We start from the raw sequence: 106,598 nt of genomic DNA, 5'->3' as shown, positions 1-106,598 counted from the left end.
CCCAGCTGATTTTTTGTATTTTTAGTAGAGACGAGGTTTCACCATGTTGACCAGGATGGTCTCGATCTCTTGACCTTGTGATCCACCCGCCTCAGCCTCCCAAAGTGCTGGGATTACAGGCGTGAGCCACCGCACCCAGCCCCGAAGTGCATCCTTTATTAAGAGAAATGGTGACACCTCTGCCAATTGTCTCGAATTTGTTTATCCGTGTCCTGTCACCTCCCCCAAATGGGATATAACACAGACCTGCAATTATTTTGAAAACCCTAAATTGGCTTCTTTTTGCTAGGAAAATTGCCCTTGGTTCAATTAATCCCTATCCTAGAGAAGCAGTCAGACATCTGATTGGAAGAGGAGTTGAGGGTGAGATGGCTGCTCCCCTCAATTCCTCTACCGTAATCCAATTACACTGACACTGATCAGGGGCTACCACACTTCAGACAGGGGACTGCAGAGCTCCACCCCTGGTGAGGACCCCCTCGGTCCCCTATGCAAGCTCACAATCTAGCTGGGAAACAGAAATAAGCTAATAAACAAATAACTAGCTCTGATACTAAGCTGATTGAGCAGACAGCCGGGGAATTTGATGGAGAACTTTGAAGGATGGCTTCCTGGGGAAGGTAAGAGTAGGTAAGGCTGGGCCTTGGGACAGGCCAGGCCCACGCAGAGTGACTGGGGAAAGAGGCCTTCCAGGCTGAGAGGACAGCCTGATGAAGGTTCAGGGAGTGAAAGGAGGAAATCTGTTCAGGAAAGTGTGGGTAGGTGGGTGTGGCATGGTGCAACTCAGCGTTCCCCAACCCCGAGACCAGTCTGTGGCCTGTTAGGAATCGAACTGCACAGCAGGAGGTGAGTGGTGGGTGGGTGAGCAAAGGTTCGTCTGTCTTTACAGCTGCTCCTGGTTGCTCACATTACCACCTGAGCTCTGCTTCCTGTAGATCAGCAGCCGCATTAGATTCTCATAGGAGCCGGAACCCTATTGTGAACTGTGCATGCGAGGGATCTGGGTTGCCTGCTCCTTATGAGAATCTAACGCCTGAGGACCTGCCACTGTCTCCCATCACCACCAATGGACCATCTAGTTGCAGGAAAACAAGCTCAGGGCTCCCACTGAGTCTACATTTTGGTGAGTGGTAATATATAATTATTTCAGGCCAGGCGTGGTGGCTCACAGCTGTAATCCCAGCACTTTGGGAGGCCGAGGCAGGTGGATCACGAGGTCAGGAGTTTGAGACCAGCCTGGCCAGTGCAATAATAACAGAAATAAAGTGCACAATAAATGTAATGTGCTTGAATCATCCCTAAACCATCCTGATCTGTGGAAAAATTACCTTCCACAAAACTGGCCCCTGGTGCTGGAAAGGCTGGGGACCACTGGTGTAAATCACATGATCCAAGATTTGTTTGCATGAATTCCCACCAGCCTACTCTCACTGAATCCTTATGATAAGCCCATACATTGGTATCGCCAGATCCATTTTACATATGAAGACAGTGAGACTCAGAGAAGTGAGTGGTCAAAACAGCAGCTACCATTTGTCGACCACAAAGTCTGTGTCTTATATTCTGCTAAGCAGTTTGCCTGTGGGATGTCTCACTTAATTTAATCCAGATAGGAACCTTACAGAGTAGGTACTTTGATCCCTATTTTGCAATGAGGAAACTGAGGCTCAGAGAGCTGAGTCAGCAGCAGACCAGGGCTCCAACCAGATTCTCTTGCTACAAAGTCTGTTTCTTTCTAAGCCCCATGTTGGAAGGACTGAGGGCAGGCCTAGGTGAAATGATAAGGGACTTCTGATACCACTCAGAGCTTAGACTTTGTACTGAAGGTGCCAAAAGAGCCTCTTTGGGTGTGTGAAGGCATGTGACCTCAGTGTGGCTTCCAGACCCATGGCCTTGTGCTTCAAGGTCAGCCTGCGGCCAAAGTACACACTGTCCATGTCCTGAATGCCCAGTGCCCTGGCTTCCCAGGCAGCCATGGTTCCTACTTCTCTCCTCCTTGACTTCTGCCTGCATCCCAAGTGACTTTGATTCTGACCGGATGGAGCATCTGACAGTCAAGGCTCTCTGTCCCTGTATCCACTCCTTTCCTATGACTTCCCTGGCTTCACCATTCCCCAGAAAGCCTGCCCTTTAGGGATATCAAAGACCTGGGCCTCAGAAGTCCTGGCCACCAACCTATTTATCTCAAACCTTTCCTTTTTCTCCCCAGCAGCCCCAAGTGACAAAATAAAATATCCCTATTCTCATGTAGCTTACCTTTTTTATTGGGGAAAACAGACTATTTACAAAATGAGTTAAATATCTAATATGTTTAACAGTCATATTTAGTAGTGCTAAAAAGAAAAAAAAATCAGAGAAAAGGGATGTGAAATATTGTTGGGGAGGAAGGTTCGGATTTTTTATTTTTAATTTTTTGAGATGGAGTCTCACTCTGTCACCCAGGCTGGAGTGCAGTGGCATGATCTTGGCTCACTGCAACCTCTGCCTCCCCGGGTTCAAGCAATTCTCCAACCTCAGCCTTCTGAGTAGCTGGGATTACAGGCAGGTGCCACCACACCCAGCTAATTTTTGCATATTTTAGTAGAGATGAGGTTTTGTCATGTTGGCCAGGCTGGTCTCAAACTCCTGACCGCTGGTGATCCACCCACCTCAGCACTCCCAGAGTGCTGAGATTACATGTATGAGCCACTGCACCTGGACTGAAGGTTTGGATTTTAAGGAGCGTGGCCAGAGAAGGCCTCAGTGAGAAGGTGACTGGGTGCACACCTACCTGAAGGAGTGAGTTGCGTGGGTACCAGGCAAGGGGAACAATAGATGCAGGGACTCAAGAAGGCACATGCCAGAGTGTTCAGGAACAGCTAGGAGGCCAGTGTGGCCAGAGCAGAGAGGGAACAGGGACAAGAAGGACAGCTCAGGGACTCAAGGTGGGGCAGATTCCACCAGCCACTGCAGGTCACTGTTGTCAGGATCTGCCTTTTGCTCTGACTTGCTCCAATGGGGGCGTTTTCAGCAGAAGAGTGACATAACCTGACTTACTTTTGGGAAGAGTCACTCCGGGCCGTGTATTGCGGCTCACACCTGTAATCCCAGCACTTTGGGACGCCGAGGTAGGTGGATCACTTGAGGTCCGGAGTTTGAGACCAGCCTGGCCAACATGGCCTATCTCTACTAAAAATACAAAAATTAGCTGGGCATGGTGGTTGGTGCCTGTAATCTCAGCTACTCAGGAGGCTGAGGTGGGAGAATCTCTTGAACCCAGGAGGTGGAGGTTGCAGTGAGCCGAGGTCATGCCACTGTGCTCTAGCCTGGGCAACAGAGAGTCACTCTGGTCACTGTGAAAAATAGACTGCAGAGGAAAAATAAGTTCAGAGGTGACTGCAATCATCCAGGGGCAAAGTCATGGTGGCTCAGCTTGGATCAGGTGCGGGGGCCAGAGTGGGTGGTGAGAAGCGATCTGATTCTGTATACAGTTAGAAAGTAAAGGTGAATAAATTTGCTGATGGCCCAGATATGAGATGAAAGAAAAGAGGCGTGAAGGATGACGCCAAGCTGTTTGGTCTGAGCATCTGGAAAATGGAGCTGCCGTGCAGTGAGATAAGAATATCTGAGGCAAGGAGCTGGCTTGCAGGCAGAGCGTAATGGGGACAGATGATGTGTAAGATGCCTATTAGTCATACTGCTCGTCCCTACTTCCTTGCTGTTACTTCTTCTGCTACCAGGTCATAATTCTCAGTTTTACCCTGTTTACCAAAACCCCCCAATATGCTGTTCCCTCTGCACAAAATGCCCTTCTCATCCCATGCCTCCTCCAGCCAAGTCCTCAGTGAGGCAGCAGGTCCCCCTCCAGCTACCCCAGCCGGGTAAATGTATCATCTCTGGCCGCCCCTTATTCCTTTTGAGCAGCCTCTGTCTCAATGCTTTCTAAGTTATCTCTGGGCCTATGTGTCTCTCGAAACACTGAGCTCTTTGAGGGAGCCGTGTCTCATTTACATCTGGCACTAGAGCTGTCCTGTATGGCATGGAGGCTAAGAATAAGGGCCCCAGAGCCAAACAGAGCTGTGTTGGAACCCCAGATCTGCTACTTATTAATAAACCATGGCCCTTAAGCAATTCCGAGCCTCAGTTTCCCCAGCTGTACGATGGCGGTTGTCTTAGTCTATTTTTGTGCTGCCATAACAGAAATACTTGAGACTGAGTAAGTCATAGGGAACAGAAATATGAATATATTCCCTCACAGTTCTGGAGGCTGAGAAGTCCAAGAGCAAGGCACTGGCGCCAGGTGTGGACCTTCTCATGGCGCCCTCACACGGTGGAAGGCGGAGGAGCAGGAGGGGATGAGCTCACTCCTGCAGGCCTATTTTTATAGCACCATTAATCCATTTATGAAGGTGGAGCCCTCATGACCTAAACACCTCCCCAAAGACGCCACCTCCTAAGACCATTGCACTGGGGATTAAGTTTCCAACATAGAGACTTTGAGGGACACATTTAGATGATGGCATGGATGATAATAGTAGCTTAGGCCTAGCATTATTTTGAAAAGTGTATAAAGTGCTTGGTACTGGGCTTGGCATGTATTAATCCCTCAATAAATGCTCACATGACTTAAAAATCATAGTAAGTGTTTTTTTTTTTTTGGTGGAGGTGGGGAGGTGAGTCTCGCTCTATCCCCCAGGCTGGAGAGCAGTGGCATAATCTTGGCTTACTGCAACCTCTGCCTCCCGGGTTCAAGCAATTCTCATGCCTCCACCCCCTGAGTTGCTGGGATAACAGGTGTCCACAACCACGCCCGGCTAATTTTTGTATTTTTAGTAGAGACGGGGTTTCACTGGGTTGGCCAGACTGGTCTCGAACTCCTGACCTCAAGTGATTCGCCTACCTTGGCCTCCCAAAGTGCTGGGATTACAGGTGTGAGCCACCACACGCAGCCAATAATAAGTGTTCTTGATGAGGATTTTTGATGGGCCAGTTTGGAGGATTGGATGGAGGGCCAGGGAGGCCAGTGAGAAGGGAAGCTGCGCAATCGTCCAGGTGAAAGTGGTGTGGCCAGGGCTGAGATAGGGGCAGGCAGATGATGTAAGGGCTGTTCTTGGGTTGAATAAGCAGGACTTGGTGACATTGGTCATGGGTGGTCGAGAAAGGGAGAAATCTTAAACAACCCAGCCTTGAACTCTTTCTGGGCCAGCTTTGAAATTTTAAACAGCTGTGTTTTCGCACTTGGTCAAAGTCACTCAGTGCTGAGACTTCCCCAACTGCGGGCTGCAGGAGGCCTGACCTTTCAGCAGTATTTACAGTATCGACCAGCTAATTTTAGACACTCACACCAGCAGGATAATAGGGTAAAAGACGACCTCACTGGAGCTGCTCTAGCCCGTGTGCTTCCCTAGATAGTGTCAGTCATGGATGAAACCAGCGTTCATCCAATGCCAACTTCAGGCCCAGCCTGGGCATTGATGGTGTGTGTATAAATAACTTATCCTTGTTAAGTCAGAGAGAAGGTGCCTTTTCCAAGGGGTTGGCCCCAGCTTTCTGGCTCAGGCTGTCTTCTGGCTCGACATTGATCCCCAGTGACCTCGCCCACTCCCCTGCCTTCCCCACACTCCTTCTGCACCTTATGGTTTCTCAGTGTGCTCTGACCCTCATCTCAGCAACCCTCCTTCCTGCAAGGCTCTTCTAAGCCTGGGCTCCCACCTTGGCAGGGGCTTCCCGGAGCAGAAGAGAGTCAGAGGTGGGACCACAATATCCCTGGGATGGCATTCCAGCAGCCACCAAGCCAGTTGTTAGCCATGGCCCTTAAGCAATTTGCTCAACTACTTTGAGCCTCAGTTTCCCTAGCTGTAAAATGGCGATTATCTCAGTGGAGCGAGTACAAGAGACACTAGTGTGACAGCAAGAGCCGGCTCCTTCTTTCTCTGGGAAGGGTTAACCCTCTAAGTAGCTCTGTGGAGCCCAGCAACACCCACTGTCCCCTTGATGCTACCTCCAGGTCGAATGCCTCTGTCTCTGTGGTTTGCTGGAAACCGTCCAGCACCGTCTGGCCCTGCTGTGAGCAGCCTGTCGAGCTGCGTGCAGCGTTTCCCCCACGGCGCTGCCGCCAGCTTCTGTGTTGGGAACAGACTGGAGCCTCCCGTCTGGGCTCCAACACCTTGTTCCTCTCCTCTACTATCCAAGGACTTGTTCACCTTAAGCAGCTGGGAAAGGCATGTCCTCTATGCAGGCTCTAAACCTGAAGGGGTAAAAGGCATGGCCAATTTTTCTGGGACTAGTTAATTCATGGAGAAACCCACAGGGGTTTTATTTCTCCCTGGACAAGATGAAGTCAGATAAACCACCTGTTCACTTTGCATTGCTGTAAAGGAGTACCTGAGGCTGGGTAATTTGAAGAAAAAAAAAAAAGGCTTATTTTTGGCTCATGGTGCAAGAGGCATAGTGCTGGCATCTACTTCTGGTGAGGCTTCAGGAAGCTTAAGGTAACGGCAGAAGGTGGAGGGGTGGAGGTATGCTACATGGCCAGGAAAGGAGCAGGAGAGGGGGTGGGGAGGTCCCAGATTATTATTATTTTTTTTTTTTAAGACGGAGTCTCACTCTGTTGCCCAGACTGGAGTGCAATGGTACGGTCTCAGCTCACTCCACCATCCACCTCCCAGGTTCAAGTAATTCTTCTGCCTTAGCCTCCCAAGTAGCTGGGATTACAGGCACATGCCACGATGCTCGGCTATTTTTTTTATTTTTGGTAGAGACAGGTTTCACCATTTTGGACAGGATGGTCTTGATCTCCTGACCTTGTGATCCGCCCTCCTCAGTCTCCCAAAGGGCTGAGATTACAGGCTTGGCATGCACCACCATGCCCAGCTAATTTTTGTATTTTTAGTAGTGGCGGGGTTTCACTATGTTGGCCAGGCTGGTCTTGAACTCCTGGTCTCTGGTGATCCACCTGCCTCAGCCTCCCAAAATGCTGGGATTACAGGCATGAGCCACCGTGCCTACCTAACCATCAGGTCTCTTGGTCACTCATTACCACAGGGAGGGCACCACGCCATTCCTGAGGGATCTTCCCTCAGAACCCAAATAGCTTTCATCAGGCCCCACCTCCAGTACTGGGGATCACATTTCAGCATGAGAATTAGAGGAGACAGATATTTAAATCATATCACTACCGTTCCCAGATCTCGGCTTTGGCATTTATGTTCCCTCCTTCACCCTTCCCTGTAGGTGGTGGTTTTTAGTCTGAACCCCGAGAGGCCAGAGGGTGGAAGGACACCAGGAAGAAAGACAGAGTGGAAGAGCTCAGAGTGTCATCTATCAAGGCTACACTCATGGGCTCTCTTCTGTGAGGAGTGCAGATGGTCAAGGCAGGCGAGGAGAAGCTGAGCACAGCAGAGCAGGGTTTGCAGGAGGCACTTCTCCTGGCAGGGTGGGCCAGCTGCTGGTGGCATTCTCATTAGTAGCCTATAACAACCCTGAGCGACACTCACATGCACTTAGGAGCACTTTGCAGCTTGCAACGAACTTCTACAGTCATTTCTTCATTTGAAATTTGCAAGAGGCACAGCAAGGCATTAATTAGTTAAACCATTCATTCAGTTATAGAGCCCTTATTAGATGCATGACAATGTGTTAGGTAGTTAACTTATATCATTAGCCCCTTTACAAAGAGGAAAATGGAGCCCAAGGAGGTTAAAAAATCTCACCCTTGGTCTGGAAAGCTGGGACGGGCTTGAACAACTCACATTTATCTGTGCTTGGTGCCCTGAAAGCTCAGCCGTAGGGCTGAATCTGGCAGGTGCCTGCTGTGAGGAGCCCACAGTTCCTGCTTTCCAGGGCTCTGTGGGTGGAGCAGCTTAGGGAAGACCCAGGAGACGAAACTGGTCATCCATAGCAAGAAGACATTGACATCTCAGATGATATTCACAAGGGGTAAAACTAGACAGAGATGGTGAGGAACTTGAAGGAATATAAGTTGTCTTTGCTTTGGAGAAGATTTCTAGACTCTTCATTGGAGGCTTTCATTACAGATTGGGGAACAGTTTCTGGTGCAAAAAGATTTAGCTCCAAGATACAATGAAAACTATACTTAAAAATTCAGTGAACTTTGGAGCATCCAAAAGCTGAAGGAAAAGAGAACTTTCTGATAAAGTAACAATAATCCTGCTCAGATTAGCAGTTGCCATGGTTACGCACAAGTCTCTAGGGTTGTTTTTTATTTGGAAAGAGACGGTAAATGTTTTCCCAGGGTAAGCCCAACTGACCACACTGGCCTGAGGGATGGGAGGGAGCCCTGGGGTCCAAGCCAAACACTCTTGTGGCAGCTGGAACTGCCCAAAGGATGGGCCCAGCCAGGCAGGGCCTGATACTCAGGAAGGCTTTTCTTTGCTCATTGCTCAAAGGAGCAGGGCAAATTGAGCTACGAATCCTGACAATAATCATTCAGTGACCATGATGATGGAGGTCTCAACCAGCTCCACTTACTGGGTGCTGGGGAGGTGCTATGCTAAATGCTGTATGTGTCTTAGTTCAGGTGACCTTGACAACAGCCTCACGAAGGAGGTATTATTCCCATGCTACAGATGAGTCAACTGAAGCTCAGAGAAGCTAAGACACTTGTCACATCTCACAGGAAATGGTGAAGTTGGAATTCCAACACAGGTCACCTGGACTCCAAAGTCGAGGGGATGGGGTATGAACCCTATTTTTCTTTTTTTTTTCTTTTTTTTTTTTTTGAGATGGAGTTTCACTCTCGTTACACAGGCTGGAATGCAATGGCGTGGTCTCGGCTCACCGCAGCCTCCGCCTCCCGGGTTCAGGCAATTCTCCTGCCTCAGCCTCCTGAGTAGCTGGGATTACAGGCATGCGCCACCATGCTCAGCTGATTTTTTGTATTTTTAGTAGAGACGAGGTTTCACCATGTTGACCAGGATGGTCTCGATCTCTTGACCTTGTGATCCACCCGCCTTGGCCTCCCAAAGTGCTGGGATTACAGGCGTGAGCCACCGCGACCGGCCCAATGAACCCTATTTTTCAACTAAAAGGACTGGGAACTTTGAGGCAGCCTTCCTCTGCCTCATCTCTTCCCAGTAGCATCTTACCAGTGTCCCTCTCCTAAGGTGAGGCTAAGCATCATTAGCCAGCCAGTGATAGCTCTCTCCCTCACCTGGCTCACACGGGCACTTCAGGATGCCTTGCTAATGCCCGGGGATCTCAGTAGTCTGTTCCAAGTATTCTCGGCCAATGAGCCACCTGGAAAAATATGATCTCAGTGGGCAGAAGAGTGAGGATGTGAGCTCAGGCTGCTTTTGACTCTCCTGTTTGAGGGACCACGAGATCTGCTTCCAGAGTGGTGGCCCTGGGAGCACCAACACACGATGCCAGTCCCTGCCTTGAAGGTTCTTACAGGTTGCAGGAAATATGCAGGCAGTTGCAAGGCCCTCATGGTTTCTCTTGCGATACAGTGAGTCATAGGAAGCTACTGGATCTAGAGGCCGTGGATCAGCTTTACCTTGGAGACACGAAAAGTGTTACCAAGAGTGTAGTAGCCTTTGGTATGGGAAAAGAAAAGTGGAGAAAAGAATTAATACAGCAAGCTCAAAGCTTCTATCTTTCGAAGAGCTTGCTTACAACTTTGGCCCTTGGCTGGAGTTGTAGAACTTGGCTTTTGAAACACTCTTTGGCTGATAAAATTTCTTTGCTGTGCCTAGAGTCTTTGCACAATGTATTGATGTATTTTCCTTATGAGAGTCTGAAATGTTGGTAGTTGCCAGCCAAAGAGTGCCTATGTGATCAACTCCCAATAATAATAATAAAACACCCTAAACTCTGAGTCTCAAATGGTCTTCCCTAGGCAGAAACTGGGGGCAATTTCCCCCCTTCTCCAAAGCACATTTGGACATGCCTGGAGATATTTTGGTTGTCACAACTGGGGGTGAGGTGCTGCTGGCATCTAGTGGGTAAAGGCCAGAGATGCTGCTAAACATTCTACCTTCATGGGACAGCCTCCCAGGACAAAAATTTATCAGGTCCAAAACGTCAGCAGTGCTGATGTTGAGAAACTCTTTTCTAGATTAGCACCGTCCAGCAGAACGTATTACAGTGATTGGCATGTTCTATCATTCTGCACCATCTAAGGTAACCACTAACCACATGCGGCAATTGAAGCCTTGAAATGCGGCTAGTTGGGATTGAAGAACTAAAGGTTCTAGTGTATTTTGTTTTAGTTAATTTGATTTTGGTCTTAAGTAGCCACATGTGGCTGGCTAATGGCTACTGTATTAGTAGCGTGCTGTATCAGATCTGCATGCTCAGCAGGCTGCTGGGAATCTTCAGTTCCTGAGGATAATGTTCTTAGTTTACAACTCTCTGGCTCCAGTATTTTCTCTCCAGCACATCCCCCTCCAGGAGGAGGGGCTTCTAGCCAGAGCCACCTCTGAGCCAGACAAAAACTACAGCCCAAGTTTGGAGGTTGAGCACAGCTCATGGTGTGTTCTCCCGAGGCTTCCAGCAGACCTGAGTCAGACCCTTCTCAAACTGCATCACTGAACCTCAGATATGAGGAAGAAGCTGAGCTCTTGAAGCTTCTTTTTTCCCCAACAGGCCCCTACTACGCCAAATTTTCTCCCAGTCACTAGCTCTGGAATATTGGGAGGTGCAGCCATGATCAAACCTCAGAAAAGGTCCCTTGGTTCCTTTCTTCTGGGAGGGTGAGCTCCTCGGCCCACCTCATTCCATTCCTAAGGGGACTTCTTTCAGAGATTCTTCCCAGGGAAGAAAGAACACAACCTGCTTCAAGATGACTTAATGTCCCTACACAAGCAGAGAAGACACTGACAAATTCCAACAGAAGTGTCTCTGGCTGAAAAATTTTTTAAGTTATGCCTAACAAGGCACAAACCTTAGACAGAGAAGAGCAGCAGATAAGGCTTGAATGCAAACCGCAGCCATGGCGTGGAGCAGATGCGCATGCTGGGTATGCATGAGTGACAGTGGAATAAATAAAGCATCATGAGGTTTAGAATATTCTTCCCCTTTTAGAAATGAGGAAAGTCAAGCTCAGACAGACTAAATGACTTCTCCAAAGTAACATGGGAAGTATATGGCAGAATCAAGATTTGAACCCCATCTCTATTAAAAATACAAAATTAGCTGGGGGTGGTGGTACATGCCTGTAATCCCAGCTACTCAAGAGGCTGAGAGAGGAGAATTGCTTGAACCTGGGAGCAGAGGTTGCAGTGAGCCGAGATCACACCATTGCACTCCAGCCTGGACAACAGAGTGAGATTCTCTCTCAAAAAAAGAAAAGAAAAGAAAAGAAAATTGAACCCAAGTTGGTCAGGCTCCAAACCCCACACTCTTTTTTTTTTTTTTTTTTTTTTTTAAGACAGAGTCTTACTCTGTCACCCAGACTAGAGTGCAGTGGTACAATCTTGGCTCACTGCAACCTCTGTCTCCTGGTTCAAGCGATTCACCTGCCTCAGCCCTTTGAGTAGCTGGGATTACAGGTGTGCACCACAATTCCCAGCTAATTAATTTTTTTATTTTTAGTAGAGATGGGATTTTACCATGTTGGCTGGACTGGTCTTGAACTCCTGACCTCAAGTGATCCGTCCTCCTCAGCCTCCCAAAGTGCTGGGATTACAGGTGTGAGCCACTGCGCCTGGCCCACACTCCTAACCACTGAGGCGCCTGGGGGAAAGTGTCTGCAAATTGGAAAGGCAAGGCTGGCTAAGAAATCTCCTGAAGTCACTTGCTCAAGGAAGGATCCCAGATTTTCTGGAGGCCTAGACAGGCTACGATGCAGGCCTACTGCATCCTCCAAACATCTGAAGAAGAGATGAGACAGAGATGCTCTCCTGTTCTTCTTGGGAAGGCAGCCATGGCTCTAATTGGCTTCAGGGATAAGGATGTGGTGGGGGATGGCTATTTACTTCACAGTGGGAAATATACATTTCAATTTGCTTGAACAAAACAGGCAGTCTGGTGCTCTGAGGAGACTGTGGGTTGGGGCGACTGGGGAGCTGGCAGGGACAGGCACTGGGGTGAGATGGCCAGGAAACGGCTCAGCTTTGAAGTGTTTGCAGAGTTTCCTAATTAAAGAATAAGCCCACAAAGAAGGGAGTTGAGTAGTGTTTAGGAATTGGAATCTGGACTGCTGCAAATCTCCATGTTGAAAATTAATTCCTTTTCTGGCTCTAAGACAGTGTACTTGGTATTTTCTTAGATGAATGTGGCTTTACCACTATTATCCAATGGGGCTCTCCAGAGTTAAAATGCATGTCCTGGAGAAAGGATGGCAAACACGGAGCAAATGTCTGCTAGCTACTACCCTGCACCCGTGACAGACATCACTAATCAATCAAAGCACACTTTCCCATGAAGCCTAAAAAGAGCTTTAGAATTATTTTTAAGGCAGCACTTCAGACAGCCACTAACAATTAAATCAAATTGAAACATAAAATCTATTTGCAATTCTTGCACTTGGAGTCAGGTGTGGTCTCAGAGGACAGATAGATCTTGTTTAAAGTAAGGTCACTAGACCAACATTTCAAAAGCCATTTTGATTCTGGGGTGAACCCAATAAAAGAGTGGGTGAACCCCAACATTTCAAAAGCCATTTTGATTCTGGGGTGAACCCAATAAAATAATGGGTGAACCCCTAGTCAGGGAACTAGCGAGACTCTAGTTCAGTCTGTCCTTTCAGTTACACTTTGTGTTTTCTCTTAGCTAAGTCATCAACCAAGCCTCTACTTGGCCAGCTCAGTGATGGAGAACTCACAATCTTACAAGGAAGCCTATGGCTTTTTTGGTCAGCTCTACATTATAGGCCACGAAGTCAGCTGGCCCTGGGTTTGTGTCCTGGCTTGTCCTGGTTTGTGACTTTGAGCAAGCCACATCATCTTCCATCTATAAAGTGTGGGGAAATCATGCCTGGTTCGGGGAGGTGTGAATGTATGTCAAACAACTTGCAAAATACTTCACATGTGGTTGGTGCACAAAGTGTGCAGATCTTCATTTCTACATTGTGCCCAGATCTGCCTTACTGAAGCTTCCTCCGCTGGTTCCTTGGGGACCCCAGAATACGTCTGCCTCCTCCTCCCCGTGACAGCCTGGCAGATGTTTAAAGACACATTTGAAGACAGAGTGTCACACCTTTTCCAGTTCCTTCAACATTGCAGAAATCTTCTGTCTAATGCTCATTGTCTCTGTACTTCCTCTTAGCATGTGACCAAACTCTCAGGTTATCTCTGACCATACCTGGCAGCAGGACTGTCACCTCCCTCCTTCTGTACGCTGGACACCAATTCATTCATTCAGTAATTCATTCATGTGTTCATTCACTTGATAAATATATCACCAAGTGCCTGCTAGGTCTCAGGCACTTTGCTAAGAACAAAGAATACGCGATGGACTCAGTAACTGATGCAACTCCCCTGCCCTTTGTTGATGAATTCAGGCATTGTTCTGCCAACTCATTGATTTCAGAAATAGTTAACTGTGTATGTTATCCTGCAAGAAGTTGTAGATGTAGCAGAAAATAAGGCTAATGTGGTTCCTGCTTTTTGTTGATTCAACTACTTAACTATTATTTATTACTTTATTGAGCAGACTTGAAGTTGGACAAACAAATAAAGAACCACTGGCATAAATATTATGAAGACATGTAGGTGCTGTGGAGGACAAGGAAAGGGATATGGCTTGGTCTTTTTATTTTATTAGTGTGGTAAATATATATATATATATATATATATATATATATATATATACAAACACATATATATAGCATATATATTTGTATATAGTATATGTGTATGCATATAGTATACATACACATACACACATGCTAGCATATATATATATTGTGTATATATAGTATATATTTTTATATGGTATATGTCTTCTATATATGTCATATAAATATATATTTATAATTTATATATATTTATATATACCATATGAATATATATGAAATATATATTTATGAGCATATTTATATAAATATATATTTCATGTATATTTATGAGTATATTTATATCTGTTTGCCATTTTAATCATCCTTAAGTACACATTGGTTACATGTAATCAGTGGCATTAATTACATTCACAATATTATGTAACCAACACCGCTATCTTTTTCAAAAATTTTTTCAGCCCCCTAAACAAACTGGCCATTAAGCAATAATGACTCATTCCCTCCTCTCCCAACCCCCTGTAGCCTCTAATCTACTTTCTGTCTCTATAAATTTGCCTAATATGAAATTTATCCTTTGTGTCTGCATCTTTCACCTAGCATAATATTTTCAAGGTTCATCCATATTGTAGCAGGTATCAGAGCTGATTCATATTTTTTTTATGGCTGAATAAAATTTCGTTGTATGGATATACCACATTTTGTTTATCTGTTCATCTGTTGTTAGATGCTTGGGTTGTTTCCACCTTTGGCTATTGTGAATGTTACTATGAACATGTACCTGTGAGTGTCTGCTTAGTCCCTATTTTCAAATATTTTCAGTATATATGGTCTTATTAATACTTAAGTTTTAGGTGCACAGAATTGGATGAAGCACCATCCTTAGTTCGTGTTGTGAACTAAATTGTGTTTCCCTCCTGTTCATAGGTTGAACCTCTATCCCCGATTTGACTGTAATTGGAGACAGGACCTTCAAGGATGTAATTAAGATTAATTGAAGTCATAAGGATGAAGCCCTAATCCAAGAGGACTGGTGTCTTCATAAGAAGATGAAGAGATACCAGGAGTTCAAGGGCGCAGACGAAAGGCCACATGAAGACACAGCAAAAAGAAAGGCCACAAAAAGACACAGCTTTCTTTTTGCTCCATCTATCTGTGAGCAAGGAAAAGCGCTCTCACCAGAAACCAACCCTCCTGACACCTTGATCTTGGACTTTCAGCCTCCAGAACTGTGAGAAAACCAATAATTGTTGTTTAAGCCACCTGGTTTTTGGCATTCTGTTATGGCAGCCTAAGCAGACTAATACATTTTTATAATACGCTTTCATTTTTGGTCCATGTGTGATCCAATTTTATTATTAATTAATTAGCAATCATTTGGTTACCTTAAGTTATGGCTGTACTTCTTTTTTTTATTATTATTTTAATTTTAGAGATGGGGTTTTGCCATGTTGTCCAGGCTAGTTTCAAACTCCTGAACTCATGTGATCCACCTGCCTCAGCCTCCCAAAGTCAGGAATGGGCCACTGCCCCCTGGCCCACTTGTAGTTCTTTACATGTTATTGATACTAATCCTTAAATATATTATATCATCTTCTAGCTGTAGCTTGCTTGCCTCATTGAGTATGGTATGAGGTGTAGGCATCAAGCTGTACTTCTTTCTATATGAATACCTAATTGAAATAGCACTATTTATTTAAAAACAAAATAAAGAAATAGAAAACTAAACAAAACAAAAAAAACTCTTCCCTTTTCTGTTGTCTTGATATGTAAGTCTATTGTCTATCTGTGTATGAATCTTTTTTCTGGACTCTATTAGTCTATTTTTCCACAGCTGACTGAATTATTCTGGCATCAAAATAAGTGCTGGTATTTGTTAGCATAAGTCACTTCTCCTGGATCTTCTTTTTTTTTTTTTTTCCATTTATTTATTTTATTGCATTTTAGGTCCAGGATCTTCTTTATCAGAAATGTTCTGGCTATTCTACAGGCTTTAGTCCTACATTCATATATTTTTTTTCATTTTAGAAGATACCGTTAAAAATTTAGCACTTTGGAATTTTGATTGGGATTTTATTGGATCTGGACATCTTCATGATATTAAGACTGCCTATCCATGAATGTTGTATATCTATAATCCCATCTTGTGACTTAAAAAATTATTAAAATTTATCCAGGTAAAAAAGTAAAGAAGGAGCAGGAGAACAAACCAGCAAACTGCATGTGTAAAGGCCCTGGGGCATGAATATGCAGAATTCATTGGAGGCACGGGGAGATGGTCAATGTAGCTGAAGCACAGAATGACGAGGAATGAGAGAGACATGAGTTTGAAGATTCAAGGCAGCACTGTAAGGAGCTGAAGAGTTCTAAGAAGATCAATGATATGACCAGAATTTCATTCTAGAACAACTGCTCTGAGAAGGGAAGAATGGACTCGGGGAGAGAGAAGAACAGAAACAAGGAGACAAGTGAGGAAGTTACTGCTGTTGTCTAGGAGAGAGACAGCTTGGACCAGGGTATTGTCTGTGGTATTGGAGAGAAGTGGACAGGTTTGAAGTTTATTTAGAATGTAAATTTGGTATCAACAGGATATAGTGACTAAATAGTCATGTGTGAGGTGGACAGGTAGGAGGAGATAATGATGCCCTAGTTTCTGGCTTGGATGACTGAACAAACAGAGTTACCAATTGTTAGAAGGGAACTCATTTTTCTCCATTCCTGGGTCCCAGGAGCAGGGATTTTCCCCTAAGCACACATGACCTTTCTCAGGCTTTTCACATGCTGACTCTTCTGATAGGTAAACTTAGGAAGAATAATTGCACTGGGCTTTGTTCTTCTTCTTCTTGGGGTCAAGTCTGACTTCAGAGGGCAAAAGTTCTGTGCTCTTCTAAGACATAAGTCTCACTTGGGCAGGACCCTTCATGCTGCCTGGGACTAGGTGGATACACCTGCCAGGTTTGGGGGTTTAGTACTAGGAAGCCACTTGTCTAATAAACCCAAGGCCACATTTTCCACCTGGCTTTTAGAAGTAATGAACTTGATATTTTGACCTTTATCTTTACTTTTTATTTTATTTCACAACTTGTTCAAAACATAGGAAAAGTAGCAAGGTGCCACTTCACAAAGCCTTAATATTTGGTGCACTGGGGAAGAGAAAAATAGAAGTGGAATTCAGCAAGCCACATGGGTACATGGAGTGGTTTCAGGGGCAGCAAGAGCCTGTGGCTGTGACCCTGGGCATCACACTTTAACCTGAGTAGTTTCTAGATACCTGGATTAGGCCAGATAGATTCTTTATAGTTGTGTAGTTGTCTTTTAACAGTTATGGTATGGACAGGCAGGTTGTTTTGTAGGCCAAGTAATATGTTGGCTTTGTTGGTGACTGTAGCTTTTGATCCAATCAGAAAAAGAATTGAGGTCTCTGAACACCTCCCCAATAAATAGCACCTTATTTCTCACTCAAGGTTTGAACAAGTTGAACAAACATACACACACACAAAGACAGAGGTGCACAAATCTTTCACTACTGCATCAAGCCAGGCAGAGGAAACTGACTGTGTTCTGCTACCTGGACCAGGGCAGGTGGTCCTTCTTCTGGGGGTGGGGGGCAAGCAGCACAGTGCCCACTTCCTGTGGCCGCTCACTTCTGAGAAGATGAAGGAACAAGGACCAGAGAGGAGCTTTGAAAAAGCCTTCAGCATGCACACCAGGAAAGGGGAGAAAGCACTCCCTTCAACTACGTTCTTTGAGATGGGAACTCAGGAAGAAGAGCATTACGCTGGCTTCCTAGAAGTCTGCCAATGCACAGAGCCCTTTGCAAAAAACTATAAATCCAACAGTCAGCATATTGGGTTTCCTTTGAGGAATTCTGAGCAGGCATACCCTTTTCCTTTGCATCCTCACTTTTTCCTTTGCATCTTCACCTGGTCCTGTCTTGCTCTGGGAAGGAGCTAGGCAGGGGCCAATTAGGGTCAGTAGGTGCTGGTTCTAGAATCACCTTAGGTGCTGGGAACACCCTGACTACCACTATGCCCCAAGCTCATGGGGCCACTGGCTGTGAAACACATCCTCTGTTATTTACTTTGATATTAGGGCCCAAGTAAATAATTCAGCAGTGTTTCTGCCCATCTAGCATGTTCAGCTGCAGCAATTAATAAAGGTTCTGCTGGGATTGCCTTGTTTCCAGCATTTTCTGACCTCTGACCTCAGTGAATTTAATTCTGCTCCTTTAATAATTTCTGAGGGTGTAGATTCTGTTGAGTGAGCAGGTTCCCTCCTGCAGAAATCAACTTAAATTCTGAGGCTGCATGCTGCATATTCAGGAAGACTGAGCGCTGATTTGTTTTGAGTGCAAGCAGGAGAGGCGGGTAGGACTTGCTCTGCATGCAGGTGAGGGACAAGGCACAGCCCTGCCTGAGTATGTGGGCTTAGGAGTGGTCTTTTCCTGGGTGAGTTGCTGCCTTGGAGGCTTTTGGCTTCTGGGACAGGCCCCTTTACTGGATTCCTGCAGGAAACAGAATAGCTGGGAGATTGCATGGTGTGCCGGGTAGGACAAGCAAGCCCCTCCCCCATCGTTCATTCATTCCTTAAGTCAACAGCATATGTTTCAAGCACTGGGCTGGGTACTGAAGAGTAAAGATGAGTGTGGGAAGTAGGAAAGTTCCTCTTCAGAGTTTCCTTTCTTGTTTAAGAAAAATCATAAGTGTTAGAAATAATAGTTTATTTTAAACACTTTCTTCAAAGCCTTCTTGGCTGTTTTCACTAGTAGCTCTTTGTTAAGTCCTATCCTATGTAGCTATTAGACATGCTTTCAGGAATGTCATACATTCGATGTCTTTAACCAAGATATCTGTGCTGGACGTGCTCACAGGCATGTCCCAGCTCGCAGCCTATGCCCCTTCCTTGTTTGGACTTCCTTTTTGTTCTCTGTTGCTTTTACCTGTTTAGAAAAGTTTTAAGTTGTTAGCCAATTGGGTCCAGGTTTGGACCTTTCTGGATCCTGGGCCCTGGGAGCCTGCGCAGGTCCCACACCCAGAAGACAGCCAAGAGTTTGTGCAAGCTCCCACCATTGCTTCCTGCCTGGGGCTCAAGAGGGAGCCCTGTGATTCTGGCAGAGGTGGGGGGATACATTGAGATAATTCCCCAATGCGACCAGCACAGTCTCTTTGTGGAGGAAATTGTGGTCCCAGATGAGGATCAGGGTAGGCTTTTCTTAAAAAAAAATGTTTATTATACTTTACATTCTGGGGTTCATGTGCAGATTGTGCACGTTTGTTACGTAGGTATACACGTGCCATGGTGGTGGTTTGCTACATTCATCACCCCATCATCCACGTTACGTATTTCTCCTAATGCTATCCCTCCCCAATCCCCCCACCCCCTGCTATTCCTCCCCTAGCCCCCCAACCCCCAGGCCCCAGTGTGTGATATTCCCCTCCCTGTGTCCATGTGTTCTCATGATTCAACATCCACTTATGAGATGGATGTTGAAAAACCAGTGTTTGGTTTTCTGTTCTTGTGACAGTTTGCTGAGAATGATGGTTGAGTTCATGTCCTTTGCAGGGACACGGATGAAGGGTGGCCCTTTTCTTTTTTTTTTGCAAAGGCAGAGGGTGTGGATTCAACCTGTAGGGGGTGAGGAGTGAGAAAGATTTTGAGAAACCAGTAATGCCGTCTAAGATTGTATTTCCATATAGCAGATCACTGGAAGCACTAAAGAGGGCCTAGGTGGGTGGTAGTCATCATTCTTGCAGGTAATTCCAACAGGCGTTTTCTTTTCTTTTCTTCTGAGACAGAGTCTTACTCTGTCGCCCAGGCTGGTGTGTAGTGGTATGATCTCAGCTCAGTGCAACCTCTGCCTCCTAGGTTCAAGCTATTCTCCTGTCTCGACCTCCTGAGTAGCTGGGATTACAGGTGCTCACCACCACAACTGGGTAATTTTTGTATTTTTAGTAGAGACTGGTTTCCCATATTGGTCAGGCTGGTCTGGAACTCCTAACCTTAGGTGATCCGCCTGCCTCGACCTCCTAAAGTGCTGGGATTACAGGCGTGAGCCACGGTGCTCGGCCGGGCGTTTTCTTAACACAATCTGCTTGGGTTCTCTTGACCATTTGAGAGGATCTGGCCAAGAAAGTTCAGAGGTTGCAGTGAGAAAATACTCACAGAGGGGATGTTGAATCCATTAACACTGTATTTAAAAAAAAAGAAAAAAACCTCTCAGCTGGAGGAAAATATTTAAATAGAAGTCATTAGCAAGCATGTTTCTGAAGCCAACAGTGCCTAATAAGTCAAAATTGCTTTCCCTAAAAATGAAACCTATTGAAGGTTTTCAACCCCTCTTTTTGAAGTGTTCAATTAGGGTGAAAAAAAAAAATCCATAGCACTCCCTGGCTTGAAATTGTTGAAAGGCAGGAGTGCTTTCTGGTTAGGCATTGTCCAACCACACTGATACAAATCAGCCCTTTAAGATAATTTATATCTTGGAGAGGAGTTCGGAAATGGGTCCGCTCGGAGCTAAAAGCGTCGTAAATAAGCTGGGCTGGGAGACTGTGCCCACCACACCGGGGAGTTATAGAGTGATCTCCCAGCTGCTGCCCACCAGGGGAACAGGGACTGGCCTGCTTCCTCCCGGCCCACGCAGGCTGATAGATGGCAGGACCCATGGCTGGCCAGTGCACACCCACTGTCCTCACAGGAGACCAGACCTCAGAGTGGGGCAGGAACACCCCACAGTCCTGCAGCAAAAGGCAGTGGCAGAACCAGTGCCGGGGCCCTGCCTCCTGACAGACTGAGGTGCTGTATGATCCCTCACCAGGCCCTGGGACTGTCAGCTCCCTGAGGCCCAGGGGTTGAGTTGAGGAGGGGCAGACCAGGACCCGAAGACACTTTAGTATGTTCAAAGTATCAGTGTCATAATGAAAATAAACACACAAAAAAGCATTGTGTGTGTGTCTGTGTGTGCAGGTACACAGATGTGTGGATGTACCTGCGGATGCGTCTATACACACGCATGTGCTCATGTGTCCATGTGGATGTGTTGTAGAACATATGCGTGTATCTTTTATGTGCCCATGTGTGTATATGTGTATTTATATTCATGCACGTGTATGTGTGTGTTAGCATGTGTTTGTGCTTGCATATGTGTGTCTGTGATTGGATTGGGGGGCATTTCATTCAGTCTGGAGGAGTCAGAGAATTTAATCCAGGAGGCTGGGCATGGTGGCCCAGTCCGGGCACAATGGCTCACGCCTGTAATCTCAGCACTTTGGGAGGCCAAGGTGAGTGGATCACCTGAGGTCAAGAGTTTGAGACCAGCCTGCCCAACATGATGAAACCCCAAATCTATTAAAAATACAAAAAATTAGCTGGAATGGTGGTGTGTGCCTGTAATCCCAGCCACTCTGGAGGCTGAAGCAGGGGAATCATCCAAACTGGAAGGCGGAGATTGCAGTGAGCTGAGATTGCACTACTGCACTCTAGGCTGGATGACAGAGTGAGACTCCATCTCCAACAAAACAAAACAAAACAAAACAAAACAAAATTTAATCCAAAGGCTGAGGGTAAAGTCTTGGGCAAGGCTGGAAAACCATGGATGGCAAGTTTGACTAGATCAGTCGTAGGCTGGTTATGGGGTCTGTATCTTATCTTGCAGGACTTTGAAGGATCACAAGAAGGGGGTGACTTGGCCAAAACTGCATCTTAGATACTATAAATGCCTGCATATAAGATTAAATTATTTTTTCAATACTTTCCCACTGGAAAGATTCCTTCCAAATTTTATCATGTAACAAACAGGGCATTGCCTAGATTATTTCAAAAGGCAGTACTGTTTGCAGAAAATCACGGTAGCTTGAAACCCCATCAGTTTGTCAGTAAAAAATAAAAGGAGACAAATGAATTGAACACAGATGAAGTAATTAATTATTCCTGAGAGTCTGACCCCATGATTGTTGGATGTCCTTGTAGCAGCCCTTTCAAGGGTAATTTTAAGCAAGTGATGAAGAGAGTTGTTTATGCTGAGAGCAAGATCCTGAAGATGTGGAAAGAGGTGCTTGTGGTTTGGGAGCGGAGGAGTCAGATCTGACTTTATGAAACATCAAAGATGGTTCTGACTGGGCACCGAGGATGGGCCCTGGGGGGACTGGGGCTGTGGCTGGACCCTTGAGAGGAGGCCCAGGGTCCAGGAAACAGCTGAGCCTGGTCTGGGGTGAGGGAGGGGCAGAGGGCGAGGTGGATCCTTTGGGGAAAGGGGCATCTCTGAAATGCTGCATTTGTTCAGAGCCAGCTCTGTCTGGCTAGAAATTGAGGTGACAGAGACTTAGTGACTCCTAGCGCTTGCTGTCACTTCCCATTTCCCTGTTCCTCCTAGCTTCGTGGGAACTGGGTGGAGGCTGTCAGAGAGCCTGATGTACACCTGAGCCCTGTCAGCCCTCAGGTTTGAGGAACTGGGGGGGTGCTGGCGCCAGACCCATAGTCCAGGGCTGTGCTAGCTGGGAGCAGGGAGAGAAAGGCAGGCAAGGTGCTGAAACTGTCTCCGTACCTGGAGATCCTGAAGGAGAGCAGGTGGCCCCAGCTCTTCGTCCTAAGCTCAGCCCGGGGTTCTGAGGGTCAAACTCATACATAAACCAAAAGACCCTGCTCCATGCTCCCCGCTACTGGTCACCATGACAACAGCAGGCCCAGGCGATGGTCAAGAGGCACCATCCCTCCCTCCTCCATATAGAGGTTTCGAACACTGGTAAAGAACGCTCAGCGGTCACAGCATCGAGCTCCAAGAGAAGCCCAAAAGCCCTGGGGTTTCCTCGTGCCCCTCCAGCCTCCTGCCCTGACCCGTGGTCCCACCCCAGGAACCTCTCCCCTTCCCCTGAGCATTCCAGGTATGTTTGCTGTCCTAGACCCAGGCAAACCACACCTTCCCGTCCTCATCCTTGAGTATTCATCTTCTCCATCCACTCTATGCTTTTTTGAAGTGTTCTCCTCCAACTCTGCTCCTATTCTTTGAAAATGTGTTCCTTGTTCTTCTGAGCTGCCCACACTGATGGAAGCAGGAGGAGCAGTGCCTTTCTGAATGATACAGACACCCTCTGTGTCTCCAGGTTCTCTGCCGGCTCCCAGCCATTACCTCCTCCGATTCTCCACCCCAGCAGGTGTCTGAATCTCACACCTCCCAGACATGGGAACATAGTCCTGCCTCAACGCAGCCCCAGGCAGAGATGGAGGGGATGGGCATAGAAGCAAGCTACTGGGCACCATTCATGGAACATATCCTTACTGAGCCCTGCCCTGCACAGATGCTGTCTAGGTCCTCGGGAAGCAGCATTCATCAACCCTGGCATGGCCCCTGCTTGTGGATATGTCCGGTGTTAGAAGCAGACATTAACCTAAAAAGTACCCACATGGAACTGTAATTACAAATTAGGACATCTCTGAAGGAAAGGAAATAAGTAAATCACGCATGGAAGGTGTCAGGCACAATGCAAAGGCGCAACAGGACTTCTCTAACTTCACGGTCTCCATTCTTCTGGTGAGGAAACTGAGGCTCTGAGAGGTGAGAAGACTTGGGGAACACGTGGTCATGTGATTCACAAGTACCAGAGTCAGCCTGGTCTGCTGAGAGTCTTGATCTTCTGCATTTCGGTTTCTTCTCAAACCTTATCCCTCGGTTCCCGCTGGGGAGAACACATGGGAAGAAACAGAAGGACACAGACAAAACCCAGAGGAGCTCTCTATTTATTCAAGTTACTTTGCCCTCCTGTCCTACATGTGTCCTGTGATAGAATGGTTTTCTCCTGACAGTGAGCCCACAGACCTAGGGGATCTGGCACTGGGGAGGATGCAGGGCAGGATCTGGGAATTCTTTTCTCTCCTCCTTCTCCCTAGAGGATCCCTTGATCCAGCTCAGGAACCTCAAAGAGAATAGCAGCTCTTCCTCCCTCCGCGATCCCTTGGACTCATGGGATTGACATTGGCCATGCCTTCTGTCAGGAATGACTCAGCAGTGCCCTTTCGATGGAATTTCCTTCATCACCTGAGAGATAGAGAACAAGCACGTGTGTGCTGGCCTCGAGATGACTGTACTGGGGAAGGGGGCCAAGGCTTCTCTGAGAGGAGCCGCAGTTGTTCAGGTGCACCCCATGGGTGGGGTGGTGAGGAATGGACAGGTGAGTGGACATGGGTGGCTCGTTAGAGCCCATGGGGATGGGGTCCTTTGAAGCCAGATAGACCTTAGCTCCAACCAGCTTTCTCTTTCTAGCTGCGTGATCTTGACTAAAGCCATTGAACCCCCGAGCCTCAGTTTTCTCATCTGCAAAATGAGGCTAAAAACCTACCCATTGAATAAAGTTGTGAGGAAGATTACATAAAATAGCATGTGAAATGCTTAGCATAAGGCCCAGTGTTGGAAATAGATGCTCTGTGCCGCAAAGAAGAATTAGCACTGAGACAAAGGATCTTTCGGCAATGCAATTTTTACTTCCTGGACTGCAGGACAGGTACTCTCACTAGCCATCTTGCCACGAGAGTACAATGAACAAAGGAAAACACACAAATTTATCCCTTATCCATTTGGTGTCATCCTTACCGCTGTGTCTGATCTCCGTTGGCTGAAGCCAGACCTCACAGTCTAAACTAAAACCGATTGGCTAACAACTTAAAACTTTTCTAAACAGGTAAAAGCAATGGAGAGCTGGAACATGCCTGTGAGCACGTCCAGTACAGATATCTTGGTTAAAGTACAAGGACATAGAATGCACTACGTGCCTGTAAGCACAGCATGTCTAACAGCTACATAGGATAGGGCTTAACAAAGAGTTATTAGCATGTTTATGATTTATTCTTTAACAAGAAAGGAAACTTTAAAAAGGAACTTTTCTACTTCCCACACCGGCAATCCTACTGTCCTCAGCTGGGGGCAGATGACCTGGACAGGTGAGATCGAGGAGGTTTCCACATGGAGGGGCTTCAAGGAGGAGTGGGGGAGATGAGGGAGAGATTGAGGCAGAAGTGGCTGGACAGAGGAGATGACTGATAGAGAAGGTTTGTTTGAAAAGACTCAGACTGTGTAAGCATGACTTTCCAAGAGCTCTACACACTTGGTCAGCAGGTATTCATTAGGAACTCACTGATCTCATGCTGGCTATGGCGGGCTCATAGTGTGGAGGGAGTAAACCATATAAAATGACCTACACAAGCAGGATTTCTTGTTTCCACCAGCACAAATACACTTTATTTTTCTGACATGTGTTCAGAGATAAAAGTGTCCTCCATTGGTAGAGAAGCTCAGGGGTGTCACCAAGGATCTGGGATACTATTTTCTTTGTGCTTAGTCCCCTTAGAAGGTTGGCTTGTCACCTCATGGTCCCAAGATGACACGGAAAAGAGTAAGCAGTGCAGCTAGTTTTAGGTGCTACAACAGAAAGCCCTAAAAAGGAGAGGGCGAGGAAAGGGATTAGAAAGAACTAAAAGCATTTCACTTTCTTAAAAATATTTCTGAACAAAGAATTCATTTGCCTTGGAAACGATGCTTACAAAGCATGCATTGTGTCCACTGACATCAGTGTGTTGTTTTCTCTTGAGCTGAAGTAAGGCAGGAGGCGACTGGCTGTTTAAGTGGACAGATCTGTGCATATTGGGTGAAGGAATGGAGCTGGAAGCAGAGGCTGGGGAGAAGTCACTCTGCCTCTTCAGTGACCCTTCCTGTGCCGCTGGGATGAAAAGGGGCACAGGGAATGAGGGAGCGGACCCTCATCCAGACCAGGTGTGCCTCCGGGAATCCGTCAGCAGTGCATTCAGAATGTGACATCATGTTTTCTCCAGAATTTCATTTCAGCCACCAGCCATCTGCCAGCCCCAGTTCTGTTAGAATTTCTTCCTCAGCAGCCTCTCCTCCTCCCTGCCTTTCCTCAGGACACCAACCAGCTCTCTCTCACTGGAGGTTGGCCAATAGCCCCCACACCCCCAGAGGTAGCATCACATGATGCCACCAGCTTCAACATCCCTTTTAGTTTGTAATGTCCAGTTGTTTAAAATGAGCCCACTGGACACTCTACCTGGTTAGTACTTCCCAAGACTGTTAAGGTCACAAAAAGCAAGGCAGGAATGAGAAAACATCATGGACCAGAAGAGAATGAGAAGATATGAAAATGCAATGCAGTGTGGTACCCCGGGTTCGATCCCAGAGCAGAATGAGGCCATCAGTGAAAAACTGGTGGAACTCAAGTAATGTCTGGAGTTTAGTTAATAGATGTGTGTCAATATCAACCCATGTCTTTGTTTTCACAAAAGTACTATAGTAGGCCAGTCACGGTAGATCATGCCTGTAATCCCAGCACTTTGGGAGGCCGAGGCTGGCAGATCACTTGAGGCCAGGAGTTCAAGACCAGCCTGGCCAACATGATGGAAATCTCGTCTCTACTAAAAATACAAAACTTAGCCGAGCATGGTGGCGCGTGCCTACAGTCCCAGCTATTTGGCAGACTGAGGCACGAGAATCACTTGAACCTAGGAGATGGAGGTTGCACTGAGCCGAGATCATACCACTGCACTACAGTCTGGGTGATAGAGTAAGACTTTGTTAAAAAAAAAAAAAAGTACTATAGTAATAAAAGATGTTAACAATGGGGAAAACCAGTGAGGGGCACATGATCGCTCTATGTTCTGTTTGCAACATGTCTGTAAATGTAAAATTATTCCAAAATGAAAGTTTATTAAAAGGGACCCACCTCCTCTTTTATCAATGCCATCAGCTTGAGGTGTCCAGTAGCTTAAGTTAGAAGACAACTTGCAAGTTCAAGACCTTTGATGAGTGACTTATAGGAAAATGCATAAAAATGGGACAAAGATGAGGCACTTTCTCTACTAAGCACCTGTGTCCACTGGCTGGTGCATACCAGGTAGGCAGGAGGAGCAAAGCGGTGAGCACTGCTGCCATCCTCTTGCACCAGGCCTTTCTTGCTGCCCCAGTACCCTTGCACCTTCCAGTGGAGGGCTGATCCCACAGGCTCTGCATCTAACCCCACCGACTTCTGCAGTCCATGGTCCTTCGATGCTTTCTGTCCCTCAGACTTGCCCAGATGCTGCCCCTGTGCCAGCAGAGGGGGTGATATGGGGTCAGGACGTTATAAACCCAAATCTAACAACCCTATTCCAGCACCTACTATATCAGACCCCACACCAGAACTGGCTAGAGCTGGAAGAATCCTCGTAGCTGTCATTTCTTGAATATAAACCCTATGCAAGAAACTCTGCACTAGAAATAAAATACTTTCCCCATTTTGCAGATTAAAAAACTACACCTGGGAAAATGATGTCATTTACCCAAACTAGAAAAGCACAACTGGCCCCAAATCACTGTCGTCTTATTCCCCTGCCTTCCTTAAACAAAGGCTCTTCAATAGCAACTAGAAAACCTGCCCATTTTACATAGGGGCATAACAGGACTCAGAGAGGTAAGGTTTGCATAAGACAATGCAGCCTATTCAGCTCTAGCTAGAAAAGGAACTCAGGCTTCCTCACTGTGCTCTCTTTGTCACCTCTGAATTACTGAAGCTTTCTGGGCACCTATGGCCCATGCCTAGAAAGCCCAATTGCTCATAGACAAGAGCAGTGCTCAGGGAGGCTCCTCCCTTCCCAGTCAGGTACAGATTCCCTGCCCCATTCCACTTCTCCCTGCTGCCCTCCCACCCCCCACACCCTCATGTCTGCAGGCACAGCTCAGCAGGGGGTACAATTACCATCTGTGTCATTGGCATCTTTACAGAGGCACATTTAAGTCGCTGCAGCACTCACAGGAGAAAACAAGTAAATACACAGCCCAGCAAAGTGCTGAAGCCAGCCTCAGCTCTGCTTGCAGGGAGGGGGCATCAAATACTTCACAGCACTATGGGGGGAGTGGGGGAAAGCAAATCAAAGAAAGAAGAAACTGCTTCTCCCCTTTGGAGATGTTGCCAAAGGTTCTCTCTGTCTCTGAATGATGCTTTTTCAGATGATGTGGTGTCCAGAGGAGCAAAAGGCAACCTTCACAGGTGGGACAGTCGAGCCTGTGTCACCCTTGTGGGCCAACAGTCTGGTGGAGCAGCAGCCAAGAGCCGCATGTGTAAAGGAGGAGATTACTGAGACGCAGGTGCCTCTGGGTGTCGATGGAGCACCTGCTTCCTCATCCCACCACAGTCCCTGGCAGGGGCATGCGGTGCAGTGAGCCATCCACGCTCACCCTCTGGATCTCCCTGGTAGTCAACAGAATGCAATGGACTGGATATAGGGATCATTCTGTGATACTGGGATCAGTGTGTGACCAGAGCAAGGGGAAGCAGCCTCTTGAATTCTTGGGAAGAAACATGATGACCGTGGGAAAACTTCTTGGGTTTATTAAAAATATATCATGTCAGACACATCCCATTTTAGAAAACACAATTATTTATTTAATAAATACTTAGTAGGCATGCCTACATGCCAAGAATTAAACTTGGCACTAAGGATATAGTTCTGAATGTGATAGTAATTTCCTGGCCTGTATTAGGGCTTAAATTCTAGCAATGGAGACTGTGAGGCTTGGGGAGAAGAAGACCGACCATAAACCAAGAAATACACAAAGAGATGACAGGCCAGTGTGTTTCATGAAGACTGAAAACTGGATGTTGAGGTGGGTGCTTTAGCCAGAATGACAGGGCAGGCTCTGGGGAGGTGGCATTTGGAGGAAGAGAAGGTACCACAAGCTTGGCCGCTCAGGAGAACATTGCACATGTGGCATTTCTGGATTTTAGCAAAGCTTTGGGAAAATCCACTTCCTGTAATATTTACTAAAACACGTTATGTGCATATTCTATGGCAAATGTTGTTTTGCTTACACACTCACAGACATTTTATTTGGTTCTTACAAGTACCCCCATTACGGAGGCATTTTCTCTGATTTGCAGATAACAATGTTGAGACCCAGAGAGATTTCGACTTGCTCAAGGTGAGAGAAGTATGAGCCCCACCCCCGGCCCTCACCCCTGCCTGGGCTTGCCACCTTCATGCCTGTGACTGGTCAGGCTGCCTTTGTCGACATGACTTAGAAGTGTGGGATTAAGGATGACTCATAACTTGTTGAATGACTATTTCCAAGGCTGATGGTGATTAGGTGACCAGCATGAAGGGAGATCATCATGGTAGTAGCTCAGGTGTGGTCCACAGCCCTGTCTTGTCCACTGGTGCCAATGACCTGAATGGGGATTCAGTGGCCGGTCATGGTTCAGCCTCTTCGCCAACCACCTCTGACCTTGCACCAGCTAATGCCAAGTCACTGGCAGTTTCTGCAACATCCTGTATGTTTCACACTTCCCTGCCTTTGCAAAGGATGCCCATCCCCTACACTTGTCTAAAATGGTTCCTGCACCTGGTGACCAGATGATGCCTACTTCTCCTTCAAAAGTCAGCTTACATTTCACCTCCTCCATGAAGCCTTCCCTGAATTTCTCCACAGCGATGTTTGGAGTCATTTAGGTTCCAATGCCATATATATATATATATGGCATTGGATATATATATATCGTATATATATATATACACATATACGATATATATACGTATATATATATATACGATATATATATATATACATATACGATATATATACATATATATATATATCGCAGCTAGTTGACATCCCAGCAGCCATCACCCTGCTTGTTCCTTACCTAACATATAAACAATTTTGATCAAGAGGTGATGTGCTTTAAGAATACTGGCCTATCCCCAGAGAATGAATTATAATTATCCAAACCCATTCCTCTTGGCAAGGTATTGGCTTAGGGGTACTCATAGGGTTCATATCTGGCCAATGGGCCTTGCCAGAAGGAGGATCTGGCAAAAGTTTCCTTAACCAGGGAAAAAAGAAACTTGTGGGAAGAAACGCCCCTTTCTTTGTTTTCTTTTGGGGAATTGTCATTTGGGGAAGTCACAAACACTGCTTTGGTAGTCATCTTGCAGTCAGGAGGGGGAGGTCCAGGGCGCATGGAAAGGCCACCCCAGATCCTGACATCACTGAGCTGCAGAATCACCCAACCTTGGAACCGCCTACCTCCAGGCTTCTTGCTGTCTGAGATCATAAATCCTTTGGTTGACGCCACTTTTGCTTTGCTATTTGTTACGTGGGGCTGCAGGCATCCTGACTGATACAGCAGAGCTCTCTCTTTGTGGTATGTTTTCACTTTGGTCTGTTTTCTCATCCAGTTCTTCACACTGGAAACTCCTGCAGGGGACTGGTTCTTTTTATCAAAGACTCTCCAGTATACAACACAAAATCCAAGACACACACACAATGGTTGCCTTGCTTAGTAAATAAAAGACAGCTGGCTAGAAGGAAGGAAGAATAAGCCATCAGGTGACATGAAGTTTGGAGGTGACGTAAATACCTAGGATCCAATAGTTGAGGTCTGCAAAGAGAGGGATGGACGACTCGAGCCGAACACAGAGAGATGGGATTGAAGTGAGATCAGACCTGTCTGATTCTTAGTCCCAGACTTCTGGGGGGTGGGGGATACATTTCTCAGCAGTAAATGGACAGTTGATGGCACCTTTGTAGGACCAATTGTTTTGGGGACAAGAATGGTATACAAATGACTACCAAATGGTCCCAACTATGTGGAGAGAAGAGCTAAGGGGCAAGGAGTTGGACTTGATTAGGATTGGCTCTGTTATCAGGCCTCCCCTTCACTTCTTACTGGTCACCATCACTAGAAAGAAGGGCTTTGTCCTGACACTGAAATACTCCTGGCCATTTTGACTCCCAAGCCCTTCTCAACTATTTCCTGGGTTCGCTCATGTACCTCCTTGCTCAACCTCCCTCCCTAGAGTCAGCAGTTGCCTCTAGCATCTACCCACACAGGGGCTGTGGGGTGTTCCCTTGGGGGGCTTTGGAGGGCAGGTGCAGTGTGACATCGGGCACAGATGGCACAGGTGCCCAGCAACCTTTTCCTCTCTCTTCTTGAGTCACCTCCTTCTCTGGTGGCAGCCACATCGACTGTTCTGCTTGGGTATTCTGTCCCAAGTATCCGCTGCTGCTGGGAAGTGTCTGACTTCCCAGATGAGGCTGGCTTGAGTTCCCCTGGGCTTAGCTGGCTGTGAGCCTTGTGTGATCACCCACCTTTGGGCCTCATCTGTCAGATGGGCACATGAAGGCATCTATAGACTTATCATGAGTTTTAAGTGGGACTATGGGTACGAGAGGGCCAGCGCTGCCTTCATGGATATGAGACCTGTGAAAGGCTCTGGACTATCTGCTCAAAAGGGACATGTACTGGTTTAATATCCTGCTTTTATCTCTTGAAATTCTTGATAATTTTTTAAAAGGGGACCCACATTTTAATTTTAGGTCCTTCAAATTATGTAGTTGGTCACAGAGGGGGCTTTGCAAACCAAACAGCATTGCAAGACTGCACAGTATGTTACTGTTGTAATCATAACAGCACACATATCACATTCTGTAAAGGATATATACGTGAAGGGGGCTCTTCTGCAAGGCCGGGAGGCTGAGGCCACACAGAATTCATCTCTCACTTCCTGTGTCCTCTTCCTGGGTTTAAGGATATTAAATCCAGATGCCCCAAGACCTTCAGAGCACTCTGCCTTCATGCTGATGGTGCAGGCTCTGTTCTAATTCTGCACTTGGCCAGAGTCTGGCTATGCAAACTGCAGCTAGTCTCTTCCCCCTCTGGGCGCCACCCGACTGACCTGCGTAAGGGGCAACTCTGACTTGTCTCCAGGCAAATGCTCTCCCTGCCATCGGCACCTGTTGCAAGCCAGCTCCTCGGAGCCAGGCCAAGCAGCTCTGCCCCTAGTGGGAGTTGGAGGCATGAAACTCCCTTTTAGGAAGATTGGGTGAGAGGCACCACCACCTGCTCCTGCCGCCTCTGCTGTCCTCAGCTTCTGAGAGCATCTTAGCAGCCTGCCCCGGGTGAGGACAGGGTCCACTGGTGCACCTGGCAGGGCAGGGTAGATGCTGTGACTTGGGAGCTTTGAGGGAACAGGGTGGGGCTCCTTATTGTGGAAAATCTTTAGGTTTGGATCCAGCCTTTATTTAAGGAGGGCGATTGTGTATAGAGTTGTGTGACTGTTCAGCATCTTTCTACCTCGGGATGTGTGTGTGTGTGTGTGTGTGTGTGTGTGTGTGTGTGTGAGAGAGAGAGAGAGAGAGAGAGAGAGAGAGACAGAGAGACAGAGAGAGAGACACAGAGAGAGAGAGACTGTGGGTCAATGCCCAGTATGCCCCACTAACCGAGAGTGTGTCTGTTAGTGGACACCAGTGTGTGGCATTGCTTCTGTGGGTGACTATGTCAAGGTGTGGGTCACTGTGTGCTGGTGTGGAGCCATGTAGTAAGCCGGTGGCTGACCCCCGAGGGTGAAGACACTGGAAGTGGTGTTGGGTATTTGTGGGGCTCAGTGTGCTTCTGTGTGGGGTTGCCTCACATTGTGTGAGAGTGTATGTGTCCCAGCAGGGGCTTGTTTCTGAGTATAAATGTGTGTGAAGCTGTGACTGTCCGTCTCTAGCTCTGCATGGGACGGTGATCTGGTGTGTGTGTGTATTAGAGTGCTACAAACTGTGTGTCTGTGTGTGTACGTGTGCGCGCCTGTCACAGTGGCCCAGTCTGCTTCTGGGTGAGTGGGGCAGAGCCCAGAGAGTGTGTGTGTGAGTGTGGGTGTCGTTGTATGTGTCTGGGAAGCGGTGGTTTGGTGTGTGTGTGTCGGCAGTGTGGGGCTGTCGCTGAGTCTGCATCGGAGTCAGAGTGGCGGCGTGCTCCTCTGAACGGCGGTGCCCTGTGCATTTGTGGGTCTGTGTCTGGGTGTGAGCACCATGGTGCGTGTGTTAGAGCCCGTGGGGCTCCCACGCAAGGCTGTGGCTCTGGGTGAGGGGTGTGTGTGTGTGTGTGTGTGTGTACCACAGTGGGTGGCAGCGCCTCTGCTCGGCAGTGGCGCGTCTGGCCCGCCCCGCGCGCGTGTGTCGCGGGCCGGGGCAGGGCGTGGGCCCTCGCCTGCGAAGCCAAGACCCCTCCCCCGGGCGGGCGGGAGGTGCGCACCGGCGCCTCTAGGACCCGGCGGCGGCTGGCCGCTGTCCCCGGGCCGCGCGAGTGAGCATGTGCAGAGCCCGGCGCCCGCTCGCCCGCCCGCCGCCCGCCGCCCGCCGCCCGCCCCGGCTCCGCGCCCGCCAGCCCCGCCGCTCAGCCCGGACGCCTGCAGCCCCGGGGAGCCAGGCGGCGGCGCCCTGTGCCCGGGCCCGTGGGTCCGCTCGTCGCGGGCGGCCGGGGGCGTGCGGGCGCCGGTGCTCCCGGGCTCCGGGCACTGCGGGGGCTGCGGGCTCGGCGCCCGGGGGAGGCGGGCCGTGGGCGCGGGTGCGGGCGCCCCAGCCGGCCGCGATCGCCGGGTGAGTCATGCCTCCCGGCGCTCCAGCCGGACCCCCGCGCGGGCTGCGAGCCGGGTGTTCCCCCCGCCGCCGGCAAACAAGTTTGTGCGGACGCGGCTGGGAGCGCGGCGGGGCTGCACCTGCTCCGGCTGCCGGGCGGGCATGCGGGGGGCGCTTTCTCGGGGGCCCGGGGTGGCTCAGCCGGGGCAGGGGAGAGTGAGCGGGTGCGTGCGGGGGGCGGAAAGCGGGGGGCGCTCGGCGCGGCAGGAATGGGGCGGGGGTGCACGAGGCTCCGCACGAGCCGCGTCCCCCTCCGGAGTGCTGAGAGCCCGTCCGTTTCCCGGCAGGGCGCTGCGGCTGGGCCCGGGGAGGGGGCGAGGGCAGGGTTTGGGGTGCGCACAGCCTCCCTCCTAGGCGGCGACGTTTACCCAGAAGCAGCTCCCTCTCGTTCCGCTACCAAGAGAGGCTTCCGGTCAGCGGAGGGTTTGCTCAGTCTCTTGGTGAACTTGAACAGAGGCAGAGGCAAGAGCAAAACGTATGTATTTTGTCCGGAATATTCCCCGGAGTAGAGCTTTGCGTCTTCGTAGGTGTGGACGGAGACCCGCGACTGGAGGCTGTTTGCGTTTTTCTCTGCCACTCAGGTCAGGAGCGTACCTGGCTGGGTCCCCTGGCTCCGGGTAACCTCGCTGGTTGTTTTCCTGAGCATTTGTGCTCCTAGGATGATGCCTGCTCTGCTGATGGGGGGGTGCAGGTGGGGAAGGGGACCTCTCTTCCTTCCGCTGAGGGGTGGGAAGGCTGATAGAGGAGTTCCAGTGCCATCGCCCTGTACTGGGGTCCAGCTGCTGCCCACGCTGGCCCTGTCCCTGCAGCTCCCAAGATGGACAGATGCAGGACTCAGCTGCACTTTTCTAACAGGAGATAGCCCCACCCCTCTTGTTGCTGGAACGGCATGCTTAGGTTTTGGAGGCAATTGGGGTATCCCGCTTTGGGATCGGGAGTGGGGGCCTTTCTTTTTTCCTGATTTGGTTAGGTTCCCTGGGAACAGGAAGTGAGGGCGGTGGGGAGTGAAAGTTAGAGGAGGTATAAAGCTGGCTTGCCCTGCACTGTCTGCAGTCACCCCTCCCGGTGACTGCAGGTGCTGGGGAAAGAGCTAGGGAGGTTTCCTTGGGCTATGGGAGAATGAGGTTTGCCTCTCTGAAGCATGGCCCCACCCCCACCGCCACACACTTAGATTGACCCCCAGAAGATCCTCGGGGAAGGGGCCTCAACCGGGGAAGGGGCCTCAACCGGCTGCCAGAGCCCAGAGTTTCTAGGAGAAAGAGCAGGAGCTCTCCCAGGCACTGGAGCTGAAGGAGGCTTGGTGGTGGCTGGGCTGGTGACTGAGACTGACCCGCCTCATCTTCCCCACCAGAAGGCCCTCACCTGTGGCTGCATCCTCCGGGCTTCAGCAGGGCCGTTTCCACAGCTGCTCTGTAAAAATGCCTTCTTCTGGGGTGACGGGGTCCGTCTCTTCAGTGGGCATTGGCGCCCTATGGGGTACTGTGCTGCGGCCTGCAGCATGTCTGGCTGGAAGTGAAGAGACGCTGGGATAAGGCAGAAGGCCGGGTGTCTTCCTAACCAGGCACAAGTGGATACTCAGGACCGCCAGTGGGTCTGCTGCTGAAGCTTGAGCCTCAAACCTGATCTGTTTAGCCAGAGTACTGGGGAGTGAGTCACAGAGCTGGTTTCTCATGTCATCAGCCTGAGCAGGCAGCTCAGAGCCTCTGAATCCAGAGCCTCCAGGCCCTGAAAGAATGCCTCAGAGCAGGGCCTCCTGGGAAGTGGTGTTTCTCATCGTAGAAGCTCCTAGCTTGTACTCCCATCTGGCCCAGACCCCCATCAGCCTTGATGAGACCAGCTCGCTGACTCTTTCTCTGGAGGTACAATGAAGTCAAGGCCGAGGACTTTGGGCCAGCTCCGTGTTTAGACCTTCAGGGTCTTGCCTTAAAATGCAGGTGATAATCATATACATCAGCAGGGTCGGAGCTGGGCCCCAACATCTGGGGCTGCTCATGTGGGGAATGAGGGAGTGAATGTGGCCTTCCACTCACCACCCTCTCCCTGGGCCTCCTGGTCTGGCCTTCATGTTCTTCCTTTAATCTCTCCTCATCATGGCTTTGATAGTCATGTTGACATACGGCCTAAAAAATTATCAGAAGTGTGCCACTTGGAGAATGTGGTCAGGGAGGAGCTCTGCATATGCCCTGCCTCCTGGTGTGGATGTGAGAAGTGGATGGAAGAATGGGCTGGATTAATTTCATAAGCTATAAAATACAGCGCACCTGCTGGTAGCTGGCTGTTAAGGCCCCTCCCGTCCACTTCGTTTCCCTTCCTTTGCTGCTGGAAGCCCCTGGAGATGTGAGCTTTCTCCCAGAGAGTGGCTCCTTTGGCATGAGGGGTCGTGAGTATTCTGAGGACAGGAGTGTGCAGCAGGGTGTCTTGGGCTCCCTCCCATAGCCCAAGTCCCCTGTCCCAGTGGCGGCATCAAGCTGGGCAGGTCTGACTTTGGTTGGGAACTCCACTCACTTGTCCACCTGTATCCAAGTCACTCAGTGGGATTTGAATACCTGTTTACCTTCTAGATTCTGAAATGGGCCCGAGACGACTCTTAAGTTTTCACCACCAGGTGGGAGAAACACATGAACAAGTGAACAAAATGGTTCTATAAAAGAAATAGCCTAGGCTAGATGGGGTGGCTCACACCTATAATCCCAGTATTTTGGGAGGCCAAGGTGGGTGGATCACCTGAGATCCGGAGTTCAAGACCAACCTGGTCAACATGGCAAAACCCCATCTTTACTAAAAATACAAAAATTAGCCAGGCATGGTGGCATGTGCCTGTAAGTGCAGCCACTCGGGAGACTGAAGCAGGAGAATCCCTTGAACCCAGGAGGTGGAGGTTGCAGTGAGCTGAGATCACGCCACTACACTCTAGCCTGGGTGACAGAGTAAGACTCTGTCTCAAAAAATGAATAAAAATAAATATAAATAAAATAGATAGCTGGAAAATGTTGCGATTGGCCGTTTCAGTAGTAAGAAAGGCTCCAAATCAGCCGACTGGAAAAGAAAAATGCCAGCCCCTAAAATGGTGCTTGGAAGGACCTCTGTCCCTGGTATTGTACATATGAAGACCATGTGATATGGTTGATGATGATATGCACTTGGAATCAGAGCCATTTAGCAATAACTGTATTTGTTCAAGTTAATTGGGCTTCTGTCTTAGATTCTGCATCTGTAAAATGGGGATGATAATGATTTTGACCACAGAAATGTGTGGGAAGATTGCTCATTCATTTGCTCATCTGATCATTCATCTAATGCACTTGACGGTTGGTGAAAGTACCTTGAACTCTAATGTGGTATGTTAAAGTTTTTATTTATATCAGCCCCAGCAGTGGGTTAACTGAAGTGTTTTTCCTCCTTTGCATGGAATGGAGTTTTGACCTATTATGTTTTATACCTTTTTATCACCATATTAAAATTTTGAATCTTTTATCAAGTTCTGACATTCAAACTGTCAAGAGATTTGCCTCATCAAAGACAGGGATCCCACCCCATTTGCATTTCCCAGACCTTGTTCCCACCAAGGGCCCAGCAGATTTTTGTTTAGTGGGTCTCTTGCTCTTTTTCTCAGTCTCCAGGACCCAGAGTTGTGAGGCCTGTGAGTAATGGCAGCATGGCCCTGAGCCTTGAGGCTGTCCAGTCCAGCAGGCACGTATTTTCAGGGCCTTCCCTCTGCCCTGCCCAGAGGTGGGCAGAGGCACTGACTGTGCCTTTGAGAGGCTCCCAGGCTGGGGGGAGAAGTAGGGACATTAGCAGGGAACCCTGACTCAAGACCACACACCACCCAGGCACAGTTTGTAACAGCATCCAGCCTCAATACCTAGCACTGGGGAGGGGTTCTGCTCCAAAAATCAGGGAGGCTTCATGGAAGAGGTGGCATGAGTGCCGAACCTTGATGGCCTGAAGCATTTCAGAGCCATGAGATGGGCCACAGGCATCCCTGGCTGGTGGAAGGGCGTGCGTGAAGGTGCTTGAGGCATCTCTCGCTGACCAGGGGCTGCTCTGGTGGGATACAGGACTTGCTTGTCAATCCCTGGGAAACCATTACAGGAAGTAGCATCATTAGTTCCTCGTATTAGGAAGATCACTTTCTTAGACAAGAAGGGGACAGCATTTTGGAGAGGGGATGGGGTCCAGAAGCCAGGCACTAGGTCTGAGTGGGGCAGGCGCAGGGGGAAAGTCACAGGAGGGGAATCCAGGAGCTGTGAGCCCAGCTGGAGCCTCCTGATTATACTCTGCCCAGGCTCTGAGGCTGAGGTCCCCTGGCTGCCAGTCACTGAGGCTGGGGCTTCAAGCTTCTAGGACCCAGATGCCCATCACCTTATCTGGAGAGCAACATTCTGGGCCCTGTTCCTTGTCTCTGGGGCCCCTGCCTTAAAAAGAGCAGACATCTCTGAGTCCCAAGAGATTTGCAACCCTTGCTGCAACTGCCACAGCTCAGATGTTTCTGGGGATGCCTGAAGTCATTTTCCCCTCAGCTGCCACTGCCTGTTCTCTCTGATTGGGGGTCATAGGGAAGTGGAGTCATCTCACTGAACCCCAGTGGCCACTGGCTGCACCTGGGCCAGCTCTGAGTTCTATCCTCCAACTCCCAGCCCCAGGGACTGCCTCCTCTCCTCTCCCTGCTGCCATCCCTCGGTCTCTGGACCCCAAGCCTGGCTGAGAGATGGCCACCTGACCAGCCCAAGCCACCCCTCATTCAAGCTGGGCAACTGCTGCTCCCTCTGTCCCAGATGGCAACAAAGTAATAGACAAAGGCTCAGGTTGTCTGAGTCCCCAGGAGCTCTGGGCTCCTGCTCCCTCCTGAGAATTCCAGAAGCCCCTTTGTTCTATTATTCCCTCTCATGCTTGACAGCGAGCTCAGGATCTCCCTCCCCAGGCCCTGCTCTTCTCTATGGTAACCCCAGGGCAGGGCAGTGGGGGTGCACCTTTGTCCAGCCCTGGTGTGCCCCCCAGCAAGGCCAAGGCCCAGGCAGGGATAGAGCCCCCAGCCTCCCCCTGAAGCACTCTGCAGGGTTCCAAGATGGGAGGTGCCCACTGGAAGCATGCCTTGGGGAACAATTCTCCAGACTTTCAGAGGGGAGGGGTCCCAGGCTGCCTCCCAGTCCCAGTGGGCTGGGGCAGGAACACACACTGACAAGGCAGTGTCTGGAAGGCTTGGCTGGGGAGACACCATGTGTGGCATCATCTCTAGGAGCTTCGGCCTGGCATGACTTCAAAAAGGTACTGATGGAGGCACACTAAACTCCTTTCAAGAATAAATCTTGCCTCATGCGAAGCCAGAGCTGGGACGGGGAGAGAGATAGGAAGCTTAGTGGGCATGATGTAGGCTGTGGGAGCAGGTGGCCTGGTCTGAGTGCTGGCCCTGATCTGCCTGGCTCTGGGCAGCATGCATCACCTGGCCAAGCTTCAGAGACCTGCGTGCTCAAGTGGGGTGTGCAGGGCATTTGCTTGGTGGGTTGCATGGAGCAAATGAGATAGCGCAGGTAACATGCACAACCCAGTTCACCTATTAACACTGCAAATGCTTAAGAAATGGTGGCATTGACAGATAAAGCAATTGCTAACAGCAGTCTTAGCATGGGGATCAGCTGCGAGCAAGAGTGGAATCCTGGGGGCGCTCCAGGGACTGTGGGGGCTCAGAGTTGGGGAGAGGCCTCTTAAGTCTGACTTTACCAGTGGTGCAGCTACCACAGGCCGGTCCTCCAGCTTCTCCTTGCTTGGCTCTTTTGCATTCATAACCAATCCATGCTGCAGTCTGTAGGTAACAGTAACAGGTTTCACGTCCACTCCCTGATTTGATCCCATAAAGCACATTTACCCCCATTTAACACACGATGAGCCTGAGGCCCTGCCCCATGCAATACTTTGCTCAAGGTGGTTTACTGTCATGGACAGCCTGCAGGCTTTCGGGTGTAGTGGGCACAGCTGGTGGCCTCCCAGGCCCTATGCAGATGGGCAGTGGCTAGGAATATGCCCCCCACCCCAGGTGTTGGCTGTTTCTGCTGCCTGACTTACCTCGTGGTTTGGCTGTGAGCCCTTGTGCAGATGCTCCAAATTACTCAGCCCACCCCCAGGCCTCTTTTGGGTTCAGCCACTCAACAAACATTTCCCTTCACTGCCCTGCTAGCACCTGGGCCAGTTCTGAGTTCTATCCTCCAACTCCCGGCCCCAGGGACTGCCTCCCCTCCTCTCCCTGCTGCTGTCCTTCGGTCTCTGGACCCCTAGCCTGGCTGAGAGATGGCCACCTGACCAGCCCAAGACACCCCTCATTCAGACTGGGCAACTGCTGGGGATATGATAGTATCTATCTTGTTGGATTGGTGTGAAGTTTAAGTGAGATAATATGTAAAGCATTTAGCTGATTACTGAGCCTGCTACCTCTGCCCCAGCCTAAAGGACCAGCTGACCCATATTTCCCAGCTGTGTGCTGGGATCTGGGAACATGGAGATAAACCAGGTGTGACCCGTGCCCTGGAGGGGCTGCCAGCCTTGAGGAGAGAGAGTGTGTTGGCTGTAAGGTGTGGTGGGAGTCCAGGGCAGGTGACAAGTTCCTGATGCTTTTGTTCCCCCCAGCCAGCCTGCCCGCAATGAGTTTTCCAGGCTAGGAATCTGCTTTGTGATTTTAAAAGTTGGGAGTGCAGCCTGCTTCGTAGAAGACCTCGGCCGTGAACATCTGGCCTGCAAGTGGCTGTCTGTTGTATCCACACCAGCACCCACCTCCCCAGACCAGGGAACGCCCTTCTGGGAAGGGGGAGCACCAGAAATTGCTTTGGAGGACCCTGGGACCCTGGGTGAGGTGGATTGAGTCCTGATTCATCAGCTCTGACCACTCCCCACCCCATCCCTACTTGTATTGTAGATCCAAATCCTATCTAGAAAGTCTATATGAAATCCACAGTATACCCTGCCTTCGAAATTCTGAACTGTTGAGCCACTGCCTGCCTTTCTGCTCTGTCTCATCAGAAACCTTTTCACAGCTGGAGTGCTACCCTCTCCCCTTCAGTTGTACAGGATTTTTACCTGATGTGAGCCTCCTTTGTAACTGGAGCCCGTTTGTGAGCAGACCTGCAGACCCTCCTCATAGAATTACATCACAGAAGGGATGACATAAAGCCAGGCACTCTTGTTAACTCTGTGTGCCTGAAAGCCCTCAGCTCTGTTCAGCTGAGTTCCTTGATGACCTGGGGCCTGTGCCCTGCACTGCTCCCTCTCTCCCACATGTCAGGCTTCGTCCATGGCTCTGGGTAAGTGGAATTTGAAGTTTCACTGCCCTGACCCCATAGGAGTAGGTTTCTGATGTCAGGATTTGCATATCCATTTGTCCATGGCCTCGTTCATTTAAAAACTGTATTCATAGGCCATGTGTGGTGGCTCATACCTGTAATCCCAGCACTTTGGGAGGCTGAGGTGGGTGGATCATGAGGTCAGGAGTTCAAGACCAGCTTGGCCAAGATGGTGAAACCCCATCTCTACTAAAAAATACAAAAATTAGCTGGACGTGGTGGCAGGCACCTGTAATCCCAGCTACTCAGGAAGCTGAGGCAGGAAAATCACTTGAACCTGGGAAGTGGATGTTACAGTGAGCCGAGATCACGCCACTGCACTCCAGCCTGGATGATGGGGCAAGACTCCGTCATCTCAAAAAAAAAAAAAATTCATAAACAAAGATCGCTGAGCATCCACGTTCCCAGGCCTGATGCTGGGGCTGGTGTTAGGACCGGGAACTGAATGAGGCCTGGCTTCTAGCTCTAAGTGGATTACAGGCTTCCGAGGGTAACTGTCAAGTAGACGGTCAGCTGTGATCAGCCCCAGGATGGGATGAGGGTCAGCAGGGTCTGTGGAAAGGCTGAGGAATCTTCAGGGAATCCTCTGAGGAACAATACCTGGCCTGAGCCTTGGAGGATACACAGGGATTTGATAAGTGAAGAGGAAGGAAAAGGCATACATAAAGGGTAACTTGTGCAAAGGCACCAAGGCAGATGTGCTGTGATTCCCGGTGGCTCTGTTGGAATGTAGAGTGTGTGTGGAATGTGCATGTGAGATGGGGAAGCCAAAGGAAGGGGGCCTGGCAGGAGATGAGGCTGGATGGGCTGGATCACGAAGGCGCCCTTCTATGTCATGCTAAGGAGCTTAGAGTTTATCCAGTAGCCACAGGGAGCTATTGAACGGGGTTTTAAGCAGGGGCACACCATGATCAGATTTGCGTGTTAGGAGGATCACCCTGGCAGCCTTGTGGAAGATGGATTGGAGGGGTCCAAAGCTGGAGTCGGAGAGATCAGTCAGGATTTCTTGGGATTTTCTCTGTGGTTTTACAAATCTGACGAGGCTGTCTGGGGTGGGCCTGGCAGACACATCAGCCTAGAAAATACAAGCTCTGGAGACCCTTCTGCAATGGCTTCCCAACTCAGAGTTTAATTCCAGCTTCATTTGCTGATTACTGAGTCTGCTGCCTCTTCCCCAGCCTAAAGGACCAGCCAACCCATATTTCCAGATATCTGCCCTCCCCAAGGGCCTCAGAACCTGGCGGCCCTCACCATTTAATCAGAGAGGGTCATGCCTGTCTGGGCCCCTTTGGGTCTTCATCCCAAGCCTCCAAGCTTTCTGGGGGCCTGGAATGCCAGCTCAAACATTGTCCTTCCTCTCACACCCGCTGTCTGTCTCTGATGCACAGAGCAGCCATTGAGTGGCTGCAGAGGCCTGGCGAGGGGCCCGGGCCAAGTTAGTTATGGGCAGTGGCTTAGTCATGCTTCTAGGGGCCTTTTCTTTGGGATAAGCCTGTCCTTGTGTTAAGGGCTTCACTCACACAGCAGCCCAGCTCGTGGCAGCTGCAAAACCCTCCGCCAACCCTAACAGCGTACTTCAGAGGCACCGCCAATAGGAACCAAAGCCCAGAGTGACAGCTGAGTCCTGGGGAGCGGAGGGACCCAGGGAAGGCAGATCAGAGAGCCTTCCGCCTTCTCTGCTCCGGGTGCTCAGCCTCTGTTTGCAGGTGCATGGCTCAGGTGCTACCCTGGTCCTTTGATTCTGGCCTCTGGAGTCCAGGAGGTCTGGGAAGGGTACACAAGCCCCTCCCTCCCCCAGGGCCACATCCTGTGTGAAAGTCAATGACCAGCCTCTGCAGAAGCTCCTTCCAACCCAGGCTTGCAGTTCCAGTGTACTCCTGGGAGTCAGCCGATTACGCGCATATATTAAGCATCTGCAGCATACTCCTGCCTGGGCTAGGTGCATTTATATGTGGCAGTGTCTCATTGCAGGCTGGGCCATGTCGTCATTGAGAGTATAGGCTCTGAACTCAGACTCTTCAAAACCTTGGCTCTCCTGTTTACCAACTGTGTTGCTTTGGGAAAACTAATTTGCCTTCTTTTGCCACAGTTTTCTTATCTGTGAAATGAGGATATGATAGTCTCTACCTTGTTGGATTGGTGTGAGGATTAAGTGAGATAATATGAAAAGCATTTAGCTGAGTGCTTGACACACTGGAAATGCTGAGGAAAGAGCTTCTGCTGCTGTTCCTCCTCCCCCTTATTGCTATTGCTGTGATCACCAAGTTCTCATTACTCCTCAAGGGGAGAGCTGTTATCCCCATTTTACAGATGGGGAAGCTGAGGCTCAGCAAGGTTAAGCAACCTAACGAGGGTCACACAGCTGGCCAGTGGCAGAGCTGGGATTCAAACCTGGCTTTGTCCAGTGCTTCTGCACCACAGCTGGTCCCTTGGATAAAGCACACACAGGGTGAGGGTGTCCCAGCCTGGGAAAGCTGGGTAGTGGACCCGCCTGTTTCACCTCAGTGCTCTTTCTCCACCTTTCCAGATTTCTGCACCAGGAGATGGGGGTCGGTAGAAGCCCGGGATGGAGATGTCCTTGACACCTGGGCAGAGGCTGCAGCTGCAGCTGCAGGACCCTGTGGCCACTGGAGATAACTGATGGTGCCATTTGAACACCTGCTGGAAACGGGGCAGGAATAGTGAGTGACCCCAGGAGATCACAGGCAGGTGCCAGGAGCCAGGATGCAAGGATGACTCCTCCGGAGGCCCTGGCCTCCCTCCCGCCTGGGCGCTAGGAGCCATTGGGGGGCTCCAGCCAGGAGCCCTGCCTCCCAGGGGCATGGCCAAACCTTTCTTCCGACTCCAGAAGTTTCTCCGCCGAACACAGTTCCTGCTGTTTTTCCTCACAGCTGCCTACCTGATGACCGGCAGCCTGCTGCTGCTGCAGCGGGCCCGAGTGGGCCTCCCACAGGGCCCCCGGTCGCCTGGCCCCCTGCAAACCTTGCCCGTGGCCGCCGTGGCACTGGGTGTCGGCTTGCTGGACAGCAGAGCCCTGCATGACCCTCGAGTCAGCCCAGAGCTGCTGCTGGGTGTGGACATGCTGCGGAGCCCCCTAACCCGGCCCCGGCCCGGCCCCCGCTGGCTGCGGAGCCGCAACTCAGAGCTACGTCAGCTGCATCATCGCCGCTGGTTCCACCACTTCATGAGTGACTCCCAGGGACCGCCCGCCCTGGGCCTTGAGGCTCCCAGGCCTGCCATCCACAGCCGAGGTAGGCACTCAGCTGCGTTTGGGGGAGCTGTTTTCAGGACCCCTATTCGGAGCGACAGGTTTGGTAGCCCCTTTCTCTTTCTGGCCATGTAGCAGCTGGAGAAGTAGGCACCACAGGCCCATGGCCTTCACTGCTAGATGGTTCTTTCCTTCTGCTCTGCAGGACAGGAAGGGGCCTGTTCAGGGTTTTGCTCATTCACCAGCTGGAATTCCACATGACTCAAGGCTCAGATGTTGTGAGCAGGTCACTTAGAGCTCCAACTTTGGGTTCAGACAGACTTTGGCTGGAATCCTGGCCAACATTTGTTTTTTTTATTCTCAGAGAATCTAGTAGGAAAGTGTCATTGAAAACGTGAAAATAGGCCAGGCGCAGTGGCTCACACCTGTAATCTCAGCACTTTGGGAGGCCTAGGCGGGCAGATCACTTGAGGTCAGGAGTTTGGGATTAGCCTGGCTAACATGGTAAAACCCTGCCTCTACTAAAAATACAAAAATTAGCCAGGTGTGGTGGTGCATACCTGTAATCTCACTGGCATCTGGAAAGCGGAGGCTGCAGTGAGCCAAGATTCTGCCACTGCACTCCAGCCTGGGCAACAGGAGACTCCATCTCAAAAAAAAAAAAAAAAAGAACATGTCACTTAATGTCCCCAGGTCTGTCTGAAATGGAGCTAAAGACACCACTCCAGGGCTATTGTGAGGAGTGAGTGTCATAACACAGAGCAATGGGTCACAAAGTGGGGCCTCTGACCAGAAGCGTCACCTCTCCCTGGGATTTTGTCACAAGTGCAAATTTGGGCAAATTTTTGAATTTTTAGTTGAGACAGGGTTTCACCATGTTGGTCAGGCTGGTCTCGAACTCCTGACCTCACAATCCGCCCGCCTCAACCTCCCAAAGTGTCGGGATTACAGGTATGAGCCACTGCGCCCGACTTCTGTGCAGGTTTTATCAGTGTAACTTATTTAGACTAGAGTGTATATGACTGGCAGAAGTCAGAATTTCTTGAAAGGAAGCCATGTGAAATGCTCACGTTTTGAAAATAGACCTGGGGATTGCCACTGACTGGGCCTGTAACCCTGGGCATAGTGGGCTCCATTCCTCTCTTCATTGCTTTCATCCCCCACACACTGATGATCCACCACATGAGTCTTCATGTGTGCATTTCACTGTGCCCTTGAGGAGCTCAGTCTGGCGGTGCAGTCAGATATGCACCCAAATAATTTCTACAAAGCACGGCCAAGGTATGCTAGAGGTACGTGCCAAGGGCCTGTGGACTCAGACAGAAGTGACCTTTATAACAGACCAGCAGCCTCCCAAAATGCTGGGATTACAGGCGTGAGCCACCATGACCAGCTGAGGTAGGCGAATCACCTGAGGCCAGGAGTTTGAGACCAGCCTGGCCAACATGGTGGAATCCTGTCTCTACTAAAAATATATAAAAAATTAGCCAGGCATGGTGGCAGGCGCTTGTAATTACAGCTACTTGGGAGGCTGAGGCAGGACAATTGCTTGAACCTGGGAGTGGAGGTTGCAGCGAGCTGAGATCGTGCCATTGTACTTCAGCCTGGGTGACAGAGAAAGACCCTGTCTCAAAATAATAATAATAATAGAACTGACAAGCAGAGGGGAGGGCTCAGTCCTGAATAGAGAGTGTGTATGTCTCAGGGAACCAGTGAGGACCCTTTTACTTTAAGTTACCCCTAATGACTTACAGAAGCGATGGAAGGGGATCCAGTAAAAGCTAGAGAGATTGTGACTAGATAGAAGCAAGACTGATATTCAACTTTATATATCAGTGTGGTCTTAGCAGTTGCTAAAATAATTGCAATACTTCCAGGTTGGTTGGAGATGGTTCCTGCCCTGGGCTGCTGGGGTGCCCTCTACACTCTGCCTGCCTCCCCAGTGGCCCCCAAGCCTCCTCCTTATCCAGCAAAGAGAGGGTTAATATGCTTCTAGTGCCAAATGGTGGCAAATATGAATGGTCAGCGCCCCCCCATGGGTTGTCAAATATTGTGAATATACCCCAGGATTTAAGGAAGGATTTGCTCTCCTTTGAACAGTGTAAGAACCAAGTCTGGGGAGGCCGTGCTGTCTCATGGCTGGAGATCATCAGGGAACGGGGAAGGCAGGGTGCTGGCCTGTAAAGCCCTCTGGGTCCCCTTCCTGTCGTGGGGCTCTATAGGCCCTGCACAGCCAGCCCTCCGGACAGCTGCTGGGGCCGCAAACAAAGCGGGCGTCTCTTTGTGGCCCGGGCAGCCCGCCATCCTCCTGAAAGGGGATCCTGCAAGGCGTGGAAGCTGCAGGAGGCTCCATCAATCACTGAGCATTTCATTATACCTTGGACAACATCCATAATGGAATAAAATGTCAGTAAGTTTACTAGGGGAAAAATAGTAACTTCTCCATAGCCAGTTTGTTTTTTATTGATAGTAATTTCCAAAGACATTCCAATATCTTCAAAGCCATCGTTAATAGCCTCACGGCATGTCCATTTTGATGTGCAAATGAACAGATGCAGAGTCACAGACAATAATGCGACGCCTCCATTTCAGCCGAAAGTAATAAATCCGCCTCAGAATGGGTCCCAGTGTATCCCTTGGAAGTTCTTTCTTTCCTGCACATTCTCGCCTCTGTCAGGGAGTTAGAAAAGCTGTTCATTCTGCATCCAGATAAAAGAGCTGCCTCCTCCTCACAAACAGAGGGGCCATCTGTGTCTCGGGCCCTTGCTGCACACTGAGACGGGGCCGGCCAGGCCCAGGCTTGCTCTCCACACCGGTGAGCTCCATCAGGTGACCAGCTGGTCTTAGGTTGGCCACTTCTTATTTCCAGAACTGGAGCCTGACTGCTTGCAACCATTTTTTTTCTCTCTCTTTTATTAACGTGTTAATTATTCAGCTAATATTTACTGATCCATCCATCTCACGTCCCAGGTTAGAGGGTAGGATCAGAATAATAATGGCTGTTACTTATTTGAACATCTGTTATGTGCCAAGCATTGTTCTGTATAGACATACATCTGTTATCTCATGTAATTTAATCTTCAAACAGCCTTATGATATAAGTGGCACTATCATTGTTTTAATGATGAAGAATTTGAGTTTTGGAGAAGAAAAGTAATTTAAATATTTTCATTATTAATAACAATATATTAACAGTAAAAACAGTTGCTGCTGAGTAATTACTGCATGTCAAGCCTTGTATTAAACATTTTACATGTGTTACCTTATGGAATTTTCACAACTACCCCATGGAATTGGCACCATAGCCCCATTTTATAGATGGGGAAGTTGAGGCTCAGAGAGCAGCAGCTGCGTATCCCAGGTGGCACAGCCAGATAGTGGTGGAGCTATTTCCAAAGGCTTTTTCCATCCACTTCCCCAGAAGCACAGACAGCCACGTGCAGCCTCAGCCTGGGAAGGTCTTGAGCCCAAGACCTTTTCAAGCCCAAGGTCTTGAAAACCTTGTGGTTAATTTCCCATCTACAGTGATAAATGTTTAATAATCCTGAGCCTATGCTTTGGCTGTTTAATTGAAAGCTGAAATGGAACTTTTTTGCTGAGCAACCCATCCGAAATTTCTCAAATATTAGTTTTCTTTTACTAAGTAGGCAGGCAGAGGAGAAGGATCCATTCTCACTGAGCTGGGTGAAAGCTCTGTGCAGTGGTCCACGCTGGTGGTGGTGGACTGAGCCTTACCAAAGGAGAGAGATGCACATGGGGCTGGATGTCTGGGCAGCAGTCCTCAGGGGAGGATGGTAGCATGTGCCTGTGGGCATAGCCACATGTGCTGAGGAGCATCCCCAGATGAAGGTGACATCAAGAGGCTCAGAACCTGGCAGGGAGCCAGACTCTTTGGCAAACGTTGGTGAAGATGGCCATTGTTCCCTCCTCAGCCCTGGGGTTCTCTGGTCTGAGGGTCTCCTGGGTGCCTTGGGTCTTGGTGTGGTGGGGAGTCCAGTCTCCTGCCATCTTGCTTCTTCTCTGCTTTGCCTTAACATAGGGCCCTGGATGTTGCACCTTGGTGTAGTCAGTAAAACTGTCCTTGCCTTCATATGTGTGTGTGTGTGTGTGTGTATGTGTGTGTGTGTGTACAGACATATATATGTGTATATACATATTTTGTTATTCTGACAGAGTCTTGCTCTGTCACCCAGGCTAAAGTGCAGTGACACAATCCTGGCTTACTGCAAACTCCACCTCCCAGGTTCAAGTGATTCTCCTGCCTCAGCCTCCTGAGTAGCTGGGATTACAGGTGTGCATCACCACACCCAGCTAATTATTTGTATTTTTTTAATTTTTATTTTTAGTAGTTTAGTAGAGGTGGGGTTTTACCACGTTGGCCAGGCCGATCTCGAACTTCTGACCTCAAGTGATCCACCTGCCTCAGCCTTGCAAAGTGCTGGGATTACAGGCGTGAGCCACCTCTCCAGCCTCCGCCTTTATTTTAGGCTCTCTGCTAAATATATACCTTTGCACCCTCCAGGCATGTCAGTATGGTTTTTAGGAGCTGGAACCCACTGTTCACAGTCAGGTGTGGGCGTCGACATTGCGCCTATCCCTGGTGAGTCACCAGGTGGGTCTCCAGCTCTGGTGAAGGTGTGATTCCTGCCCTCTAGGAGCCTTAAGTCATGTTGCAGAGATGGGATGCACAGGTATGAGATATATATATATATAATTTTTTTTTTAGATAGAATCTCACTCTGTCGCCCAGGCTAGAGTGCAGTGGTGCAATCTCAGCTCACTGTAACCTCCGCCTCCCAGGCTCAAGCAATTCTCCTGCCTCAGCCTCCCTGGTAGCTGGGACTATAGGCACATGCCACCATGCCCGGCTAATTTTTGTATTTTTAATAGAAACCAGTTTTACCATGTTGGCTAGGCTGGTCTCGAACTCCCAACCTCAGGTGATCCACCCGCTTTGGCCTCCCAAAGTGCTGGGATTACAGGCATGAGCCACTGTACCTGACCAGGTATAAAAGATTTTTGACTCCAACAGCTAATGGCAAGGGTTTAGATGATGGGCAAGGTTTTCAGGCACAGCATATAAAAACTCAGAGAAGGGGGAGGCCATTGTGTGCTGGTACAGTCAGGGTCAGAGAGCTAAGCCCCGAAGACAGCAGGAAGCAAAGGGTGGGTAGGAGGGATGAGCAGTGACAGGCCCAAACCCGGGGGCAGGAGAGATGAGCTTGAGCAAGGGGAGGCGATGCAGGTGGGCATGTATCTGCTCAACAGGTGAGGAAACTGTGGCACAGAAAGTTGAGGCGATTTAGTAAGGGCAGAGGTAGAATTAAATGTGGCATTTACTGTCAGAAAAGTCACTCCCCGATTGGGTCCCAAAAGTGGATGGTTGGTAGGCTCCCTCCCCCAGGGCACTCAGTGGTGACCCCTAGCCACTGCCTGGACCAGGTTCTTGGCTGGAACAGTGATGGTCTCCCCTGTCCTCACGGGGCACCCAGGACTGTGGACCATCAGGACTTTTCTCCTCACTGAAAAGCTGCTTGGGAGCTGCTGGCAGGCGTCTGGGAGGTCTTAGGCATGTTACTTTCCAGAGACAGCCTCATTTCTCTGGAGGCAGCCGTGCGCTCCTCAGGTGACAGGAATGAGCGGAACGCGGTAGTTCCTGGGGAGATGTGTGTCGTCTTTATCACAGGTGCCCGATCCAGATCTCGGCACAGCGATTGTGGGTGTGCGTTCACAGCTTGGGGACTGCGTGACGGTGTGTTTGCAAATTCCCATGCCGCTCCTTCAAAACACTGGTACGCGTGACATTTACATGCCTACCCGCATTTGCATTGGGACTGCCATCTCCGAGCTTCTCTGTGCATCTCTGGGCGATGTCTCCCTCCCTCAGGGTGATAGGACAGGGCTGTGACAGACTCCCATTGGCTCATGCATGGGTGGCCTCTCACTGCCACTGAGGCATGAGGGTCCCCGGCGTCCCCTTCCAGGGATGTGTGCAGGTGACCAGCCTGGAGAGGCCTCTGCAGTCATGTGGCCCTGTTGTTTCCCACACAAGTCACTGTCTCCCACTCTAACAGACTCTGCAGGCACTCTCCAGAGATGGGGCCTTGCTCTGTCTTGGGACGACAGATTTTACCTTGAGATAGCTCTCCTCGTTTGAAAGATCTTCCTTAAATTCACTAAAATCAAACTTGCCCTAAGTAATGTCTTCTCTCTGGCCCACAAGGAGGCAACAACCCTGTCTCTTAGGGCATTTGCAGAGGTAGAGAGGCCTCTCTGAGAATAGGGAGGGCAGGGCGGGCGAGGAGTTGGTGAGAGGACATCCGGCCATCTGGACTTACGAGTATGGGGCAGTGGTCAGGCGGATGCCAGGCTCCTGGCGGCAGAGCTGTCTGGGTAGACAGTGGGCCATTAAGAGAAAATGGGCAGGAAACAAACAAGAGGGAAGTGTCAGATGCCCACTTGGCTCAGCACTTAGGGGGAGGTTGCATGCAGCACTCACCCCACGGGTTTCTCTGAGAGTAGCCTTGGCCAGGAAGGGAGAGATTCCCTTGGCTTTTCCTAAAGGTGGGCCCATGATCCCTCGGCCTCCGGTCTCAGCCATGCTTCCTTCCTGCAGGCACCTACATTGGATGCTTCAGTGATGATGGCCACGAGAGGACTCTGAAGGGGGCTGTGTTTTATGACTTGAGAAAGATGACTGTCTCCCACTGCCAGGATGCATGTGCCGAGCGGTGAGTGCTAGGGGACTGCTGATTATAGTGGGAGGAAGGTCCAGGGACAGTCCCAGAATGAGGAGGCATATCAGCTGCCAGTTGGCTGTCATAGCATAATTAGAACTCATTGATCAGCTCCCAGATGTCCAGAAAAAAGAAAGTTTGTTGGCAGATGGCCTGGGTGCTGGGAGCTGGGTGCTGGGTGATGGCCTGGGGGCCAGGAGCTGGGTGATGACCTTGGTGCTGGGAGCTGGGTGATGACCTGGGTGCTAGGACCTGGGTGATGACCTGGGTGCTGGGAGCCTGGGTGCTGGGAGCTGGGTGCTGGGTGATGACTGGGGTGCTAGGAGCCTAGGTGCTGGGATCTGGGTGCAGGGAGACATGGCTTCTGGACCAGCCATAGCAGAGACTCAGCGTGTGAGTTTGGTGAGTTCTTTTCCTTCCCTGGGCCTCAGTTTACTTATGTTTTTACAATAAGATAAAAGACTTTAACTGAGATTTCTCTGGGGGGATCTTTCCAGCTTTGGTAGGGAAAGTGTTTTCATTTTGTGTTTATAACAGGGTTTACTTTTTCTGATTCTTCAGCTCACTCAGTAGTTGCCAGACCCTTGTCATGTGCCAGAGGAATTGTCCCTAATGTCAAGGCCCAAAGGCTCACACATTGACGCGCACGCGCGCGTGTGTGTGTGTGTGTGTATGTGTGTGTGTGCCCTTGCACACGTGCATGTGAGAGAGGTGGGTTAAACAGAATCAGACTTCACTCTTCATTTATTTTTCCCACACTCCTTTCACCTTTGTTATGTATGTCATGTAAATTCTTCCCACAGTCAGCTAGGTAGCAATGAGTTATCCCCGTTTTACAGAGGGAGAAACTGAGGCTGGAGAAAGAAAAGACAAGGTCCTTACGTAAACATACGTTATAGTCTAGATGAAGTGGAAACAGGATGATATATTGTCTTTTTAGTCTCCTAATAGATTGGGAAACTGAGACTCAGAGATGGCAAGTGACGTTCAGGGTCTCAACACCAGGACATGGTCAAATGGGGACTTGAAGCTTGTGTTTGGATTTTCAATCTAGGCTTTTACATCTAGATCCACTGATTAGAAAGTGTTGACTGCTTTCTGCAGTTGAAGTCCTGTGTGATGCATTGTGGGTGCCATTTCCAATCTTTCTCTACCTATGGTATTACCAGTGGGTAAAAGTAAGCAGAGAAATGGCTGTGGAGATGGGGACTGTGCGGTAGGGCCCACGTGTAACAAGATGCGACGTGCGGGCTGGGCGCAGTGGCTCACACCTCTAATGCCAGCACCTTGGGAGGCCTAGGTGGGTGGATCACAAGGTCTGAAAATCGAGACCCTCCTGGCCAACATGGTAAAACCCTGTCTCTACTAAAGCAAAAAAAAAATAAAAAAAATTTAGCCAGGCATGGTGGTATGCACCTATAGTCCCAACTACCCTGGAGGGTGAGGCAGGGGAATTGCTTGAACCTGGGAGGCAGAGGTTGCAGTGAGCCGAGATTGTGCCACTGCACTCCAGCCTGGCGTCAGAGTGAGATTCCATCTCAAAAGAAAAAAAAAAGAACAAGATATGACATGTGGTAGTCACTTCAGACCAGCTCATGGCCACTGACGAGGATAAACTTAAATCTTTAGAGTTGTGAGCCCATTATAAAATCATTTAGCTTAAAATCTTCTATAGTGGGAGTGTTTACACCACAGAAATTGGCAAACATTACAAACCAGAGCTCTCCCTGTCCCATATTGAGAACCAGTTTACGGGCACACCACAGATGTAGATCCATTATAACCTGTAACCGCAGTACCCTGCAGGGCAGAGCTCAGGTCTGGCAAGAGGGGCTGGTTCCATTCGCTTATCACAAAGGAAAGACTGGTCCCTGAACTTAGCCAGATGGCCCTTGAGTCTGGCTTCAAGTCCAAACTCAGCTTCAAGTCCAGTTCATATCCCGACTCCAGACCCAATTGCCATTGCTTGACCCACATAAATCCTCTCCACAGTCAGCTAGGTAGCAATGAGTTATCCCCATTTTACAGGTGGAAAAAGAAAAGACAAGGTTCTTACTTAAACATACTTTACATTCTAGATAAAGCTGAGACAGTCTGCAGTTTAGACCCCAGCCCTAGCTCTGGGCCAAGGTCTGGACTTACCCAGGCCCTGTCTCCCTGCAGGTCCTATGTCTACGCTGGCTTGGAGGCCGGGGTGGAGTGCTACTGTGGGAACCGGCTACCAGCGATGAGCGTCAGGCTGGAGGAGTGTAACCATGAGTGCAAAGGCGAAAAGGGCTCTGTGTGCGGTGGTGTGGACCGCCTCTCCGTGTACCGTGTGGATGAGCTGCAGCCGGGCTCCAGGAAGCGTGAGTGTGCCAGCCTCTCCCTGAACTCTGTCTGTCCCACTCGCTCCGGTTGCCTGTCCCCCACACCCTTCATCCAAAATACCTGGGGCAGAACCTGTGGCAACCTCTGCCCTCTCTTCCCTATTGGCATCACTGGACAATCTCCTGACAGGGTGGGGACAGGTCCATCAAAGGCTTAATTACTTGAGTTTGTGACCAAGACACACCTTTGCTTGTCCCCTGAAGGAGAGAGAAACTGATGAGGAGGACTGGGTATGCCTCATCCATGCTGTGTGGCCTCCAGCAGCTCACTGCCCCTCTCTGAGCCACAGTCTATTTTGTAAACTGCAGAGGGAGACCTAGATTTCTTTTTTCTTTTTTCTTTTCTCTTTTCTTTTCCCTTCCTTTCCCTTTTCCCTTTTCCCTTTTCCCTTTTTCCTTTTTCCTTTCCTTTCCTTTCTCCTTTCCTTTCCTTTCCTTTCTCCTTTCTCCTCTCCTTTCTCCTTTCTCCTCTTTCCTTTCCTTGATGGAGTCTCACCCTGTCACTCAGGCTGGAATGCAGTGGCGCAATCTCATCTCACTGCAACCCCCACCTCTTGGGTTCAAGCGATTCTCCTGCCTCAGCCTCCAGAGGAGCTGGGATTACAGGTGCATGCTGCCATACCAAGCTAATATTTTTTGTATTTTTAGTCGAGACAAGGATTCACCATGTTGGCTAGGCTGGTCTCGAACTCCTGACCTCAAGTGATCCACCTGTCTTGGCCTCCCAGAGTTCTGGGATTACAGACGTGAGCCACTGCTCCCAGCTGGGAGACCCAGCATTCCAGCAATGGTGTGGGCCAGATCATTGGAAAATTCTTTAACTATAAAGCACCTAGATATGCTGCATAAGATTTAACAAGCATTATTCTAAATGCATAGCTGAACTAGCAGGAAAGTAAGGCAATCCCTTGGATCCAGAAATGAAGAAACAACAAAGGCCCACGGTGGAGAGAGTTAGAAAAATGCTGTGTGGCCCTGGGGCTCAGTGGAGGGAAGTTGCTGGGCTGGGTGGCCGCTCCGTTTCGGTCTGAATGTCCAAGGAGCATGCAGAAGCAGAACTCAGGCTTCGCAGGGAAAGGAATTGGATTGAAACTTCTGTATACAGTGGGATTCAATTTCACTGAAATGTTAATCAGTGAAAGTTTAGATTAAAAAAATATATATATATCTCCCACCCATTCAGAGAGCTGGAACAAAGTGTGTCTGTTCTGACCTGAGCTTCAGGCGAAGACAAAAATCCTCCTAAGAATTTATAACCACAGGCCTGCATTTGTATGTGTTTGGGGGTTCCAGTTTATATGATCTGCCTGAAAGTTTCAACGTAAAAGTTGGCTCTGGGCCATCTGGAGGGCCTGGCGGAGGCAAATGCACTGTCCCCTTGAGAACTGTGCTACCAGCCCAGGCGTAGGGGTGCCCAGAGGGGAATTCTCACTGAGTGCTCAGCTTGCAGTTCAAGGTGATAGAACTCAGGCAGAAACAATCAACCAAGCTGACACGTCAGGCAGCAAGACTGGACTCCCAGGAATGTCAGTGCAAAGGACTGTCAGATAGATAGGGGCCGGAAGGTGCCCGCTCACAGGAGGAGTTAGAAACTCAGGTGTGTCCGCATTGCAAGACGATGAGCACAAATCCACTTACTCTCATCACAGAAGGCTCTTTTATAAAATAATAGAGCTGTGCACTGTTGCACATGCTGGGGGCCCTTCTTTTCATGGTTGGGAGAGGCAGGTTGGGAAGGAGTCAGAGCCTGGAAGACCACCCCCACCACTGGTAAGGGTGGGGCGGCGGTGATGGAGGCAGAGGCTCAGCCCAGCATCCAGGCTCACTGGCTCATGGACATGACTGCTTCTGGTCATGCCCTAGTAACGGGGCTCCAGGAGAACTGACAGATTAGTTCGAGAAAGGGGCAGAGCCCGGGTAAAGAGGTATCGGATCAAAGCTAAGGCTTTACAGGGGCTCTGGGAAACTCAGTGAGTTTTCCAAGCAGCACAGAAGCCCAGCCCTGAGAACCGTGGGTAAGCCTAAAGACCACCCTGCTGGCCACTATCTGTGGGGTCACAGTGCTATGGAGAGCTGTTCTGGGTTTGGCCCCAGCCAACCAGGGCTTCTTGGGTGCATCTTACATTCAGACAGGATGTGTCTGGGAGCCCAGGGGTCCAGATGGGGGAATGGGGACAGGGGCAGAGAAACTGACAACACACTGTTTAGCTTATGGGTTCACTAGTGACACCATTAACTCAACAGTTTCTCATCAACACCTTCCCTGCCAGGCCCTGACCTGGCAAAGGGTTTTGCCACAGCACATGGGCAGAGTCCTGTCCTGTCACCTGGACATCCAAATGGACTTCCTGAGGACCAAACTGCTCCATGCTGGCTTCTTGGAGCTTTTATTTCTTTGGTTTCAAACAACATTCCTGCCCCCAAGTAGGACCAATCCTATATGTGGACTCTGGGCTGCCCTCTCAGTCCCGTCTGCCTGCTTGGTGATTGATTCTGAGAGGCAGTTGTTTTTGCTTCAGGCTGCCCATGGATTAAGAGACAGTGGTCCCATCATTCAAGCCAGTCCTAGATCCTGAGTTGGCTGGACTTGCTGTCATGGTTGCCCTTGAAGATGGTGTCCTAGCTGCCCTTTTGGGCAGGCTGTGGAGCACCCTGTGAGGTACCCTTGCCTTCCTGCTCCCTTCTTGAGGGGATGAGCTGACAGGATCTCTGTCAAGAGGTAACCAGGTAACCACCACTGTGAGCTGCAGCTTCTGCCAGCACGGAGCATTCACAAAGAGGAAGACCCACGAATGTGCTCCCCAGGTTGGAATCTGAGTGAGTTCTGAGCAAGTCATCAATGTCCTTGCCTTGGAGGCATCATTCTGCCCCAAATGGCCCTTAGGCTCTCACCTGGGGAGCGAGGGAGAATAGGCTGCACCAGGTGACAGCCTGTGTCCTGAGAATAGACTGCACCAGGTGGTGTGTCCTGAGAGGCGCATCAGTGAAGTCTAGAGACAGCCAATGCTTCCTTCTTGAGCAGCTCATGAATCGGTCACCTGTTGCAATATACGCAGTGTCTTCCTTCCTGCTTTATCTAGTTTGGTTCATTCATTTGTTCAACATGTAGTGGGTGCCTGCTGTGTGTCAGGATCAGGGCTGGGTGTAGGGAACACAGCGGTAACCTAGGATGTAGCCTCCCCACCAAAGAGCTGTGTTCTGGAGGCCGCGTGGCCCCCTGCTGTCCTCCCTGTGGGCTGGGGCTCACTGAAAGCTTGATCCCTCCCCTCTCCCTGGATGGTGTCTGCCCTGATGACTCTCCCCATTGTTTGTTCTACCCCCATGGAACTGGCTGAGGACTGGTGCCCAGTCCATTGAAATATTTATTCTTTGGGGGTCCAGTCATGCCAAAGAAGAGGAAAGAGTTTTGTGAGCCCAGCGTCTGCCACTACCCTCGACCTTGACACCAAAAGCCAGGGCAGACACATGGTAGTGGGGGGTTGTAGCTCCATCAGGGGATATGCGTGGGTATTGCTCCTCATGACAACCCTAGGAGCTATGCTGTATGTAGGTGATGAAATTGAGAGGCTTAGAGCCCGTGACATGGCAGAGTTACACGGCTAGTCACTGGCAGTGCAAGGACTTGAACCTAGGCACTTAAGACCCTAAGCCCTGATGTTGACACCATAGTCACCTAGATACCCCTAGGCTGGTGTCTATGTCCTAGTGGGTTGTGCCCTGACACGTGGACCACAAGTGCTGTGGTCAATTAAGATGGGCTTCCAGATCCAGGCTTTGGTCCTGCTTGGCAGATTCCAGCAGGTGAGAGGGTTTCTGCTTGCCCTGAGTGTTGTAGCAGCTAGAGAGCAGGGGAAGATGCTGAGCCCTGGGGACCTCGTGTGAAAAGGAACATGGGGTAAGAATCAGGATGTCATCTAGAGAAACTCTGATGCGTCTGGAAGAAATACAAGCAGTTGGTGCAAGAACATGCCAGAAAGTTTGTTCAGCTCCAAGAAAGCCAGCGAGGACCCTGGGCTTTTCCACCTAGAGGTTCCAGAGAGCAGCAGGAGGCTTGGCAGGAGGCGTCTTCGCGACATGGGCTTGAGAAGTGTTCCTAGAAATTGAGTGGGAGTTCAAGATCAGAGAGAGGCAAACTTTGCAAAGAAGCAGAGTGGTGGTATGACTCCAGTGGCACAGCAAGAACAGACGTGGCTGAGTTTCAGATTTCCATGACTGCTTTTCTTCTTATGCATCTTCTGGGAGGACATCAGATGTTTCATAGTATCGGCCTCTCAGATCGCCTGCTGTGGAAGGAATCTGGCACCTAGTAAATGCACCATCCAAATTCATCAAAGGAAGTGAGGGGGCAAGAAGGAAGGACTGAAGGCAGGTAGGCAGGAAGGAAGGATGCTGTTATGGAGAACTGGCAGAAACGAGAACTGAGCACTGCAGTTTCAGCCAAGTGTTCTCTTACAGGTGACCCTGGGGTCGTCAAGGTCCTGATGCCTGGTTTCTCTCAGGAGCTCAGCGTGACCACACCCCACCCAGGGCAGTTTTTCCTCCCTGATTTGAAATCTGCGCCTCCTGAGTTTTATACCTGTCTCAGGACCTAAAGCCAGCATTTTTTCTGGTGACAGGCACCAACAACTGGGCACCATCTCTTACCAGAAACCCCTCTCTTTCCCCGCAGGGCGGACCGCCACCTACCGCGGGTGCTTCCGACTGCCAGAGAACATCACACACTCCTTCCCCAGCTCCCTGATACACGCCAATGTGACCGTGGAGACTTGCTCAGGCTTCTGTTCCCAGAAAGTAAGACTAAATGCTAATTTCACAACGCTTTCCTTTAAGTGTGTGTGGTGGTCCCAAGAGAGAGGGGCACCTGTGCTGGGCTGCGGGTGTCCACTGTGGCAGTCCAGGTGGGAGCAGAGGATGGGGGCATGGGAGGGATGCACACGTGCAGGCATGCATGGTGTGTCTGAGGGTATCGGCAGGGAACCCTTCGCCTCCATCCGCCTTGTGAGGCTGGGAGGGGAATTTTCAGCAAGGTTTATAAAGCCGAAAGGAGAGTGCCTTTCTGGATGCGAACTCTTGGCACAAGTGTCAGATGTTAAATTGACTTGGTTTGGAAGCCAGAAGATGCTGGCTTAGGACTTGGGGATAGCTGATGGATTTTCTGTTATTGGTGCTGACAGTGTTGAGCCGTGAATCTGACGACAGGGGCTGTAACCACACTTGCACCTTTGGTTCAGCCTGATCTAAGGAGTAGAGTGTGACCCCATGCAGGGGCAGGGCCAGGCACCAAAGGCCGCTGACCCTGCATTGCATGCTAGCTCTAGGGTGGGGAAAGTTGGGCAAGGCCAGAGGAAGGCTTGCAAAAAGCAGGGCCAGGAAGGTGTGAGGCAAGGCTGGGGAGACCCAGCAGACTGTATCCAAAGAGCATTGAGATCTTGGGCTGAAGTCCAGCAGGCTCCAGATTGGGGTGGATGCTGTGGCTCTAGAAATGGCCCTCAGTGGCGGGAGGCTTGGGGCTCAGGCTGTTCCACATGTGCTGGAGTTGCAGTGCCCTCAATGTGTGGCTTTGGTACTTGTGATGTAATAGACCAGGGCTAAGGCAAGAGGAGGGCTAAGGTGAGAGCATGCCCTTGGCCAGGGTGATGTTGATGACAATCACTAGAAGCTGCCGTTCATTGATCACTCATTCCGTGCCAGGTACTGTTCCAGAGGTGCTTTATGTGTTAACTCATTTAATCCTTGTAACAACCCTACAGCATAGGTACTATGATTATCTGCGTTTTCCAGGTGAGGAAACTGAGGCAGGGAGTTTGAGCGCTGTGCCTGAGGTCACACAGCCAGTAAGTGGTGGGGTCAGGATTTGAACTCAGGTAGCTCTGTAGTCTGCTGGGAGTTGAAGGTTGCAGGGGTGGGCTTCAATAAGAGCAGATGTGATGGGACCTGCAGGAGTAGCACATCCATCCTCTGCTGCACCCCTGACTCCTGCTCTCCCTGCTTCCCATGTTCCTCTGCACTCTGGGGACGCTTCCCTTGGAGGTGGCTGGAGAACAAAGCCTTTCACAGGTGCTTTCTTCTTGGCCAAGTGCATCCTTTGAAGTGGTTCTTCTGTGTCACCAGCATTTTGGAAGCCACTGCCAAGGATGTGTTGGGCATCAGGACACCCACGACACTATGACACTATGAAGTGAGCCAAAAAGGCAGTTTATTGATTTGCAGACATCTGGCCTGGCGATCTCCACATCCCCTCTCCTCCTCATGGGATCAGAGCAATGGGTAGAGGCAGCAACGATGCCTGCTCAGCTGCCAGCCCTACTTGTGCACTCAAGAGAAAGAGCCACCCTCCCAGGGCTTCCCTCACACCTGCAGCTCAGAGCTGTTCCCTTGAGAGGCCCTCTCGTTGGAATCAAAGGAACTCTGTGGTTCAGACCAGGCTGAAGGCAGGTGTCCCTTGAGCAACCAGCTTGGATAGTCCTGCTATGCACTGGGCATGACACTAGGAGCCTTCCGGTGGGGGGCTATCTTGATGCTTTAATTCTCCCAGTAGCTCCCAAGGGGAGATATTCAGATCCCTGCTTGCTGCAAGAAGCAGGGCAGGTGTGCAGAGCCGAGAGCCTTCACACGCAGGCACAGAGCGGCCAGCTTTGCAGCCCCTGCTCCTGATGCCACGCACAGCCCGTGCTTTTACACCCTGCTGTCTCTTGGCGTTATGGAGAGGGGAAGAGAGAGAGAAGATGAGAAGGAAGAGAAGGGAAAGAAAGGGTAGCCATTGTGGCCGTGAGCCCTTAGTGTTTCGGGTTGAATGGGAACATGCTCACATGGAACACAGTGAAAACACCAAAGGACATCACAGGGAAGTCTTCCTCTCACTCTGTGAGTTTCCTTGCTTGGAGGCAGTCGATTGTCCTGGCTTCTCGGGTCTCTTCTCGTGTCTACTTCCGAGGGACTGAATATTCAAGCAATTGCATCCTCACCCATTCTGTAACCAACCTCACAGCTGGGGAGGAGCTGCACAGGCCCTTCCGCACTAAACTCTTCACTGGACAGCCTGCCCTGGGGATTGTCTCATGCCGCTACAGAAGGTGCTTCCTCATTCTTTTCTCCCATTACCCGGATGTCATATAATTTATTTAACCAGTTGCCTACTGTGAAGCATTTAGTCTATTTCCAGTCTTCTGCCTTCGCAAACAATGCTGCAGTAACTACCTGTGCATGTATGTAGATCACTTTGTCTGAGTGAATCTGTAAGAAAAATATGCCTTGGAGATGCTGGGTCAAAAACTGAGTGTCTTTATCATTTTGGTAGCTTTGCCAAGTTGTCCTTGGCAAGGGTTGTATTCATTTTACACCCTGATCAATGACGTGTGAGGGGGAAGCAAGCCACCCTCATGACCCTTATTTTGTGTGTGTAGTGGGGGTGTTCAAAGCAGCATTTTAGGCAGATGCCACAGTTTTCTGGGGCTCCTTCCTCTTTGGGTACCTGGCTACCTCATTAGGACCCAGAGAGTTATTTTATTTATTTATTTTTGAGACAGATTTCTGCTCTGACGCCAGGTTAGAGTACAGTGCTGCAATCATAGCTCACTGTAGCCTCTGCCTCCTGGGCTCAGGTGATCCTCCCACCTTGGCCTCCTGAGTAGCTGCAGCTACAGGCACACACAACTATGCCCAGCTATTTTTTGTGTGTATTTTTTGCAGAGATGGGGGCCTCGCCAAGTTGCCCAGACTGGTCTCGAACTCCTGGGCTGATCTGCCCTCCTTGGCCTCCCAAAATGCTGGGATTACAAGCATGAGCCGCCATGCCCAGCTGGCCCAGAGAGTTCTCCTTTGTGATTACAGACAAGAATTTAAAGACTAAAAACTCTTCGGCTTGTATTTTCAGCCTTTTTTCATATTTACTGGCATAAATCCAGATTGCTGCAATTTCACATTGGAGAATGTGCCAGAAGACACCCGCAGGCTCTTGGTATCTTGTGCCATTACACCTTAGCACCTTGTCCATCTCCCCCAACAACGCATTTCAAGGACAATTTTCCTTCTCTGCTCTGGCCGGAGCAGCTGTCAATTGTTTGGGTCAGAACAACATGGAAAGGTCGTCCAGGTTTCCCAGAAACAGCCTCTGTCCTCGGCACTCACAGCACTGGAATCTGTGCCAGACACCCGATCCTCATCCGGGCCGCCTCTGCCTTGTCGGATGGGGCTGTTTCCTGAGTCCCATTGTTTAGCGCTGCAACGTTTTGCAGCTGTGAGGACAGAGTCGTCATTTCCAGCTTAAGAGTTTAAAGTGTGTCTTGGCGAACACACTCAGTGGGACTTGGCAAGACACAAATGCTGACCCAGTGGGTACTGCCATGGGCAAGTGACTCTCACTGGTGGCAGAGTAAGTGCAGGGCCTGAAGCGGGTGAAGAAGGCTTGGAAGGAGGCTGAGAAAGAAAGATGGTTGCAACTTTTGGGAAGGGCTGGAGCTGGAGGATGCAGGGCAGTATTAGCAGGTGGCTGAGGGGACCGAAGAATGTGTTGCAAAAAGAGGCAGCTGCTGAGCAGGAACCAGGTGGTGGGAAAGCAGCGCAGGAGGCCCAGTGTGCAGGGTTACTTGGGGTCCTGGGAAAGGTCAGGGGGCACAACTTGCAGAGGGCCTTGTGATACAGGAGTTATTAGGAAATTATTTTAGGCAGAGAGTAAGGTTCTCAGCAGAAATTTTCCTGTAATAAGAAACAACCCCCAAAGCATCTCTTTTCTAACCAAAAAGGTGGCTTAAAGGGCCAGGCTGGCAAGTCTTGATATACAAATGCCGGCCCTTAGAAACCGGGTTCACTCAGCGAGGCAGAGTGGCTCACGCCTGTAACCCCAGTCTACTGTTTTTTCCTAGTTGGTGAAAATGGATTTGGGGAGCTCCAGGAGGGTAGTTTGACAGAAAAAGAACATTTCAGGCAATATCAGCATCTTAATGATCTGATTCTCTGCCAGCAAGAGGGACTTGACCAATGTAATGTGTTTTTAAAGCCCAGTAAAACGATCTTGTCTAATTTCCTGTGATTGTATTGGAGGTGAAAGAGACCTTCTCATTCTCAGTGGCCTTCAGGATCCTATTGGCTCCTTTATTTAAATGCAAGGTTGAGAATGAGCAGGGGGGGCAGCTTTGGTATTTGCATTGCTACCAATTCAGATCTGGGGTAATTAGTTTTGTCGCCTGATATTTGTGCTCAAGTAGATAGACCATTTGTGGGCGTGCTCCGAAAGGAGGCTGATGAGTGAAATCTAACACCATCTGCAAATAGGTTACTAACGTGTGACACTCCACCAGCGATTATGCCTTGTGATGTGAGGCTTGTTCTCCCAGCAGCTGTTAGTGATTCTACTGATAAAGGAATTGCAGGGAGAGATGGAAGAGAGGTGTTGCCCTTTCTTTTTTCCCTCTTTTAGCCTTTTTTGGGTGTCTGAGTTCTTTATGCATTAATCACCTGCATGTTTTCCCATTGACATTTTTTCTAAGTTGTTTGTTTGTTTGTTTGGCCAATTCATGGTGGTGGTGCTAACCCAGCCGCCTTTCAAATGGAAACGCATGCATTCATATGGAACCTGTTTGTTCTCAGCTGGGCAGCTGCTCTTGCAAATTCCACTTGATTCCTGATAGATGGGGTCTATCCAAGGTAGCCTATGTTCTCCATGGGGCACCCAAGATCGTGTCTTTGCCAAGGGTTGGGTCTGTAAGAGTATGGGTTTTGTGATCCTTGACAGTAAGAATTTTCTCTTGGCCAAAATGTCATCATCCTTCCAAAAGCTATTGGCTATGCTTTGAATTGCTTATAAAAACTCTGTGGCCACCTTGTTGATACTGGACTCTGTGTGTATTTCTAAAAACACTTATTTTTTTAGGGGGTTACACACATCTGTTTTAGAGAATGTGGAAAATTTGCGAGTGCAGAAATAAAAATAGAACACACCTGTAACAACTAATAACACTGAGCATCCTTTCAGTCTTTTGTTCTAGGTGTATCTAGACGTAATTTGTTTTATAAACATTGACTCATTCCTTCTCACATTTGTTCCTTTTTCTCATTTGTTGTGAGCATTTTCTTTCACCGTGCTGTGCCTTATGGCTCATTGGCAATCTGTCCTCTCCTGAGGGATATTTAGGCCATTCCCTGTCTTTTTTTCTTTTTCCTTTTTGCTTTTATAAACAATGCTGCCACAAACATCCTTGAAAATAAACCTTTGAGCACATTTATAAGTGGGTTTTTTTGTTTTCTTTTAGATGGAATCTTGCTCTGTTGCCAGGCTGGAGTGCAGTGGCGCCATCTTGGCTCACTGCAACCTCCATCTCCCAGGTTCAAGCAATTCTCCTAGCTCGGCCTCCTGTGTAGCTGGGATTACAGGCGTGCACCACTACACCCAGCTAATTTTTTGTATTTTTAGTAGAGACGGGGTTTCACCATGTTGGCCAGGATGGTTTCAATCTCTTGACATCGTGATCCACCTACCTCGGCCTCCCAAAGTGCTGATAAGTATTTCATTGGGCTATTTTAGCAGAGAAGGAATTGCTGGGGCAAAGGATAGGTACATTTTATATGAGCCCTTATAAGGCTTTTTATACATTTTGGGAAGTGTGTCTCCTAGCCTCATCCTTCTGAAGCTGCTAAAAGGGCTTTAGAGTCATGGGTTCATAGCCCTACTCTGGGTTCATAACCTGGGTTCATAGACCTTCTCTGCCACTTTCTCATTTTGTAATCCTGGCCAGATCACATAACATGGAGCCTTAGTCTTCTCGTCTGCTAAATGGGATTGGTGGAGATGAAAGTGCCTCCCCAGACTGTGATGAGGATTCAGTGACTTTGTGGACACGAACGGTTTTGTGATTTATGTTTTGGGGTATGTCTGGAGTAGCGAGTGTTCCCAGCTATGCTTATGATCATCATGATTATCCAGCATCCCCTAGTTCTCCCAGTGTGTGGGGGATGTTTGAGGAACTGCCTGGGATGAAGAGCCAGTCCTTTCCCAATCCAGTGGAAAGCGGTCACCTCAGGATCCCACTGGTTGGGCAGTTCTGTGTCATACCGTGTTTCACAGACTCTTCTGTCTGAAGGATGTTCATTTGGCTTTGACAGGGAGGATGTTGTCTGGGGTGGGCTGGTGGGTTAAGTAGGTCTGCTCTCTGGGGCTCAAGTCTTCAGAGAGCCATCTGCCCCTGGAGACATCCCATAGGGTCCCCTAGAGCAGCAAACAATCATGCCTCACCTGTTCTTATGCACAGAGTGGGTACTGCAGCCTCTGTTGAGAGCATGTGCTACAGCACACGGAGGAGACTAGTGAGTCCACTCTTTACATGGAGAAAAGTATATGCTGTGGGGGTGATGGGAAGCCCCTGCCTCTGCCCCCACACATTTGCCTACCCTGCACTCAGCCCATCCATGTTTACTGAGTATCTATTCTCTGAAAGGCAGTTCAAGAGTATTTCAATCCCCAGATCCCCCATATGGATGGAGGAACCAAGACTCAATTTAGCCAAATTTCACCTCACACGTGTAGACTCCAGAGCCTGTGTTAGTCCATTTGCATTGCTGTAAAGGGTTACCCAAGGCTGAGTAATTTATAAAGAAAAGAGGTTTATTTGTCTCATGGTTCTGCAAGTTGTATAAGTATGGCACCAGCATCTGCTTCCAGTGAGGCCTCAGGAAGCTTCCAGTCATGGTAGAAGGTGAAGGGGGAGCCAGCATATCGCATGGTGAGAGACAGAGCTAGAGGTGGGGAGGAGGCACCAGGCTCTCATAAACAACCAGCTCTCCATGAACTAAGAACAAGAACTCCCTCATTCTTTACGAAGGGAATGGTGCTAAGCCATTCATAAGGCATTCATCCCTATGACCTAACCCCTCCCGCCAGGCCCCACCTCCAACATTGGGGGTAACATTTCAATATGAGATTTGGAGGAGACAAACATCCAAACTACATGAGAGCCCTTAGTTATTAAACTGCCCCTTTTATGGATGATAAAGCCAATGCTCAGAGATGCCCAGTTGTTCACCGTGAACAGCTCCACAAATGCTATTCAAAGCTCTCAGTTCCTGATGACAAGCTTTGGGTTGTTTCCACTCCCAGCATCTGCCTCTCCAAATCACAAGTCCCCATTCTCAGTTACAGCATCACTGAGGCTAATTCATAAAGAAAAGAGGTTTATTTGGCTCATGGTTCTGCAAGTTTTCCGTCAACCTGGCATATGCCTGAGAAGTTTTCAGACAACCTGGCACATGCCTGAAAGCAAAAGTCTGCCCCATTTGTCCCTAATCCCTGAAGCCACCTCTGTGGGCATCTTCTTTCCTTTTATAAAAGGAAACAGGTGGAGGAGGTGGGGCCTGGTGGAGGTGGGGCCTGGTGGGAAGGGTTAGATCGTAGGGAAGGATGCCTTATGAATGGCTTATTAGTTATGAATGAGGGAGTTCTTGCTCTTAGTTCATGGAGAGCTGGTTGTTTATAAGAGCCTGGCACCTGCCTCCCATCTCTTGCTCTGTCTCCCACCATGCAAGAGACTTTTCTATTATAAAGGAAAAGTTTTCAGTCAACCTGGCATATGCCTGAAAGCAAAAGCCTGCCCCCTTTGTCCCCAGTCCCTGAAGTCACCTTTGTGGGCATCTTCTTTCCTTTTTGTACCTTGAATATCCAGATCTGCCTCTGGAGTGAAAGGAACTGCTCTGGAGGCAAGAGACTGGCAGAGCTAACCTCCCCACTGGTTTGCAGATTTTACTGGAAATCCGGTGCGTTCATGTGTTTGCCTCCTGGGAGCTGAGCTGTGTTGATGTGACAGGGCCCTGCACTCAGAGTCCAGAAGGCTGGCTCCTTTTCCCACTCACCTGACAGGCTGGACATCTTGGGCTGTTCACAGCCTACCTCTGAGCCTCAGTTTCCCCTTCTGTGATCTCTGCAATCTCTGTCATTCTGTGTACTCCTGGAGATCCTGAGAAAAGTGTTCAAGGGGGAATGAAGATGGAAGAGATGATGGCGAGAGGGGCCGGTTTGTTAGAGGGTCTTACTTGGGGCCTTGGGCCTTACCTGGAGGAATGTTTACACCTTGACCCAGCGGCCACAGACCAAACCTCCACATGTGGATCCCCGCCAGCCCCAGAGCCCTGCCCTTACTGAGTCATGACCCAGCTCTAGGCTAAATGCCCATCCATACCTCAGCCCAGCCCAGCACCAGCCCTGGGTACAGACCAGACCAGGCTCAGGCTGTAGATGCAGGATCAGGATGAGGATGTGTATCCTTTCTGCCCTCAGACGCAGGCTGAGCCAGCTCTTTCTTTAGCCCCTCACCTATCTGATTGAAGCACTCCCAAATCTATCTTCTCACTTTCTTTTTCTGCCTTGTATTCTTGGATCCGTTTTTCCTCTTCTTTCTCTCACTGAAGCGCCCCCCCACCACCTCTCTCTCTCTCTCTCTCTCTCTCTCTCTCATTGAAGCATAGGATAGGGTGGGGGGGCAGGGAAGTTGGCAGAGAGATAAGATTAATCAACATTTAATTTTTATGGAAATCACGCCCTGGGAATCCCCAAGGGGCTGAAAATTGTTCTGTGTTTTCAGAATTCAGTGATGTTGCTGAAGCGGTGATGTTGTAAATAAAACCACATTACTGTCTGCAGCTCTCCCGTCGCTCTGCAAACACCCAGAAACTTGACAGTTTAATCCACTCAAGGAATCAAAAATGTTCGGGTCACTGCTGGGGGCAGCCCATTCTCCAGCCCTGGGATATAAGATTGTGAGGCATCAACGTCATCCATGCTGTTACTGCTGGGGAGGGAGACAGAGCCAGCATGCCTTGAGTAGATTTACCATGCTGGTGATTTTTTTCCCTCTGAACAGGAATCCCAGGAAAACAGAGCCCCCCTGCTCCCCAGACATTCTGATGTGGGAAGGATTTGCTCAGAGATAGTGGGCTTTCTTCTCCCTCATGCCCGTGGTGCAGACAACCCAATGATATCCAGCAGAAAAATCAGACCCAAGTTAGTTTCCAGCAGCTTGTGGTGCAGTTGGGATTTGGAAAGGACATTTATTTGTTCATTCATTCATTCATTCATTCATTCACCAAACATTTATTGAGTATCTGCCCTATGCAAGGCAGTTTTCTACATTCTGAGAAAACAACAAAGCACACAAAAAGCATGACAACTCTGCTTATGTTCTTGTGGACAGAGACACAACAAACCAGGTAAATAAGTAAAGTGTATAGTATGCTGTATGGTGATCTATGCCATGGAGAATAATGAAGTAGGAATCATAGGTGTTTGCCCATGTGAAATGCAAACATTCATGGACTAAAAGGCTTGCACAAGAATGTTCAGAGAAGCATTATTCACAATAGCTACAAACAGGGAACAGCCCAGACGTCCATCCACAAGTGTGTTGGATGAATCAACACACCAGGCATCCATGGGCGAAATATTACACAGCAATGAAAAAGAGCGATCCACAGACACAGATAACAATATGGATGGATTTGACAAACATTTTTCTGAATGATAGAAGCCAGGCACACAAAAATATGTGCTGGGTGATTCTAGTATAGATAAAACTAATCTGTGATGATAGAAATCTGAAAAGTGTTTGCTTTGGGGAGGGAAGGATGACTGGGAATGTGGAGAGGGGCCTTGGGTTTCATGGGTGTGCTGCACGTCTTGACTGAATGGTACACCTGAGATCAGAGCATGTCATCAGATAGGTTATTACACACAACTGGAAAGCATGGTAAGGGAATAATAGGATGTGTTGGTGATGGTGGGAGGAACTTGCAACTTGAAAAGGGGGTGGCCAGGGAAGGCCCCACAGAGAAGGCAACTTGAAGAAAGTGAAGGAGAGAGCTATAAGGGTATCTGGGGGAAGGGCATTCACGGCAGCAAGAACAGCAAATGCAAAGGTACTAAGGTGGGATCATGAGTGGAGTAGTCAGGGAACAGCAAGGAAGCCACTGCATTTACCAGCTTGGCTACCATGACAGAGTAACCACAGACTGGGTAGTGTAAACAACAGATGTTTATTTTCTCAGTCTGGAAGCTGAAAGTCTGAGATCAAGGCCTCAGCAGGGTTTGTTTCTTCCAAGGCCTCTCCCCTTGGCGTGCAGACGGCAGCCTTCTTTCTGTGACCTTGCGTGGTTGTCCCTTGGTCTGCGTGTTGGCTGTGTCTTAACCTCATCTTCTTGTAAGGACTCTTGCCCTGTTGGATTAGGGCCTGCTCTGATGGCCTCACTTCAACTTAATTATCTCTGTAATCCCAGCACTTTGGGAGGCTGAGGCGGATGAATCACCTGAGGTCAGGAGTTCGAGACCAGTTTGGCCAACATGGTGAAACCCTGTCTCTACTGAAAATACAAAAATTAGCCAGGCGTGGTGGTTTGTGCCTGTGGTTCCAGCTACTTGGGAGGCTAAGGCAGGAGAATTGCTTGAGCTAGGGAGGCAGAGGTTGCTGTGAGCCCAGATCGTGCCACTGGACTCCAGCCTGGGAGACAGGTTAAGACTCTGTCTCAAAAAGAAAAGAAAAAAAAATGCCCTACATCCAAATAAGGCCACATTCTAAAGCCCTAGGGTTAGGACTTCAGCATATGCATTTGGGGGACACAGTTCAGCCCATAGCAGCCAGCATGGACAGAGATGCCTGAGTCATAGATTGCCATGTGCTGCGGACACCCAGGCTGCTTGTTTTTGCTGCTCCCTGTGATGAAGGTGTTGGCGTGGGATGAGGTGGGATGAGGGTTTTGTGATAGACAATGGATAAAGCTGTAGAGGCCAGAGGTGGCACTTCTTAAAGTGGCTCTTCACGAATTCACATCACTGGGGAAACTTGCCTCTGGAAAAGCCAGCTGTGCTGTGATTGAGGGTCAGGTCCCAGCTCTTGCTTTCCATGGAAGAGTGGTGTAGGGGCCCGTGAGGATGGGTCTAGTTGGAGATAACAGTGAGGCTGGATGGCCTGTCATGCACTCACACACAGTATAGTGGCCTCCTCGGCTCAAAGAAGGATGAGGTGAGTAGGGAGAGGCTTTCCTGGGGGCTACTTGGCACCTAGGAGAGTATGCGATCTGTGCTTCCTGACAGTCAGTCTGGGGCAACATCCAGCAGCATTTCCCCTGACTCCCTCCAAAGACACCCAACCTCCCACCAATGCCCTGGGCGCTGTGTCATCTTCACTTGCATGGGACACGGTCTGTTGTCTTTTATGAGTGCCCAAATCCTCAGCTTTACCTAGCCACGCTCAAAAAATGCTATTGATTTTCTTTTCCTTATTTATTTACGAGATTTTTTGCTGTGGGCAAAAAATAAAAAGGTTTGTGCAGCGCTTCCCCTAGCAGTGAGAAGTTTTCTCTGCCCTCTGCCTCCCTCCCTGGCACACACATTCACAGATTACTCTCTCATTTCTCTTCACTCCTAAAGTCCTAGCATCTCCCGACTGTAGGATGCAGAGAGAGAAGAGATGAAAAGGGTTAGTGGGGCCGGGCGCAGTGGCTCACTCCTGTAATCACAGCACTCTGGGAGGCTGAGATGGGTGGATCATGAGATCAGGAGATCAAGACCAGCCTGGCTAACATGGTAAAATGCCATCTCGACTAAAAATACAAAAAACCAAGTGTGGTGGCATGTGCCTGTAGTCCCAGCTACTCAGGAGGCTGAGGCAGGAGAATCGCTTGAACTTGGGAGGCAGAGGTTGCAGTGAGCTGAGATTGTGCCACTGCACTCCAAACAGGGTAACAGAATGAGACTCTGTCTCAAAAAAAAAAATCGTGGGGGAGCTAGTGCCTGGGGCAGAGTGAGGACTCAGAAAATATATGTGGGAGAGGTGGGTGGGTGCATTTTTGAGAAGCCGCAGCTGATGCCTAAAGGGTTAAGGAGGTCAAGAATGATCTCTTCCTCCGTGGAGATATTGTATGCCAGGCCCAGTAATAGGGCTCTTTGGACCCATCTGATTTAGCCCTCACCATAAACATACAAGGTGGATTGTATTACTTTTTTTCAGTGATGAAATTCAAAGAAGGTAGGTACCTTGCTCAAGTGTACCTAGCAAGTAAGCTAGAATTCACTCTCAGGTCTTCAGGATGCCAGCTACCAGCAGTCTCCAATGCATGGTGCAGCCTCCCCACAGGAGAACAAGGACCCAGTCTCTTAAGAGACTACTGGGAGCTGAGTTGACCCACAGAGTGAGACTCCTCCTCTCTCCTACCTCTGGCAGGGCCCCCACCTCCATTTTCAAGAGGCCCCCTTGGGCTGAGGATCTTGGGAGGGAACAAAGTCCGCTCTTCTCCACCCCTTCCGTCTTTGGGAAGATGACTGTATGGGACTCTCTCCACCCTGCAGTGGGACATCTGGCATGCGAGTTGGTTTTGGTCTCTTTCCAGGGAGGTGGCTGGCCGAGGAGGGCCAGAGGGAATTCCAGTCGTCTCTCATGGCTTGAATTCTGTTCATTAGTGGTGTGACATGTGGAGCCCCAGGGCTGCCCTGTGGCCGCTGATCTGTCTCGCTCTGTCCCATGCAGACCTCCATTCATGTGGATGCCGCTGCCCAGAGTGCCTTTCCTATCCCTGGCACTCCTGAAAATTGCCTTGGAATTTCAAAAGCATGGTTCTAGCCTCTGCCCCCTGCTTTCTGCCCGTCACTCACACCTCAGTCATATTGCTGCTCATACTGTTGGCCTGTCAAGTGACCACAAGTAGGGCTGTGCTTACAAGAACAAGGGTGACTTGAGCTACTTGAAGCTCATGTCTTGTTGAGCTTTGTCGCAACAAAGCATAGTGGTGGAAGGATGGTGGTCATCCCTGTGGGTTCTATGCAGCTGACAGCACATCATTCATGTGCATCCCATTCCTGAGGTCTGGGAAGCAAGACACCCAAATTTACTCAATGTACTTCTCTTCTTATCTTTCCCTGGCAGGAGTTCCCCTTGGCCATTATCAGGGGCTTGGAATGCTACTGTGCTTACCCTACCCCCCAGTTCAACCTGCATGATGCCATGGACAGCTCACTGTGTGGCCAGGACCCTGAGGCACAGAGGCTGGCAGAATACTGTGAGGTCTACCAGACACCTGTGCAAGGTGAGTTCTGCATCCCCGACTGGTGATGGCATTTGGTCTGGGAGTTGGGGAGAGCTTCCAGGGTTTGGAGATGCCAGTCATAGTGAAGCATGCAGTCATGAGGTATGGAAGGTGCCTGTGTAAAGGTCTTGGCATCTTGGTGGGTGGTGGAGATAATGTGGAGGGTCAGCCTTCCACCCTCAACAGAGGCTGAATCCTGTACTCACTTTAAAAAACACTGGACCAGCCAGGCGCCGTGACTCACGCCTGTAATCCCAACACTTTGGGAGGCTGCGGCTGGTGGATCACGAGGTCAGGAGATCGGGACCATACTGGCTAATGTGGTGAAACCCCATCTCTACTAAAAATACACACACAAAAAAAAAAATTAGTCAGGCATGGTGGTGGGCACCTGTAGTCCCAGCTACTCGGGAAGCTGTGACAGGAGAATTGCTTGAACCCAGGAGGCAGGGGTTGCAGTGAGCCGAGATCGCACCACTACACTCCAGCCTGGCCAGCAGAGCGAGACTCCATATCAAACGAACAAGCAAACAAACAAAACATTGGACCCTTTATCTAAGTCTCTCTGGGGATGACAGTGGTAAGAAGATGAGCAGAGAGAGGCAGATCTCAGACAGATAGCAACAGAAAGGTGGTAGGATTGGGAGGCATGGGAAGAATAGGATCCCCGGAGCTGCAGGGGCCACCAGTGCCTCCAGGACCTGGGAATCCTCCTTGGTGTGAGCATCAGGTCTGCCCATGTTGACTTTAGGAACTGATGAAGGGAAGAGCAGGTGAAGAGGGATCCTACCACTTTTATCAAGTGCCTACTGTGACCCAGCACAGCCCTGGAGGTTTTGGGGCTTCCCCCTGGTGATTTCATGTGCTCCTTATAGCAGCCCTGGGGATGAGGCACAAAGAATTACTTGCCTGTCATTAGTCTGGCTCTGGTTTATTGTTGGCAGTACCTGGGTATGTTACTTTACTCAGCCTAGCCTCAATCCCCACCCATTTCCCCTGGTAGAATCTGGAATTATCTGTGCTGTGTCAGGAGCAAGAGTTTGGCCATGGAGACAGAATTAGAGTTGAGGGTCCATAAGGTATCTGATTCCCATTCCACTCCTGCACTGCTGTCTTGGAGGCCTCATCAGAGGGCTTTCTCTGACTAGCCACAGACCTGTGCAGCTAAGATAGAGTTGAAAGATCTCTTCCATGTTTTGGGTCTTGGTTTTACCATCTGTTAAATGGGAGTCTTGGATCATCAGTCCCTCTAAGGGAGTTTAATGGTGAACTGGTGAGTCATAATAGAAATGAGTAACCCCGTGATGACTTTTGGACTTTCAGACACTCGGTGTACAGACAGGAGGTTCCTGCCTAACAAATCCAAAGTGTTTGTGGCTTTGTCAAGCTTCCCAGGAGCTGGGAACACATGGGCACGACACCTTATTGAGCACGCCACTGGCTTCTATACTGGGAGCTACTACTTTGATGGAATCCTCTACAACAAAGGTAAGTCAGAGCTACAGGGGAGGATGGAAGGCAGCTCCCAGTGGCCAAACTGTCGCCTTGCCAGCCAAGCTTCTCAGAGCACTAGAGCCATGCATCTCAAACTTGAATGTACATAAGAATCAACTGTAGGTGGAGCCACTGTGTTTCACACTCACCCTTCAGGGACTGAAGACCAGCCTGCCTGGTGGTCCCCATCCACAGCAAAGTTACACCATTGTATCCACAAATACCCACAATCTAGGCCACTGAGGCACTTACAGACATCACTGATACTGATTACAGCCAAAGAAATGACGCTGAGACTACACTACTGCTCCCACCCAGAACCAAAACCTACCCAGCCCATACTATAGGATACATCTACTGGAAAAAGTATTTTCTTATGAAAGCTACTCCACAAAATTGGAAGAGGTGACTGTTCTACCAGATGTGCAGATATCAATGCAGGCACACAAACATGAAAGAGCAAGGAAGCATGCCATCTCCAAGAGAACACAATTATTCTCCAGTAACAGACCCCAAAGAAAAGAAAATGTGTGAAATACCTGAAAAGTAATTTAAAATAATGATTTTAAGGAAACTCAGTATGATACAAGAGAATACAAATAGACAATTCAATGAAATTAGGAAAACATTTTATGATCTGAATGAGAAGTTTGATAGAATTAGATATCATAAAAACAACCAAACTAATATGTTAGCTGAATAATTAAAATCGATTTTTAATGAATGAAATTAATGATCTAGTCTATTACCAAAGCTCTCAACTGTGTTTTTAATTTCATACCAAGACCTATGAGATACAGCAAAAGAAGCTCTAAGAGGGAATTTTATAGCAACAAATGCCTATATCAAAATAGCAGAAAGATTTCAAATAAGTAACCTAATGATGTACGTCAAGGAACTAGAAAAGCAAGAACAAGCCAAACCCAAAAGTAGTAGAGGGAAAGACATGATGAAGATCAGAGCAGAAATAAATGATAAAATTCAGAATACCTTTATGACAAAACAATCAACAAATTAGGTATAGAGGGAATGTCCCTCAACACAATGAAGGCCACATATGACAAACCCACAGCTAGTATTATACTAAATGAAGAAAGGATTGAAACCCTTCTGTCTAAGAACTGAAGCAATACAAGGATGCCCACTCTCTCCATGTCTGTTCAACCTAGTAACAGAAGTCCTATTCAGCAATGAGGCAAGAAAAAGAAACAAAGGGCATCCAAATTGGAAAGGAGGAAGTCAACTTGTTTCTGTTTGCAGATCGCATGATCTTACATAATAGAAATGCCTGAAGGTATCACCAAGAAACCCTTAGAACTGATAAATGAATTCAGTAAACTTACAGGATACAAAGTCAACATGCAAAAATTAGTGGCATTTCCATATACCAATACTGAACTACCTGAAAAACCAAGAAAGCAATATCATTTATAATAGCAGTGAAAAAATACCTAGGAATAAATTTAATAAAAGATGAAAGACTTCTGCAAAGAAAACTATAAAACACTTATGAAATTGAAGAGGACACACAAAAAATAGAAAGATACCCCATATTTATGGGAAAATGACCATACTACCAAAAGCAATCTACAGATTCAATACAATCCCCATCAAAATATCAATGACATTCTTAGCAGAACCAGAAAAAAAATTTTCCTAAAATTTATGTGGAGCCACAAAAGACCCTGAATAGCCAAGGCAATTCTGAGCAAAAAGAACAAAGCAGGAGGCATCATACTACTGACTTCAAAATATGTTACAAAGCTTTAGTAACAAAAAAACAGCATGGTACTGCTATAAAAACAGACACATAGACCAATAGAACAAAATGGAAAACCTAGAAATAAATCCATGCATTTACAGCCAAGTCATTTTTGACAAAGATGCCAAGAACATACACTTGGGAAAGGACAAGCTCTTCAATAAATGGTATTGGGAAGACTGGATAACCATATGCAGAAGATTGAAGCTATATCCCTGTCTCTCTTTTTATACAAAAATCAACTCAAAATAGGGCTGGGCATGATGGCTCACACCTGTTATCCCAGCACTTTGGGAGGCCGAGGCAGGTGGATCATAAGGTCAGAAGTTAGAGACCAGCCTGGCCAACTTGGTGAAACCTCATCTCTACTAAAATACAAAAATTAGCTGGGCATTGTGGAAGGTGCCTGTAATCCCAACTATTCAGAAGGATGAGGCAAGAGAATCAACTGGGAACCAGAGGTTGCTGTGAGCCGAGATTGCACCATTGCACTCCAGCCTGGACAACGTGAGACTCCGTATCAAAAAAAAAAGTCAACTCAAACTGAAGACTTAAATGTAAGGCCCAAATCTATGAAACTACTAGAAGAGAACAGGAGAAATGTTTCACGACATTGGTCTGGGCAAAGATTTTTTTTTGCTTTTGATATAGGACCTCAAAAGCACGGACCACAAAAGCAAAAATAGTTGGGATTATGTCAAACTTCTGCACAACAAAGGAAACAATCAGCAAAGTGAAGAGACAGCCTGCAGAATGGGAGAAAATATTGGCAAACTATTCATCCAACAAGGAAGGGATTTATTTATTTATTTATCTATTTGTTTGTTTATTTATTTAGACTGAGTCTCCTTCTGTTGCCAGGCTGGAGTGCAGTGGCACAATCTTGGCTCACTGCAACTTCTGCCTCCTGGGTTCAAGTGATTTTCCTGCCTCAGCCTTCTGAGTAGCTGGGATTACAGGTGCCCGCCACCACACCCAGCTAATTTTTTGTATTTTTAGTAGAGACGGTGTTTCACCGTGCTGGCCAGGATTGTCTCGATCTCTTGACCTCATGATCCACCTGCCTCAGCTTCCCAAAGTCTTGGGATTACAGGCGTGAGCCACCGCCCAGATTAATAACAAGAATTTATAAGGAACTCAACAACAAAAAGCCAAAATAATCTGATTTAAAAATTGACAGGTGATATGAATAGACATTTATCAAAAGAAGACATACAAATGGTCAAGTATATGAAGAAATGCTCAATATCACTAATTATCAGGGAAATGCAAATCAAAACCACAGTGAGATATCATCTCACCCCAGTTAGAATGGCTACTATGAAAAAGACAAAAAATAACAAGTGCTGGCTTGGATGTGAAGAAAATGGAATTCTTTTTTTTTTTTTTTTTTTTTTGAGATGGAGTCACACCCTGTCATTCAGGCTGGAGTGCAGCGGTGGGATCTGGGCTCACTGCAACCTCCACCTCATGGGTTCCAGAGATTCTCCTGCCTCAGCCTCCCAAGTAGCTGGGATTACAGGCATGCGCCATCACGCCCGGCTAATTTTTTGTATATTTAGTAGAGACAAGGTTTCACCATGTTGGCCAGGCTGGTCTGGAACTCCTGACCTCGTGATCCACCTGCCTTGGCCTCCTAAAGTGCTGGGATTACAGGCGTGAGCCACTACACCCAGCTGAAAAGGGAACTCTTATACACTGTTGGTGGGAGTGTAAACTAGTACAGCTGTTAGGGAAAACAGTATGGAGGCTCCTAAAAAAAAAAAAAAAAATTACCATAAGATGCAGCAATCCCACTGCTGGGTATATACTCAAGGCAAAAGAAATGAGTATGTTGAAGAGATATCTGTACTCTCATGATTATTGCAGCACCATTCACAATAACCAAGATAAGGAATCAACTTTAGTGCCCATCAATAGGTGAATTTTTAAAATGTGTTACATATACACAATGGCTAGTTAGCCATAAAAAAAGAATTAAATGCTGTAATTCACAGCAACATGGTGTGAGCCTAAGGGACATTTTGTTAAGTGAAATAAGCCAAGCACGGAAAGATAAATACCACATGTTCTCATTCATATGTCAAAGCTTAAAACATTGGTCTCACAGATGTAGAGAGTAGAATAGTGATCACTAGAGGCTGGGAAAGGTAGGAGGGAGGGCAGGATAGGGAGAGGTTGGTTAATGGAGACAAAATTACAGCTAGATATGAGGAATAAGTTCTAGTTTGTTATAGCATTGTAGGGTGACTACAGTTGACAATAATTTATCGTATGTTTTCAAGTACGAAAGGATTTTAAATGTTTCCAGCACAAAGACATGATAAATGCTTGAGGTGATGGATATTCCAATTACTTTGATTTTGTTATTAAACATTGTATACATGCATTGAAATATCACATTGGACCCATAAAGAAGATGTACATTCATCATGTCAGTTTAAAATAATAGTAAAAATATTTATTTTTATCTTATTTTACTTTAAGTTCTGGTATACAGTGTGCTGAATGTGCAGGTTTGTTACATAGGTATGCATGTGCCATGGTGGTTTGCTGCACCTATCAACCCATCATCTAGGTTTTAAGTCCTACATACATAAGGTGTTCATCCTAATGCTCTCCCTCTCCTTGCCCTTCACCTCCCAACAGTCCCTGGTGTGTGATGTTCCCCTCCCTGTGTCCATGTGTTCTCATTGTTCAACTCCCGCTTATGAGTGAGAACATGTGGTGTTTGGTTTTCTGTTCCTGGGTTAGTTTGCTGAGAATGATGGCTTCCAGCTTCATCCATGTCCCTGCAAAGGACATGAACTCATTCTTTTCTAATAAAAATATTTTTAAGCAAAAAAAGAGAATCACCTGGAGGGCTTTCTAAAACTTGGGTTCCTGGCCCACACCCCTGACAGTCTGATTTAGGTGGTCTGAGGTGGGGCCTGGGAATTTTCATTTCTAACAAGCTCCCAGGTGATCCTGATGAAAACAGCCCTAGGACCCCACTTAGAGTGGAATTTCATGAGATCGTGACTATTCTGGTTTCAAAGGGAAAGACTAGTAGCTTGAATTTTTTCTCTATAAACATTTCTTGAAGTTTCCTTAATTTTTAGAACCCTCAATAATTAGGGGTGAAACTGATTTAATCTGCTTATTCCTTTCTTGAGGCAAGAAATAGTTCATCAAAATATAATAAAAAATATCCAAAAATTTTTAAGAGTTTTGATTTATAATCTTTCCCTTGTAGAAATAAGGGAAATTAAGTTAAATGGCTGAAGTCTGTGTTTTAAGACTGAAAAACCTCAGACAAGTCCAGCGGCATCAAATTTGGCAAAATGTATTTCTCTGTTGTCAAGCGTTGCAACATTTTCTCTGGATTTCTTTTTCTTTCTTTCTTTCTTTCTTTTTTTTTTTTTTTTTCTTTTTAAAGATAGAGTCTCACTCTGTCACCCAGGCTGGAGTGCAGTGGCATGATCTCGGCTCACTGCAACCACCACCTCTTGGGTTCAAGTGATTCTCCTGCCTCAGCCTCCCCAGTAGCTGCGATTACAGGCACTCACCACCACACCCAGCTAATTTTTGTATTTTAGTAGAGGTGGGATTTCACCATGTTGGCCAGGCTGGTCTTGAACTCCCGACCTCAAGTGATCCACCCATCTCACACTCCCAGAGTGCTGGGATTACAGGTATGAGCCACTGTGCCGGGCCCATTTTCTCTGGATTTCTTAACCAGAGTTTGCTTTAGGAAAGTTGATAGTGTCAGTAACATCCTCGAGAAACAGAAATTTATTGAGCTTGGCATTGGGTTCTGGAATCACTCATAACAATCTTGGTCTGGGAAAAACTTAAGGTTGTCCATGTAACCCAGCCTCATCCTCCCTGGGAGCTTTGAGCGTTATGGGCATCTTCAGGTGAGGGAGGAAGTGGCCACATGAGCACATGGCCCTGTCTACTCTGGCTTAGTCCCCTGGGAATCGCCCACTGAGCCCAGGCTGCAGTTACCCACCTTGTTCATCTCCAAGGCTCTTACCTTATTCAAGCAGCTGGTTGCTTTGGTCTACATATGGTTAAGTAGCCCAATGACTGGAATTGCCAACTATAAAGGTCGAGTTGACGCTGCCTCAGAAATGCTTTCGAGATACCTCACACACATCTTTGAGCCTTACAGGACCATTGGATATAGCCAGTGGCCCCAGAGCACTGGCAGAGTGATCTCTGTCTCTCTCTCTCTCTCTCTCTCTCTCTCTCTCTCTCTCTCTCTCTCACACACACACACACACACACATTCACAAGGTATCTCCAATGCCCAACCACCAAGTCTATTGTGGTAGGTCAAATGTGGTCCGAGCTGCAAGGCAGAATAGCTGATGTTGGAAGAGGCCAAGGCAGTATGGGAGGCACGCTCAGTCTCAGTGTTGTTAAAGACTAGATCTCAAGTTTATTCATTCCAGTTTGACTCTTCCTTTCATAGCATTTTCCAGCTGTTTGATAGAATGAATCAAAGCGAGGCCTTTTGGTGTTTGGCCCATGGCAGAGATGAGTTTGAAGCTTGTTGAGTTTCAATGGATAAACCAGGACATCCAGATTCAAAAGAGACTTGCATTTTCCAAGCATCAAAGAATCCCTCAGTGCTAACTGCAGACACAAATACTTTCCAGCCATTCCTGCAGAGGGGCTGGTGGGGGGACTCACTTTGTTTCCAAGAGCCCAAGGTAAGCACAGGAGCACTTATGGAATATGTCCCAGAGCTAGGTACATGGGCTATGTTGGGTGTGGTCAGGAGACTAGGTTCAGCAGACCTCTTCCCAGGAAGCCTTCTAGGACATCTCATTATTTGGAACCCCTGCTGTTTGTTTCCATAAGCCTCTATACCCTGTACTTAGGCTGTTTCCTCTACTAGAACATAAGCTTTAAGACAAGGTCTGAGTTGGAACCTTTTGTCCCCAACATAAAGTCTAACACAGTGAGCACACAGTAACCTTCAATGATAAATGTGTGACTCTGGATGGATGTGCAGAGTCTGGCCTTCTCAGCCAGTAGTCATTCAGGTTCTGAGTGACCAGTACCAAAGCAAGGGACCAAGAAAGAGAGGGCCCCAGATAGGCTCATCAATGGGAACAAGTCTCCATTCATAGACACTGGGCCCTGGGTCCTCAGGGCCAGGCTCAAACTCTGCAGTTGAGGCCTTGACCAGACCTGCTCTGGGGCAAGGCTGGGCCCTGTTGTAAGACCATGGCGTCAGGTCAGAAGGTGGATCTACACCTGCTCACAGCCAATGCACCTGAAAGTCAGGATCCTGCCCCTACTGTAGGGAGGTAGAAGGAAGCTGGGGGCCTCACAGGGACACACAAAGGCATGTGGAGAAAGCCCTGGTGCTGTTTCTGTGGCGCTGTGTGATCTTGGGCAAGTCCCACACTCACTCTGTGCCTCAGTCTCTTCCTTCAGCTATGTTTGCAGCTGTGGTTAAATCAAAGGGTTTTTGTGATGCTTGTGTAAAATTATCTCTATGAAAATGCCCAAAACATATGCATGCATATGCAATGGCAGGTCCTCTGCCTCCTGACTCCTGGGGGTCTTCAGGGGATGCCTCATCTCATTTCTCTTGCAGATGCCATCTTTCGCCACTGTTAGATGACTGTTAGACAATTCCTGGAGTCCCTTTCTCTTGGACAGGGTCACTCCTGTGGAAGCCGTTCCTGTTGCCATCCATAGGTCCTCTCAGTGCCCTCTGCTGTGCCTTCCATGGGGCCCCTCTCATGCCCCTGATGCCAGCTTTCCCCCAACCTGTCTGCTGCTGTGGTAGGGGGCCCCATGGACACCATCCTCCACAGAGACCCTCTCATTTTTCCCTGCAGGGTTCAAGGGGGAAAAGGATCACTGGCGGAGCCGACGCACCATCTGTGTCAAAACCCACGAGAGTGGCCGGAGGGAGATTGAGATGTTTGATTCAGCCATCCTGCTGATCCGGAACCCATACCGGTCCCTTGTGGCTGAATTCAACAGGAAATGTGCCGGACACCTGGGGTATGCCGCTGACCGCAACTGGAAGAGCAAAGGTAATCAGGGACCTTGCAGTGGGGGTTGGGGGGCTTGTCAGTACAGGCAGGATGCCCATAGGGATGCAGGATCAGTAGACACAGGTAGGCACTCAAACCCCATCCTGCTATGGACTTACTATTGCTGTTCCTGGGCTTGAGCCCACCTCCTCCCCTTGCCCTCCATGCCTGCCGAGGTCCACATGTTAATATATTTTACTTAGATACTAGCTTGATTCCCAAGAATCTTCTCTGCCTCCATGAGTGTGTAGTAGAGAAATACACACCCCTTTCCATTCTCTGCTTCTGCCCAGGAGCTCATGCAGGGCTGGGACAAGAGCATATGGACCTGCTTTGCACACTCCTCTGTGTTCAGTACCAGGTTCCTCCTTTATAAAATGAGACCTGTGCCTCATGAGGAGCTCATGCAGGGCTGGGAGAAGAGCACACGGGCTGCACATGTGCCTGCTTTGCACCCTCCTCTGTCTTCGGCACCAGGTTCCTCCTTTATAGAGTGAGACTTGAGACCTGCACCTCATGGGGCATCCAGGGAGCAGTGAGATGATGTGCCTGCCCTGTCTCTGCTCAGACCTCAGCAGGTTAATTCCCTCCTAAGCTGCCTCTCACTGACTCTTCAGTGTCTGATGGGGGAATCACATCAGCCCTACTTTCCAGATGAGCCCAGAGAACATGGTTGGGGTCTTGGCCTTGATGGTGGGCAGCAGAGCTGGAACTCACACTCAGTATTTTAGTCAGCTGGCACTGCAATAACGAAATACCACAAAACTGGGGGATGGGGCAAGGGAGTGGTACCAAAGCCACAGACATTTATTTCTCATGGCTTAGAGGCTGGGAAGTCCAAGATGAAAGTGCTGGCTAATTCCATTCCTGGGAAGGGACTGTTTCCAGGCTTGGAGACAGCTGCCTTCTCACTCTGTCCTCACGTGTCCCCAAAAGCTATCTGGTGTCTCTTCTGATAAAGGCGCTAATTCCACCACAAGGGCTTCACCCTCATGACAGCGTCTGACTCTCATTACCTCCCAAAGGCCCTATCTCTAATAGCATCATATGGTGGGTCAGGACTCTCTGTGAATTTGAGGGGCATACAAGCATCTGGGTTCCAACGTCGGGAGTGTCTGATTCTGGGTCACATTGGCCTGTTCCCCACTGTAGCATTATTCATGGAGTCGATCCTCTGACCCACACTTGCTGAAGTTCTACTGGGTGTCAGGCATGGGGGGATGTACCAGGAGCCCAGGCTAATGGGGTCATGGTCTCTGCCCTTGACTCATGGACAGCTGAGTGTTTGGGTGGTGATGAATAGAGTCTGAGTGGTAAATGATGTGAAATGAAGTCAGAAACAAAGCAGCGTCCAGGCAGAGTCGGGTGAGAGAAGTCACGTGGGGCCCATGGCCAGGCAGGCTTGTGCTCCTGCTGCTTGTTACTGGATCAGCCAGTGGGTGGCCTGTAGTCTTCCCCTTCCGCCATCATCCTCTACCTGGACAGCCTCCCACAGTCAGGCAGGCTGATCTCTGATGCCTCCTCTGCCTCCTATGAGCCGTATAACCCTGGGAAAGATACTTGCCTTGTGTTCTGAGCCTCAGTTTTCTCATCATAATGAAACAAGGATAGGCCCTGTGAAGATTAGAGAAAGCAAATGCTTCACACGGCATTTGAGGTGTGTTAATAGCCCATTTATGGAAACCTTATTGGGATGACTTCTGATGTTTGTACCCTGCACCCCCCCTCCAAATAAATTAATTTCTTAATTTTCTGGGAAAGAAAGCATATAAAGTAGATTATCTGCAAAAGTCCGAGGCCAACCCCGTCTATGGTTTCACCGTATGTCCTACTGCCCAGAAGTTTCACAGGTTCAAACTGGCAACCAAACCACAGTACACATATGCACCCATCAGGCACCACATTGACTTAGCTTTACAGGAGGACCTGGGATGGCAAGTGGAGCCTGCACAGCATCTTCATCTCACCAGGACGCCCAGAGCTGCCACCACCCACCACACATACTGCTCGGCCACCAAAGGGTCCTCCTCCATGGGGAATGCCAGGTTGACCCCCTAGGCAGTGGGCAGTGGAAAACCCTGCCCACTTCCCCCTCCTGAGCAGCCCCTCGGGACCGGCAGCCCTGGCAGGGCCAGCCCCTGACTCTGCATCTCCTCTGTCCTCACCCTAGAGTGGCCGGAGTTTGTCAACAGCTACGCCTCATGGTGGTCCTCACATGTCCTAGACTGGCTCAAGTACGGGAAGCGGCTGCTGGTGGTGCACTATGAGGAGCTGCGGCGCAGCCTGGTACCCACGCTGCGGGAGATGGTGGCCTTCCTCAATGTGTCTGTGAGCGAGGAGCGGCTGCTCTGCGTGGAGAACAACAAGGAGGGCAGCTTCCGGCGGCGCGGCCGGCGCTCCCACGACCCTGAGCCCTTCACTCCGGAGATGAAGGATTTGATCAACGGCTACATCCGGACGGTGGACCAGGCCCTGCGTGACCACAACTGGACTGGGCTCCCCAGGGAGTATGTGCCCAGATGATAGGCCCAGCCCACATCGCTGCCCCTGCTGAGTGATGCAATCTCACCATGGGGCTGCGCAGCCCACACCGATGCCCCAGCCCGTGGCCTTGCCGGGACGAACGGTTGGTGGGGGACCCACCCTGGTGCTGCCTCCTGCACAAGGAGACCTGGACACAACAGACACACATCACAAGGCGAACACAAATGGACACACACCCCTGGCCACACACCCACTCCTCCTCAGACACACTCAAACACCACTCCATGCTCACAGCCCCATCTTGACGTAGCAAAGCCACGCACGTGGGGTGTGCCAGGCACTCCCAGATGCAAACTCAGCCATGCACAGACACCACGCACAGGTGCCAGGCTGTGTGCTCCTGGAGCCTGGCTGGTTGTCTCTCTCTCACATAGTTACACGTGCACTCCCTGGGATCTAAGAGGGCCTGGGTTTCCTGTGTCTAGCCTTGGAATAGACTTGCTCGTCAGGGTGTTTGATTCCAGGATGCTGGGCCGGGTGGGCATTTATGCTCTGAGCAGCGAGGACCGTTGGAATGGAGGTGGGCACAAAGACTGCTGCTGCTGGGCTGTGTGGCCCTGGCCTTGTGTCTGACATCCCATAAATGTGTGTGTGGTGTGACCAGGCACCACAAACTCTGCAGCCTTGCCTGTCTTTTCTCTGTGGCTGGGCTGGCAGCACCATGGGCAGAGTTGAGAACTGCCCCCACCCCTCCCAAGCCAATACAGACACTGACCTCAGGACCAGCCACATTAAGTCTGTGCACTGCCCACTACCCCCTTCAACCCACCCTACATCAATACTCCGGGGCATGGGTCTCCCTTCCCTGGCTTCTTCCTCCAGCTATGCCCAGGGAAGCTGGAGATTCAAGTCATTCCCCAGAAGCAAGGTGTAAGAGTGAGGACATGAGGAAGAGGGCAGGAGCTGAAGTTCCTGGGGAACCCCGGACCTCTGGGGACCTGTACACCAGCAGGATGGGTCTTGGGGGTTGGCATGGGGAGATTGTAAGGGCTATGTCCTGGGGATCACTGGGACTGGTACCCCACCCATAGGTGGGGCCCTGCTCTCTCTGGGGTCCCACACGGCGTCATGAGAGCTAGTTAGTACTCAGCCTGACCTCTAGGTCAGGCCCTGCCAGCCTGGGATGGGGGTCAATGTATGCTAAGCATCCTAGGCTGTAGAGGCCAGGAGGTTCAAGAATGGAGGGTAAGGGTGCAACCCGGGAGCAGTGCTCAAGGTGGCTAAGATGCAGGGAGGATTGTGGAGATCTGGTTGCATGCTAGCCCCCGCGAAGGTGGGGAAGGTGGGTGGGCCTGGACTCAGGCAACCTCTCAGTGGTTTCTCCAGGCCTAGGATAACCCTGGCCAGGCCCCATGGTCCTGCCCTGGGCCAGCTGTCAGGAAGACTGCCCCGTTAGCCTGAGCCAAGCTGCATTGGGAGGAGAAGGCAGGATGAGGGATTTGGGAGAGCTGGACATTGAGATGTCCTGACCCTCTGCTCCCTAGCCAGATGATGGGGAACCCAGAGCCCCCTTGTGAGCACAGGTAAGGGGTGGAGGGCCCAGTAGAGCTGCTCTTTCTCAGATAGAAGCTTCCTCCACGTCAGTCTGGCCAGGGGGTGGGTTTAGGCATCTGTGCCCCTGGTGGCCTCCAAGTCCTTCCTGGGATTCCCCCAAACCCACACCAATATGAAGACCCTCCCACAGCATCAACTCAGTTCGGCTCAAAACGAAACACCAAGGTCTGTGATCATGTGCATTGCTCAGGATAGCTTCAGCATCCAGTCTGTGAACTCCCCTAATGGGGCTATTTCTCCCTAGTATTAGGAGAACTTGAGACCCCTTCAGAGTTTCCACACTGCCTTGGAAGGGGAAGTCAGGGCAGGCCTGCATCCCAGAGCAAACCTAGATCCTCAAAAGAGATGGGAGGTGTGGAGCGGGCCAGTGGAGAATGGAGAAGCTGGCCTACTCCCACTCTGGCCCTCACTCTCCCAGGCCATTTAGATGATCCTTAGGGGAGAATACTCAGAAGCCATGGAGGCTGGGAAGGGCAAAGTGTGAGAGAGGACTGACCGGGACTGGAGCTGGGGTCTGGCCAGAGCAACAGCAGCAGGCTTTTCCTGGTCGTTGGGTTGGTACATTCACTGCTGCCAGGTGCCCAGAGATGTCATCTCCCTCCAGATAGAGTGTCACCTGCTCCTGTGGCCTTGTAGATGATTCTGCACCTTAGTGAAGAGTGCAGGCAAGTAGAATGATGGGGTCAGGGTCCATCCAGTTTATGTTGAGTCACTCCATATGGCAAGGCACCTGGTGTTTGGTGGGTGATCTCGGATGTAGGATGAGCAAGGAAGAGCAAAGGCCGTGTCAGCTGCTGGTGGTCCTCACAGCCTTCATCCCAAGTCTGCCTATGTAGGAGATCTCAACAGAAACAGGAACAGGGATCTGTCTGTGCTTGCAGGAAAGTCCATTTGTTTTTGTCCAAGTTAGGTCTAATCTACAGCTCTTAGCTTCTCAGTAGAGGACATTCTCCCAACCAGCCAAGGAATAAAAGCTCAACTCTAGGTAGGGCAGAAGTGTGGCAAATGCATCAGGAACCAGTTAGAACAAAACAGCGAAACCCTGACTGTCTACAGATTCCAACTTTAATGGCAAGGCTGCAGAGTTACACAAACCTGTGTTAAAACATGTAATTTTAATGGATTTCATCTCCCGTTGTGGATCAATTTGGAAAAACCAAAATATGTAATTTTAAAAAACTAAAACACATTCTGATAACCCAAGTGATGTGTAAATGAGGGAGAAGAATAGACAGGCTTCCAAACCCTAGGAAGGAAGCTGCTTAATTATGTGAACATCTTATAATGAAGTCTCTTGCAGCTAAAATTAGATTTTGAGTGCATGAATATGTGATAATGTTTGCATATCAGAATGCATTTTTTCCCCTTAAAAATAGCAATAGCCACTTGGTTCTTAGGGGGCCCCAAGAGAAGAGGAGAAGTGCTGAGGTTGATCTTGTGGCTGCAATAATTCTTGGGACACAGGTTTGTTTTCTGCTGACTTGTTTAGAAACTCATTGGAGGTATCTGAAATGTGATGACTCCAAAGGGGTTCATCTCACTTTAGGGTGAAATTGATTGGTCTGACATCCTATTTATCACCACTTAATACTGGGTGAGTTGGTCTGAACAAGGTGAGGGTAAAGTGGAGTGGAAATAATGTAGAGTCGTCAGACTGAAGGGCCGGGTTGTGGTCCCAGCTCTAATCTGCCATCTTGGACAAGGCTTTTCCCATCTCCAATCTCAGTTTCCGATCCATAAAATGGGGGAAGTGGTAGGTCCTACTGGTTGCATCCACATTCATTCCCCCATTTCCATTCTCAGCAGCCCCCCATTTCTTTTTGGGGAATCACATGACCTGCTAGAGCCTCTCCAGGTGTAGAATACATGTCCTGGTCTAGCCAATGACACCTTCCATCTTTCCAGCTATGGTGACTGGGTTAGGTATGATGATCTTGTGAGTTAAGGCAATGCAGCCAGAGGGAATTTCAAAACTTTTGGGAATGCTGGGTAGAAGCTCTTTTAATTCCCTTGTTGAATGTGAAAAAGGTAGTAGTATTCCTGGGTCTTGATGGTGACCACCTTGGGCCTTGGGGTCATGACCAAGAATCACCCAGCAGGAAGCTGACACCACTGAAGGGAGAGTCAAGAGGCAGGAAGAAATCAAGTCCTTGGTGAAATTGTTAAGCAGGGGATCAAGCCTTGCTTGAGATTGGCCTTACCACTGGACTTTTTTTGTTACATGAGCTAATAAATTCTGTTTATTGTTTAAGTTGGGTCGAGTTTAATTTCTGTTACTTGTAACTCAGAACATGGTGCAAATGGGTTGGACTGAAAAGCCCCGGGTCTCTGACATTCTCTGTCTCTGTGGCTGATGTAGATAAAGCCTGAAACTCAGCCCAGCCTGAGCTTGTGGGATTGGGAGGTAACTTTTCACAGGAATGGAGCTGAGTGCAAAATGCTCAGTAAAAACCTGTGCTTAGTCAGCCAAGACAAGTCGCATTTTTAAGTTGGTACATGGTGAGGTTACCCATATAGCCATAGAAAATAAATCCTAAGGTGCCCAGCCCAGACCATGAGTTGTCTCATTTAATGCTTAATCCTTTGGTGTGGTTATTATTTATTATCTCCGCTTGAAAAATGAAAGGACTGGAATTCCAATTTGTAATGATTGTAAAAGTATGACCCTTTCGTAGTTACTGGAATTTCTTTCATGGAGTATATGATGTGGTACTGGAAGGAATTGTTTGATAAATTACTTGGATTGAGGATGAGACTTTAGCCCCTTCAAGGGACATGCTTGAATAACAGCTTATAGACAGTAAACTCTCTTCTAGGGAGAGTAGGTGTGGTTAACCATATAGCTTTGATTTTGCAAAGTGGGAAATCCAAGCTTGGGGCAGAGCTGAATTGCTGCTGTTGGAGGAGAGGTAAATAATGCCACTGTGAGTTCTCCCCTCTGTCTTTCCCTCTTCAGCCCTACTGTGCCAGAAATTGGAGGAACAGAGGGAGTTATATGTGGCTTCCCATCTTCAAACTCTCCTTGGAATGTCTATTATACAGTATGCCAGGATGAAAATCTATACAATATGTAGAAAAACGCCAGGATCCCAGGAAATTTATGTGAGTATATTTGTCCACAGTGCTCCATTTTGTGACTGAAGATAGATTTTGGCCCCTCCTGAGAACTTGACCCAAATGTGCAGACACATTGCAGACATCCAGGTCCCTGCCATGGGAAGTATGAGCAGATCCAGCTTTAATGATAGGCAATATAAAATGAGGAATCTTGATGTCAAAAATGAAAATAATCCTAGTTGATGTTATAATCATAACCATGGGCTGAATGCATAAACTTTCCAAGGTGTCTTTAGCACGTAAGACATTTTGTTTCAGGTTCAGACATCAGCTGTGACAGATCCATGGCTTGAAGTTGTGGATAACGATGATCAATAACAGTGAACGAAATTCTTATGGGTCACAAAGTTCCACAAACATCATCTCATATGTGGCTCAGTGAGGTGAACATTATTATTTTCGTGTGGAGGGATGAGAAAATGTGGTTTCTGAGACTGAGTTAGCCAAAATTTAACTGCTCTGTTTTATAGAAGCATAAAATGAGATTTGGAATGGGGAAGGGTCTCATACGAGGTCATGCTGTGGGAATGAGTGGTGGAGCTGGGACTGGAAGGTGGATTCTTTCCACTAAACCACCTGATTGGCCCCACACTGCATATCTATAATTCTTCAAGAAGTTGCTGGAAATGAGACAAGTGTGCACAGAGAGCTCATTTGGAAGCAAGTCCATTAATTTCACTGCTCATTCTTTGCCAGAATACATTTTGGTGGGCAACTGAGTTCACTTTTAAGAGCCATTTATCAAGCATCCCCACTACTTGACAACCTGCTCAGAAGAAAGAAATCCCTTTCCAAAGAAGGGAAGTCAGTGAGATGGACCATTATACCATAAGATAGGAGCTCAGAGTTTTCCTCCCAAGTCACCAAACCCAGACAAAGAAAGATCCTGTTATTCCAAGACATTAATTAATAGGCAAGAATCTTTGGTGAATCTGAGCCCAGAAGTATGTATGTATTTGTAAGAGCTCTAGACAGCTGCTCCTCTGAATCCAATGCCAGCCATCCTGAGCATTACAAGTGACAAGAGCTTGGTCATTTGGGCCTTGGCATCAAGTCACTTAGATAATTTTTCCTCCCACAGTCAGAACTATGGTATCTGGATGACAGAATAATCTACCCTCACTTTGAAAGGCAGGGCACACATTTACTATTTGTCTAGGAGGAAGCCCAGGGAAGCAGAATAGTGGTGCTAATACGATGCTTTCCAAGCCTTCAGCCTTCCAGTTGTACCATAGGACTTGCCAAAGGTTGAAATCATCCCTCACCAGAATCACCTGTATTTGTTTTCTACTGCTGAGCAACAAATGACCACAAACTGAAGACCTTAAAACAACACACATTTATCATTCCACAGTTTCCTTGAGTCCAGAGACTGGGCATGGCTTAACTGGACTCTCTGCTTCAGGATCTCATCAGGCTGCAATCAAGATGTCAGCAAGGCTGTGCTTTCATCTGGAGATCTGACCAGGAAGAATCCAAACTCACTTAAGATTGTTGACAGAATTAAGTTGTGTGTTGTTGTAGGACTGAGGCCTTCAGCTCCTAGAGACCATCCACCGTTCCTTGACATGTGGGTGTCTCCACAGGCAATTCATCATGTGGCTGTTTGCTTCTTTAAGGCCAGCCAGAGAATGAGACAGTCTTACATTCATAATGTAACCACAGGAGTGACATCCCTTCATCTTCGCCATGTTCTACTTGTTAGAGGTGAGTCGAAGGCCCTCGCCATACTCAAGGGGAGAGGATTACACAAAGGTATGAACCCCAAGAGGTGATCATTTGTACACCACAACACCAATAAGGGCAAAGTCCCGCAATCAGAGCATGCTTTATGGTCCATAGAGAAGCATTGGCCATTGGATCTTATTGCACATAGTGGATGTTTTGAAGCATCATCCAAGAGGATCAGGTGATATCCAAGTCATAATAATGAGTTCAGAGCTAATGTCCTCAACCCACTGCATTGACATTAGCAGAATCACCTACTTGTGAAGCTAAAGGAACATTCCCAGTTTATATTGGCCAGATCTGTATTATTTTTAAAAATTTATTCCACTCTACACATACTGTATCTTTCAATGTCTGGATTTCTTTAATTTTAGTGCATATTAGATACTATCTCTTTGAAAATTACCATCTCTTTTCTTTAATATCTCATTCTGGCACTGGTGTTGGAATTCAAGGATCCAGTTTCCACACTCAGCTCTTTTTCCATTCTTTTTATCTCTCAATCCCATTGCACTGGGTCCTGGGAGAATTCTTTACTTTGATAGTCAAAGTTTACAATTTGCACATCATTCTTCTCTTCAACACAGCTATAGATTTTGATATGTTTTTTATTCCTGAGACCTCTAGTTGATTTTTATAACAATCTGGATGTGTTTCATGGCCATGATACTCTTTTGCCTCTCTCTGAAGATATTAAATATATTTATGTAAGTGTTCTGTCTTGCTTGCTCTATCAACTCTATTTTCTTGGGTGTTAAGTTTTTTCATTTGTTGATTTTGCTATATTTTTCATGGTTTGGGATTTTATCAAAATTTTAGTGATTGTGTGTCCATGAAAATAGGGGAGAATTGTGGAGATGTCAACCATCCTACCCGCTGTCTTAGGTGTGACGCCTTAATAATGACCCTGTTAATTATCCCCAGGCCACATCCTGCCCCCAAATTCCACCCATTCTCAGTAAGAAGCACCAGTATTTCTAAGGCAGAATTCCCAGCTAGGTCCTAGGCCGTGGGTTCCTTCTAAGTTTCCCATCTACTTTCTATATTTCAGCCCAGTTTTTGGTCCAGTCTAGTGCCTCTTTTCATTTTCGAGTGTGAGTATGTGATTGTAAAGCCTGATTCAAGAAACAAAGAAAGTGCTTGCTGAACCTACCATCATGAAAACAAGGTCTTTGGTGCTTAACCCAACACCAGGAAAACCAGGTTGTTGGTCATGAAAACCATATCTTTGATGCTCTCAAGTGACCCAAGAGCATTATAAAAATTCTGGCTTGGAGTGAGAAGACCAAGGTTCTAATCTAGAAGGACAATTTATGCACTGTGTGATCTTGGGCAAGTGTCTTCCCCTCTCTGAATCTTAACTTAAAAATTAGAAGTTTGAAATAAGAATTGCCTCTATCTTCGTCTAGCTTGGGTTTTCTAAAATTCTGCTTACCACATCCACAACATAATCTCATGGAATTGTTTTTGTACCAGCTAAAACATAGGCCTCAGCAAATGATATCATGACAGATAGACTTTCACTTCACAAGAACTGGCTTCTCAATCTTTGCCAGGTCTCCTCTGCAAAATGGATGCTGCCCTAGGAAAAATAAAATCCTAAAAATAATTTTTATTTATTCCTCCCATTCTTTGTTTTCTATGTTTGATTCCACAGACCATTATCCAACATTTTTTACTCACTTGAAAAGCTATGTATACATATATTTATATTTTGAGATGGAGTTTCACTCTTTGTTGCCCAGGCTGGACTGCAGTGGTGCGATTTCGGCTCACTGCAAACTCTACCTCCTGGGTTCAAGTGATTCTCCTGTCTCAGCCTCCTGAGTAGCAGGGATTACAGGCGCCTGTCACCAAGCCTGGCTAACTTTTTGTATTTTTAGTAGAGATGGGGGTTTCGCCATGTTGGCCAGGCTGGTCTCGAACTCCTGACCTCATGTGATTCACCTGCCTCGGCCTCCCATGCCTACTAGGATTATAGGTGTGAGCCACCATGCCCAGCCGAAAAGCTATATTTATATATATAGCTTCATTATATGTTTAAGCCAGTAGAGGCAGGGATAGTATTGTATTTTGTATTTATCTTTGTAACCTTAGCCCCTTAGCACAGGACCTGGCATACAGGAGGCACAAGAAATGTTAATGGCATAGAAGGAGGGATGGATTAAAATTCTGAATCACCTGGCTTTTAAAGTTTTCCAAGAAAATATCTTCTGGGAAAAATACTACCTTGCTCTTCCTAGTTACAAGCTGAGGAGATGTTGCTAAAGATAGCTGGTTGAGTTTTTCCACCAGCTGTTTATTGAGAAGCTTGGGAACTGACTTGTGCCATAATCGTTCAGTGCTGCAGGTGTAAAAGGCCAAAAAATATGGCAGCCGCCAAATTTTGCTGGAGAATTGTTGGAGAATTGTTCTGAGCTGCCACGGTTCTTGATCAACCAGGTGTTCCCAACTCTTGAGGAATAGGAAACAAGTTGTCAGGATATCTGTCAAAATCCCTGTTCACGAATTTTCAGAACAATAGTTCAATGGCACAATCCACACCTTTGCTCCAACCCAGAGTCTCCACTGCAGATAGGCACTGTTCTTTTTTTGCCTTGAGGTAGGTGGGAAACAGCAGCTTCTCTACCTCTTGTGGTTCTGTAGCTCATTACCTAAAGTTCATTAAACCTTTAGCAAAACTTTTTTTTCTTTTAACATTAGCCACCTATCTATTGTAGGCCCCAAGGTATGACACAGAGACCCAACTCTTAACTTAAGATATAGGAAGAACTTTCCTATCCCTGGTATAGGGCAAGGGCAAGAATGCAGAGACACAGCGAGGAGGATCTGCCTACTGGTCAACCTGAGGCCTCCCATCCCAGAATTATCATAAAGTCTGAAAGTCATAAATTTATAAAGTCCTTATATTAGTTACCTGCTGCCATGTAACAAACTACCCCAGAACTTAGCCACAGCTTAAACCCATGACTTAAAACAAACATTTGTTAACTCAGGGTTACTGCAGGTCAAGAATCTAGGCATAGCTTAGCCAAGTTTTTGGGCTCAGTGACTCTCATGAGGTTGTAACCAAGAAGTTGGCCTTGGCTGTAGTCTCAGCTGAAGGTTCACCTGGGGAAGAACACACTTCCAAGATGGCTCACATAGCATAATGGCAAGATTGAATTTCTTGGAGGCTGTCAGACTGAGGACCTCTTGCTGGCTGTTGGTCAGAGGCCACCCTCAGTTCCCTGCCACCTGGGCCTCTCCACAGGGCATCTCAGAACACAGTGGCTGGTTTCATCAGTGTGAGCAAGTGAGAAGCACCAGAGAGAGTGCAAGCAAGGCAGGGGTCACAGTTGTTTTTTGGTTTTTTTGGTAACTGAATCTTGGAAATGACATCACATCACTTTTATCATATTGTATTTGTTAGAAGCACATCACTAGGTCCAGCCCACATCCAGGGGAGGGGATTATACAAGGGCATGAATCCTGAGAGGCAGGGCACTTTTGGAGGGATTTTCATGGCTACCTACTATACTCCCATGGAGGGCCTTCTGCGCTAGAGTCACAGTCCACATTGCTACTGCACGCACTTAGCTTTGCCCCTGCACATGCTACATGGCAACCTTCAGCATCCTCAGCAACGCCTTTCCAGGCCTGTAGGCTGGCTGGCCTTCTGCCCGCATCATGGTTGTGGCAGAGAGCTCATTTCCTGCATTTTCTTTCCTTAAAACTGTGGTCATCCCTTCTTCATGCCAAGGAGAATGCTCCTGGTCCCCACATTCAGCCCAGTAGGGGAAAAGCAAAGCAGAAAAACTCTGCCCAGACCTCCTACCAGGGTGGCCAATTCTATGGGTCCATCCACAAAACCTGCTCTTAGCGCAATCCATTATCCCCTGTTACACCCAGATTCCCCCTGTTCTGTGGCCACATTAACCTCCATCAGATAATTAAGGGCTTGGCTTTCCATGAGAGACCTTAAATGTCACCTTTCTGCCACCCAATACATCTCTGAATGACACAGACTCTAATGAGATATTCAAATATAGAAAACTGAACGACTCCTTGCTTTCATCGTGACATTTATTCAGCTGGAGCGATCTGACTACACCACTACATTACTTATAATTTCTACCTGACCTTGGGTGGTGGAGTGTAGTCTTTAAGGAAACTATCCATTTAATCTCTCTTGCCTTATTAGCATTTAATTACTATGACAAATTTCCAGATGTACAAGGGATGTTAGGATTATAATTCAATTTTCTCCTCTAATGGCCCAGTAACCAAGGGCAGTGGGGCCATTTCTGGCACCATCAAGTTCTGACCAAGGAAGTAGCCTGGACCTGGTGCAGGCTCTTGCCCGTCTGAGCACTGAGCAGCGCTTATAGCAACCTCAGCTCCCCAGGTAACGGCAGAGCCCTTGCTCGTCAGGACCTTTCTCTAGTTCCTCTCTCTCTCTCTCACTCTCGTTCTCTCGCTCTCTCTTTCAGTGGGCTGAGCCTTTTTACCCTGCTCAGGGTCAGGCCAAGGCCTGGGGCCAAGAAGAGGATTTTTACACACAGGAAGAAAGCAAATGCTGAGGTCTGAGAGCTGTGTTGGCCAGTGGACGCCATAAGCAAACTGTTCTATGCAGATTTTCAGTCACTGAAGGACAACAGATGGAAATAAGCCAGACACCCTTATCTACTTTTACTTCTTTAAAAAGTCACATTCTGGGGCCAGGTGCAGTGGCTCACACCTGTAATCGTGGAACTTTGGGAGGCCGAGACAGGTGGATCACGAGGTCAGGAGTTTAAGACCAGCCTGGCCAAGATGGTGAAACCCCGTCTCCACTAAAAATACAAAAAAAACCAGCTGGGTGTGGTGGTGGGCACCTGTCATCCCAGCTACCTGGGAGGCTGAGGCAGAGAATTGCTTGAATCCAGGAGGCAGAGGTTGTAGTGAGCTGAGATCGTACCACTGTACTCCAGCCTAGGCAACAGAGTGAGACTCGGCCTCAAAAAAAATTTTTAAAAGCCACATCCTGCTCTCTGAGTCACTGCTATTTTTCTGTCCCATTTTGACACCTCTTGCTTCTCTAGATCCCACAAATCACTGAGGAAGTCTTTCTTAGGGTTACCAGTCCTTGGATGTGGAGAATGAAGCAGCTCCAAAGAGACCCAACCTGGGGTCTGGGGAACTCAGACTCTAGAGCTGTCCCTACCTCTAACTGGCTATGCATCTTTGGAAGACTCTGTCATTTTCCCTGAGAACTATCACTCAAACAGGGCAGTGGAGCTGACATCTGGGCTTGACCTCACAACATTGTTTCCTTGGCCAGAGCTCGTGGGACTTACTGGGGCCCCCTGACCAGAGCTGGGCAATTGGATTCTCCTTTTGATCACTTGGACTTGGGCCTGGGAGAGCCCTGTCTGTATGCTAGCTTTGCAAAGTGAAGACTCAGGAATGTGGGGCCCACAGAGCATAGATGTGGGCATGCAGACCATCACTGCAGAGGCCAATGAATGGCACCATTGTGCTGAGAGAAGGAGATTCGAGAAGTAAATAACACAGAGAGAGGCTGAGATATTGTCTGTTCATGTTAATATTAAAATGACCACCAATACCCAAGACACAAATTGTGCACCTAATCAAATATGCTCTTCCATTTGTTCATATGGCCTTCTTCTCCCTTTCCCTGCTAATTTTACTTTTTACCTGTATGAACAAATGTAATGGATACACCATTTTCTTTTTTATTTAACATTGTATCATTAATATTTTTCCATTTTTCTGCAGTCTTTTGGTTTGTTTGTTTTATGAGATATGGCCTTGCTTCATCACCTACGCTGGAGGGCAGTGGTCCAATCTTGGCTCACTGCAACCTCCACCTCCTGGGCTCAGGTGATCCTCCTGTCTCAGCCTCCTGAGTGGCTGGGAATACAGGCACATGCCACCACACCTGGCTATTTTGTTTTGTTTTATTTTTTGAGACAGAGTCTTGCTCTGTCACCCAAGCTGGAATGCAGTGGCCTAGTCTTGGCTCACTGCAACCTCCACCTCTTGGGTTCAAGTGATTCTTCTGCTTCAGTCTCCCAAGTAACTGGGATTACAGGCATGCGCCACTGTGCCCAGCTAATTTTTGTATTTTTAGCAGAGATGGGGTTTCACCATCTTGATCAGGCTGGTCTCAAACTCCCGACCTCAGGTGACCCGACCACCTCGGCCTCCCAAAGTGCTGGAATTATAGGTGTGGGCCACTGCGCCTTGAAAAATTTTTGTATTTTTAGTACAGGTCATGTTGGCCACGCTGGTCTCAAACTCCTGACCTAAACTGATCCACTCATAGGCCTCCCAAAGTGCTGGAGTTACAGGCATGAGCCACGGCACTCAGCCTGTAGTTTTTATAAATCTCTTATTTTCCCCCAATTCTTCTCCTTTTTCTACTTTCCTATTCAGCCCACTGAGACAGTAACCAGTGACAGCCTGGTATTATCCATTCACATCATTATCTATTCTCATATAAATATATAAAAGTGTATGTGTATATATCTATATTTATGTCTGTATCCGTATGTCTATAGACATAGATATAAAAATTGGGGGGGCCATCATTTGTTTTTTCCAAAATGTGATAAAATGATTTTGCCGTGTTTTCTATTTAATTTGCCACTAAACGATGCTTGACACTCATTCCTTTAGAAGGCAATCTAAAATTCTCTAGTTAGGAATCTCCAAAATGAGGTGTATACACTGTACTGACACAAGGGAAAAAATTCAAATTTTTATCTCTATTTATTTGGCCTTCTTCTCATTAAAATTTTTATTTTCTGTGTGATTATCCTACACTTAAGGTAGTCACACATGCAAATAAATATCCATCTTTTGGAAGTGCATGCTATCATCAAATGAGCAATCAGAACTACTTAGAGACCACTAGTCTACAGAATCAGGGAACAATGTATTCACCCATTTCCCTTTTGATAGATATCCAGGCTGTTTTCAGATGCCACAACAGGCACCACTACAGACTATGCTGTGACAAGCATTACTGTACACAGATATTTACATGCTAGTGCTTTTTGTTCTACAGGACAGATTCCCAGAAGTAAAACTGCTGATTCAAAGGGTTTGTCTAGTTTTAATTTTAACTGATATGGGTGGTCTGCTCTCCAAAATGTCTCTAGCAATTCATATCCTCGCCACCAGCCATGTCTGAAATACTTATTTCATGCATCTTTAAAGATTTTAAGAGTCATTACTCTTTTCAACTTTTGCCACTCCGATCAAAGGGGTGAGAAATGGCACTCAGAGCACCTTCGTGTGTAAGTAAAGGCATCGGACCAGACAACCGCTAAGGTTGTTCTAGCTCAAGTATCCATATTTCTCTAATTATCTGTGTTCATAACGTACCTGTTGGCAGGTGTGTGTTTAGCTCCCATTCACTAGCTGTTCGCAAATCCCAGAGACATCTTTGAAAAAATTTCCAGAAACCAGCAAATCAAGGACTAGAAAGAAAGAAATTTGAGTAGAGTCCAGAAAATCATCTTGCCAATACTGTTTTGCTTGTAAAAACCATCTAAGCCAAATCCCTGCGATTTCATCCAGAACAAATAATAAAAACCAGTGTGTAATATTTCTAGGATGAGCATATTCATAGTAAATATTTTAAGATCAATGGCTGCACAAAACGCATTTTCCTTGGAGGTTCGCTTTTCAAATGGCTTTGTATTAAAAGTGCCATTTCAATAAATATTCATGGGGAAATTCATTAATGTGTTTTACCATTTAGAGCTAAAATTTCAAAGGTCTTAGGAAAAAAAGAGGTATGATGCATATCTTATCCTCTTCAGAGAACTGTTGAAAAATACATGATATGCTTTGGTTTTCTCTGACTATAAACCTCCCAGGCAAGCATCTACACTTTTCATTCCCACTCTTCTCTGGCTAGTCCTGCGGTGGATTGCAGCCTGGTCAGAGCGCAATCAGAAGGAAGGACTAAGGGAGGAAGGGAAAATGAAAGGGTAAGAAAGCCTATGTGCTGAGTCTTTCCAAAGCCTCCGGAGCTCTGTATTCTCTCACTGCAACCTTCCTATCACCCTGTGAAATAGTCACTATTATTATTATTATTATTGAGATGGAGTTTCACTCTCTTCACCCAGACTGGAGTGCGATGGCATGATCTCAGCTCACTGCTACCTCTGCCTCCCAGGTTCAAGCAATTCTCCTGCCTCCCCCTCCCAAGTAGCTGGGATTACAGGCACCCCACCACCACTCAGCTAATTTTTTTTTTGTATTTTTAATAGAGATGAGGTTTCACCATATTAGCCAGGCTGGTCTCAAACTCCAGAACTCAGGTGATCCAACCGCCTTGGCCTCCCAAAGTGCTGGGATTACAGGCATGAGCCACCACACCCGGCCAATAGTCACTTAAATATCCTGTTTTGCAGATGAGAAAATGGGGCCTCAGAAAAGTTAAGCAATTTGTCCCCAAGGTCACACAACTAGTTAACGGGTGGAAAAGGGGATTCAGATTCAGGACTCTCTAGCTCCAACTTGCTATATTATTAGTCCCTCGGTGCCTCAGTTTCCCTTCTATAGTCTCCCCAGATCTCGAGGAGCCCACTGGGGCTGTAGAGACTGGAGGAAGCTTGGTACATGGTGCTAAATGCTTTCTTCGTCTCCCCTGCCACTTGGTCCCTGGTAAGCACGATTTGGCTGCCTGCTCTGAACATGAGGCATCCCACAGCCCCCATGACATCATCCTTCTTGGCCCCTTTGCCTATGGCAGGAAGCAAACCCCCACAGGCAAAGAATTGAAAATCTGGTCACTTATTCCAGCCAATATTTCTCAGTCTTGGGTAGGCGTATTCGTTTTTATAATGGCAAGTTTTACCCTCGATAATGATCAGATCCAATCCTTCTTTTGTTTGAGATGTTGGAACCCCTCCCAATGGCCCAGGAGAATACAACCCACAGCCCCCACCTGGCTTGGCATTCAAGGCCCTCTGCAACCTGACCACATAACCATCTTTTGTATGGATGCAATCTTGCACTGATGCTTTGACCCCTCAACACAGTACCTCTTCTGTCTGCCCAGTACATATTTCTTCCCCTTCTCTGACTATTCAAATCTTAAATCTCATTCGAGGTCCAACTTGAATGAATCTGCCTCCCCCAGGGAGCCTTCTCTGTTCTCCCACGTTGAATGAATGGGCTTCTCCTTTGGAATCCCCATAGTTCCATTTCCGTCATTTGGCTTCTAACCATCACTGGCGTCTTTTTCATATCTGCTTTTGCAACTGGTCTGTGAGCTCCTATGGGGCAGTGGCAAGGTTATTTACTTCTGTTTCTACAGCACCAACTCATTATTTGTCTTAAAGTAATAATGACAGGCCAAGCGCAGTGGCTCACACCTGTAACCCCAGCACTTTGGGAGGGTGAAGTAGCTGGATCACTTGGAGTCAGAAGTTCGAGACCCGCCTGGCCAACATAGAGAAATCCTGTCTTTTCCAAAAATACAAAAAAATGAAAAAACAATTAGCCAGGCATGGTGGCACACACCTGCAATCCCAGCTACTTGGGAGGCTGAAGCAGGAGAATCGCTCAAACCAGGGCGGTGGAGGTTGCAGTAAGCTGAGATCATGCCTCTGCACTACAGCCTGGGTGACAGTGAGACTCCATCTCAAAAAAAAAAAGTAATAGTGACGATCCCAACATCATCCGTAATAGTTGCTATGTTTATGGGGGATTTAAAGCATGACTTTGTTCAATCTTCAGACAATCTTATAAGACAGATACTATATTTACTCCCATTTAACAGGTAAGGAAAGGGAGTTCAGAGAGGTCATGTGGAAATTGTGAAGCTGGGATTTGAGCCCAGGGCTCCTTGTTCCTCAGGTAATTACTCTGACCCACTGGTTTCTTTAGGTGCTCAGTAAATGTTTGTTGAATTAAAATCAAATGCATTAATGAACAAATGAGTAATAAGGAAAAGAAAGTCAGGCAACAGAGAAAAATCATCTACTGCATTGATGAAAGCAAAGCATTTCCTAGAACCCAACGGATGATAGTGAGCATTCTCTTTTATCATCTTGTCTTTGCCCTCCCCTTGTTGGGGAAATCTCATGGACACATTTCACCAATGGGTGTCATTCCAAACCTACTCCCAAGGGTTAGGCAGAAGAATGTCTTATCCTTTTTAGTCCAGAACAATGCTTTGACTACATCCAGGAGGATAGGACCAGGCCAACAGAGATGAGTGGTTTGGGCTCATCACACTCCCAACATGATCTTCCCGGGACAAATATTGGTTCTAAGGCTGCTACCCAGTATCAGAGAGCAGTACAGGCTGGAAATGTTTGGAGAGCAGGAGAAAGCCAGGTGCAATGTGGGAAACAGGAAAAAGGGCAGATAGTGAGCCGGCCAGGGCAGTGTGGAGACCAGGCTGCAGCTGCAGGAACCACTGGTGCTGGCAGAACCGAGGTCGCTGGTGCAGGAGGGAGAGGCTGCATCATCTGGAGCTTGGCTAGGGCTAACATGGAAACAGAGGCTTGGCCCACCTGCCTGCTGGCGGTCACCAGCCTTCCTGATGCTCAGAAGGAGAGGACAAGCCCTGAAGCTTTCCCGTCCTCCCTCCTCTCCACTTGCCCCACACAGGGAGAATTCTGGAGATAACACAGATACTCAGTGGCAACACACTCACATAGTCATGCATGCACATATACATGTGCACAGCACATATAAATACACTTTTACACTTATACACACATGCATGTACATGTGTGCAAACACAAACATGCACACACATGCTTCTAGTCTCATGCATAAACACACACCTATACATGTGTGAACACACACACTTTCTCACACACACAGTCATATGTACACATTCACACATATACCCAATCACACATGCATACACACTGTTTTGGTCTCACACATACATGCATACACATACATACCAGGCTCAGAAAATTTGTCAGGCTTCCAAGCACTTCAAAGCACAAGTAAACTGATAGATCTTGTTTCTGGAAAGAAATCAGCATGTACCAAAGGCCTGTGAGCTGGATTCTTCCTTCTGAGAGCTGTCATTAGCTCCTTAATCTCCATGTACATCCTTGATGGGTTTCTGGCCTTGCACACAATAGGAAAGTGGACCTTGGGTCCCAGCATCAATCAGGGGCCAGAGAATAGAATTGCATGGTCAAAAGGAGCACAAAGGAAGAAAAAAAGGCCTTTCATGCAGAGGATTTAATTTCCAGTTAGGAAGATTGAAATAATTTTTTAAAGTGGTTTTGAAAACATATGAAATAGTTTTCCTTTCTGATTTTGAGAGGCAGCTCTGGAGGCTGTAACTGCCTCTTTGGGTGCCCAAGAATCTGGCCCTCTTTCCAGAAGAGCTGGGAACCAGTGGCAGTGTGGTCTGCAGTCTCTGCCAGAACCTCAAGGGTTAGGATGTGGAGACATTCCATTCAATTCAACTGAGATTCAATTCAACTGAGATTCAATTCAACTGAGTCCGTCCATCCATCCATCCATCATCCAACCATCCATCCAACTAATCATTCACTCATTGGACACCCAGCCTTCATCATTCATTCATGTAGTTCAGATCTCTTATCACCTGCTATGCACCTGCCTTTGGCCTGGCCTTGAGGTCCAGGTCCCTTGAAAGGACTTTCAGCTGTCTTCTTGATTATCTGTGGAAAGGATGGAATGCTGGTTACAGGGACTTATTCTTTTTCTAATTCAAATGCAAAACAGAATAAACCCTCTCAGGTGTGAAACTCCCTTGGCTTGAGAACAATGCAGCACTTAGTCCTGGGCCTGGCCCGTGCCAGGTTCCCAGGGAAGCCCTGCTGATTTGCTGATTCAGGATAACTGCTACCACCTGTTTCTAAGCCCTTGATCCGCTCTGCACTTTTTGTCTTTGAAAGTCTTTCATTTAGGTTTCATAATGGAAGCAAGCCTGAACGATTATGTAATGGTGCTTTTTGTGACAAGTTTATGGGTATATTTTGAAGGAAGCAAACATATGCCTATTAAGCATGGGGAGAATTATCAGTGAATGTTTTTAAATGACCAATAAAAATGAAATTATCATTGTTCATTATTTTTTATGGATGATAATGTGTTTTTCTCTTATGGAAATATCCAACAAACTCCCCTCTTAGTCACCGGCCACTAATTACATAGTTAGCACACAGTAACCATGCTAAAGTGGGTTTTCGCCTGTCGTAATTCATCTTCATAAATGTAATTGGCCCAATGAAAGAGACCACAAAATAATTCTGCAGAGAGGAGATGGATTCAATAAAAACTGATTTTACTTTTCTTTTTCCAAAACTACAAACTTGGAATGGGAGTTGTTTTTTGTTTGTTTGTTTTGAGACCCAGGCTGGAGTGCAGTGGCGCAATCTCACTTGCATTTTCACTGCAACCACCACTTCCTGGGTTCAAGTGATTCTCCTGACCCAGCCTTCTAAGTAGCTGGGACTACAGACGCGTGCCACCATGCCTGGCTAATTTTTGTGTTTTTAGGAGAGATGGGGTTTCACTATGTTGGCCAGGCTGGTCTCGAACTCCTGACCCCATGATCCACCCAGCTCAGCCTCTCAAAGTGCTAGGATTACGGGCATGAGACACCGTGCCAGGAATAAGAGTTTTTAAGAACATGTAAGTGTTTTTCCCAGATTGCCACTCCTACCTCAATGTGTTTGCTATTCAACTATTTATTGATTTATTGAGAACCTGCTCTATTCAAATTATTAGCTCAATACTGGGGTAAGTCAAAACTTGAAACAAACTCCTGGCTGCATGGAACTGGCAATCAAGTGGGGAAGTCTACAAGCAGCAGGCAGAACCCACTACCAGTAATACAAGGCTGGTAGTGGTACATGCCCCAGAAGAGTTTTGGAGAAAGTGCTAAAGGAGTTCAGAGGCGAAGTAATTGCGTCCTGCTGGGAAATCAGGAAAGGCTTCATGGAAGAAGAGGCATTGAAGCTGAACTTTGAATGAGGAAGGAAGGTGGAGCTAAGGCACAGAGGTATATTCAGTTAGATTAACATGAGAGTGATTTTAGTGGCATACAGGCAGGTGAAAGGTAAGGGGAGATGCAGTAAAAAGATAGGTGGGAGGTTGTTATGATGGGGAAGCACGTTTTATATTTTTCAGCTTAAAGCTGTGCCCCTTTCCCCTCTGTATAGGCAATAATAATTTAATATGTATTAATATTATAAATATCATATGCAATAAATATTATATAATTTACATATCAATGTTATAGAATATATTATGTTAATAAATATTATATATAATATTGTATATAAATTATGCAAAATTAAAAATATCTAAACAAAAATTATGTAAAAGTTACACAAATATATTTACATAAAATACATAACATTATTTTATATAATTTTATATTTTAAATTCTATATATAACAAATATAAAATTATGTAAAAATATATAAAATGGTATAAAAATATATTTACAATAAAATATGCGAATATTATGTGTGATAGAATATGATATACAGACAGATTAATCCAATATAATATATATTGAATATAACTGGATACAATCAATACAGCATACCTACCACCTGCCAGGCCCTGTGTTGGGGCTGGCTGGGTAGGAGACTTAGATTATTTAATACAAAGCCTACCCTCAAGGAACTCAGAAGGGAGGTAGAAATGATGATGTGGCCAACACTGGCTTGAGCTTGTATCTCTATTTATTATTGCGAGACGGGGCGGTGGGGGGTGTGACTGTTCAAATATGGCAGTTTGTCCCAGATGAGCTCACTATCCATATTCCATTTTACAGCAGGCATTGTTAGCGTGAGGCTCTAGTTGCTTCCAAGGCAAAATATTTTTGGACCATTTACTGCCAAACACTTCTTTTCTCTAGCTCAGGAGCCAACATTTTTCTCCTTGAAAATTTGAATGAGCCTGGAAAAGATGCCAAGAAGAAATTCTGGGAGAAAGGAGGAAAATGCAAATGAGAATTACAAGACAGAATACAAGAGGATGGGGACTTTCAGGGAGGACCTGATTGACAGTGTCACAGGGTACAGACAATAAAAGTAAGAGAAGGTCTTGTAAGGGTCCATTGGACTTGGCTTAGAGAAAATCACTGATGACCAGGTGAGGCCAGGGAGCAGAGGTCAGGGGGCAGTAGGGTGAGCAGTGAGCTGGCCTGGAGTGGCTGGAGTGACACAGCTGGTGCAGGAATCTAGGCAACATCCTACACCCACACCTCCACTTAGCTTTTCTATTCTCTACTCTCATCAGCAGGCCTAATAGCTCTCAGGAAATTTTATCCTTCTGCACAATTACAGAGTACATTATGTGCTACTGTGACATTTTTGCATTGCAGGATGTTTGTGATGCCTTGGGATGACTGTACTGTGGTGGCCCTTGCCCTTTCATGGGATTAAAACCCCAACCCAGTAACCTAGATGTAACACGGTTTCTCCCTGTTCTCTCTCCACCTCCAGCTCCTCCTTAACATCTCACTTATCTGTTTGCTTCGCTTTACCCCTACGGCTTCTAAGTCATAGACTAAATTTTTGTTTCCAACTCTTTACTACTATGTAATAGAATTGTATTTGTACACCCTTTCCATGGCCTCATGATCTATACTTCCCCACTTCTTTACTTTTGGGTTGAAAATATGACTTGTTTGGGTGGACAATATGACTTGTTTGATTCAATGAGATGTGAGTGAATGTGATGTAATCAGAGGCTTGAAATGTTCTGGTTGGTGCAATTGAGTTTTTTTTTTCTTTCTGCATTCTAATGACCCACCACGAGAAGTTCATGTGCCACTTCAGACTGGACCCCAAAAGAAACATGTCGAATAGATCTGAGGCTATCCTATGGCCTAGAGCTATGCCCAGTCAACTGGTAGCCTGAAGCAGAGCCACCTCACTGAGGCCAGTCTAGATCAGCCATACTGTAATCCTCCTGCAAACCCATGATTATGAATATAAATACTGATTATTTGAAGCCGCTGAGCTTGGGGCTGGTCTGTTCTGCAGCATTAGCACGGTGTCAGTACTGATCCTGACTTTGACATCAGCACTGACACTTGCTAGCTCAAGTCCTTTAAGTCCATCTTCCAGAGAGACTGTAGACAACATGTGTTATCATTATAAACAAGGAAGACTTCCCTTTCAGGATTTTTCAGTATTTCTTCCAGAATGTTTATTCCTTTTTTTTTTTTTTTTTTTTGAGACGGAGTTTCACTCATGTTACCCAGGCTGGAGTGCAATGGCGCGATCCCGGCTCACCGCAACCTCCACCTCCTGGGCTCAGGCAATTCTCCTGCCTCAGCCTCCCGAGTAGCTGGGATTACAGACACGCACCACCATGCCCAGCTAATTTTTTGTATTTTTTTTTAGTAGAGACGGGGTTTCACCATGTTGACCAGGATGGTCTCGATCTCCTGACCTCGTGATCCACCCGCCTCGGCCTCCCAAAGTGCTGGGATTACAGGCTTGAGCCACCGCGCCCGGCCCAAGAATGTTTATTCCTTTATTCATTTTTTCAAAACATTCAACAAATGACAACTTGTACTAAGCCTTAGGAAAGGCATTGGTCGGGGAGGGGTGACTATAATTTGGAACATGACACATTTCATCTCTTTAAGTGAGTACAAAAGAAGTATGTGTAAATATCCCTCCCTTAAACCCCACAACCTCCGATGGGACCTGGTGTATGGTGCTCCTCTCCCTGTGTCCATGTGTTCTCATTGTTCAAACCCGCCTGTGAGTGAGAACATGCGGTGTTTGGTTTTCTGTTCTTCTGTCAGTTTGCTGAGAGTGATGGTTTCCAGTTTCATCCTGTCCCTGCAAAGGACATGAACTCCTGCTTTTTTATGGCTTCCATGGTGTATATGTACCACATTTTCTTTGTCCAGTCATCATTGATGGGCATTTGGGTGGTTCCAAGCCTTTGCTATTGTGAACAGTGCCACAATAAACATACGTGTGCATGTGTGTTTATAATAGCATTATTTATAGTACTTTGGATATAAATGGGATCGGAAAGTAATGGGATTGCTGGATTAAATGGAATTTCTATTTCTAGATCCTCGAGGAATCACCACACTGTCTTCCACAATGGTTGAACTAATTTACACTCCCACAAACAGTGTAAAAGTGTTCCTATTTCTCCACATCCTCTCCAGCATCTGTTGTCTCCAGATTTTTTAATGATTGTCATTCTAACTGGCATGACATGGTATCTCAATGACGCAGCAAACCACCATGGCATGTGTATGCATATATATACATACATATATATATGTATATATCATATACATAGGTACATGATCTGCACATGTACCCCAGAACTTAAAGTATAAGAAAAAAAAAGTTTAAAAAAAGCGAAAAAAAAAGAAGTGTGTGTAAATAATTACATCCCAAGGTGCTTGCCATGTTTCTTATCCTAAAGCAAACCAAGTGGAAATAAAATCATCATTCTTGAAAATGCCCTTGTTTATACTTAAAAGCGATTATCTGTGGGTATTTAAAAAATGAAATCTATAGTAATTACAAGCTTGCCTTTTTTCTATTTCGCATATCACATGAGCCAGTGAAGAAATGGGATGCAAGACAGTCTTACCATATGCCAATATCAAATACGTTTTCTTTTAAAGTGTGCTTTGCGCATCCTTCTGGAAGATGGGAATGAAATGCTGTAAACAGGCAGAAATGATTCACGGGATCATGATTGCTTTTCATCAGCTGCATCAATTATATACAGCAATGGGACTTGGTGAAATACATTTACAACTTGTTAAAAACACTCCTTGAAACAATTCAGACCTTGTTAAGTCCTGATGTGCTCAGCCAAGCATGGCTGGGCTGGCAGTCAGCAGAACTTAGTCTGAGCTGAACAAGTCCAAGCTGTCTTTGGCCAAGAGGACTGGCATGCCAGGATGGAGACTCTTTTCTGACTTCTGCTTCCATTGTCATGAGATGTAGGACAGAGAAGCCAGCTATAGGATGGGTTCAGATTTTTGTTAGGCTATCAATAAAGCATCCAATCAGCCATCAAGCCAATTAGCCATACTACACTAGGGGACACGAGTACAGGGATAGAAGTAAAACAATAACTATGTGGTCCTGCCCTCAGGTTGCTTATAGTCTCACAAAAATAAAGATAAACATGCCATCCATCTCTAGCTCCTCCATCTACTACGTATCTAAAAAAAATTACTTAACTTCTCTCTCAAGTCCCTCATCCACAAAATTACATTAATAATAACTACAGGACTGTTGTGAGAATTAAATACATTAATATATGTCATGGCAGGCACAGCTAGTTGCCTACCCAATATCCGTGGATTCAACTGAGCTGGCAATGCACCCTGAGGAAGTGATCACCTTCCTAGACTCTCCTGCTGCGAAAGGGTGGCCACATGTCTCAGTTCTGGCCAGTGAGAACTGGGCAGTCAAGGTGGCTCACTCCTGCAATCTCAGCATTTTGAGAAGCTGAGGCAAGTGAATTACTTGAGGTCAGGAGTTCAAGACCAGCCTGGCCAACATGGTAAAACCCCATCTCTACTAAAA

The 106,598-nt window shown here is 47.9% G+C and overlaps 1 protein-coding gene across 4 annotated transcripts; it reads left to right on the top strand.

The window, feature by feature from the left end:
• Window positions 1-31,510: 31,510 nt before the first annotated feature.
• WSCD1 (WSC domain containing 1) lies at window positions 31,511-86,458 on the top strand. Of its 4 annotated transcripts, none has more exons than XM_032280154.1 (9): window positions 31,511-31,610; window positions 42,969-43,692; window positions 50,266-50,380; window positions 52,550-52,734; window positions 57,425-57,546; window positions 70,650-70,809; window positions 72,133-72,297; window positions 79,909-80,109; window positions 82,280-86,458. In XM_032280154.1, the coding sequence occupies exons 2-9, from the start codon at window positions 43,263-43,265 to the stop codon at window positions 82,630-82,632; spliced, it is 1,731 nt and encodes a 576-aa protein (XP_032136045.1). In that variant the 5' UTR covers window positions 31,511-31,610; window positions 42,969-43,262; the 3' UTR covers window positions 82,633-86,458. The 4 variants fall into 4 exon arrangements, with proteins under 4 accessions (XP_032136045.1, XP_032136044.1, XP_032136047.1 ...); XM_032280153.1 differs by lacking the exon at window positions 31,511-31,610 and adding an exon at window positions 32,852-33,074; XM_032280155.1 differs by lacking the exon at window positions 31,511-31,610 and adding an exon at window positions 33,394-33,588.
• Window positions 86,459-106,598: the final 20,140 nt, after the last annotated feature.

Source organism: Sapajus apella, unplaced genomic scaffold, assembly GCF_009761245.1.
Source record: "Sapajus apella isolate SASKATOON/1434 unplaced genomic scaffold, GSC_monkey_1.0 scaffold12, whole genome shotgun sequence".
NCBI lineage: Eukaryota > Metazoa > Chordata > Mammalia > Primates > Cebidae > Sapajus > Sapajus apella.
The sequence above is the reverse complement of the archived record's forward strand: the minus strand, read 5'-3'. Positions and strand labels throughout refer to the sequence as shown.

Coding starts and splice junctions, on each gene's coding strand:
- WSCD1 (XM_032280154.1), top strand. CDS start 43,263: ATGGCCAAACCTTTCTTCCGACTCCAGAAGTTTCTCCGCCGAACACAG. Junction 50,381..52,549: donor CAGGATGCATGTGCCGAGCG/GTGAGTGCTAGG, acceptor GTCTCCCTGCAG/GTCCTATGTCTACGCTGGCT. Junction 72,298..79,908: donor TGGAATCCTCTACAACAAAG/GTAAGTCAGAGC, acceptor TTTTCCCTGCAG/GGTTCAAGGGGGAAAAGGAT.